The 142057-nt window shown below is 46.2% G+C and overlaps 2 protein-coding genes across 2 annotated transcripts; both read left to right on the top strand.

Moving 5' to 3' along the window:
* Positions 1-35071: 35071 nt before the first annotated feature.
* Positions 35072-43905, top strand: LOC119169292 (acetylcholinesterase). The gene is made up of 3 exons (XM_075884753.1): positions 35072-35245; positions 37833-38152; positions 43473-43905. The coding sequence occupies exons 1-3, from the start codon at positions 35096-35098 to the stop codon at positions 43603-43605; spliced, it is 603 nt and encodes a 200-aa protein (XP_075740868.1). The 5' UTR covers positions 35072-35095; the 3' UTR covers positions 43606-43905.
* An 876-nt stretch (positions 43906-44781) lies between these two features.
* LOC119170152 (uncharacterized) lies at positions 44782-123249 on the top strand. The gene is made up of 5 exons (XM_075879222.1): positions 44782-45194; positions 101915-102050; positions 119335-119400; positions 120618-120687; positions 122895-123249. Exons 2-5 carry the CDS (start codon positions 101953-101955, stop codon positions 123000-123002), a joined length of 342 nt encoding a protein of 113 aa, XP_075735337.1. The 5' UTR covers positions 44782-45194; positions 101915-101952; the 3' UTR covers positions 123003-123249.
* Positions 123250-142057: the final 18808 nt, after the last annotated feature.

Below are 142057 nucleotides of genomic sequence, written 5' to 3'. Positions count from 1 at the left end.
GTGCAGGTAATCACGCTGCCTCATATTCAGGCTGCCCGCAAAGTAAAGCTGCTACAAAAATGCGTCAGCATGAGCTCATCCATGGAAGAAAACCGCGCCCCAATGAACCATCTCCAAACCTTGAGATTGTTCATCCTGTACGTGATCCACCTCAGCAGCCACCGCAACAACAGCCGACAAGCACGCCAAGAGAACCGCCAAGAGAGACGCCAAGAGCACACTCGAGAGACCACTCACGAGAAGTACCTTCAAGTAACCCAACCTACGCGTCAAAGCTACGAACGCCCACGGGTCCTCTGCCGGAAAGTAGCAAAACCGACAGTGCCAGTGTTCGCCCCAAAACGCCACGTCATTCTCAACAGGCCTCAGAAAATCAACCATTCAATGGAGACCGTGCCTCTGCATCAGTCATGCAATTGATTCTGCCAATGCTTTTCGCAGCACTTAAGGCAATCCTGTCTGCTTTACCGGAAGCAAACAACCTGCCAGAAGTAAAAGCCCTGCTGCCTCTGGAAGCACTACTGTGTCAACAGTCCGGGTCAAACCTGCGACAAGTAGCATATGAATAAGCGCTACAAAGATGTCTCCATATACCAGTGGAATGCCAATGGTCTTCGAAGGAAGTGTGCTGACTTCCGTAAACTCCTTCTGCAGTATAACTTTCCAATACTTTGCATCCAAGAGGCAAGAATGAATGATGATTTCCGCCTCTCCAACTACGTGATATATAAGTCATCTCGTCGAAGTGGTCCTAGCAGAGTACATTTGTGCGTCAGAAAGGACCTACCTTCTCATCAAGTTAACTCAAGTGATTCGGACTTCCCGGAATTCGTCGCTTGCAAAGTATCCTTTGGTGAGCAGTGCTTTACAGTGATCAATTTTTACCTACAACCTTCAAGCCGCATTTCGGTGGAAGAGCTAACAAATATCTTCAACATTTCTAATTCATATACGTTTATATGCGGAGACTTTAATGCGCACAACATAATCTGGGGTAGTGATCGATGTGATGCACGTGGGAACATTGTTGAGTGTGCCGCAGACAAATGCAATTTGACAATTTTAAATGACGGCTCCCCAACTTTTCTCCGAGGGCATAATTACTCTAGTTGCATCGATGTAACCTTGTGTTCCCAAGATCTAGTGAATGGTGTGGTATGGACGACGGATGTAGAAACACGTGGAAGTGACCATTTTCCCATTCTAATAAGTCACCCCTACTTGCGAAAAGACGACACCAGACGCTACAGCAAATTGACGAACTGGAAAGCTTTTCGGCACCACATAACAAACCAAAATAGTGAACTCACGACAGTTGAAAGGTTTACTGAATTTCTGCAAGATAATGCGAATAAATGTACAAAGAAAGTCCCGATTCCAAAAGACTATGCTGCAGTCGATGGAGAGTATGAACATCTAAGAGCCATCAGACGACGTTCAGAAAGGGCATATCGACGCAGCGGAAGTTTAGAAGCATACAAAAATGCACAGAAAATCCACAGTGTAATGCGCAGACGGCTAGAAAATTTAGGTAAACGACGCTGGCGTGATTTCTGTGGCACGCTCTCTCCCCACACACCTGTTCCAAGAATTTGGCTTGTAATTCGAGCACTTAGTGGCCCTGTATCACAGAGCTTCCCATTTCGTGCTCTTGCTGTAGCTTTGGACAAACCGGAAGCTGTGGTAGCAGATGAATTTTGTCAACTTATCAGTAGGCCCGCCGCATCACAATGTGCCTTATTTGATAATTCTGTTGCATTAGCCAGCCAGAAAATTAATGCTTGCTTTTGGGCCGAGCATCCTCAGCTAGACCCTGTATTTACGTTAAGGGAGCTGCATTGTGCTATAGCATCATGTCGTCAAAAATCGGCCTCTGGACCGGACGGCATTACGTACAATATGCTAAAGAACCTTGGGCCCACAGGCACAACTATTCTCTTAGATATTTACAATAATCTATGGACGCAAGAAATTGTACCCGAGTCTTGGAAGTCTGCTCGCATCATTCCGATCTTAAAACCGGCTAAGACACCCTTGAACCTTGAATCCTTCCGTCCAATCAGTCTGACAAGCTGTTTATGTAAGGTAATGGAAAAAATGATTGATGCGCGACTTCAATGGTGGTGCAACAGAACTGGTGTATTCTCCAACTACTTGACAGGATTTAGGAAACAGAGATGCACAATGGATGCAATACTGGACCTAGTAACGTATGTGGAGCATGAACGCGCCTGTGGTAGTTTGACGGTCGCAGTGTTCATGGACATCAAAAGGGCATTTGACACAGTCAGTCACACTCATGTTCTGCTGAGTATGTTGGAACACGGACTGTCCGGCAGGTCTTTGCGGTGGGTATCCAAATTTTTATCAGGTCGTAAAATATTCATTCAGACAAGCGAAGGAAAAAGTGCAGAACACGACGTCAGACAGGGAGTGCCACAAGGAAGCGTACTCAGCCCTTTTCTTTTCAACTGTGTTATGGCTGATTTAGCTAAAAGACTGCCTTCCAGGTTGAAATACTCCTTATATGCAGATGATGTGTGCATTTGGGCATCTGGCACGGACATACGGTTAATTCAGATTGCATTGCAAGACGGAATAAATATTGTCAACAACTTTTTAAAAGAAAGAGGAATGATTCTATCGCACGCAAAGACAGCTGTATTGCCCTTCACCCGTAAGAAGTTAAAGAACTTCAATCTCAATTTAGAAGAAGAACCACTAATGATTGTGACACAGCATCGATTTCTCGGAGTAATACTTGATAGGCAGCTATCATGGGCACCTCACATAAAGAAACTCGAAAACGAGGTGAATACACTAGTGAATATACTCCGCAGAATTGCTGGCACATCATGGGGCGGATCTGTATCATCCATGCTCGCTGTTCACAATGCTTTAATAGGACAAAAAGTTGCATATTCTGCAGCAGTGTTACACGGCCTTTCCCGCACTTCAGAGGAGCGACTTCAAAGACTATTAGCTAGGGGACTGCGCGTCTGCATAGGTGTTCCACGAGCGACTTCCAGCAGCCTTGTCATAGCAGAGACTCGACAACCACCCTTTCCAGTCATGAGAACAATTGAAACATGCCGCCATTTTTTTCGCTTACAGACGCAACACAGGGACCACCCATTGGCGCTGGAGATTTTACTAAGAGATAAAAGCAATGCTCATAACGAAGTCCAGAGTAATGTACATATATTACCCAGCCATGAATTTTGGAACTCTGAAATGGACTATCCTCCATGGGTGCTTGTTATACCAAGCATTGAATTCTCAGTGGATGGCATTATTAGAAAGAAAGACATGTTCATCCAAGCTGCTCAACAACTAGCGCTTTATCAGATACACATGCGGTATCCAGGGTACATACATATTTACACAGATGGCTCAAGTACTACAACGTCTTCAACATCGGCATTTATCATACCACAGCTCAATATTCAGGAATCGTTTAAATTATGCCGCACGACGTCATCTACAACATCTGAGCTCTTCGCTATTCTGTATGCTCTAAAGTTTATAAACTCGGTAGCAGACGCTAGAAAATGGGTACTTTTCAGTGACTCACAGGCCGCATTAAGATCACTCTCCAGTACAAACAGGACAGTAATAAGTGATAGTATGACATACGAAACGCTGAAGGAGCTCACTAAAGCAAAGAAGGCGCAACATGAGATCGAATTCCAGTGGATACCTGGCCACTGCGAAACACAGCTGCCGATGAAGCAGCACGACAAGCACATCGTAAAGACGTTACTGTTTCTTTACCGATTTCGAAAAATGAATTGCGTAGTATTATAAAGAATACAACTTTCAGAATGAGCAAAACTGCTTGGTTTGACCAAAGTACAAAGAGCTGCGATTTATATCACATCGATCCATTTATTGAATTCAAAATTTCGCTGGCATTAGATAGAAGGATGGAAACTCTAATTCACCGATTGAGGCTAGGCACCGCATACACAAAACATTTTTTGCACAGAATCGGCAGAGCTGAAACTCCCGAATGCGATTGTGGATTTATAGATGAAGACGTATGTCACCTTCTCATAGACTGTCCACATCATGACACGCCAAGACGCCGTCTTAAAAGCGAACTGTTCGCATTGGACCACAGACCATTTAGCATGAAAAAACTTCTGGGCCCGTGGCCAACTGGAGTTTTACAGTCCCACGCTTTAAGAGCATTAACACGTTTTTTACAAGACAGCGGGATTGCTGACAAGTATTAACAAAGAACAAGCTTTCATCTGTAACACATGTACTTATTATATACAGTATCATGTGACACCTATCACGTGTGTGTTGTGAAATGAATGACGTGTCGACTATTATGTACATACGAGCGAATGCATCTTTATAAGGACCAGATGTGTGCTTTGTTATTTTGTTGTTGTGTTTTGTGTTTGTTGTTTGTGTTTTGTTGTTTCCAGAGACTTCTTACAATGACTTTCAAACATTTACTTACCATTGTGATATGTACGTATAAGTGTGTCTTTACATATCTGTGCCTGAGTTTTCTATTTTCCATGCACTGCTTTGTATGTTTTTGCTTCAAGATACGTGTTCAAGTTTCAATTAACGGCTAAGGAGTAGCCGGCGCCATAATGGTGCGCCAACATCTCCTTATATATCATATCAATAAAAAAAAAAAAGACAGCACCGCTAGAGTGTACTAGAAGTGTTACACTGTAGCACCGCGTCTGCCTCTTTTCGTGACGGAGGGACGCCGTGTGCGCTAAAGCGCGTGCGTCAAAGCAACGCAGCGCGGCACGCGCCTGCGAGTATATGGCATGCAGATCCACAATGAAGCTCAGTGGGCAGATCCACTGATCTCTACTAGGGAAATATCAGCGTTGACATGGCAGCGCCCGCGGGACGCGATAAAAGAAACGCCGGCGTGCACGCGCGCCGGCTCACGTCGAAGTGTATTGGTGCTTTGAGTGTGGCGCGTATTAATGTTCCTACTTGACACGCATCTCATGATTATCATGTTTGCACCAGTCACATACCTTTGTCATCCATTCACGTGACGTATACCAAATTTTGGCATATGTGAACGTAGCGAATAGGCCGCGAGCGCATCATGAGCGTGGGACGTAGTCATGTTGTCACATGACACCCATGTCATGATTATCATGTCTGCACCAGTCATGTACCTTCGTCATTCGTTCACGTCACGTATTACCGAATTTGGTTCATGAGAAGCTAGCGAAACGGCCGCGAGCACATCGTGAGTGTGGCATGTAGTCATGTCGTTACATGACGCGCATGTCATGATTTTGATGTTAGGATCTGTCGCTTGTGTTCGCCATGCAGTCATGTCATACCACACCAGTTTTGCAACATATGTGAGTGAAAGCACCGCAAGGGCAGCAAGCCCATGAGGTGTAACTCATGACATTTATGACATACATGTCATGGTTTTAATGTTATGACTAGTAAGTTATGATCGTCATACAGTCATCTTATGTCATACCAAGTTTGGTATTGATACCATCATCCAAACGGCCAGGAGAGCTAAAAGTCGTAGGTGGCTAGATGCATAGATAGATAGATAGATAGATAGATAGATAGATAGATAGATAGATAGATAGATAGATAGATAGATAGATAGATAGATAGATAGATAGATAGATATATAGATAGATAGATAGATAGATAGATAGATAGATAGATAGATAGATAGATAGATAGATAGATAGATAGATAGATAGATAGATAGATAGATAGATAGATAGATAGATAGATAGAGAGACAGACAGACCGAAGTTTGCTAAGAAATGCTTCGCATTTAAAAACCAGTCATTGGATTCGTTACTCGGGAGCAGTGGCGTTGGTTGCACAGGGGCGTGGCCTACGAGATGGCGGCAGTAGAGTGTACTAGAAGTGTTCTAGTACACTGTAGCGCCATCGTTGAAGAGGCAGCGTATCCATCTTGGTGGTCCCTCTCCCGGCCGCCGCCGGCAAGCAGTCGCATAACTCACGGGTGCACGGGGGAGATTCCTGTGATCATAATGGTGAACTGTGCCCTATTTGGTTGCTACAACCACTCGAGTAAGAAGCCTGGTCATGGAATGCGTGTGATGTCGACTTTTTTTTTTCTATAACTAAAGTGCATGGTTGTAAACCAACTGAAAAGGTTTGGATGGCTCAGCCACACTATACCACGTGTGCGTTAAACATTTTATTACCGGTTAGTGTTCAGAACCAATGCAACATCATAGACGTTGCTTTTGTGGGGGAAAACTTAGGTTTTTGCGACGTGCTCGTTGGACTCTACAGCAAACAGCATTTTTGATCGCAAGCGGCTTGGGCTAAACCACGAACGAACTATGCATATTGCATCACCTCACATGCTCTTGCAAACAGCGAAGTCCTTCCACACAAAGAATTCGGGAAGTGACACCATCGCGGCGACAAACGTTTTTCGTCCGAGCACTGAGCAAGGGGTCGGGGAACCAGTCACGTTTCTGACGACGACGCGGCGGCCGTCTCCGATGTCTCTAATTCGGTGCTGTAGGACCCATCCGCCTGTCACATAGTTGTGGGCGTCCGTCGATTTATAGGCTTTAAGCTTGTTCCTTGTTGCGAAGCTTGTGCCGCCAACAAGGTGGTCCCTAATGTCCGTGAGCTCAATTCGGGAATAACACTTCACATCAGACACGACTTCATCTTTGCTGAAGTCGAACAGGTCGATATCCGCCGCAAAGGTGAACCGTATGTTCGTAGCGAAGTTTCGCCGCACCTCGGAAGTCACGCGCATAAGCACCCAGTCGCATTTCACCACGTTGGTAGCGGCACGTATACCACCTCTCACTGCCGCTCGCCGCTTTAATAAGGACGCGCTCAGGCCACTCGTAGTTTATGGGTGTTCTGTAGTGACATGGCGGTAGAGGCAAACCACAGAACCCTCCTATATTTGTTTGTTTGTAGAGATGTTTGAGACTTGGGAAATCGCAACTGCCGCTCGACCGGTTTCAGATACTAAGTAGTACAATGCAATTACGCGACCTGGGGACTGATTTTCGTTTTTTGATTTGCTTTCAAGGCCTAACTATCCGTTCATAATATAGTGAAAATAAAAACCACATTTATGAAAACAAAATGGCCGCCATGGCTACGCATGAGCACGGCCACTGGATGAAAAAGCGCACACTTTCATCCAGTGGCCGTGACATTAGTATGCATGAACAACGCCTCCTCTAGAAAGATGCCTGCGACTTGAGCCAAAAAGCTGGTTCCCAGCCCTCTCCTGTTCTCTCCGCCTCCACTGCCCAAACGGATGGATGGATGGATGTATCCGGCTGTGCCCTTTAGGTCGGGCGGTGGCTCACGCCACCTAGCCATAAAGTTAAGTACTGTCACTGTGTGTTTAAGGATTGAATTTCACTCGCGCCTCGATTGTAGCCACCAATCAGTTAGCCCTCTCCTAATTATTTATACAAGTTTAAAGTCTATTTTGCATTCACTGTTCCTAAACCCCGATGCTTTGAAAAGTTCGCCGCCATTATCTTCGACTACAGGGCGGAACCCTTTACAGAACATTATCAAATGTTCAGCCGTTTCCTCCGCCTCTCACACGCAATACATACCGTGTCTGTGCCTTCTTATCTTGCTCGGTACATCTTGGTCAGCAATACTCCCGTTCTAGACTTGAAAAGCAGAGAACTACCCCAAGAATTATCGATCTTTTCCCTTGCAATTTGCTGCTTAAAAGTTCGGTATATAGGTCTCCAGTGATGGTTTCGTGAGCATTCCCATCTTGCACATGTTCCTCTCTGTTTCCTTCACCTTCTTCTTAACCAATGTTTCCTTTTGGCTTGGTATTCTGCTGTTGTATGTATACTTGCCTGACAGTGTCACTGAACGAGCTCTAAAAATGGGCGCGCCGCCAAATTCTTGCGGTAACGCGCGGAAGAAACGCCGGGAGGTCAAAAGAAAAAAAAGAAAACAAACATCCAAGGCTCCCCGGGCGCGCGCTCTCCCCTTGGAAGCGTGGCTTCGCCGACGAACCTCCTCACCCCACATCGGCGGCCGAGATAGGCCGCGAAAGTTCTAGAACGAAAGGGGCGTGGTCATACCGAGTTGAGTCATCGGCCGCGGAGGGCATTCCAACCGTCTCGCCCGCTTCCCAGCCTTCGCCGCGTATCGCGCCGACGATATGACGAGAACCTTCTCGAATGTCGCGCGCAAGGTATTTAACCGAGCAGCCGAGATGAGAGATCAGGAGAAGACGGAAGTAGCGCCAGAGTGCGTAGGGATTCCGCCGTGTAGTCGGCGAAGGTTTTGTCCGTAGGGACGAAGCAGGAAATGAAGAGGATTTCCACCTGAGGGGTGAAGGCTCGAGCTACAGGCAAGAGAGTGTGTTTACCGCTATCGAGCGAAGACGCGTGGCGACAGCTGCGTGTGTGAAGCCGACGTGTTCGGGCGAAGAAGTTTGAAGCTTGGAGAGTGGCCAATTGAAGACGCGAGGTTTCCTGGAAGAGAAACTTCGTGGGCGCGGAACGACAACAACGCTGGACTTTGAGTGAGTGATTCTCGGAAGAGTATCATCCAGACTTTTGTTCCAAGGACTTTGGACTGAATAGGTTTTCTATCTCTTTAGTCTTTAAGTGTCTTGGTTGTCAAATGCATGCGACTGCATTGTAGTGTGAATTGTTGTCTGTGTCCGTTGTTTTGAGTGTGGCTGATTGTACTGTGTAGTACGTTGTTTGATTGGTGACGTATTGTATGTAACTATTGTGGAGTGTGCATTCTTGTGTACTGTTTTCGATCTGCCATTGTTGAGAATATAGTATTTGTTTTGTTTATCAACTCTCGGCTCTGACTTGTTCTTTGGACCACAGCCGGCGTCCGCTGGTGCGCCAAAAAGGACCACTTCTAAATTGTCCACGCTTTCGTGGTGCGGTTCGGGGTGCCGATACTTCGGCCCTTGGAATTAGCCCGGCGATCGCCTCCCTAATTAACGGGACCTGTGTGACACTTGCCTGACTATTTTTTTAGTTCCCTTCCTCCATTTAGTATCAACATTCTTCATGTACAAGTAGCTGAAAACTTTCCCAGCCCAACGATCCCCTCCCGTTTTTCTCAATAGCTCCTCAAATTCTATCTTGCTGCTAGCTTCCCTGCACTCAGACGATGTCCATCCCATGTCACCCTGTACCTCCTGATTTGGGGTATTCCCGTGTGCTCCCAAAGCAAGTCTACCTATGCCACGTTGTTTAATTTTCAATCTTGCTTGAACTTCTGATTTCATGCGCAAGACCGCATTGCCGAACGTCAAACCGGGGACCATGACACCTTTCTAAATCCCTCTCACAACTTCCTACCTATTGTAGTTCCACAGTGCTACACGGATGGATGGATGGGTGGATTGATATGGCTGTACCCTTTAGATCGGGTGGTGGCTAGGGCCACCTAGCCGTAATACTTAGTGAACCAAAAACTAGATGCATCTTTTTCTCCTTCGAATAGTGAAGTTGAGGACTGGTACTTTGCAGCAAATGGTCTAATTTTCCCTCGTGCCTTGATTTCAGCCACCAATCAGATAACCTCCTTCTAGTTAATTCTACCTGCTTAAAGTCGATTTTGCCCTGCCTGTCCCTAAACCCCAGTGCTTTGAGAAACTCTGTGTCATCATATAGGGTGAAGCCCTTTACTGAACATTATCGAGTGTTCGGCAGTTTCCTCTTCCTCTCCACACACTGCATACCATGTCCACCCTTTCGTATTTGGCCCGATATGTCTTGGTTCACAATACTCCCGCCCTGGCCTCAAACAGTAGAGAACTAACCCCAGTATTATCATAGATCCTTTTCTTGGCAATTTCCTTCTTACAAGTTTGATAGATGTTTAGTGCGGACTTCTTAATCATTCCATTTCTCCACATATCCTTCACCTTCTTCTTAACCGACAGTTATTTTTGGTTTGGCTGCCTGCTCTTTTGTGAGTAATTACCCATCAATTTTCTCGTTCGCTTTCTCCATACTGTATCGATATTCTTCATGTACAAATAGCTTAAAACATTCCTTGCCCAGCGCTGCTCCCCCGTTTTACTCAATCGCTTCTCAAATTTTATCTTGCTGCTATCCTCCCTGCCCTCGAATGATGTCCATCCCATATCACTTTGTACTTCGTGATTTGGTGTATTCCTGTGAGTTCCTAAAGCATGTCTACATATTACTCGTTACTTAATTTCTAATCTTGCTTGAACCTCTGATCCCATGCACAAGACCGCATTGCCAAAAGTCAGACCAGGAACCATGACACCTTTCAAAATTCCTCTCACCACATCATTCCTATTGTAATTCTACAGTGTCCTATTTTTCATCACCGCTGCATTCCTGTTTCCTTTAGTCGTTATATATTTCGTGTTCCCTTTGGTACTCGGTCCCATTGCTTATCCATACGCCCAGATATTCGTATTTATTTGTTACCTCTTGCGTGACCTCCTTTATTGTAAGCTCACTACCTTCATTATCATTAAAAATCATGACTGCTGATTTTTCTTTACTGAACCTTGAATCTAACTTATTTCCCTCATTACCGCAGATGCCCATCAATCTCTGCAAATCTTCCTTGTTGTTGGCCATTAGCACTATATCATCTGCGTACATCAATGCTGGTAGTGCCTGTTTAGGCAGTTTTCCTTGTTTGACGAAAGAGAGGTTGAAGCCAAGTCCACTTCCTTCTAATTTGGCTTCTAATTCTAGTAGGTACATCATGAATAACAAGGCTGACAGAGGACACCCTGCCGAAGCCCCCGTTTTATCTCTGTGGGCTCGGATTCTTGTTTTCCCCACTTTATAACTACCTTGCTACTTTTATGGATATTATTTATGAGCTTAGTGACTCCATCCTCCACACCTAGTGCGTCCAGTATTCCCAACAAGACCTCTTGAACCACGCTATCGTTCACTCCCTTGATATCCAAAAATTCTAGCCACAGGGGCCTGTGTTCTTTTTCTGTTATTTCGATGCACTGTGTCAGTGGGAACAGATTGTATTCCAACCTCCCTTGTTTTCGAAACCCATTCTGCAGTTCCCCCAGAACCCCCTCACCCTATATCCATGCTTGAAGTCTTTCTGCATAAGCATGCCTGTACACCACTGATGTCACTGTTATAGGATAGCTATGTCCCCATTTCATTTATAGATCATGCTCATTCTGCTAAGTTTCCATTCATCAGGGACTTCACCATCGATTATTGTTTTGCTCAGCGCCTCTCTCAAAGTCTGCTTAGACTTGGGACCTAATTCCTTATCAGCGTAATTGGGATGCCGTCAGGTCCTGCTGATTTACTATTAGGAACCTTCTTGTCAGCGCTTTCCCATTCTCGTTGTGAAAATAGAGCCACTGCACCAGTTGATCCATTCTTGTTTATTAAGGTGCATAAGACACTTCCTTGATGAAATTTTTCTGTCATCTTTGCTCTTATATTTTAAATAGCTTCCTCCCCTTCCAGCCTAACACCTTGAGCTGTAGTTATAAACCTCTGCTCTAGGCTTGTCTCATTTCTTAGGGAATCTAGATGGTTCCAAAATTTTGAAGCTGCCTTTATATCCTTTTTATGTACTTCTGCCAGCCACTGAGCCCCCTTTCTTCTAATCTTTTCATTGATCAGACGCGATGCTTCCCTTCAACAACTTAGAAAGATATCCCACTTTCTTTCAACATCATCTGTTGGTTCACCCCACTGCTTAGCATGTCTGTGTTCATTAGAGGCTTCCTGACGTTTTGCTATGGCTCTCTTGACTTTCTCATCCCACCAACTTTTGGGTTTTGTCTCCCTTTTCAGGGTGACTAGTCACGTGCCTTAGCAAGCTCTAGCTCAAACAGTCGAATTATATTTGTGTACGCCCACACTATTTTATTATTCTCAGTGATTACTTTCTCAATTTGTTTAGTAGCTATTTCCATTTGCCTTTCTCAATACAAATTCCCTTGTCGTTGCTCATCTTGTCTTCCTCCCACTTTCATTGCTCTTCCAAGACCAGTTTGTTGCGTTTATGGTCACTACCCAGACTTTTGGAGCCACATTCATATATGTGCGTTACCCTGAGCCTATCATACATACTTTGTGACATCAGTGCATAATCTATCGTCGACTGCAGCCTTCATACCTCCCATGTTATTTGCCCTTCACACTTCTCATTACTGTTGCAAATGATCAAATGATGCCTTTCACACATATCCATTGTCATTTTGCCTATTGGGTCAGTATACCCATCTATATCTTCTATGTGCGCATTCATATCTCCTAGTATAATTACATCGCACTCTCCTCCTAATTCCTCGTTGTCCTTTGTCATACACTCCATCATTTCCTGGTTTTCTTCTCTGGCCTTTGCTCCCGTTCACAAATACTCCAAACCAAGGAGTGTCATCTGCCCAGCTACTTTCCCTTTTAACCATAAATGATCAATGCATCCCTGCTTGACTCTTTGCCAACCCATACTTTTATGTATATATGCGCCAATTCCACCCCCCCCCTTTTTCTGCCTTCTGTTCTATTACAATATTCCCTTACGTAGTCCGGACTTCAAGGTGGTTGCTCCATGAACCGAAGATGTGTCTCCACAGTCCCATATACCATCAGCTCCCCTTGCCGTAACTGCTCTTCTATATCTTCCCACTTAAACCTATTCCTGCCACCCTGCATGTTAATATAGCCTATGTCTGACTTAGCTCGGCCCTTGTGCTACAGTGTTCTAGAAGGGGTACATGTGCTTACGTCGATTTCTTCTCCCACGGACCCCGTGTGGCTTGAACATTGGTGCCTCTTTAGAACCATATTTGGCCGGCCACACTGTTGGCCTCAGGGCACTGGGTCCCCCTGAAAAAGCTGTGTCGGCGTCGAGCGCTCGCTGTGGCGTCCGCTACAAACCTTGTGGCCTCTGAGATTAAAGCTATGATGTATACTGCCGTCTCGGAGGCGACACAGTCGTGTTTTTGTGATGGCGTCACTTTGGAATTGAGCGGAAGTAGTGGTGTTGGCTGCGAGCCTGGTTGCGGAAAAAGCACTGAACTACGAGGAACCTCCCGTCGCCATAGGAAAGCGTCTGATTTTACAAGCATCTTTCTAAAGGAGGTGTTGGCATGAGTGTCACCCATGTGATTTTTCTGGATTTATGCCACTGCTCGGAAGCTGTCCCGCATACATTGTTTACATATTGAATGGTCACGACTATAGGTTGCGAGACAGTATGCTGCTATTTCACTAAACTAGTGCGCGAAAGACGCTACCTTAAGTGCATAAACGTACGCAGGGTTCCCTTTCAGGGGGGGGGGGGCGGTTCGTCGCAGCGCTTCCCCCCCTTGTCATGTAAGTGCCTAACTTTGCACCCCCCCCCCCCCTGTGCGCTAGCCTATCTTTACGTGGACAAAGAATGTGATTGCTGGCATGGAATCGGGCGTATTCGTCATGGTCCTTATGGCCACTAACAGGCTTGCGCGCATGGGGGCGGCCGCCTCCCTTAATTAGGCAGCTTTAGAATAACGTTTACAAGTGTTGCGGGCATAGCGGCACCATATGAGTTTTAGAATATAGTTTGCCCCTCCTAGGGAACAATCGAAGGACTTTAGCTGCCCCGCAAACTCAAATGCATGGAAACTACACATAGCCTCGACACCAGCACTTCGCGGGCCGTGATTGCCGCACGCGATTTCGTATTCTCTGCGGGCGGGCCGTGAACGCAAACGGCGGTTCGCGTACGACGCATGTGCAGGGGCAGCGACCGCACCGCAAGGGCTCGCGGTGCGCTATTCTAAAACTCCCTATTCTAAGGGGTACTCAATCGGACCTGTCCCTTATTTTTTCTTTAATGCAAGCCTTGCAGGTTTTTGATTACAATAGCAGCCAAGCACTCCTGTTCATGAAGGCGTGCGCACGGGGTGGGAGGGGGTGCTGCAGTGAACATCCGCCCTCCGGTAGGGGAACCCTGCAGACGCCTATGCTAAGAGCTGAGCACATCTCACCTTAAGTGTAACCTCCGGAAAGCAAGGCGCCGCAGTCAGAGCAGAGCGTCTTCGCTTAATTCATTTTCAATTTTGTGTCCATCGCGAAGCGATATTGGCTGTCGGACTCAACTATACTGGAAAGAAAAGGAGGAGGGGAGAAAGAAGCTTGCCCCCCCCCCCACCCCGTAATGGAGAACCTGCGTGGGCCTATATGGTCATCACAAGCTATGCTCACACTTCTTATCCACTTGACTTGAATGTAAACCTTCGACAGAAGTCTGTCTGGTTGGGTATGAAACTGGGAGATGATTTAGACTCCAACCAAAAGTTTTGAAGAAACCCGACGTTTCGTAACCGACTTGGTTCATTCCTCAGGGGTGACTGCGGAGCTACGTAGCAGCGGCGAGAGGGGGGATGTCATTATCCGCCCCCCGAGTGCTTTGAAGACGAAGCTGCTACGAAACTCCGCACTTATCCACTTGTAGAATCGTAAACGAATTGTTTTCCTCACTGTTGTGATACCACAGGAATTTGATAAGAGAAAAAAAAAGTGCCTCCCTCTAAGACGAAGGAGAAAAAAAATAGGCAGACTTCTAATGGTGCTTTCTGTGCTATTGCACAAAAACACTCCACGAAGAATTTCAGCACGCGGGGCTCGGGCCTTCCACGCACGAATCGTCTGGAAAGCGTGTGCTCGCAACATTTTACAGCATGCGAACCGCACAGTACGCGCTAAGTTTTCTCCGGGACTAAAAACCCGTGCAGAAGCGAACGAGCGTGGAGAGCACGCCGCGGAGCGTCTGCTGTATCTTTTACCCCATAAATATGACGTCACTTCCGTCACAATTCTCGTAGTGCATTTGGATACGATAGGGCGCCTCTCCTCAGTATTTCCTTCCTTCATGAACATCACAGAGGTGTGAAGGGATGTTGTCCTTTTACGTAAATAACGGTTTCAAATAACTGTCATCGAAAACAAAATTGGGCTTAAATAGCGCATATATAAATGCTTATATAAAAAGTACACTTTTATGGGCACTTATGCCATTTAGGCAAGAACAGCAGAAGTAACCATTTATGGACACTATAGAACACTACAAAAACTATTATTAACCTCTGATTCGGGCTGAGTGATACCGCACTGCCTGTCACAGCTTCCCCTTCTGTCGATGGTCACGCGACGCCGACAATTTCGACGACTGCCTGGCAGCTCTGGAGGCACACCGTTTGCAGAGTTGGCTACATTTCGTGCTTAACAACGCAAAGATCGTAGTTGTGGTCTTTTTTTTCCCTCATTTGCCGTCAAGAAGCTGCGTCAGTCGCCTTTCGTTATACAAAACGGCATTCTTTATAGGCGAAATTTTTCCGCAAAGGGGACCCACCTACACTTTCGGTTGTGCCTAAATCTTTGCGATTCACCGTACTGTAAGCTATGCATGACGACCCACATCCGGACGTATGGGATTAACAAGGACCTTCCTCCGTGCGTTGGAACGTTTGTATTGGCCAGGCATGCGTCAAGCTACAGCTAAGTATACGTCGTGAGTTGTGAGCATTGCCAACGATACAAACGTCTAACTATAGTGCACCGCCGGGACTTCTCCATTCCATACTGCCTCCGTGTTTCCGCTTTGCGGTCGTCGGTATCGACTTGGTGGGCCCTTTTTTGCGGTCGATCACTGGGAACCGCTGGATTGTGATATGCGTCGATCGTGCACCTCACTCATTATGCCGAGACCGCCGCGCTTACCGCCGTAACGGCTGACCACGTTTCGGACATTTTACTACTCTATACACCATCCTCCGGCATGGGTCCCCTCGCGACATTATCAGTGATCGCGGCCGACGTAGTGGATCTGATCCGCAAGTCTGCTTCCCAGTTTTGGCACGCCACTTCGTGCCATACACAGACTAACGGACCCACTGAGCGCGTCAACAGAACGTTCATTAACATGCTTGATACGTTGAGTCGAAGCACAAGAACAGGGACGCAATTTTACATTGTATGACATAAGCCTGCACTCCACGATACCACCGTTTTTAGCCCGTTCTATCTGCTCTGCATCCGTCCTCCACGCACAACTATATTCCCCCGATTTCGGAGCAGAAAATGCCACCTGTTGACGAGGCACTCAGTCGCGCACAGGAAGCGAGGAGCATCGCGCGTCTCCGGACTATTGCATCCAAAGACCAATCGAAGGCTCGCTACAATAAGCGAGATCGATATGTCTCTCATACTGCAAATGAGATAGTGTGTGGCTGTGGGTTCCATATATCAATGCGTGGCTTTTACCAAAAGTTTCTGGCCCGCTACACGGGTCCCTTTGTCGTTTTGTCGTGTCAGCGACGTTACGTATATGCGTTGTAACACGGCTCACAGCGGCCAGTCATCGCTACAGAAATATACTGCCTCTGTGCATGTCGGCCGTTTGAATCCATATCGTACTCGCGATACTGACTGACTCGCCCGGTGGGCATCGTTGGCGCCGGGAAAACTGATGCCGTGCTTTGGGCGAAGTGCAGAAGAGAAGGACGAAGTGCGGAAGAGAAGGACGAAGTGAGGAAGAGAAGGACGAAGTGAAACTGAATTCTTCCTTGGGCTACTTCCTCAACCATCTATCCCCTCGACCTGTGAAATAAGCATCTCATCGCAGCGACAAGAAAAATACTGAAGAACGATGGGGCGCCGCTTTGCGCAGTCCTACATTAGAGGGACAATTATGGGCAGTTCAACAGGCCCGAGAAGTGGCTTAAAGGCTAGGTCTTTCGGTCTCAACGTGGGAGTGGCCCGCTTCGGGCTAGGACACTAGCGCGACCTATTGGACCTTAATAAAGTTCTTTAATTCATCACCGTATATATTTTATTTATTTGTACATACTGCAGGCCCTAACCGGGCCCACGCAGGAGTGGATACATAGAGGTAACATGAAACACAATAACGCTCCACAAAAAGAAAAGAAAGAAAGTATTGATACACATGGGATACTTCATGTTCACATGTATACATTTTTAGAAAAATCAATCCCTTCTAGACAGTTGACAAAAGATTCCAACGTAGAACAATTCACAGCATTGACTGGCAACCTATTCCAAAAACTAATGGCCATTGGCAATAAATAATACTTATGTGTATTGACACGACTAGCAGGTTGAAAAATGTCCTTGTTATGGTTTGTCCTGAGTGAGTGTTTAAAGGGGTCCTGTAAGTACAGATTGCGCGGTATCTTAAAATGACCGTGATAGAGTAAGTATAGGAATTTTAACCTAAAAATTATTCTTCGTTTGGAAAGTGGCTGAAGATTCGCTCTATTAATTAGATCGCTGACGCTTGAATGCCGCGAACAGCATATATCAAAGCATATATCAAAGTGACACATAAGAACGCTAGGAACAAAATAGGTATTTGCCTGAAATCTGGTCTCTAGTCTGGTCATGCTCTCTTAACGGTATTGCGTTAAAGAGTTTGTTTCGCAGGAATTTTTGCGTTGGCACAGTTGTCAGCGTCGTGAACGAAAAAAAAATCATATGCGTGACCTAATATCTAGGAAGATGCAGGTAAAATTAATAATAAAAACTTTTTGAGTGAGAATTGAACTCCACCCAACCACGTGGCAAGCAGGCGTTCTGCCAAAGCGCCACGTCATTGCATGAAACTGGTTCCGGAAAAAAGCTCTGTATATGAACATCATGGAGTAGTCGGTTTAACCCATGTATTATTTCGTGGCAGAAGCACAGAATTGCGCCAGGCGTCAAAACACGCGAATTGCGGAACGAGTGAGTGTTCCAAAGGCCTACCTAATACAAAGAGCTTAGACACATATCATAATCAGCTGCAGAAGAATCAATAATGGGAGTGGCTGCGTAGATTCATGTGTTGGCTTACGAACGCATAGTGGCGGGCCCTTCGCTGATTCGCAAAACAATTGTGACGTATTTGGTCTGAATGGGTGTAAAAAAATCGCAGCATATATCCCCGAAGTGAACGATGATGAGTGGGGCGAAACGTCCGTCAGTTCGTCCATGCGTCCGTTTGTCCGTCTGTCTGTCCGTCCGACCGCGTGTCCATCTAGTACTCCAAGTACCGCCATCTCGCATGTATTCATCCTATTCATAATATACAAGTACCGCCATCCAGCGGATATTTTAAGGACTAAACGAGTTGTGGCTACTACTACAAACACGGGACGAACAGCCCACGAAGCAAAGAGCTTCGCCCCTAAAAACAATTATTGCACAGTTTTCATTTTACGAACGTTATTGTTTTCATAAGAATGTCTCATTAACTCACGTAATCGATTCTCGGCTGATCTCCCTGACTGGGTATGAGCCATAATTAAGGCATCATCATTATTGTCATCATCATCATCATGGGACCCTTGTGAACTGTGCTTGCAGTATAAGCATTCTAAGATAGTTTGAAACGGCCATTGTTACGCCAGAGTCGTTGTTTTTTTACTGCACGGCTGTGTCATGTGCCAAGCACGAAAGTGACGCTAGCAATTGAGAACTTGAACATATTTTCATTCGGCGCACGACTACGCCGGCACAAGGAAAGAGATAAACCGCAGTGCCGAGTCTTGTGTCCACATAGTCATGCGCCGAGTTAAAATATGTTCAAGTACTGTCACCAGATGGCCCAGCTTTTCCGTCCGTCTACAGCAATCGAGCAGGCGATGTACACGGGGCCCGATTACGCTATCACGTTCCGCTCTTAAAGACGAAGCTCGAGCGTCAAGCTTTTTGTTGACATCAAGATAGCTCCCAAACGACAGCTCTTCCGGGCTTTCGCAGCGACTATGCAGCATGTTCCGCCCAGGCCTGGCAGTTTTCTTTTCCGTGGCTTCGTAAAGGTTTCTAGTGGTCATGTGACGCGACACGGAAATGCACAGTCTACTTTCCGTGTCCATGTTGTTAATGCCGGAGCTGTCTTGTAGTATTGTATCTCTCAGGTGCGTAGCCACAAAAGAGTTGCAACCCCCCCCCCCCTCCTCCCTTTCATGACATTTGGTAGAGGGGGTGTTTTACGAAGTACAAGTAATAAAACCAGTTGTTTCATAGGTCCTTGAACAAGTCTGAGAAACGGCAGCTGATAGGTTTACAATTCGCATGGCAGATTTTATGGGCCCCTGCTGCTACAGCGTATGACGTGCTATATACGTATATAGCCGGAATGTCTTGATAATTTGACTTTTCGCACAATAACATGTGAAGGAATACACTGAAAACTGGAGAGAGTGCTATATGACATACTTTTTTTTCTTTCGGCTGTTTATGCGTATTCATAAAGTACACGTGGTACACGGGATTCGAAGCAGTGCTTATCGAGGTAAGTGTACCTGAAACAAAGGTAATACATTTGGATTTTTTTTAAATTTCTCTTTCCATGGCAAGGTGCTACTACGCTGTACAGGTGCTCCGGCGTGCAGAAGGGTGCATGATTGGGTTTGTTGGGGCATGCTTTAAATTTTAATACAGAGCGCAGTTAACGCAAAGCCAAGAGAGCTTTCTGTCATCGAGTTCGGGGCTGGCCCTGCATGTCTCACTTTGAGTAACCCGGCCGAGTCCATGCGGGTGAACTTATCAAGTGCCGGGCCCGGGCCGTCAATCGCCGTGCTTTACGCCAATAGGCCAAAGTTCTTTAGCCTTAATTATTGCCGAAAACCTGCGTGGCCATAACCGTGCGCATAAACAACGATGAGACAAGTATGACTAAAAAATAGGAGGCACAAAATTTGCGCCTCCCTCAAGGTGAGAGAGGGTGGGCTGCCCGCCCCCCTCTGCATCCCTCGTACGCACGCCAACGACGATTACATCTAGTTTCACACGGCTAAAAAGACAAATTTGGGAATCTCTCTGGTTAAATTCATGATTTAGTGATGACTCAACTAAATTCAGAATTTACAAAAAAAAACTATTCTCGCTGCAGTCCCGCTATTCTGTAAGTATTCTTCGTTTATACAAAACAGCACATCAGCTACGTGGACTGACATAACAAGCGAACCACGGGGCTTGCTGTGAGGGCTGCTTTAAATATTGTTAGAAAGTCACTGCATTTCACCAGCGATTTATTAAGGCCGCACGTGCATGACCAAAGGACATAAGCTTGAGCCCCTTTTTACTGCCAGCGTCAATTGCATGTATCTTGAGCTACACCTTCCGAATCGTGCCCATGTGCAAAAAATACGCAAACACGATGCCACTTAGCGCACTAAACAGGATCACGTTGATGGCGATGCAGAGATGCATGAGCATCGAGCCATCCGCCTTGGCTGTTATGCCCTTCGAAGGTTGCGTGTGTGGTCGGCCGCTAGACCCCTCGCTTGACTGGAAGTTTGAGGAATCATGTGCTCCTTCAGGTGTGGGCAGCTTGACGTATTCCATCTGATCGGGGTGTTGGATGGCCTTGGACGAACGCGACTTCTTCCTGGGCGACGTCTGAGCAGAGCTCGCCTCCTTCAAATGTCCCCTGTTTTCTCGTATCGGCTGGGGCAACGAGTCCATGCAATGTGACGTCGGTGCGGCCGCCGTTGGTCGCGTAAGACGCGAAACGGACAAAAAGTCGGTGGAGTACTCTTTGGGGGCCTGAGCACCCTTTGCGACAGGTACGGACAATGACGTGACCGGAACCCTGACTAGTGGTGCCGCTCCGTGTTGTATAAGCGCTACGCTGTGAGGAGTTAGCTTTGGTGCGACGGCCTCTTCCTGGCTCAGTGAGGGACGCGATGGCAAGTGCGGGGTTTGCTTGATGGACGACTGTAAATGACCCGAGCTCATGCGCCTATTACTTTCCATATTCTGACCGACACGTCCAATACCAGAAGGCCGCCTCGATTCCCGACTGTGGAAAGTTAGCTGGCTATGAAAGTCATCATTGTTCACTTCTGGATTTCTTGAGTTTTTGACACCTCGCTGTGCGTACTCAGATGTTTGAAGAACAAAGTTGCGAATCTCAGATTCCGCCATATGTTTCTGGTCTTCAGTAGTGACAGCCTGGAGCTGGGAAGCGATTGTCTTAGCCGAAGGTCGCTCAGACGTCCTTAATATAGAGGTCGGCGTTCTTGGCGACGGCGGAGGAGTAGGGTTTGCCGGAGTCGGTGGCCTCGTGGACGCTGGAGTTATCTTGGCTATGGATGTCGGTGCGTTCGACCGCGATCTCGTAGAAGCATGTGCCTTCGCACTCGATGCGGGTGTTCTTGATCGCGAGCGAAAGCTGCGTATCATCGTGGCTGCGATGGAGGGGGGTGTTTTGGACTTGGAACGTAATTCTGCCGGCGTCCTTGCTTTGGAAGGTGAAGTCTTCAATGACGAACGATGCTCCCCGGACTTCTTCGATGCTTCTGGAGAATGCTTCGACGAGTCTGGGGACTTCGCAGGGGTGTAGGTCATGGTGGTCGACGACACCGTCCTGGGCATCGAAGAGGGCGTCCCCGTGATAGAAGCGGGAGGCTTCTCGTTATGCGAAACGCGGGTGGATTTTGACACCGTGCCCCCGAAAGCAGAAATGGATTGCGAGGTGTCGCTTTCATAATCCGAAGAGTAGCTCGACGAGCCCGATGAGCCCGACGTTGATGTAGATCCAGATGATCCAGAAGGCTGAGAGCTGTCGGATGGACTCACGATAAGTGCCGGTGGCTGTGGCAGAAATTCTTCGAGTGGTTGTGGCAGGAACACTTTTGGTGGTGTCGGTGGCAGAAACTCTTGTAGTGGTGGATGTGGAAGAACTTCTTCTGGTGGCAGCTGTGGAAGATATTCTTCTGGTGGTGGCTGTAGGTGAGACTGTTCTGCAGCGATTGTGGCATGACGGGACTGTTCGGCTGGCTTAGCTTTTTGCAATGCGATGGCGTCCAATTCTTCTACGCTGGTTGCAGGTAGAGAGTGTACCGTTGCGTCCTTTCTCAGTACCGCCCAGTTGCGGTCTCCGCGCTCGTCCGAGCGGAACATCTTCTTTGACTTGACTGCGTTATAAACGGCAGCTTTGTTGAGATCTTTCGAATCCGACCTCACCATGCCTGCCGAGTGGGAGTACGCGTTGGGCTGCGCCGATTTTCCGGAATTTGCATATTTTGTCTCGAGTACCGGTGCCACAATGATGGGAGATTTTATCTGTGACACCGGCATCTTCGGCACTCTAACAGGCACCGGCGTTGGCGGTGGGGCCTTAGTTTCAGCGAACTCGGCCGTGGCGTCTTTGCTCAGGGCCAGCTCTGTGCTCAACGGTGGCATCTCGGGTATCTGAGCTAGGTGTGGTACGTAGCGTGGCAGTTGCATCTGGGAGAGCTGGAGGAGCTGTTCGGACACAGCGGACAAGTCGGTAACCGTGTTCACGCTTTCGCTCAGGTTCACGTACCTGTCCAGGTTGGTAGACTTGCGGCGCAGTCCCCCGGAGTTGAGCCCGGGCGGTACTCCGGGACGCGCGGCTGACGGCCTTATGGTGGCATAGCGGTCCAGCTCGTCCTCCGAGAAAAGCGACACTTGAGTCTGACCACTCGAGCGGCGTCTCTGGCTGGCCGGAGGACTGGCCGCGTACCAGCGAGGATCGATGGGTTCGCCGGCTCGCGGCTGGTCGACTTCCGGTCCCAAGCCATAGTACGACACATCGTAGTAAGTCGGCAGGTCTTGGGGGCTGCCGTAGTTCATTTCTAGCTGAAAAACACGTTCGGCATGGTCTTCACTCGGCCGCCGCCCGGCGCGCGACGGGCGTTGTGGGTCCTTTCTTTCTTTTCTTCGTTCAGCGCCTTTGACTCAAACGGCACCGATGACGATGGTACCTTACGGCCAGCAAACTACAGTGTACCAGAAGTCTAGAGAAACGCATGAAAAACACAACTGTTCACTCGACAGCTGCATGTGAGGGCATTCCAGTATGTACTAAATGCGTGCACGTTTTCTCCTTCTATCGTACGACACTTGTTGACATGATTGTCACCCCTACAATAAATAAATAAATAAATAAATAAATAAATAAATAAATAAATAAATAAATAAATTTTTCATGAGCCTGCGACACAGTATGTCCCATGCCTCAAAGGAGACATCATGCTTGCTTGCCTTTTTTTATGACTCCTACCCACCACGGAGGGATCGGCCAGGAAACCAGTGGCCATGGCTGATAGTTTTTACGAAGCCTGTACTGGGTCAACGTTGACTGGCTTCGTACACAATTGTCATGCACTTTCAAACCCACTATGGGGAAAGTTCACTGTTTTGTTAACATGATGATATTGTGAAATGCGAATATCATTTTAAACCTTTCTAGAAGGAATTGATCTAGCCACGTGCATGAGACAGTTGTGTGCGATCACAGGATTATAGCGCTGGTCTTATGCTCTTCCCCGTTTCAGGCGTTGTTTACAATGAAAAACCGTCTATAGTCTCCTTGGAACCTCCTTCATTGAAATCAATAGAAACCACCAAATCAAAAATTATCGCACGATGACGGCTGATGCTACGCGATCAGCACTGAAACGGCGTAGTGAAAATTCGTACTGCCATCGCCAAAGTTCCTCATGAATGATGCCTGTTCCTAGAATAGTTTTTTGAACACATTTTAACTCAGCACATGACTACGCGGACACAAGAGAACAAGGGACAAACCGCAGCACTGTGGCTGGTCCCTTGTTCTGTTGTGTCCACGTAGCCGTGCGCCGAGTTAAAATGTGTTCAAGTACTGGCACCAACCAACTCAGCTTTCACTACTTCTATAGTCTTTTGACTCTCAAATAAGTAAAGGTGTGTACCCTTCACATGAGCAGATCGTGGCGTACATAATTGCGGCCCATACCTGCCATGTTGATCCCGCATGTGGCAACACCTCATCATTCCCGCAACACCACCACACCTTATAGTGCATATAAAATATAGAAAGTTGGGCGAGTTGGTGTGAATACAGGCAGGCAGGCAGGCAGGCAGGCAGGCAGGCAGGCAGGCAGGCAGGCAGGCAGGCAGGCAGGCAGGCAGGCAGGCAGGCAGGCAGGCAGGCAGGCAGGCAAGGAACTTTATTTGATCCGGAGATGACACTCATAGGGGGCGACATCGGAGGGCCGCGCCCACGACGGGACGGGGAGGTGCATCTCCTCGTTCATGTCATGGGCTCTCTGGATAGCCCTTAGCTGGTCTTCGTTCTCATTGCTAGTGAGATCCAGAAGTACTTCAGTGCGCACACCGCAGACGAGCACTTAAGGAAAGAAGATAAACGGGGGCTTTTAACAAACTCACGTCCACTTTTTTTTTCTTTCCTTAACTCTTCACATACTGTGCGCGCGCTGAAGGCTTCTCTAAATTGTATTGCATGCATTATTTGGTTCGAGTATAGGAACGGCTTCAATACAAGATGGCTGTCATGCGCTCGCAGCGCATCTCGCTAGACCACATTGTACAAATACTTCGTATGCAACTGATATACGAGGAGATAATATGCGAGAACGCCAACCCAGAATTGAGGCTTTACGCCACAATCGCAAGACCCGTACTTGTAAGCACCAACGCGCAGCTACCTCCGATTAAAGCCCCTTCTTGCGTTTACCACAGGCAGATGTGATGGAGGGGTGTTATGTCTGATTAGATTCAGCGTAACGCCACAAATAGCTGCTTGATTTTGATTTCATTTCTATATATGCGTCGCCCTTACGAAACTGACAGTTTCGGTTGGAGAAAATACCTTTCTTTTAAGGCAGAATTTTTTTGTGAATTCATTAAATATGAATAAAGCGTCTTGGCACTCTTTAACCCTGCACTGTGACAAAGCCTTTTCTCCCGCGAGGAGAGTTAGTATGCACACTTGGCAGAGGGCGATGTCGTAGAGGTTGGTGAGCGAGTCCTAATTTTGACCTAGGTGTGCCGGGAACCAAGGGATCATGTGTATGCTTATGGTCCAGTTCTTAAGAACGTCATGTGCCTCTTTCGCTATGGATCCCAAGGCAAACGCCCTGACTGCTGATCTAGAATCTGAGTAGAAATGCGTCCTCTTGTCATCCAAGAATGCCAACGCAATAGCAACCTGCTCCGCTTTAGAAGAGGTGGTCCCAGAGAGGGAGGCCGACGGGATGATTTGAGCTCTGTTATTTATTGAGACCACGGCATAGTGAGATGAGCGCCCATATTGTGTCGCATTCACGAAGCAGACCGATTGTGTCCTTGATTGGGTCCTTGATTGGGTCCTAGATCCTTGATTTTCTTCAGGATCGAAATCGCTCTTGCTATACGCCTTCCCTTACTGTGGTGCGGATGCATATTGCGATGGATCGGTGCAACAATAATATTTTCTCTTCGCTCCTCGGTGATTCGGTGGCTTCTCTCCTCTGCCAACACTGGATCGAGACCCTAATACTGCCACGCTATTTAATGCAGCAGTAATGTGCGTGTGGCTCTGAAGTGGAGCATCGAATCCTCTACAAGGCCAAACGCACATTACTGCTTCATTCTATAGCGCAGCAGTATTAGTACGTTTACGTGTGACTACGCGCCCTTTTCTTCAGCCACCATCACAGCCACAATCATCATCAACGTTATGAGCGAGCTTCGCTCGTGCCGCTCGCCGGAATGAATTAGAAGAAGCAGCTGTAACGTCGACCGTGGACGAAATGAAGGGACCTAGTGAGTCCAAGGTGAACACTGCCCAATCTTTCCTGCCAGGTAGCCTCCATCGAGACGAGGCAAAGGCAACGACAACCCGCGGTGAACAGAGGTCTCAGAACAGACGCTCCAGGTCCTTGGGCTCGCCTAAGTCACGTTTAGAAGGTGAGTCCGACGTGGGGTCGTCAGGCTCATGGCCCGTGGAACGTTCCCAGGAGCACAGTAGCGCCTCGCAGCCTGCAGTCTCGTCAACTTCGCAGCCGAGCACCTCGTACGACCACAGCCGGTTCATCTCTCATGGCTTGAACGACGATCTGGGCTACTATCATTGGAGTTCGAGGCTCAAGGAGGCCCTGCGGCTGCCCCTGAACGTACGCCTCGAGCTCCTGTCACCCGCCATGACGTCGTCCGCTGAGGCCGATGGAGGCGCCCAGCCTGGCGTCAAGGAAAGACGCTCCTCGGCCCAGGTAGCCTCGGCCCAGGTCACCTCGGCTCCCATCGTCTCGGCTCAAATGAACACCTTCTGGAGCCTGTGGGCAACGCAGTCGCGTCACATGATGCCTAAAGGGTGAGGCGAGAGAGTGAGATGCGCTTATGAAGCGCTGTGCGAATGTTCCACGCAACCTGTCACGTCTGTGTGTTAGCGTCTGCCTTTCTTTATCGCTTGCATTTTCTACGGTCGCAATAGGCATGTGCAGGGTTCCCCAATAAGGAGAGGAGGAGTATCACCGCAACATTCTCTTCTCCTTTGGTTGAGTCTAAAAAATAGTAGGCTTTCCACTAGTGTTGAAAAAATATATTAAATTAAGTGATTGATTGATATATGAGTTTTAACGTGCCAAAGCCGCCATATGATCGTGAGAGACGCCGTAGTGGAGGGCTCCGGAAATTTCGACCACCTGGGGTTCTTAAACGCGCACCCAAATCTGAGCACACGGGCCTACAACATTTCCGCCTTCATCGGAAATGCAACCGGCTCCCCCGGGATTCGATCCCGCGACCTGCGGGTCAGCAGTCGAGTACCTTAGCCACTGGACCACCGCGACGGGGCAAATTAAAATGAGTCAATGACATGCTTCTCGCAATGGCTCGACTGTGGTCCCTGGCTTTCTGGGAGTACATTTTGGAAGCTAACAGTTCTCGGAAAGCAAAATCACGGGCCTCAGGCTGCCGTCATCGTCAAAAGCTGTGAGGCTATATAGCCCTGCTCTTCTAAGACTGGCGGGCAATGTCCGACTGAGTAATGGTGTCGGGCATAATTTGCACCCCTTCTCGGAGGAGAACAGGGGGCGCAAATCTGCTCCGAACCAATAGGAACACAACATTTATATCATGCCAGTCAACCTACCGGGCAGGGGTGGCGCCAGTGTGAGATATGGCTGGGCTGGTGTCGCCCAAAATTTCCGCCAGCTACCCCCCCCCCCCCAAGGTCAAGAATAGTAAAAAAACGCATGTTTTCAGTTTCCCTAGTTGTCGTTGGTGCCTCCCAGTAAAAAAAAAAATCCTGGCTCTGCCCTGCTACCCAGTAATATCCATGTTCACCCTGAAGGGGCCCTGCATCACTTTTTCTGCATGGCCCGGAAACGCTGCAAGGCTGCTGAGAACACGGTAGCGAACCGTTATAGCTCAGCATCATTTGGCCTGGAATTTACAGTCCCCATTCAGCTATAAATCTGTCCTTCTTTTTAGAAATGAAGCTATATACGCAAATAACCACATCATATACCTAAAATCACAGCCATTGGCTGATTTGACAATTGTGAGCTTCATAGTTACCGAAACTGCCGCTGGGGGTGGGGGGTGCCACATGTCTGTGCGCTCTAGTAGATTGCACGAAAAATAAGCCGCGCGTTCGAAGAAAAAAGAAAGGAAGAGAATGCTCAAGGTCAGAGGGCACGCGTGTGGTGGCAGAAGATCTTGGCATCTCTGTCCCGACGTGGGAGCAGCCAGCATCAGTATAGAACTGATCATCAGGACCTTAATAAAGTTCTTCATACCATACCATAAGAAACACACGTGAAGTAACAGGCTGCCTCTTTTCACACACCCCTCCCCCGCTTACGTAGTTTCGAGCGCACTCACTAGAACGAAAGGAAAGAGAAAGCTTTAAAGCATGCGACAAATCCTATCAAATTCACTTGTACTTTGCTGGTTCTCAAAATTTTTGCGTCCGTTGATTCGTGAAGCAACATATGCCTTTTATAAAGCCATTTTATAAAGCCCTCTTGAAGGACGTCTTTGATATCTTGTTTGGCATTGCACTGCATGGTAAACCGCGCGTGAACGGGGTCGGGCTCTATGCATTATATAATTGCTCAAGTTTCATTTTCTACCTGAAAGCTCGAGTAATAAATCGACAACTATAAGGTTCCTGACGCATTCGCCCATTACGGCTCGAAAGGCATCTCTTAGAGCGCAGCTTGTCATCGCCTGTTCCTGCGTTCAACGGCATCGCCATCACTGTCGCTTTCAGTAGCGTGACCAATATGGTATCATGTGGTATCGAAAAACTTTATTTAGGTCCGTCGGCGAGTGAACTAGCACGTAGCGGGCCGCTCCCACGTCGGGACAGATAGGGCCGACGTGGCAACCGATATACACTACAAAAGGAGAAAAAAAATCCCCAGGATGGAATCATATTTGCACCCGATTTTTCTGCGTGCCAGTCGAGCATTCTACCGCATAGCCACGCATGTGCGTGAAACTCGTTTGCAAAAGGGCCTTATACAGGCGTCATATCGAGCAAGGAATCGCGTTAACTTGTCTTATAGCATGGCAGAAGAATAAAATAACAGCCAGTCGAGCACAATTCTCACTGGGCAACGAGTGTGTAATTTAACGCTTCTTGTCCACTGCACAGTGCTCAACCATAATTCTTCATAAGCCACATGCAACGTCAGCCAAGTGCACATAACATCACACAGATCTGTAGCGGGTACCTCGCACGCTGAAATACGGATAATAGCGCGGTGGATGCTGTCCTATACGTAACGGAAATTATCACTTATGGCGTAGGCGATACGTTGCGGGCAGTCCAAGCTTCAAACATGGCTGGCGTTGCCGCAAAACGGCGCTGCGCTAAGAATTCGCGTTCGGCAGTATCGCAATCGTCGGTGAATGCTTTTCTTCAAAGGCGATGTACTGGTCATACCCCGCCACCGTTAAAAAGCTTGCTGCATCCAACATAGTTTCGCACTGATTCCGTGACCGACGGTCGACCCACTTTTGATAGAGCGATGACATGCTGTGATGACGTCAGCACGCGATGTTAAGTGACGTTGTCATGATGACGTCATTGTGGGATAGTTCTTATGAGTCGTGTTTGCGCCCACGCCGCGGGACGCCTACACCATCGACGGTCAATTTTCGCGTTTGATGAGGTGCCTAAAAGCTATCGCCTTTATAAAAGGATACCACATAATAAGACCATATATAGACGCTATCTTTTGTCGTCATGAATTGTTTGCTCCGCGCACCGTGCAGGTGGCATCAGCTGACCACGTCCGATCTGGCTTGTGCCGTGGCCACCATCCTGTCGGCGGGCATCGTGATCTTGACCTCCCTCGTGCTCCTCTCGCCCGGCTCGCCGCCCGTGCGCGCCGAGGTGACCATTGCCGGTGGCTTCGGCTCTGTCACGGGCTTCGGCTTGCTCGCTGCCGGACGACAAGTGTACGCCTTTCTGGGCGTGCCCTTCGCCGAGCCCCGGTTGCACAGGGACCGCTTTCAGAAAGCCATGCCACGGACGCCCGCCACGGTAAATGTGACTGTCTCGCCTGTGCTCAGAATCAACCAATCACTGAATCAATCAATTGAAAAAGATTGTTCAATTAATCATTCAATTCCTTACTTTTGCTTGTGAAATATAGGAATCACCCTTCAGCCGCTGCCCATTCACGAGTTGTAAAATTATCCGGTAGCGGCTCTGGCATTTAACATACTCCACAGGTACCCGCCATGGTGGCCTAGTGGTTGCGGTGCTCTCTTAGTGATCCGAAGGTCGCGAAATCGAATCATGGTTGTGGCAGCTGCATTGCGACGGAGATCAAACGTTATAGCCGCCCCTGCACTTAAATTTAGTTGCACGCTAAAGAATACCACGTAACCCCAAGATCTTGAAATTTCCGCATCTCTCCATTATGGCGTCCCTAAGCTCTTTATCCAAATTATGTCATCCCCTACAAGGCACGTGGCGCCAGATAGGTAGATCGAAATTGGCTGCCTTTTCCCCTTCTTCAAGAACCACTACTACTGACGTAATCACGTTTGCGACGGACGCCTTGTAGATGAACGCTCAGCGTCCGGGTCCCGCGTGCTACCAAGAAGACGCCGTTGGTTCCGAGGTGTCGGAGAACTGCCTGCATCTGAACATCTGGACGCCCGAGGCGACCTGCGACGCGACGCGGCAGCCCTCGTGCGCGAACCGGACGGTGCTCTTCTTCCTGCACGGAGGGTTCTTCCAGACCGGAAGCAACAGGGACTACCCGCTCGATGGAAGGTGCGCGTTCCTCGGACCTGGAGTTAACTAACACCCATGCATTGGCGAAAATTGAGCCAACTTGAGCTATTCTTTAAATGGCATCTTAAACAAATCAAACTGGTGCGCACGGGGGCTCCCAGGCGCTACGATGCCTCGACGGAAGGGCGCGCAAGGGTGTCCCGGTGTGCACCAGTGTTATTTGTCGGTGAACCATAAGATTTGAAGTTATCACATAGGATATTTTCTTTCTTCTGAAATACCCTATTTTGCCGAAAGGCATTCAAGCGGGGGGCAACAGCCTAATTAAAAAAAGTCTTCGTTACTTCGTTATAGAATAGCACACTTGGACACAAGACAATTCATTCCTCTCTTGTGCAATAGGAAAAAAAAATGTTAGCATAAAGGCCCGGTATTCCTGGATCTTAAGGTCATGATCGCAAATGCTACAGATATTGTGGGGGTTTAAGATAAGTGTCTGTTTATAATGTCAGTCTTCTTGTGGTATATTGGAAATAACAATTTCAAGCACAGTCTCTTTCTGCGAGAGGCGGGAGTTTATGCCACATGACCTCGTCTTATGACACGAACGAGGTCGTTAGTTTATGTCACAGTCACTCAGTAGACATTTTTAAGATATGAAACTTTTATTAAAGAAGTTAAAGCCCATTCTTGAGCATACCTTGGGTCCATCCTTCACATTAGTAGGAATACAAAAATAACATTCAGATGTTCTATAAAACGTCTCTGTTCACACAGCCCAGGTTTGGTTATCAGCGAATGAGACCTTGCATACTAAAGACACGGGAAAATGAAAACGACGACAACGAAGACAGAAGCAGTACGCGAGTACAACAATTAAGGACTACGACAGTAACAACAAAAATATTGAGGGCGACTACAGCAGTGACGACAGCAGCAACAACTACAACCCAAACTGCAACAACGGCCATGACGACAAAAACAAATACATTTCTATCAACATCATCAACGACAGCGGCAACAGCACCAACAGAACGAAACAATAGAACAACCAAATTTTCCGGTTGTCTTAGTGACAGCGTTCGGGCAGGCGCCTTCTCGCCGTAGAAGAAACGCAAATGCCCACGGTGAAAGAGTGATCACCTCCTGTCAGGTCCAGCTCTTCCATAGCTGCTTTCACGTGTTGCAAATGCAGGATTCGGCTGCTGTCTCTTGCACGCGGTTTCCTGCAGCCGCTTACGAACTAAACGAGGGTGGCATTAACGGGTCTTTCTCGGCATTCGGGGATTGTTGCTACAGTGGACAACCATTACCACCAGGTGACCCTGTGTGTGGGCGCAAGATAATCCGATTCAAAAGATCAACCTCTTATCGCCAGCTCGTGGGCGGCAGATCGCGCTCGCCTGACGCATCACGCCTCATTAGAGTGTCTGGTCGCACGTCGTGTCTGTGACCGTCCTGTGTGGAATGACTTCCCAGCTTCTCTAGAAGCCAGTGTTTTCAGTCGTCTACGGAGCATGGAGTGCAGTCGATAGGGTGGAGTCCGAAAAGAAATTGACCGTGTATGACTACCGTTGGAACGTTTTTTACGTAATGACTAGATAGACTTAAAAATAATAATTAGGTGAAAAAAAGGTTTAAATACCCTTCGTAGATGTCAATAAAGTCATGCAACAGCCTATTGCGGATGTTTAGTCATCGGCCTAAATTCGTTTCTTTCTCTCGTTCGGTTGAGTAAATGTGATATGCGTCATTATGAAATGCACCGCTGCCATATATTACGCGCTGGGTGGCCATGCCGAAATTCAGTTCTCCGACAAAATAAAGTTACAACATATTACTGACGTTACACGATTATCAAAGATGGCTCCTGATTTTCCACATCTCACAATAGGATTTCAATTTTCTTATTATCAGTAATACACCTACCACGCTATCAGCAATAGTTTGAAAGCAGACTTATCTAATAGAGACAGTGCACAACAATTATATCTGTCATGTTTGCTTGTGCCTATGAACTGTAAGCCAAAAGGGAAGGTGCGTACATGAGCTAAGGCATTTCTGATTGCTGTTTTCGTTCAACCTACAAATTCAAATGTGCCCCGCCGCGCTGGTCTAGTGGCTAAGGTACTCGGCTGCTGACCTGCAGGTCGCAGGGTCGAATCTCGGCGGCGTCGGCTGCATTTCCGATGGAGGCAGAAATGTTGTAGGCCCGTGTGCGCAGATTTGGGTGCACGTTAAAGAACCCCAGGTGGTAGAAATTTCCGGAGCCCTCCACTACGGTGTCTCTCATAATCATATGGTGGTTTCGGGACGTTAAACCCCACAAATCAATCAATGAAATTCAGATGTCGAAATTCGTGTAAAATGTCCAGCATAGGCACACATTTCACACGAACGAGAGGCTCTCCTTCGTTTTACCCGATTTACCAATGCTCCTTGTGTGTTGAACTCCAGTGGTCATAACCGAAATAGCACAGAAGTATAGGGGAGATGGCAACGTGTAATGACAAGTCGTAGAACGAGGACTGTCGCTGGATAGAACGTTTCGACAAGTGCGCTTGCCTTCGTCAGGGCGTCGAAAACTAGTCCCACCCGAAGGTCACAGGTCCAATCCCGGCTGCGGAGGCTGCATGCTAATGGAGGCGATTCTAGAGAGCCCTTGTGCTGTGTGATGTCAGTGCACGTCAAAGAACACCAGATGGTCGAAATTTGTGGAGATCTCTGCTACGGGCGTGCCTCATAATCTTATCGCCGTTTTGACACGCGAAACCTCAGATTACTAACAAAAATAAAAAAAGGCTAGTCCTCTTGTCGCAATTCTGACTCCGGTGACACACGCTGCTACGATTTTTAGAGCGACTGCAATGTGATGTCAATGTTCTTCAAAACTTCTCCTTCCTTTTACATTAAAAACGGCAGCTACCTGTCCGCCTTGGGAGACGTGGTGGTGGTTGTGCCCAACTACAGACTCGGTGCCCTCGGCTTCCTGTACAACGGCGGGCCCGAGGCGCCAGGCAATGTGGGCCTGCAAGACCAACTGCTGGCGCTCGAGTGGACACGCGCGCACATCGGCAGCTTCGCCGGGAACTCTTCCGACGTGGTCGCTATGGGACACGGCGCCGGTGCTGGCTCCATCGGCCTGCACATGTTCGGTAGTGCGGCAGCAGGCGATGACCGGGAGAGGCGTGGCAGCGTCGGCATACCGCGCCTCACCAGAGCCATCCTGATGAGTGGCAGCCCGTTCACCAGGTGACGATGGTGGTTTCCTCGTCATGTAGTGCAATTATTTGTCACTCGCTCGCTTACTCACTAACTCGCTCACTCACTAACTCACTTACCTCACTAACTCACTCACTCAATCATTCACTCATTCACTAACTCACTCACTTACCTCACTCATTCGCTCATTCGCTCACTCACTAACTCACTCACTCACCTCACTCCCTCACTAACTCCCTCACTTACCTCTCTCACTAACTCACTTACCTCACTCACTTATCTCACTCACTCACTCACTCACTTACCTCACTAACTAGCTAACCAACTGAACTAACTAAGAGAATGGTTTCATCTTTACTTCCGGTGCTTGTGATGTTACATTGGGAAGGTTAACATGCTAGCGGCAGCTCTATTTTTACTTACTAGGATAGTGAGGTTATGGTGAGGAACCAAGGAACACTTATAGGTTGTATAGAACGCACGTGACGAGTGTTCTTTTTTGAACCAGTGAGACCATGAATTTTCTGTTTGGCTACGGCCAACTGTTCTTTTCTTGATTTTAGATACGTGAGAAAACAAAGTTGTGGCACCTAAACGGCCTTAATATTGGCAATAACGGCAAGCCGTTTCGATTATGGCGTTGAACGCATTTTAATAATTAAACGCTTTAAGTTGATCGCGAAAATTGATTACGTTGTGCCTTGGCTGTGCAATCTTAGTGAAGCAATTAACGTTGGTTTCCTCCGTTCGAGCTTCCAATACACTTTAAGAGTATATATCAGTCAAAGGCATCATCGCGAATTGCTATAGAAGAAGCGCCGTTACTGTGCAATTGCATCATTGCGTGAAGTTTGCTAACTTCAGCAAACTAAGTTGAAGCACTTGCCACTCCTTACGATGTGGTTGGCCGGTGGGTACTGCGCAGGACGCACGACAACACAGTCAACTACCGCGCCAATGTGGACTGGCTGGTGCAACAGCTGCAGTGCGGCGTCGTGGACGGTGTCCGTTGCCTCCTCGGCGTGAACGCCAAGTCACTGTACTCCAACGCGCTGCTACCCCGCTTCTTTCCCACGTTCACCGGGATACTGCGGTACTCGCCATCCAAGCTGAAGCAGCTCGTCCGCGTGAGTTACACGTATATTCTTCATTGAGGAAGTCGAATCCATTCATCTGATGGTACATCGTATGAGGTGTGTGAAAGATTATTCCGGCTTTTGAAACGTGCTGGATTCTGTAGGAATTCTCTTGTACGCGATGGCCTCCCTTGGAATTTTGATGTGAGCGACGGCTCTCCTTAATCATTGATAAGGTGAAGTGGCGCTGCCAGTTGCTCGCGGTTTCTCGTAAGCTGGCACCAGAGCTTTGTCTTTTGTTCGCTTACCATGTAAAGTCAGATTTAAAATTGGTGCCGTTTTTGTCTTAGGATGAATATTGTATAAGCAGAATGAGACAGGCGCAGAGAAGTACGCATTAGTATTACCTGACTGTAAGATAATTACACAAGATGCCAGGTGTCTATTTTGTGGCACACACACACGGTAGTACACACAAATGGGAGGAGGAGGTAACATAAGCGGCACACAACATATACACAACTCCAGACACAAATGAAATATATATGGAAACATACAAACGAAAACAACGAATACAAACACAAGTGAGCACGCATGGTGCTTTGCATTCACACATGGCTTCCTTTAGTGAATATGGTGTAATTTTTTTCATTCATGGTGAAGCACGCTGTCTTGAGACAATAAATAATTCTCTTACCTCCTTGTCACTTTTTACGAGAAAACCGGCAAACCTGCTCACGCCTATGCACGGCTGCCCTTCCCTGACGCAGCTGACAGGCGTGAACGTTCTGCTGGGCCACATGGAGGACGAGGTGCCGTATCTGATGTCCCACTTGCAGAAGAAAGGCGTGGTAGAAGGACCAGTGCTGGACAGGATGGTGCCCAGCTTGCTTCAATACCTGGGTTTCAATGACAGCAGCTCCGTCGTCATAGCCCATTACTACACGAATGTGAGTGACACTTCGCACGAGAGTTTCTTTCCTCATACGGATAGCGGGCCCTCTCTGCCACCTCGTGTACTAGGGACTTTGTGTTTATTTATTTTCTAGTAAATTACATAGTTAATCTTAAAGTGAACGATCATTTACAATGCCTAAGCATTTTCTCGTCAGCAAATATAAGCAATTGCTTCGCCAATCTCAGCGTTTATATCATCAGTAGAATTCCGGTGAATGGTCAGTCATTTCGTTGAACGAGGTTACCGGGCCCCAAAAATTAGCAATGGCTTAGCTCGGCTATGATGGTATACACGTGGCATGAGTGACATACATACATACATACATACATACATACATACATACATACATACATACATACATACATACATACATACATACATACATACATACATACATACATACATACATACATACATACATACATACATACATACATACATACATACAGACAGACAGACAGACAGACAGGCGGACGGACGGACGGACGGACAGGCAGGCAGGCAGGCAGGCAGGCGGACGGACGGACGGACGGACGGACGGGTGGACGGACGGGTGGACGGACGGGTGGACGGATGGATGGATGGATGGATGGATGGATGGATGGATGGATGGACGGACGGACGAATGGATGAACGGACGAAACGAATGGGTGGACGGATGGACGGATGAATAAAAAGATGAACGGACGGACTCGCGCGCACGAATGGGTGGACAGACGGACGGCTTAGCGAGTGAGCCCAGACCAGTAAAGTGCCAGCGAACTAGTGACACGTCACTCCAGGAGCTTCCAGGTCTGCTCCGGCACGCCTGCTGTGTGGCGTGTGACGTCATTGAATACGCAGCACTGCTGTCGATAAGCCACGTGAAAGTAGTTAACCTCGGCCACTGTAGCTTACGCTACAAGTGTGTGCCACCACGCCTTACGTCGCAAAATGAAGACGTGACGAGTATAACACCTCCACGGGTGGTTTCTGTAAAGCGTGCTTCTTTCACTAGTTTGTAGGCAGCAGGAGAAACAGACTTCACTTGCAAGGTGCCTCTTTTGTTTTGTTTTTTTCGTGGTTAGTATCGATCAGCTTTCGTTGTCTACCGTAATACATTATACAATGTGCTCTACAGACTACTGAGGCTTCTTTGTACGCTGCTATCTGAAAAAGTCTATTTGCAGGGCTTCGTGTACGAAGCCCTGCAAATAGACTTTTTAAGCGTCTTAGTGTGAACCTTCGTTCACACTAAGACGCTTAAGCTTGGAGTGGTGTGCAGCTCCATGTGAACATGCAGGCTAGGGGAGCTGAACTTGGCCAGCTGCTGGGTACACTCTCCTTTTCGTTGCCTTCGCCTAAAGTAATAGAGGTGCTTTTACGCTATGATGAAATGTAAAAAAGTTGAGCGTGAACTAGCAAGTGCCTTTATTTTCCCACGTCACTCAGTGCGATACGTGCTTTTGCAGTGCATTTAAGAACTCCGACTTTCGGCTCCTACGGCGCGCTCTACTGATGGTGTTTCGACACTCGCGAATTGCGATTTCAAATAAACTGCCCTCAAAAATGTCTTCCTCGTCTCATCACGTTAGCATTGTAACATTCCATCGTAACAGTACACTATATAAAAGGCACTGCAACTACTCTTGATCAGATTTCTGTGCATGTTGGATTGTGCCGTGTTTGATTAATATAATCATTGACTCGTGTTCATGAATTCTCCGCTCTTCAGCTAAAGAAATAACTCGACATATCGGCACATAAAGGGGTAGTAACCTGCAATAGACGTAGGAATTTAATGAAAGCAGTCATTAAACTACTTCCATGCTCAGCACTCGTTGCGAAAACAATCATAATGGTTCTTGAGGTTTCGCAAACAGAATTCACGGTGTTATTATGAGGAAAGGCGCAATGGAGTGCTCTGGAAATTTTCACAACATTGAATTTTTCGATGTGCACCTGAGTCTAGGCGCACTGGCCTCTAGCATATTGCATTTATCAAAAACGCGAACCCTGTGGTCGGAATCAGAACCCGGGGCCTTCAGGCGAGCATTCGATCACTACAACAACTATATCCCTACGTCAGGGTTGTCAGGAAGAAAATCAGTTTCTTTTCTAATGTATAACACTTGTTTCCAAGAATCCACATACTCTGACGACGTCGCTTCGTTTTATTTTCTCTGGGGAGAAGTTCAGTAAACTAAGCGTGCATATCAGTATAATAATTCTTGACTGCAAGCTTCCTATAGAAGAGTTTTTCTCTATTAAAAAAGAAAGTGTCTCCTGAACTCACTCTTTAGTTGTTTTTAATCATATATACCCTGAAGGCCCGTTCGGGCATTACATAGGGGGGTTTTAGTTATACACTAAATTTGCAAATCAAAACATTGTTACTATATATAAAAATGGTAAACAAAGCGAAATAAGGTTCTGCAGACAAACATACAAAAGGGGGAAAGTTGGTGACATGAATGAAAGCTCAATAAGAGGGCTATAGTGCGAAAAAGTATTAAAAATATACAGAAAATTGCCATGAAAAAAAGGAAGAAAAAAGGAAGAATGAGTGAATGCATTGTTCCGCGCGCGGCACAGCACAGGGCTCGGCGGGCAACGCTAGCCACTGGGCGGGCAACCTGCTTGCCGATGTTCTGGTCGTGTGCCCCGTACGCCACTTCGCCGACTACCTGGCCTCGTCGGGCAACAACGGCGTGCACCGGTACCTGCTGCTCAGGCGACGTCATCCGTCGACTGCGGAGTCGCAGGAGGACGACTCTCCGAGCTCGTCGGAGACGGTGGCCCAGCTGTACGCCCTCGGCCTGGTCTTCGGCGATCCGCTGCGCCGGAACAACAGCGACGCCGAAGAGCGGGCGCTCAGCCGTCGCATGATTACCCTCTGGACGGACTTCGCCAAGAGAGGGTTAGTCACATTAACTTTATTTGCGGCGGTGTTAGCATTGTCGCGCAGAGTAAAAAAAAAAAAAGCTGGTTGGAAAAGCTTGAGTGTGTTCTGCTCACCCTGCACGCATGTCAGCGTGACGGTGTTGCAACAACAACAACAACAAAAAAATCGATTCAATTTACATGTGCAGTCATGTAGCAAGGTTGCACATGCTACGTAAAAGACATTTCTTGAACAAAAACATTTTTGAGAAGCAAACAAAAAGACGCAACCATTTCACAGAAAGGCCGTGAATCAAAAGTGAGCCAGTTAATGGTGAGAATGTTATGTCAAGAAACTCTCCGTTGTACTGTACATAAGATTTTGGCGTCATTAAAGCCTGTACCACAGGTTGTGCTCACCACAACTAATGCGCCATTTTTTTATGCGCCATTCTTCCGGTTTACGCCTTTTATAATGTTTAGCTAGCTTGTAATCGTGCTAGGTTTTGTGGAGCGTTTTTTTTTTGTTCTCTTAGCCAGGTTTACACTGGCGACATAACTTACAATTGTTGGAACTCACCGGAATGATGCTGTGTCTTATAAAAAAGTCGCCGATGTGACAGTCTTGCAGTTACCCAATATGCACAAAAAGAAAGGAAGAAAAGTAATCCAACTGCGCATACATCAACAAGACTTCACTGCACGCGTACCCGCCACAGCGGTCTAGTTGTTATGGTACCTGCAGGTCGCGGGATCGAATCCCGGCCGTGCTGGCCGCAATGTCGATGTAGGCGAGAATGCTTCAGGCCCATGGAACTCAGATCTAGCGGCGCGTTAAACAAGCCCGAATGGTCGAAATTTCCAGAGCACTCCACTGCGGTTTTATCACAATAATATCGTGGTTTCAGAGCGTTAATACTCCAAATTTGTTATTATAGCGTCACTGTGAATCTGAATTGCAAAGAAAGAAAGAAAGTAAATTGTTTGATGTACTCGCTTTTGTGTTATCCACCCCCAATGAAAGCAACAGTGAACTGAGCATATAAATGATGCGTTATTTGTTGTTTTGACTAGTATAATAATTGACTGGCACTGAAGCAGATTAATGTGGATGTCAGTTGGTTATTGCGTCGACTTTAGTTCTTTTCAAATTAGTTCATTTATAATCATTACGCTACATTTAGCTACATCCAAAACAACCAATCTTGGCTTCATTGTGTGCTGGTGTCATTGGTTGTGCATTAAAAAAAGTGATAAAATACCGCAAGCTAGAGTTCAAGCCCAACGTCTTAACGATTTTAAGATCGAAGTAAACAAGAGCGTAAGACAGACGCGAACTATTTTGTTTGTGAATTTGTCTTCCAACAAGAGAGTGAACGTTTTTCTGGAATTATACCTCTTGCTGCATGTTACCTCATGGTTGGAGATCTTGCCATGACATCACTCGAGTGGTGAAAAATAATAGAAAAAGAAACAGGTAAAAAATTGCCTTTTTTTGTTGCGACCTTCGAGGGAAACAGACGGTCATTTCGTCTAATAAGACGAGCAGTACACAGAAGTCTACCCCGATTAAGACTGGGGCGGCGTGACAAGGCGCCATTCAACTGCGTATTGTGAGAAAATTTGACGCGCTAAACGGAAGAGAGAAAAAAAATTGACATCAAGATGGATAGCAGAAATTTACTCGAAGGAACATTTTGGGCAACATTGGGTACCTCCAAGTCAAAACACTGGAGGCGCAATATAAAAAGCACACAAGAGTAGCAATCAATAACAAATAAGCAAGACAAAGGCGTTAAACATGAGCATTCGCTGTTGATTGTGAGCACATGTATATATAGCTCAAAGTATTCCCTTGCCTTTGCCTCTGAAGGATGCAATAGGTTATAGTTGCGGGATAATCTTTACACATCGTGCTGTCGAACGAGGGCAGGGACAGGATATGAAGAAACACACAACGTGTTCTGACGTTGCGTTTTTTTTTTGTTACCCTATCCATACTCTTTTTTTCACCACCTCAAGGTTCCAAAATATCCCACAAATCACCTAGCCAAGCTGCCAATTAACGCTTAGCAATAGTTCTAACGTCATTCGTAATCATCTAATGGCCACCCGAACGCAAGCACGAGGGTGATTTTGCAGTGAATCGTGAAATTCATAGCGGTGGTCGACAGTAACGCCTTTTACCCGGGACATGATTGGTATGTGTCACTATGTTAGTGCTACTGGACACAAAACGCCGTCTTTTGTCCGTTGAGTTGGTTCCGTAAAATTTTTTGTGAGACATAATTATTGAAGAACTGGGGCGCGGTACGTAACACGGACTGGAGGAGAGAACAACAACATAAGCACACACTCGCAACTGAACGTTTGTTGAAGGTGTACACATATATAGTTTACAAAAATGGTCATACGATATAAATTTTGTCGCCTGAAAAAAACAAAAACAAAGTGAACATCGCATTGCTGCAAAAAATCACCAAACATCATCAAGGTGCATGCGCCCGAACAGAGAACATAAATATATACATAAGCGGATAAAATAAACAAAAAAAATGTTAGTATACAGCGAGTTTACCAAATTTAGGTACTCTTTTTTTGATTGATTGACACGTGGGGTTTAACGTCCCAAAACCACCATATGATTACGAGAGACGCCGTAGTGGAGGGCTCCGGAAATTTCGACTGCTTGGGGTTCTTTAACGTGCACCCAAATATGAGCACATGGGCCTACAACATTTCCGCCTCCATCGTAAATGCAGCCGCCGCAGCCTGGATCCGAACCCGCGACCTGCAGGTCAGCAGCCGAGTACCTTAGCCACTAGACCACCGCGGCGGGTCAAACACAGTTGCTCGTCAAACACGCTGCACGGCCCTTATATACCCATGTCACACAAGCGAGCGCGCGTGCTAGCTGCTTCGATTGGTGCGCATGCGTCCCGATTAATTTGCTGCTTCATTATTAAAAAAATTATGCGAAATCTTGGCAATCCAAACAGGGGATAGATATTGTAAATAAAGCGTTGCCATTATTTTGGTAATAGGCGAATGAAATTCAGTAACTTTTGCACATGTGGCTTCAGCTTTCCAAACTACGCATAAATCAAGATAGATGTGTGGGGTTTAACGTCCCAATACCACCATATAATTATGAGCAACACCGTATTAGGGCTCTGGAAATTTCGGCCACCCGGAGTTCTCTAACGTGCACCCAAACCTGAGCACACGGGCCTATATACAGCATTTTGGCCTCTATCGAATAGGCAGCCGCCGCAGCCGAGATCCAATCCCGCGACCTGCGGGTCAGCAACCGAGTACCTCAGCCACTAGATCATCGCTGCGGGGCAGTACTCTTTCTCTGAAATGGAAATTGAGGGGTGGTTAACGCATCTTTCAGTTGAAAAATGTGTTAGACATTCCTAGCACTATTTAATGTGCGAGTGTGCGCTTGTGTTGTTCTCTCCTCCAGTCCATGTTACGTACCACGCCCAACTTCTTCTATAATGTACCGTTACCAATCAGCCCAAATGGCTGTTTTTCTATAATTAGTAATACCTGGGTATATGGTTACAAGTTCAGTCAAAAATACTCTCGTACCTCCAAACAGAATGACGTACGCGTGGCTATTAGCGGTTAAAAGTATATTGTTCACTTGTGGGCAAATCTTGTAACGTGGCTTATAGCATGCATAGTAGTAAGCCGGCTTTGAACGTTTCAAGCTCCATTTTTGAAGTTGGCGTAATTTTACTGAGCTCGGAACTTACATACTTTAAAACATTCTGAGGTTCTGGTATTGTTTGTTATGATTACGTCTTTTTACTGCAGTTGTTATTTCTTGATAATAATCAATTTGTATTTTTAAAATATTAAAAAAAACTGCGTAACTCAAGCAAGATCCTTTTTTCAACAACCTTACAGTACTCCATGAGTCCGCATGCAAACAAGACAGCAGCGGTAAAATAACGCTTCAAGTTATTGGCGGGTACGCTGTTGCTAGGGTTCGTCCCATAACCATGCCACGTTCCGTTCGGTTCCATATTTCAGCACGTTGTTCATGTGCGAGCAACTCGGCGCTGATCTTGTGCACCCGTGGATGAAACGAATTGACGCGAAACTAGAAATAACGCTGCCAGCCGAGGTGACAGCGCGCGAACGTCGAACTATCGGAGTTGAACAGAGCCTCGGGATCCGCTGGACCCTAACAGCTACCACGGACGTCGTACGCCGGAAGAATACGAACGCGAGGCATGCAAATAAGCGTTGGTGGGACGCGAAACAGGGAACAAACCATTCACGGTCGAGATCATGCATGCGTGTGTCTTACCGGGGCACGTGGCTTTGTCGAGTTGAGGCGTGTCTGGAGTTGACAAGGCATCTCCTGTCAACAAGCGCCCCCTTCTTTCACGCCACCTCCTGTTCAGAATTCTCTCTACGAACCTTTGACAGGATGTGGCCGGCAAGGGCTTCTTTCGTGGAGCCTTCGCGGTGAGCGGAACTGGAAAATGCATGCAGCTATCGTTATTTTTTCCTTACTTGCAAGCTCCCTCAAAAATGGAGAGAGAAAAAAAAAAGACTATTTTTTCGCTAAGCTTTAGACTTCGGGAAGAAAAAAGAAATCAACGTTCCAACTTGGTGACTTCTTATTTGTTCGTACACAAATAACACATTGGTACGTTCAAGAAAGTACAGCCATGTAAACCTGGCTTACCAAAGTTTTCTCTATGTACTCGAACGGTATTGTAAGGAATTTTCAGATATTTTGCTTTGTGTGAGCAATTCATATGAGAGTCACTGAGAATTGTGTGCGATGTTTTTGCCATTGTTACAAAAACCTACAGAGGAGCTTTGTTTCCCAGTCAATTTCTTAATTTTTTTTCTCCCTGTCTACCACACGCACGCATATTGTACAATTTGCTCACGAAATTTGTACCTCGTCTGTATATCCCAAAGGGCATTGTTGCAAAACATTTATTGCTCGAAAAATTATTTTAAGCCCGTGTCACTTCCTGAGATGTTCACGTGCTTATGTTACCAAGCTTGATAGAAAACCGTGTAAAATTTATTTTCATTTATTGATATTCGAAACAAGGCTAGCGCTATACTGCATAGGTAATTTTGGTTCTGTTTAACAACTTCGAAATTTTTAACTGCCGTTTACATATTTTTGAAAGCTTACGATTCTTCCTACTGAAAGTGGCTACGAAAGTGGAGTCACTTTAGCATAGCAGCTTGCTCGGTGGTCCCAAAGGGGGGAAGTATGGACGACACACAGCAGGCTGTACGTTTTATGCCCAAACCAAACGCAACAGCCTTGTAGTTTGACGCAACTTTGACTACCGCCTACCTTATCACTGCAGGACCATTCCAGCCGACCTGGGCGAGACCATCTTCAACTACACCATAGCGATTTCAAGTGCACCGAACACCGAGCGGAGCCCGTTTGAATTTCGCAAAACTCAGTGCGACTTTCTGAAAGACCACTATCTATGAACGTTCCTTGACATTCAGTAGCCATTTATCGTTGTTAAGCTCTGAAATAGCAATATTTTGGTAATGTGAAGTTATTTTAACGATATCAAGATGTTAATTGTTGCTAACTATTGATTATGGTAATTTTTTTCGCATATATTATTCAAAACGCTTGCTCGCTTTTTCGTCGGACTGCTATTCGGTTATGTATTGGTAACGGATGGATACGTGCTGTGCTTACGAACTGCTACCTATTGTGTGTGTGTGACGTCTGGCTTCAGCATACAATAAACGCCAGGAAAGCTTTTGCTTTGCCTAATATTTCACTGGGTGCTGAATGGTTTGCTCTTGGCCAGTATTACTGAAAGTTATGCAAGGTTTCTGTGCGACCTGAAAAAGCGTGGCTCGTTTGCAGCATGTAGTCTTTTATTTCTACGACCTTTGTTTTCTCTCTCTCTCTCCTAAATGTAAAAAAATAGAGAAAAGAAAGAAAATAAGTAAGAGAAAAAAAAAACTGCGTATTTGACTAACACTTCTTCGCAGAAGTTCGTGAAAAGGAACGCGTCATAGGTGACACAGCGCAACAATTATTTTATAATTGGCTGTGGTTATACTGAAACAGCCATCGCTCTCTCTCTCTCTCTCTCTTAGCGGCAGCACGATCAGTTTCAAGAACCATGTGTTGCGTCACTTTGTCGTGGAACGGAATAGTTTTTCTGACGCACACGTCTTGAAAAATTAGGTTGCTGCCACGAACAGCGCGAGATTCATTTGGCAATTGCGTCTGAATCAATGGTTCAGATGGTGATCGACCTATTCTCTTCACCGGCAGCGATTACACGTTAAAGAATGCAGAAAGATGCGCCAATTTAACCCTTACCCTCATTTTGCTTCCCACTCCTACGCCCAACTTTCTCTACGCTGGCTGACCGATGCACCGGAGAGTAAAGATCCACTGCTCGGTGGAGCGCCGGGATGTCCACCAATCGCGTTCCGCTCTCACCCATGACGTTCATGACGTCAGCAATATGCGCGCCGCGCTGACGCGCGCGCGCGCTCCTCCCAAGCTTTTTGCGCGTTTCTCAAGCCAGGACGCCCACTTGCCCCAGTGTAAGCGGCATACTTTGGTCTTGCCCTCGCCACCAAAATCCAATAGCCGGAGCGCGTATATAAAGCGTAGCCGAGCGTTTGCGACTCGGATTCAGCGCGAGTTGCCACCGACGTTCGAAGGAGGGCGCGCGCAGCACATTTTTTGAAGCGCCTCAACCCCGGAACCAAAGAAGAACCACAGACTCGCTGGAAGCACGGTCCGACGGAGCACTACACCAGCATCGCCGCCACACACCAACACCACTTGCTCGGCTGTTCGGAGTGAAAAGGCGATTGAAAGTTCGCATCTGGGCTTCTTCTCGTCCCCCCCACTACTCGTGCGCGTTCGCAACTCCGCCCGAAAGTCGTAACCGTCACCCCCGCTGAACGCAACGCTCCGAAGTGAACTTCTCCCCAGCCGAAACTCCCCGAAGAAAAGTTCGTGACCGCACAGTGTGCGACGCGCCCGAGAAGAGACGGAGAGCAGCACGTGACGGGCCACTTTGGCACCGAGACCTCAGGTGAGTGACTCCGAAACATCTTTTTTTTTTTCCTCAGAGAAGATTTCGTCGAATGTCTGTATTTAGCACGATTAACTCTTTCTGAAATCTAACGCTATAGTTAAAAGGTCGGAAATGCAAAGTTAGGTAGCCGTAACTTGGGGCCAGTTCAGCATGTTTAGCCACTGCGGGTCTGGATAGTGGGAAGCATAGAGAACACAGAGCAAACAAAAGTTAGGTATCTGTTATTTCGAAGTACGTGGCTTGATGTCGTTTTCACTTATGTCGTTAGAGTTGAAACTTAATTTTAGAAAACGACTTTTTTTCTGCACATTACACAAGCAGACTTTCAAGAGAGAAGAGTATAGGTAGGTGCCGTGTTTTATGTTCTTACTTTACTTGGTGTCGTTTTTGCGTCTTAGCATTTCCAATTTCGTCGAAGAGACGTCTCAAGAGTTGAGAACTCGGTGATCATACTGCAGGTAAGTTGCCTACAAAAAAAAAAGAGAGATAGGCATTATTTAGTAAACAATGAAACGTATATTTCGTTCTCTATAAAATGTTTGTCATAATCAATACCATTCGGTATTCTTTATTTTCGCGGCAAGTGAGCGCTGACGAAAAGGGCAATATTTTTTTTTCGAAGTTAGCGGTTTCACCTTTTTTTTTGTCATACGAGATACGGGAACGATAAAAGTGTGATGCGCAAACACCACAGGTCCTCGGGCCGATCGATACTTTTCGTATCTTCTTCCTTTTTTCACACTTTTATTCATAAAACAAATCTCGTGCGAAGTTTCATCACATTTCACAGGCAGCACTAAAATAACGCTGTGTCTCAACTATTCAGTTAAGTCACTTCAATTAAAGTTCAGTTAAGCGTTCAATTGAACAGCAGCGCAATTTATTTAAAATGTTTCCTAGACCTTGTTATGTAGGAGTCTTGCAGTTAAAAAACAATACTTGCAGAAAAAGTTAAAAGCATTGGCAGATCATCTTCAGGCTTAAGTGCTGATGTTTTTCGCTTATATGTAAATGTAAGTCACATTACTTTCAATGTAGTATTCGCACTAATGCATCGAAATCATCTTTGTTCCTTTGCCAGTCGTCTTTGACATTTAAAATTGGTGTTAACTTTTGCTTGTTTTGATTCACGAGGTTGTTTCTTTTGGCGCTGTTCAAAACAATGCGTCACAAATGTATAGACTGTATCAATCTGGCGCTGCCACTTAACTTTATACAACAAAGTTATGTTGTGCGGAAGCCAGAAACGAAAGGAGACGCGCTTGTGATTGAGTGTTGACACTGAGTCGCTCTCATTGCACTAAAAAGTCATTTTAATCATTTTTATACTAAATATTCGCATCCGCACTTGCCGATAAACGCTAAAAATGTCGTCCACGCCCTAAAAACATGGTGAGCATGGCTGTCCGGTGGCCACCCATCAAAAGAGCCAGAAGAAAAGCGCACTCTAGTTTTCGCTTCGTGGTGGTAAATCTCAAAACACAGTTGCATTTAATAAAAGGGCAGCGTGCTGAAAAGGGTGCCTATTTCAAACAACGCTGAGAAGGAAACACGGGCGGAGAGCTTGAGCTAAAGAATTCTGGAAACAGCGAATGTGTTGCGGAAATCTCTTCGAGAGCGACGGAAGTGCGGTGTATATTGAGAAAGGCGTGACATTACGAGAGTATATTTATATAAATGAGGAGCTGGCTTTCTATTTGCTGAGCGAAAAAAAAAAGTTGCAAGTGTCTCAATTTATATGGGATTGACGTTCGCAATGTCCCCGCGCAATGTTCAGACCACCCACAGCTATAGTGCTATTACGTGGGTGAGCTGTTCGAAGTTTCAAGCCCCGGGTGCAGTGTAGCCGAAACCTAAAGGTACTATGCACCTGAAAAGAAGTCGAGATAAGAGATCATTTAGAATTTACGGAAGAAAAAGTACACTTCCATTGACATGTAAGCGGCAATGAGTGAAGTAAGCTCAATCAATATTCTTCAAATTTCCGTGATTTTACTTGGCAGCGGGGCGATGCAGTATAGTTTTGGTATGCCTTAAAAAAAGAAAACTGTAAAACATGTCAACGTCTTGCTACTATGGCACTGGCTACACCCAAGAGCGCAATAATGGAAGTGAGTAATAATAAAGAAGTATCCCAAAGATCACTGGAAGGAGTCGGAAAAGACGAAGTCAAACTGCAAGCGAAAACGCGAAACGAATTCACAGGAATCTAAGAACAGGTACAGAATGCTGCAATAATGGGTAGGAAAAAAAATGAAATGCCCTTTCAACAGGTAACTATAGGAAGCACATCTTTTGGGAATATACGACTTCGAAGCCGGTCTCCACTAGCGATGAACATGTGACGTGTCATAAAGAGTGCAGGAGGCATGCAAGTATCGGAATCATTCGCTTACTTTCTCACGCTAGTAAATGAAGGCACCAGAGAGAGTAAACTGATATTTGGGGACTCGCGCAGCCCTCTAAAGCACTGCGAGGGTGAAAATTTGTCTCAAAACATTCTCGTTTTTACGTAGCAGAACACACAAAACGTGAAATCAAGCGTCAATGCGTCGTCGTCGTTTGTATGTATCCGCTTAAACGATGCTCACTTTGCTCAACGTGCACAATCAACTCCAAATACCATTCCGTCGATTTTAAGAAAAGTAGGCTGGTGAAAACTGCATCGTGATTGTGAATTTTGATGACAACCTCATAACTAACGTGCATAAGAAGAAAATTGGCGGTGAGCTTATGCTGCAGTTACACTCTATCGAGTTAAAAAGCAAGTTACGACGTTTACTAAATGTTTGGCACTCAGTTTTATGCGTAAAAAGTTTTAGGAATGCCTAACTCGTGTTGTACGCAATTTTAGGCTTCAGTACTCAGATTCGTTTGCTATTGTGGTACAGAACCTAATGCAGTTTTAAAAGCCGATCTCATCCATTTACTTCTTGCGCGTATAATGAAGCAGTCCAAAATTATGCGTCCGAACAATCGGATGGTGGAATAATGTAACCATGAGTTAACTCAGTATCTCTCCCACCGCAGAATGATTGATAACTTGAATTTTGAATGCTTTATTGACTGGTTGTGTATCTGTCACGTGTAAATCAAAAGCTGCTTGTTCCGTTCAGAGTAAATTGCAGTTGAGAACATGCCTGGAGAAGATATATGATTGAATCATTACGAGAGCGTTAACGACACCGCAGAAAGGGTGATCATTATGGCATATTTTTCGTGTCTGCTTTTGCACCTGATTGGTGTTTGAATTAAAAGCAAGAACTTTCATTTTTCCCTTTTCTTTACATATGATCAGGCGGTGAAAAGATTTATCCAATAGATTTCGCATTCAGCCTTTCTAAAACAAGTCCTGAGGCGTACGTCTAGGCTGCTAACAAATGATAGAAATAAAAATATTACGATCAGTAGCCGCCGAATAATATGCATTACGTTTACGCGTGAAAGCAAAAGGAGAAAAAACAAAACTGTGGAGCCTGTGCAAAAACGCAATTATTCCATTAGCATTCGGCATCCCAAGATGTTCCGCTTCCCGAATAGTGACTGGGCTCCACACTCTGCGGCAATCGCATTATAACTGGCGTATTTAGTATAGTGTTAACGATGGCCTACCGAATGGCAGCGAGGAGTTCCTACACAAGCAGCTATGTAACGATGGCGCATGTCTTCATCGGGACGCCGTCATCATATGATCAACGAAATCGTGAACGAGGGCGTGCGGCTGTTGGACAGGTGGCCCCAGGGTAGGCAACACCGGGTAATATCACGCTTAAGCCACTGACGGTCAGCACTCAAGCGAAACAAATTTTTCTGAGCCAGCATCGATGAAGCTACCTGGGCAGAGCTGAGGTACTCCTCCAGGGGCGGCTTCCTAATGACGTAGCGATGGTGCCGGTTATCGGATAAGATGGACCTCCTTCGGTACCTCCGCGGGCGAACATTACTCGGGTCAGCGAAAGGCAGTGCAAACAATTACGGGATAACGCATGCAGCGCGAAGCTCTTTTTTTTTACGACCATTAACAACCAACTATACCAAATTATCGCCCTTGAAAGTTTACTTATGACATCTCTCCACAGATACATGTGCGCACAGAGAACGACGAAGAGCTGTCTACTGCTCCCACTGTATTCGCAGTGCCCGTAAACGTTGGCGAGTCGTGCAACGTTATTCGGAAGCTGAACGCAGTAACCTGCATGCATAGCAAATGTTTGCGCTGCGTATCGGCTTCACATCAAATCACTTCTCTAGAGGGGAAAAAAAAGCCACTCTGCAATGCCTAGATACAGTTGGCTGCACGTGAATTGAGCTGAAAAAACATAAAAGAACACTTGAGCTTCACCTTCAAGGGACGTGATCGCGTAATAGGACCTTATTCGCATCGCTTTCTCAATCGCTAGCCTGCCTTCACTTCTCGATTTAAACCTAAACCATGCTGCAAGAAAAGAAACATGTTTGCTCCTGCAAAGTGGCGTTTTTCCTAAGATGCCTACTGCATGTACAGTTACGAATTGCGCCACAGTTTCTCTTTTACGAGTTGGGGAGGTAACCAGTACGCCTTCGTAAAGCAACACACGCACCTGCGCAGCTGTATACTCGTTGTTGTTGTTGATGATGATAATGATACTTAATTATGCCCGTGAGCTTTGTCACTGGCGGGTGTTTAAATCAACCGCTTGTTGTACTATTAACCTTTTTTGACACTTGTATTATTCTATGCTTCTTTCACGGAATTTTATACACGTTGAAGGGAAGTTGAAGAGGTTTTAGAGTTCAATCAATACTCGTGGTTAGCAAGATCTGGCATTACCGTAGATGATGACGTTAATTTGTGCCGCAGTTGTTGCTACAAGGAGAGAGAATAAAACATTTATTTGCGACCGAGGAAAGAGTGTCGGTGAGTGGGATCCTTAGTCCGGGATCCCATTGGCACGAGCCGCTGTCCTCGCTCGTCTCACGAGGGTCTCTTGGGTCTTCGGATCCGAGCTGGACAGAGCTGCCTCCCACCCAATAGTGTTCTGTTGTACTGCGGGTTGTAGAGATGGATTGTGTGGGCATTACCATACCATGTGGTACAGGGTGGCTGTTTTAGTGACGCAGAACCTGCACTGTGATGCGTATGTGTCGGGATCTGTCTTAGACAGTATGTATGGATTGGGGTAAGACAAGGTCTGCAGGCGACGTCACGCTACCTGAGATTCTTTACTGAGCTTTGGCCCCGGGGGCGGAAGTTCCCGTCTTTCGAGTTTTTTATATTATATAGCATCTGTGTATGTTAGGAGCGGTCCATAAACATAGCAGAGGGTGGTTGCGATATGCTGGGGTCGGAGGTTCGGAAGAGTAATTCTCGTGCCGAGGCATGGGCGAGCTCATTGCCTCTAACTCCGCAGTGGCCGGGTATCCATATTCGAAAGCTCCTGTTGCAACAACTCTGCCTCATTGCCTCTAACTCCGCAGTGGCCGGGTATCCATATTCGAAAGCTCCTGTTGCAACAACTCTGCCTCGGCCCGAGAGTTGTTGCAACAGGAGCTTTCGAATATGCGAACATAAAAAAAATGGCAGCATATCCATGGAGTGAATGATGGAGAGTGGGGCGAAGCACTCGTCCGTCCATTCGTTCTTGCTTCCGTCCATCCATGCGTGCGTCTGTGTGATCGCCGTCCATTCATCCATCCGCCCATCCGTGCGTGCGTGTGTTCGTGCGCCCGTCCCTGCGTTCGTCCATGCATCCGCCCCTGCGTCCGTTTATGCGTCCATCCATGCATCTGTCTGCGTGTCTCTTCGTCCATCTATTCAACACTCCAAGTAGCACCATCTCGCATCTTTTTATCATATATTCGAATGGATGGATGGATAGATGGATGGATATGGCTGTACCCTTTAGATCGGGCGGCGGCTAACGCCACCTAGCCGTAATACTTAGTGAACCAACAACTAGATTTATTCTTTTTTTTCCCCTTTAAATAGTGAAGTTGAAGACTGCTACTTTGTAGTGAAAGGTTTAATTTTCACTCGTGCCTTGACTTTAGCCACCAATCAGATAACCTTCTTCTAGTTAATTCTACCCGCTTAAAGTCTATTTTGCCCTCCCTGTCCCTAAACCCCAGTGTTTTGAAAAACTCTGCGCCATCATCCTGGACTATAGGGTGAAGCCCTTTCCAGAACATTATCAAGTGTTCGGCACTTTCCTATTCCTCTCCACACGCACTGCATACCGTGTCTACCCCTTCGTATTTGGCCCGATATGTCTTGGTTCGCAATACTCCCGTCCTTTCCTCAATCAGTAGAAAACTACCCCGAGTATTATTATAGATCCTTTCCTTGGTAATTTCCTGCTTAAAAGTTCGATAGATCTCTAGTGCGGACTTCTTAATCATGCCAATTCTCAGCATATCGGTCTCAGCTTCCTTCACCTTCTTCTTAACCGATACTTCTTTTTGGTTTGGCCCTCTGCTGTTTTCTAAGTATTTACCAGTCAATTTTCTGGTTCGCTTCCTCCATTTTGTATCGACATTCTTCATGTACAAGTAGCTGAATACCTTCCTAGCCCAATGCTCCTCCTCTATTTCTCTCAAACGCTCCTCAAATTTTATCTTGCTGCTAGCTTCCCTGCCCTTAAATGATGTCCATCCCATATCACCTTGTACTTTCTGATTTGGTGTATTCCCATGAGCTCCTAAGGCAAGTCTACCTATTCCACGTTGCTTAATTTCTAATCTAGCTTGAACTTCTGATTTCATGCACAAGACCGCATTGCCGAACGTCAGACCAGGAACCATCACCCCATTCCATATTCCTCTCACGACATCATACCTATTGTAATTCCACAGTGCTCTGTGTTTCATCACCGCTGCATTCTTGTTACCTTTAGTCGTCCCGTATATTTCGTGTTCCCTTAGGTACTCGGCCTCATTGCTTATCCGTATACGCCCAGATATTTGTATTTATCTGTTATCTCTAGCGTGACCTCCTGTATTCTAAGCTCACTACCTTCATTGTCATTAAAATTTATGACCGCTGATTTTTCCTTACTGAATCTGAAATCTAACCTAACTCCCTCAATACCCCAGATGTCTATCAATCTCTGCAAATCTTCCTTGTTGTCGGTCATTAGCACTATATCATCTGCGTACATCAATGCTGGTAGTGCCTGTTCAATGAGTTTTCCTTGTTTGACGAAAGAGAGGTTGAAGCCCAGTCCACTAGCCTCTAATTTGGCCTCTAATCCTTGTAGGTACATCATGAATAATAAGGGTGAATATAGAAGCACCGCCCCATATAGAAGCACCGTCATCCAGCGGACATTCCAAGGACTAAACGAGAGGTGGCACATGCACACTTTCTTACGGCTTGCGCTTCGGGTCTACTCCCCACCTTTAACCACCTCGAGTTCATGGTATATACTAGCTCGTTGTATTCATGGCACTGCGGCCCAACGCTCGCTAAACCTTTCTAAAACTAAGGAGGTTACACCCAGCGAGTATAACGTAGCAACCCTTTCTTGTCAGATAGTGCTCAATGTACATGCCAATGGCTGCTAATGGGGATCGCAGCGTGCGCGTTAACTAAAAGCCGAATGCTCTTGTCTCTCATTCCCCATTAACAGCCATTGGCATGTACATTGAGCACTATTTTTTTATTGTTCATCAACGCGCAGAAGAAATCTCTCACCGGCACCACCTTGGAGGTCAAAATTTTATACTTGTTACACACTACAACGACTACGAGGGACGAATGGGTGCCGCTATAAGGAGCTTCGCCCCTAATTGTCTTGCCCCAGCCACGCGACTGTGCCGAAAGTGTGGGCGTGGAAAACTGCGCCATCTTCGGTTCCTTTAGACGGAGCCGTACAACATACGGTTTCCGCCGTTCACTCATATTCGAACTGCGAGAGCGCTTTTTAGGTGACTAAAGCTGAAGTAAGTATTTAGAGATGCTGAAAGATAACTACAAGCAGCCGACTGCTAAGTGAACAAGCGTCTCTCGTATCTTCATTCGGGACCTGCGTGACTAATACATAGTGCGCTGTTGCCGGAGCTAATTAAGGAGGTCATGCTTCAGCAGCGCTGTGCTTGCAGATAATACGGCATACTGAGGATGACGTCACCGCTTCCGCTCAGCATCTCAAGAAGCCCTGGAGCCACATTATTTTTTTTTGTTTTCCCCCCAAAATTTATTGGGTTAACTTTTGGGAGCTCACACATCGCTTTTTGCATTAAGTGGGGATCAATCTGTCCTCACACAATCCAAAATCATTTTTTCCCAAGGAAGCGTCCCTTCAAGAAGACTCCTTTCATTACATAACATTCATATAGGAGCTTTTCCGAAGCAATTTCAAGCACACTCGTGGCTATGTGTTAAAACATCTGCTTCACACGCAGAAATCTTGTGTTTGATTTCCGTTGGAACAGAAGAGAACATTTTGGTATTCCTTTATTTGAATCTATCCCCAATTTTCTCGCAGAATCAGCGACGCCGAAAAAGAGTACAAAATTCCCGCTACACGTTCTTTACGTTAATAATTTGTCACTTTGCTGCGCAAATAGAATTTGCTGAGCGTTCCTTTCGGTCCTTGAGTTCTGTTCAGCGATCGATAAATATACAGATTTGCCTCGGCACTGGATCTGAAGTGAAGAAGTAGGATGGCTCGCAAGGTAATGTTCACGCCTTCTGCGCGGTACGATTTCTTTGCGAATTATAAAAGCGTTAAAGAGCTGTCTCGTATGCAGTACTCCTGAACTGCTCTGACCGCCCGGGTAATTGAACGTGTTCCTGAATCTAAATACAATGGCGTTTTGTATTTTGTATCCATAGAAATACAGCCTTCGTAGCTGGTAATCTAGTCCCAATTGTCTAGTTTAGCAGCGCAATGCCTTTGCTGTATATGCAGCCACGGCATGCGGGTGTACGATAGAAAACAAAAGGGCATTTTAAGGGCACGGTGATAAGTAAATGGTAGTAGTATATCTGGACACAAAAATAATACACAAGGAAAGCGTCCGAGCACTGGCTTTACGCAAGAGAATAACATATGAGCATAACAAGAAGCAAGAGAAAGACCAGAAAGATTGCTGAAAAAACAAACGCAAGAACACGTAAGGTATTCAAACCACTATCTAAAACGTATTCCGAGATGAGACGCAGTTCGTTTAAAACCGTAATCGGCGCCTGGTTGATGCAACGTACAACCGCAACACATTATGGCGTTTGTCGGGAGTCATTTTTGTTTTTTATGGGGAAATATTTCACTTCGCCCACTGCGCAGGTGATATATGAATTTTCGTCCTCTTTTCAGCGTGTTTAATATATCCTTCTATCTCTTCTCACTTTTTTTTTTTTGAGCACGTGGCTGGTCTTATTCACACACCGATATGATACAACTCTTTCTTTACTTTCATTTATGATTGATTAAAATAGTGTTATTGAACTAGTATCGTCTACAATAAAATAAAGATAGAAAGGGACAGGGCCAAGCGCAGCCTTTTCTGTTCCACGCTGCGTATACAGTCCCCTCCGCCCTTTTTTGTTTTTATTTGTATATAGTTCATGCTGCACGTTACAAGTTTGGTGTGAACCGACTATTCCGCAAGAAAGTTTTTTTTCTCATGAAGTCGAAAGTCTTACTCGTCTTATGAGTTGGAAAACTTGGCGTTGACAACATGGGTGGTACCAATATCACACCACATGACGTCACTAATGAGGCCTCATTGCGATGTAATCAGTGACTCAAGTACGTGCCGTCATCATGACGGCACTGTCATCAGAGCTTGTTGCGGCATTTTGACGCTATCAATGACGTCATCACATGACCATCGCTTCGTCAAAGTTGCACAGCACCACGTGGAAGGAGGAAGGAAAGAAGCAGACAAAGCGAGAAGGCAGGGAGCTTAACCAGAAAGAATCGAGTTGGCTACCCTACACAGCGGGATTAGGCAAGGGGACGAGAAAGATGAGAAAGAGGGAAGAGAAGGAAAAAAGAAAAAAAATAGACAGACAGTAAATTCACTGCAGAGTGTGGAATTTCATCGCAAATCAGAGGCGTTCACATAAACCCGTCATCATTAAAAACACACACACACACACACAAGAGGGCTTTCACTCTCTTGCGAGCTGCCAAGCGATGCGGACGATGCTGTAAAAGCACCTCCTCGGAAAGTGACGGATCATTCAGTCACCGCAACGCGTTGGCAAGTACTTCTCTTTCAGTAGCAAATCGGGGACAGTGTACACTGCAGGTGTTCGATATTTGCATCGGTGCCGCCAACATCGCATGCCGCACTGCCAGTCATTCCGATTAACAAGGTATATGCTTTCGTGAAAGCGACTCCCAGCCAAAAATGATAGAGAAGCGAAGCTTCACGTCGATGTAGGCCAAGTGAGGGGGGGCGGAGTTGTATACTGAAGGGTCAATTTTATGTAGTCTAGTACGTCGTATACTTGGTGTGTTCCACTCAGTCAGTGTTATGTATATAAGTGTTCAGGAGGAAGAAAGAATGCACTCAAGTATATAATAATGTCATATTTAGTGGCTGTTTCGTCTGAGCACAGGCTTTAGGCTTCATATTGTTGCTCAAAGGTAGTGTGGCTTTTTGCGTCATCGTTTAGTTTCTTATATTTTCGGCTTGGACACATTTATCAAGCTGCACCTTCTTTCACTTGTCTTTATGAGTGGCAAGGAAGGCCTTCGGAACAAATTTTATTTTAAAAATGAATAACATCTGAAACATCTAGCACAATCCAATGAATAGGTAAAACCAACACTTCCAATAATTATCACAACGGTAAAAAGGAAAGCGAATCAAGGCTTTTTGCAAAAGGGGAATTTTTTGATGGAATGGTGGTACGCATTGTAATTTAAAAAAAAACGTGTAGGAGGAGGACAATAGAAGGGTAAGAATGACAAAGAGGTTAACCAGTTTATACACAGATGGTTTGCTACCCTGCGCATGAGAGGGGGAGGGGGATATGAAAGATATAAAGGAGAGAGGGAAAAGAGAGAAACACAGCATATTAAGCAGCACACGCGCACACACTCAGTCATAGTCCAGTCTTGTCTTTCATGGTGTGTGACATTGCTGTTAATGCCGCTTGTTCAAGTCGATGTCGCGTAGAAATTTCAACACTGCTTTTGTCGCCTTCTGTTCCAATATGTTCTCTCGAGCACTTGAAAGAATAATGTCCACAGACATTTGGCTGTTGTCGATGCGCGCAACAACGAATGCCAGTGACTGTCTCTGGATGTCGCACAACGGACAGTCGCACAGGATGTGGCGTAGCGTCTCTTCGCAACGACAGGTATCGCAGAGAGCGTTGACGGCCATTCCTATAATAAATGAATAAGATTTTGTAAATGCCACCCCTAGCCATAAGTGATGAAGAACGGTAGCTTCTCTTCGGTCGAGCCCAGTGGGCATGCGGAGAGCCATCAAATAGGACAGGTGGTGATGAAGATTCGTCTGGGTGGTCTGGTTGCTTGGTGGGCACCATAGTGAAAGCGTGATTTCCCGCGCAAACCGTCGAAAATACTGGCAGCATCGATGCCAGTATTTCGAAAGTGCGAAAGTGGTAAGGCTTCTTTTCATGTTCCTTCAAGAGCTGCCCATGTGGCAGTATTGGCATGTTCATTCCCTATGACGCCGCAGTGAGTTGGCAGCCACTGAAACGTCACATGGTGCCCTTTCTCGTGTGGAGGGGGGAGAATACATCGAATTATGAAAACAAGCTGTTAGCACGGCCCGCGACGCAGTGCTGAGAGCACAGATCGTAGGGCAGCATTTGAGTGGCTGAAAATTGACCATTGTAGCGGTGGTTCCCGACTGACCACACAAAGTGCAGCACTCAAAGCAGCTAGTTCCACTGCTGTAGACGCCGTAGTGTGGTCAGTCCTAAAGCTGATGGTAACACCTCATGCTGGGACAAGTACTTCACCTGACGAACACTGGCGGTTCGTGGAGCCATCGGTGTATATATGTACACTGTCTGAATATCTCTCGTGCAAAAGAAGTAGAGACAGTTGTTTCAACACGGGCGATGAGAGCGAAGATTTTCTCCAGTTCCCTGGTACACTAAGTTGCACTGCGGGTCCAATAACACACCAAGTGGGTATCGATGGTTTATATGCAGGAGTGAAGCCCGAGGGAAGTTTGTTGCTGTACTTCACAATCATTTTAGCGAACGATCCTTGGTGCCTCTCTGAAAGCAACAGTGCAAGGTGATGACAGCGAGCACGTGCAAAGTATCTGATGTGCGTTCTCAGGACTTCTACAGTAATGTGAGTTTGTATTGGATAGTCACCAGTTTTGCAATTGTTGCCTTTGTTGACGTACATCTGGGCAGACCAAGGCACACTCTCAGTGCTTGGGCTTGTACTGCCTATAGAACACGAACATTGGTCTTGCAGGTATTTCTTAGCACGGGCAAGCTATATCTCAGGAAACCGAGAAACAGGGCTCTGTAGAGTCCCATCATTGCGTGTACTGACATCCCCCACGTTTTTCCTGCCAGGAACTTGAACATTTGGGACATAGCGGTCAGGCGCTTCTTCATATAGGTCACATGCGGACTCCAACAGAGGTCCCTATCAATAAGGATGCCCATAAACCTGTAGGTTCTGGCGCAAGAAATGGGTCGCCCGCTGATTGAGATGACATAAGGGGTCATTGCTTTGCGATTGAAGGCCATCAGCGCGAATTTTTCTGGTGATATGCTGAGACCTTGTTTTAACAAGTAGTTGGCAATCATAGTTCTGCTCTTTGAAGCCGGGTGCGTATCTGAGGACGTGTGACTGCCGAAGTCCAGACACAGATGTCGTCTGAGTACATTGAGATCTTATTGGTACTTGGAAAGTATTCAGCAAGTCCAATTAGTGCAAGATTGAATAGCGTCGGGCTAAGAACTCTGCCTTGAGGAACACCCCTGGAAGTATAGCGTCGTGTAGTTGGGCCATTTTCTGTTAACGCAAAGAATGACCTTGTAGCCAGGTAACTCGAAAGCCACCGAAAGACTCGACCACCAAGGCCACCCACCGCAAGAACAACCAAAATGGCTTCATGTAGGACATTATTATACGCACCTTTCACATCTAGAAACAAAGCTGTAGATAGTCGCTCACGGGATCTTTCGTGCTGAACGTATGAAACTAGATCAACGAGATTGTCAATGGAAGAGCGGTAGCGTCGGAAACCAGCCATGAAATTCGAATAAATCTTGTAGTATTCAAAATTCCACCCCAGGCGGCCTAGTATCATCATTTCCATTATCTTTCCTACGCAGCTAGTCAGTGATATTGGGCGGTATCAGGCGAGTTCGAGTGGGTATTCGCCCTGCTTCAAGGTGGGTAACAAGCAGCTTACTATCCAGTCGTCAGGAACATTGCCATCCTGCCACGAGATGTTGTAAATGCTCAACAGTTTTCTCCTTGCACCTTCCCCAAGGTTGTACAAGGTTCGGTACGGAATCCCATCTGGACCCGGAGAAGTTGAACGCCTGCAGAGAGCATGTGCCGGCTCGAGCTCCTCCATTGTAAAAGGGAGGTCCATAGTCACGGGAACGGGGGATGTCATCTCTCACTGGAGAATCTGGACGAGTGGCTTGGTTGGCGATCTACGCACAGAAATCTTCAGCGACATCAATGTCTTGCCGCCCTTGAAAGAGCGCGAGCGCTTCGAATGGAAAACGCTGATCTCTAGGGTGACGTAGACCTTGTACCGTTTTTCAAATATGGGAGAGTGGCTTGCGAAGGTCTAGTGACTGACAAAACGTTGTCCGTCGTTCCAATGCTAATCTGACCATGTGGCGCCAAATCTTCTTTTGCATCCTCCTGGCTGCCCTAAGATCGTGAATTGATTTTGTGCGTCGATACCGACGCTCCGCCTGGCGTTGAAGTGCTCGGAGTAGCTCCAACTCTATTTCAAAGTCGTTTCGTGCGGAAGATATCGTCACCGTGTGAGTGGCGTTTTGCAGTGTGCTCTTAATTGTTTGCTCTAACCCAGTTCGTAGGCCATCGCTGCAAGCATCTGCCATATCAGATTTGAAGTTGGTTCATTGGACTGCTCGAATGGTCGTCCGTGGACCACAACTAGACAAGCCTTTGATGTTAAGGTAGATTGGAATGTGATCACTTCCTCGTGTCTCAACATCTGGAAACCACTTGACGTATCTCGCGAGGAAGTTGGAGACAAAAGCAAGGTCCAGACAGCTGCCGTATGTCACCCCTCGAAGAAAAGTGGGGCTACCGTCGTTCAGGAGAGTAAGGTCATAGTTATATGTGATGTTTGCTAACCTGCGTCCTCTTGCATTTGTCTGCGTACTTCTCTATGCATGATGGTGCGCATCGAAATAACCGATGACCCATGGTGCAGAACACACTTTCGAAAAATCCTCTAATCTTCCGGAATCGAGATTATTTGAAAGCGATATATAAACGCCTACGGGAGTAAACATGAATTCGTTCTTTTTCACAGTGATGCAAACATACTGATTGTCATCGTGAGGTGCAATTGGTTGCACAACATACGTCAGTCCACGACGAACAAAGACGATGATTTTTCTGCACGCACTGTTTGTTGAAGACAAGACAGCTTCGTACCTTGAAAGTCTTAATGGTTTCGACAAATTGGGTTCACAAATGACGATGAGTGGAAACACGTTGGTATACACAAACTGACGAAAATCTGAAAGGCGTGATTTTAGTTTCATTTTAGACGTTCTATTGAATGACGGATGCAGCCTTGACTTCTTTACGAAAGGATGAGGTAGGTGTGGCGATCTTCCTAGTTGAAAGATTCAAGCATTGGGCTTACGGTGTCCAATACTCCAACGTGAACTTCAAGCAGATGTTGTCCTCATTTCGACTAATATCGCACGGATGGCTTCCATGAGGGAGCGCAGCACCGAGATCACTTGACGATCTGTTTTAGGCAAATCTTCCATGGCTGGAGACGGCTCTGGTGTGGCCGCAACTTGCTGAGGTTCCTAGGCAGAAGAGCAGGTCGGCAGCATGGGCCATTCCTTCAGAAAAGGATGCTTCTCCGCTTCTTTTGTAGAAGTGGTGGGTCCTTTCGCGGCGCTACTGAGTGGAACCGCTAAAGAGTGGGAACTAGCATTTCGGAACTGTGCCTTCTTAGAAGACTTTCGATGATGCCGACGTCGACGCCGACGCCAGACTACTTCTGCTGCCTCCCTGTGTGCCGAGTTGTCTTGGGCAATTTGTTTGAGAACCACGCGCTCCTTTTGGATACGAGGACATTCTTTCTACGAGGCAGCCTGAGGACCGCTGCAGTTGGCGCACTTCAGTGTAGTCGCCCGACAGGTGTCTTCGACATGAGGCACTGCGTAAAAGTGATATTCAAGGGAGATCTCATGCCGTTCCACGTTAAAGTTGGACATTTCCGACATCCGGTTCAACCATTCTTCCAAAAGCCACTTCAATATCATCAGTGCTTCAGGCTAGGACACGTCAAAGGCGTATGCCCCAACTCACAACTGTGTCCACGTTGCGCTGAAAAAAAAAAAACGTATAAGACAGCGACAAAACCATGCGGAAAAATTGGTCTTTAGTGTTTGATTTTATTCGTATTTGTTTTTTGAATCATTGCTGTGAAGCTACAATACATTGTCAAGTGCATAGGCAAAATGGATAATGAATGGATGAGTGAATAATAGGCTGGCGTATGCTCACTATTCAGTTGCCTCGTCACTCTGCGTGAGGAAAGACTGATTTTTCATTCCAGGCGACTGTTATCAAATAATGGGCCTTTTTTTCTGCCGCATGCCTACACCTTTATTTGTTTAGAAAGTTGTGTGGCCAAGCAAACTGAACAAATTTTGCGTAGGCACGGTATTACGTGATTGCTAATTAGTTGAGTAGACCTGCTACCAATGGGTACAGTGTGATGTATCGCTGAGTTTTTAATATGGTTTAGAACGTAACATTTCCTATCGAAGCCCTAAAAGTTGAACTAAGCAATGGCTATCCAAGCCAGATTATCTAGAGTATCAAATTAAAGGTACTGGCAAGCTATCGTTGAACATTGACAACTATGTTCGAGTCGGCTGTACCTTCGTTTTGTCCTTTTTGATGACGTACCAGTGGCGAATGCCTAATCTGCCGCTAATAAACACGTATACAAAAGAAGACGAAGATGACACCGCGGTTGGGTGTCGTCCTCGTCGTCTTCTTTCATGTGCGTGTTTATCAGCGCCAAACTACGCATATGTAACTTGTCAACTAGACCACGAAGTACATCCTTTCAAGACGTATCAGTTAGTGCCGTAGCCAGAGGGTAATGGCACAATTTGCCCCAGACCTCTCCCCCTCCCCTTTCCGAAATGATTTTCTTTCATGGTATGCCGACCAGAAACGACACTCAGCCACACTAACCGGCCAGGGCTCAGTGTCGAATCAAAAACATGCCCCCCTCCCCTAAAGGAATTTCTACCTATATAGGCCACTGGTGTCAATCAGCAGCAAGTAACTTTCTTGGGCAACAAAACTGCACAAGCGCGCAGAAAAGACAACAAGCACAGCAACGCGCATGTCACTCGTCTTCTGTTATATACCCACCTCCATCTACTATACTCTCGTAGTACCAGCCTGCCTCCCAAAAAAAGTGCACTGGTAAAGTAACTTCATTTGTAAATGTCACATTTTTCGTAGTAAACCGAGACGCCCATCCATCGAGTATACGTAACAGAAATAGTACATTCCCCACCCCCTTATTTTCTTTAGTTTAATTCGGTGTCCTTCCAGAAAGTTTATGGGGAAGGCGTCTGTATGTTCCTTCAGTTTTATCACTGACGTGTCATCAAGTGGCTGCTTCAGCAATAAAACAAGAACATCGCATGACTTCAAGTCTTCTGCTTACCTTCCATGCATTATAATTGTAACCTCACACAAGTCTGCAGTTGACACTTCCCCGAACCTTTACGTAACACTGCCTTCAGTGTTAGCCTAAAAAATCGTATTGCGTAACATAGTAAGACGTAATATAATAGAATACAAACTAGTATTTACGAGTTGAAATTGCGTATGCCTTTAGAGTTGCACAAAGCTGAGAATAATGGCACGAGCGCGCGAAAAAAATACCTTTTCGAAAATAATCTGCAAGCTTTAGCTCACAAATAGTTATTCCTGTATTGTTGCTGACTCGCAGGGCGAGCCAGCAACAATACAGGAATAATTAGGCGAGAATCGGCTCATTAACATGTAGGTTTTCAAATGTTTGTTACACTCACGTGAATATCTAAGAGTAATTTTCTCAGCGAAGCATTACATAACTATGGTTTATATAAATTTGCTCTGGACTCTCAGTCAATGAAACTGTACAGATGTGTTGCTTCCTTTCATTGCGCACTAAGCGATCTAACTTTGATTTTTTGTTACAAACTTTTCCTTTCTTTTCATTTCATTTCACGTGTGCAATGATGCACTGATTGCGCTATTTCTCACATTACCATCATGTGCGCTATACTTTTATTTAAAAAGCTTCAGCCTGTCTTTTCTCTCTCAATTTCTTAAATCTGTCTTTTACTTGCGTAAACATACGTTTCCAGCTCTAATGAGCTCAAAATATTCCGTTGAGCCGTTCACTTCCGAGGTCGTTTGCTCCTCTAGAACGCTTATCCTGTTTGAGCGTATTGCCTTATGGGCATTCCACTTGATTGAAAATTCATGATACGTAATTGCCGCTTAGCAAATGCAAGTGAATTACATTCGGGACTCGAGGTCCCGGTCACGGGGCGAAAAATCGGCCTATTCAGACAAGTTCAAAAATGTCCAACTAACCTATCGTCACCACCACCAGTTAGTAAAAGTTCCTAACTAATGCGTCGAATTTAAAGAGAGAACAAGTGTTGTTTCTTGCGTTATTGCACTTTTCTCGCGGCTCACTGTGATCACATTGCGACTTGCAAACCAAGTTCATTCGCATACTGTGGATCTTGTCCCGGGGCTGGATATGACATAATATGTCCAAGGAAACACTGAGGATGCTTCACAGCGTGCTCGACTCACTCATCTTCAGCGATGCATGCCGGATATGATGCCTTGGAGACAAGTGGGCATCGCAATAAAAATGAACAAAAACCTGAAGAGCACTTGAGCTTCACCTTCAATGGTAGAACGCGATAGCGAAATCTAGGCCGGTTAGCATCACCTTCTTGATTGCTAGAATGGTTTCGGTTCTGGGCGGATGATTAAACCGTGCCACAGTGAAACGAACATCTGTGCGCGCAACATTGGCTGTTTGAAAGCTATGCTAGAATGCCTACTTTGAGTATACAGTTGTGATTGCCAGTACATGATTCTTCCTTTTACGAGTTGACGAGGTTCCCATAATGCGTCCATAGGGCAACACGTGCACCTGCACACGTCGGTAATTTTGTTGTTGACGATGATAATAAGTTGTGCCTGTGGGCGTCATCCGGGGTTTCTTAGAAAACGGGCAGATTTTTTTAGAAGTACGGCGAGAATTGATTCCGCGTGCCACTGTCTCGGCAGGTCACAGGACTCGGCAGGCCTTCCTGGCGTTAGTGAGTACCGAATCAATTTCATCGCGTGCTCGAAACAGTCCCCATAAAATCTGAATTCCATTACTCGGTTTCTCACTGACACCCGTTGTAATTGAATTTCCCCCCGCGCTCCCAGAACACCTCGAACTTCGAGTTTCTCCAGAATATTGCTACAACGAGTGTATTTTCAATGTGTATGAACTTTTCAATTCAATTTAATTTTTTATGCTCCTATAATTGGGAAGCAATGTCCTCTGAAGCGCGAATAACGAAATTTTCAGTACTTTCTCTCAACTGACCCGCGCATCTTTAAAGAGAAAGTAAACAGAAAAAAAACGATTTTTATCGTATCAATAATTTACAATTTCCCAATAACAAAATCACCACATTTGCCGTGTGTGTAGACGCTGGGTAAATGAAAAAACGAACAGAAAGAAAATGTGGGTGGTGACGTCATATTGAGATTCTCGCACCAGTCACCGTGACGTCACGGACTTTGACGATATCTGATACGACTTGCGTAGCTCTTATTCGGTAAAAATGAAGTACGTTTTCTTGTGAGGGAGCCAGATGCTTCCCTGCGCCAAGTTCTAAGAAATGTTTTTGAGCAGTGTGGCTAAAATGTAAAAAAAAAAAATGTGTCAGAATCGTGACGCCACTACTGAAGACTTCGGCGGGATATTTGAAAGAAAAGCTTCTGACGTTCATTTCAAGATCAAATAATGAACACACACACACACACACACACACACACACACACACACACACACACACATATATATATATATATATATATATATATATATATATATATATATATATATATATATATATATATATATATATATATATATATATATATATATATATATATATATATATGGTGATGAAATGAACGATGCTATTGTTTTCCGTAAAATTCATCAGTTTATCTCATTTGCTGTTTACTGCTATTCTTTTTTAACAATGGTCCCACATAATATTTCATGCGAACAAAGTTTCATAAATTTTTGAAGTTGACTATTCGATGATTTGCTAAATTAACCGTTGCAGTTAAAGCAGTCAGTTTGCAGCGCAAGTTCTCCGTAGCATGTAGCGGCAATAATATCTAGTGGTAGCGATTTAGTAGCACAAAGTGGTAATCTCCGCAGCATCTCTGTAGTATATATTGGTAATAAAAGCAAGCACAGCGTTGATCTCAGAGTTAATAAATGTCACTACTCAGATACGAGTAGAGCCTATAGCTATCGTACCGACGACATCACAAACGCATTGCTGGCGCGCTTGATAGAAATGCACGGGCACATTGTACTGTTCGTGCAGTAAATGCATCAGCGGAGAAGTATCGCTACATGCGCTTTGCATGAAACAACTTTTTTTTTTAATATGCGGCAAAAAAATGAATATATACCAGCAAACACAACATACTCGGGATAACCCGGCCAATAGATTAAACAGACACATAACCCCGGCGGTAACCACGCATATTGTGCGCGCTTCGTGGCTCTACAGCTCGCGATACCCGATCGCCCCACACGTATCCAGGGCGAGCATATTAACGGAGTCCTTTCATATAGCGCCAATATATCGTCCCAGCCATCCGTGCAGGGCGTTTTCGCTACATCGGCTGCCCCTAACACGCTGGTCGCGGACAAGCGGCCGAACGAGGAAAAACAAACAGGCCCTTCTTGCGATGAAAAAAAAAGGGGGAATAGAAGAAACTACAAACGTCAGAAAGGCGTATAGGTCGTTACACGCGGTAAAGGCTGCATCAACCGCGCGGAGCGTGCAGGAAGGCGCAGAGCCAGCAAAAAACAAGCGCGCCACCCCACGACACCCCTCACCTTGTACACCTTCCTCGTGCACCCTCTCTCACTCTCTACGCCCCCTCTCCCCCGGTGGTGGCTCCTCTAGACCTGCAGCCCCGACCTGCTAAATCGGCAGTATATGACCGAAGCCAACGTGCCGTTCCCGGGTATTCAGAGATGGAGTTAAGGATGGTGGCCTTTGATTGGTCCCGGAGTGCCCGGACTCCAGGCCACTTCACTCCACGCGACTCCCGTGTTTGTTTGATTTTTCTTCTCAACATCTCCTTGACCTGCCTCGCTTCTGCTTGCCTTTATCGTTCACCTCTTCAACCGCTACCTGGCCGATGCGTTTTCAGTACCTATACCTACACGTCGTGCGTCTGTTAGAGGTGAGACGTAGCTACAGCCCCCCCCCCTTTCACCGTCACCTTTCACTGTCACTGGCCCCTTCTCTTTCAGTCCGACCGAAATATAATCTCGAGAACAAACAAGCCTGCGGCTCGCCGTGAGCCATTTAGTGTTGCTCTATAGCTGTTCATGTAGTTCCACCCTGCGTTTTTTTTTTATTTATAACCCATTTTTCTGCTTCACAGTGTCCACATATGGCGTGGGCTTCTCCAGCTCTGCCCGCCACACTTGAGATTGACTTAAGCTGGTTGCCGGGCGAGAACGTCTTCTCGTTTGCCACCAAAATTCTATTAGGTCACTTTATTCCTAAATTCGGCAATGTTTCTCTATTTTTCAGCTGTGAGCACACATTTTTGGGGGGTCTTACTAAAGCGAAGAAAGTGTAAAATATATGTAACGCTGAAAAGTTATAAACATTAAACTCACACGAAGGATTGCAGCATATGATGCTACGACCTTGCCGTTGAACTGTGACAAGTGCAGAAAGTTGCAATACCTTTGATTTTTTACACGAAGCTATAACTTACGCCCGTATTCAAAACCCAGCCTTACCTTTATATATAATTTTGCAGCGAGCAAACCGAGCTGCAGCGGAAAGCATAGTAAGATGGCCACTGACACACGTCTAAAGGGGCCGGAGGCAACGCAGGCGGGATACTTCTCATTTATTTGTTTTTCTTCTCGCTCCTTCTTGACTAAATTAGCTCGGATGAAACAGCAGGACCATCGAGGTAGACTCTGACGACGACGCTGGAAAATATTTAGCATACCTGAATGGCAGATCATCCACTATTCATCAAGTGGTGTCACCAATGGCTGTCTCAATAATGTGAATGTTCGCAACATTATTACATTACGAGAAAAAAAATTGCAGCATGCTTGCGCATGTCGACTGGAGAATGGGTTTGTTTTCTTGCTTCCGATCACGCGTTTGTGTTAGTGTGGACGCTGTGCAATGAGAAGGCAAGTCGAATGCAAATTCGACTTGAGTAGACGTATCTCACGTCGACGAAAAACATTTCGCGAAACGTCAGTTTGGTTCGGTTCATCATGCAGATACATTGATGGTTTAAAAGGGAAAGGAAGATCGTGCTTACATGCGTGCAGAATGTTTACTGGCAGTGCAACCATCTGCAACGCCGAATGCACATATAAAGCATTTTGGCCTGTGCGAAAAAAAAAATCGAACGCAGCACCGATTACACGCGTCTTCTCTATCTTTATCTTTTGAAAGCCGCACTTTCACGCCGTACTGTGCCCCCCAAAAGTCTCTAAACTTTCTTCGCGGTTGTATTAACATACGTATTGCGCGCAGCAGCAGTGAAATGGCGCTTGACACCTGTTGCATAGTTAGGTGGGTTTCTCACCCGAAGACTAAGCAAAACAAAGGACTGTCAAAAGGAGCAGAGCGCTGGGAAGGCGCATCTGATTTGCATATAAATCCGTTTCGTGGCGGTCGGGTTCGAGGCGTGATCAGAGAAGTGGAATTTAACACGAATATTCGCGGCTTCGTAACAAACGAATGAAGACAGAGCACACAGTGTTCGAATAAAATCAAGGAACACAATTCTAGCTGCGGAGTTGTGAAGGCGGAGGAAACGAAGGGTCTTAAATATATAGCCAGTCTGCAGACTCAATATTACGCGCATTCAGTTTCACTATCATGTTTTTCGCAGGAATGGGTCGCGGGGATCGTTCGAGATAAGAAAACTATCATTCCAGAATGCCTTCATACATGCCGTTTGCTGGGTGTGCAGGTTTTCAAAGATTTTCTTTAAACCAACTGAAAGTAAATATGAAGTGTCTTGGAATCCTAAGCAAACTTATTGTGTTTATTTTCAATATTAATTTGTTTGCATTAAGCCAATATGACACATGCCAAGACTTGTGAACTCGGCACCTGTTTCTTTCTGTTCACTTTCATGGTTTTCTCATGACACTTCATAACTATGTTCTTTACTTTTTTTTCTCAGTTTAAAACTGGTGTGGAGAACAGAATGCCAAAACGGGCACCACATATGACCTTTCCTTCCACGTATATGTATATTTTTTCTCGCGATATTAGGGCTGATTTCGCCGTGAAAGCATTTCGCAATCAAGTTATAAGGCATGCGATATATTCAAAGTTCACCATTCTTATTACCATAGCCGAGGACAGCAACAAGAGTGTCATTATGTGTGAAGTGGAGCTGGACGTGTTGTTTTTGGCTTGAAAATAAAATGCGATTGTAATAAAAAACAAAAAATGAGAGTGCCTTTAAATAGCACCCGAAAGAAATTACTCATGCGTGTTTTGCATATGCGTTGTATCGTTTATTCATGCATGTACAGTCGACCATCAAAGTTTACGGACAGCGTGATCACGTGGCCAAAATCCTCTTCACGACACTTCGGCTAGGTCAGCGGTGGTATACAGCATTGTTGCGCCCGCCCTATAAGCATCCCTCCCTTCATTTAAGACCTTTCTCTTTGCTGACTGGGTACCAATTATTATCTATTTTATCTTTTTTCCGTGACATCCTTTTTGGCATCCGCGTCTACGTTCTTCTGTCTCGAGAACAGCCTATATATGCACCCCGCCGCGGTGGTCTAGTGGCTAAGGTGCTCGGCTGCTGACCCGCAGGACGCAGGATCGGATTCCGGCTGCGGCGGCTGCATTTCCGATGGAGGTGGAAATGTTGTGGACCCGTGTGTTCAGATTTGGGTGCACGTTAAAGAACCCCAGGTGCCCCGCCGTGGTGGTCTAGTGGCTAAGGTACTCGGCTGCTGACCCGCAGGTCACGGGTTCAAATCCCGGCTGCGGCGGCTGCATTTCCGATGGAGGCGGAAATGTTGTAGGCCCGTGTACTCAGGTTTGGGTGCACGTTAAAGAACCCCAGGTGGTCGAAACTTCCGGAGCCCTCCACTACGGCGTCTCTCATAATTATATGGTGGTTTTGGGACGTTAAATCCCACAAATCTAATCTAATCAAAGAACACCAGGTGGTCGAAACTTCCGGAGCCCTCCACTACGGCGTCTCTAATAATCATATATGGTGGCTTTGGGACGTTAAACCCCTCATATCAATCAATCAGAACAGTCTATGAGCCTTAACTATTATCAGTTGCAGTCTTCATCACAATGTAACACATAGCCGACGGAACGCCGCTTGAGGCACGCCTTGATAGCAGGAGATGATATGAAAACAGATATGTGATGGTCATACTTCAGAGACGCGCTTCGCGTGAAAGCTGCAAACTAACAATGTGCTACGCGGCAGTAGAGATTTAAAGGCCAGTCAGTAACAAGAAAGCCCGTTTGCACCTTAACACTGCGGTCGACGGTAGATGGCGCGGACAGGCAGTTTGGCCCGCGCTCGCGTGGTCCGCAAACTTTTGTGGTTGACTGTACCTACTGTTGACGTGTGCAAGTTCTCAACTTGTGTTCATGAGTCTCACTTTAACTTCTACGATACTGCAAGCTTAATCGGACATTACTCAATCGAAAAAAAAAAAATCGGGCTGGGCTTAATTATAGCTCAGATGCGGGTTTTCATGCACTGCTTTCCCAGCCTGCTACATTTTGTTTCTTTTTTTTTTTGTTTAAGCTCATCAATGTAATGCTGCCCCGCCGCGGTAGTCTAGTGGCTAAGGTACACGGCTGCTGGCCTGCAGGTCGCGGTATTGAATTTCGGCTGCGGCGACTGCATTTTCGATCAAGGCAAAAATACCGTATGCCCGTGTGCTCCGATTTGGGTGCACGTTAATAAACCCCAGGCGGTCGAAATATCCAGAGCCCTCCACTACAGCGTTTCTCATGATCACATGGTGGTATTGGTGCATGCATTAAACCCCACATATAATCAATCAATACATTTAATGCCGATATTTTATCACGCTCCCTTTTCTTTCACACTGCAATTTGAAACGCGACACATTTTTCTGATAACCTTGTCTATTAGTTTCACGCATAACGCTATTTTGAGCCCAACAAATTGTAGCACAGGCTACCGAACCAGGAACTAACTTGCGATCGCTGTTCACTTTTGTAACAGCACGCAGGACATCTTTTGCTGACGCGAATCCACATCAGTGACGAGGTGTCATTTCCTTCTCCTTTTTACACCTCCTTTTTGCGTTTATTGATTAATCCCGATACTGAAACTGCATTTTCATTTTTATATGCTCGCATGAATGTATGCCGTTCTTCACTGTACTAGCGCAGATGTTCCACGTGACTGTAACAGGGACGTAAGCAGAATTTTTTTTAGGGGGGGGGGGGGGCAGGAAGGAGAGGTCCTTGGAACGGGGGGACATAGGCTTGGTGTGACACCCCCTGGTTACGCCACTAGGCTGTAATCATTCTTTCATTTGTATTCGATCATGCAACAACTGTTTCCGACTGCTTCTTGTCAACTTTGAACGTCTGCGTTGTTACACGCATCACCTCCGTTTAACTAGGAGTTCCTGTGGTCAGCAAATGTCTTCAGCGCCCATAGAATAGCGTCTCTCTCTTACCGCAGCTTACTTTCTGCGGGCATTTTCGCTCCAGTCTTTTTCTCTGTTGCCTTTCCCCAGTCTACGTTAAGCTTGTCTCGGGGCACCTGCTTTGAAGTAACGACGAAACGAAATCTAAGCCTCTCGAATTCACATACTGGAGTGCAAACTTCACTTAAAAAAAAAAAAAAAACTCCAACGATCCGCGCGGACGCGGAGGCGTTGTTTCCGAGATGCGCGAGAATAATGGGTCTGACACATAAAGCGTCTTCAAAGAATAACGAAGCTATGACACTCCCTCGCTGCCACTGTACGCACGCGCAGTCTACCCAGCAATCTGGGCATTGTTGTGGGGACAAACGACGGCGGTCCGTCGGCGGTTTTTCGCCCTGCCAGCTGACGTATGCGCACCTCTGTAACAACATGCAGAGAACGTACCCGAACGTTTCCCTTCATTCTTCCGGCCTGCAGCCCGCAAAGAGATGAATGTGTGCTACGCACGACTTGTGCGTCTCATGGTATACCTACGTGCCCAGTTGTTCTGAGAGTACAGCTGCCGTCAGTCAGGGCTAATATTTTTTCACTGCTTATAGCTAAGCGGGCCAACTAACAACGAGGCGGAAATAATACATCGACTTAGAGGGCCTCATTCGATGTTGTGAAATAAATTAAAGGCAACGCGTAAGGGGGTGCTAAGAGAAACGAGAGTGGTGACGTAATTAGAAAAAAATACGAAGTACGAGCCCCGATCCAATCCGGAACGCCTGAACGACATCGTGTCGGAGAGAGCACGTGCATTTCGTGACCGCTTCGCTCCCTGTATAAGTCTTAGCTTGGCATCATTTAGTCAATATGCGGATTCGAACGTCTATGAAGACAAAAAGATTCGATGTTTACGTGCGACGTTTCTATTTTGCTGTGGGCTGGGAGCTGTGCAACCTTCCCATCGTGTGCTCGTGTAACCTGCATAATATAACTGCAACTTTCAATGATGTTTACAGTGAAGCGAGTCTGTCTATCTATCTATCTATCTATCTATCTATCTATCTATCTATCTATCTATCTATCTATCTATCTATCTATCTATCTATCTATCTATCTATCTATCTATCTATCTATCTATCTATCTATCTATCTATCTATCTATCTATCTATCTATCTATCTATCTATCTATCTATCTATCTATCTATCTATCTATCTATCTATCTATCTATCTATCTATCTATCTATCTATCTATCTATCTATCTATCTATCTATCTATCTATCTATTACCATGATATTTTTGCTGGTCAGTGTCAGTGACTTAAGATGGTTAGATAGACGTGGTTGTGGGACTACAAAATTATTTAGTAACTGTTGTAGCTTTACGTTCAAGCACAACGATATTACTATGAGGGAAGCTGTAGTGGAGGTCTCCGGTAGTCTAAGTATTCTGGCCTCTAGCATATCGCCTCAATCGAAATTCTGCCGCCGCTGTCGGGATTGACTCTCGGAATCGTCAAGCAACGTGACCACTGCACCACCGTGGCGGGTTGGCGTCGTGGTATTAGCCAAGTGTTATATTGTGAGTGGCATCGTTAAGCCACGTTAGATTTTTTACCAATAGCGAGGCCACTGTTCGATTGGCTCCGAGGAAAATCGGGCCCGCCTGAGAGGAGCACCCCTTACGAAGTTTCGCGCGCCGTAAAATGACCGTCTCGGTGTATACCATGGGGCTATATGCCTCACGGCTGCGTAGGCATTATAGGCTTTCAGCGTTCTCTCAGCTTTGTATGCTCCGAGTTACCCCCCTCTTAACAAGGTAGTAAACGTCGTTGAAGCGCGCCTTTCTCGCTCGAAACCCTCGGTGGTCTTTTACAAGGCTGCCCAAACTAACGCGTGTTCTCGACGACACTACTCGACTTTCGTGCTTACCAAGGACTCTTGGAATAACTCCGGCATGCACTCTACCTGCAGACTGGAGTGCATATCTGAATTAAAAGGAAAAGGTTGCTGGGAAGAGAAGGAAGACAGGGGATGCTGGAGGCAGTGCGTGTAAATGTTCCCATTAATCAGGTGTGTTTCGGGAGCGAGTGCTGGCGGTATATCTAAAAAGGAAAGCGTTAATTTGGCACGCGCTGCGTGGCTTTCAGAGAAGCCGCATGTTCTCTAATTCTTTATTTCAAAGCGTGCGTTGCTTACTTTCTGATAAAATAAGAACAAAGAAAGACGTAGCTAATGGCTAATCAGCTTTTTTTTTTCTGCCATACAATAGTGCTCGGTTCGTTCCTGAAATGGCGCCTGTCCTCCGCGTCAGGAACACAAACTGGCCGTAATTAACTCTCCTACGCGATCAGTCGATAAATTCGCCCTCGGATTGGCCAGTGCAGTGAGAGGGCCCATGCGCATGCGCCGACGGGTTACAGCCTGATGATGGTCTGAACTGCCACTTGTGTTTGAGTTATGTGTGTCTAGAAAGGGGTGTGACACTCAGTCAAGCACTCGTGCCTTCTTGTTACACCTCCTAACGCGATAAAAATGTACATATTATTTGTCTTTGTCTGAAATAATGTTGAAAGTTGACAAGTTGAAAGTTGAGAAAGTAAGGACAGCTCTGTAGAAGTAAGAGAGCGTGTACGCGAACCTATAATGTCGGCTCATGTTTCTTTTAAACGTGTATATTATCTTTTAAAGCACCTCCCCACTCTGCTATGGTGTCCTAATCCTTATGGTGCTTGAGTGGTGATCCGCACGCAGCGGAATCGAATCCTGGCCGCGTTCCGACGGAGATGAAACGCTGAAAAACACGGAGTGGTCGAAATGTCCGGAGCTTTTCAATACGGTGCCCCTAATCATCAAATAATGATTCTGGGACGTATAAAATGACAACGATTATGCTTAAAACCTGATCACCATTTTTTTTTCTGTTAGCCAATTCTCACATTTATATATCTCTTCCTCGGCATTTCCTCTATTTTAATTTTCTATAAAATAGGGTCTGTTTCAAAAGTTTGTGTCGGCTAATGTTCCCGGGGACGCTAATAACAAAAACTAGTTGGCAAATTTGCGTACGATGAACCGACCATGAGCCGACGACGTGGTGTTGCGCACGCGCATTCCTTATCAACGCCACGCGCAACAGAGAGTTGCCGTTTCCCACAGGGCTACGACAAGAACGGGAATCAGCGCCGTCACCTGAACGCCGCCTGCGTGTCCTGCTAATGCCCCCGCCAACAGAACTCAAGGGCCACGCGCATTATTACGAAGAAAAAAAACCCTGCTTTTCCACCATCGCTGGGTCGCTCAAAAGTGCGCGCGCGTCCGCAATAAATGGCCGCGCTTCTTTACTCTGGTCAGGTGCGCGCCGCGTGGCAGCGAATGCGCGCGTGCATGCGGCGGCGGGCTTTTGGGACGCGGGTCCAGCTTTCGCGATGACGGCTGTGACTTCTCACGCACCGGGCAGTATGCGAAGGCTGAGAGCAGGCCACCACCCCCCATCTCCTGAGCAGCTGAGGGCAGTCACCGCGGGTGCAGTCGATCACCTGTGCGCAGGAAAGAGAGAAAGGTATGGTAGTGGTTTAACTTACGCAGCGTAATCTTCGTACATCGGGCCACGTGTCGAGTGTGTTGCCGCGAATACATAGCACGTATTCGTGTTTACGGTTATCGGGTCACGAATCAAAGCACTTGTTGCTCACGCTGTTATACCTTGATTTGCATCTAGTATCAGTGAAGCTTGTGAGAACAGCTTGAATATATAACACACAAAGGTAAGATAAGAATCAAAAAGGACGTTTCCCGTCTTTGCGTGGCCAAGACGCTATTTACCTCGTGCGTTCAATGTTTACAAAGTCGATGAAGCTTGAATATATTTCTAACAGTACTTGACTCGAGTTAAAGGGTGAAGAGGACGGGGTCGATGCTTTGTATATGAATGCAAGTGCAGCGTATTCGTCATATACTGTTGTGTACTGTTGTGCAATTAGGGCTTAGAATTTTCAATGTTGCCCGGCATCTCATGCAACGTTTTAAGAAATGTGACGATGATGTTGCAGTCCTCTATAGCACTGTTATGAGCAATAAGCACGGAAGTACAATCGGCCGAATCTTCAACTATGGTGCACGAGCAGCAGTTTTTTTTTCTATATATATTTTCTATGTGACAGAATTAAGTTGCAGAAACGGTACGGACATGGGTATACCCACAAGGTACATGCACACACAGCAACGTTTTGCAACTTCGTTTCATTATATGACGCTGACATACAAAAGAAAAAGTTTGGCCGATCCCACGTACCTGGGAAGCGATGTTTTGAGAAGCATGTGGCGGAAAGGTAACCGTTGTGCAATTTTTTTTATTGAGTGACCCGTTATGAAATGATGCTAAATATATGTACAAATGCTGCACGCACGAACATATATTGAACAGTTGCAGATGTTTATATAACAGTTCTTTGTGCTTGCGCAACGATTCCAACTGAAACATGCGTATTAGCAACACCAGAAGCTGATATGAAGCGCTGATGCTCGCGAGGATGCTGGTCCTGGACACTGCTACAGAAATCGACTTCAGCGCATGACAACTAACCACAATTGACGTTAACCCAGACGTGACGGTTGTATAAAAGGAGTACTTATGTAATCTTTATAAAATTGGGTAGGCAACACTGCAACGACTATTGACGTTTCACGAAGATTAGCGCCTATTTTAAAAGCAGCTCCGAGACCTGGCGTAGCTCTGTGATAAAATGCTTCATTGCCACGCAGAATACTTGGCTTTGATTCCAGCTGGGACCCTGACATTTATTGTTTGCATTCGTCGGGTCGACGCTACCGATGTTGGGTATTTCTTCCCGCTCACGCGTTAAAATTGCCCATGTGTGTTCTCGTCGTTCCTGACTAAGTGTCAATCACCTGGGGAACATACCCGCACACCAGCGGCGCATACCCGCCCGTGGGTATGTGCCACTGTCTGGCGGGAAGTGTTTGTCGACGTACCTGACGGGATTGGGGCGTTATTAATGTCTTGACCAGCGCGTCATATTTGTCAAACCATCTTACCCTCCCATGCTAATTTTGGTTCACGCCAAGTTAAGGAGGTGACCATTAGAGCCCCCAAACGTAAGCGGCTAGATAGGTAGATTGATAGATAGATACGCCCAAAGTCACCGAAGTTCGCTAAGGAATGCTTCGCATTTAAAAGTGGCTGCTGCGCTCGGTAGCTAGAGTTTTGGTCCAGCTGTATATACGTACGTACGTACGTACATACATACATACATACATACATACATACATACATACATACATACATACATACATACATACATACATACATACATACATACATACATACATACATACATACATACATACATACATACATACATACATACATACATACATACATACATACATACATACATACATACATACATACATACATACATACATACAATCAAAAGAACAAAGATAACATGTCACGTAGGCTGTAGGCCTGCCTTGACAGAGCTTTCCCTTTTCCATGGGACGGTCTGACTGGGATGGTTCCAGCCCCGGCCGTATCGAACGCTCGCGCTTGTGTCAGCTATGTGAAGGGAATACCATCGTTGCAGAGTTCGGTGCACTCAGTGAACCATACCGACGCAGTCGAACTTCCGGCCACGAACTCTCTGTGCCAGGCATTATACAACTGCAACGACGCACGCCTCCATTGTTCACAACTGCGCAATTTTTTTTCTTCGCAGTCGCTCTTTGCTTAGATGCAACTATAAGAATCCGTGCTGTCACCGTAGTTCTTTTGGGTTTAAGCGGGAAGCCTTACATGCGGCAATACCCTGCTTGTTTTCTTTTCGGGGCGGAATCGTTATGGTCTATAGTTTTGTCTTGTGTAGTGAATAGAAATTGATCCTCGTCATGAAGCGGCACGTGGCCGCTTTTTCATCTTCTGCTGCTTCCCTCCCAGAACACGAGTGCCGATTTTTCCAGCCTGAGAGGCGATGGCTCTGATGGGTGAGACAGCGAGTACTGAGCGAGAGAGAGAAAGGAAGAGAAAAATTCTTGGCGGAGGAAAATTTTTGTTGAGACAGGACTCGAACCAGCGTACCAACGATCCGAAGGCTAGCGTCATAACCAATCAGCTCTTCAGGCATGCTGGGATAGGAATTCATGGTGAAGAGGACAGATGTGCGGGTGAAGAGGAGGGAAAACGAGTACATATAGATAGAAAGATATAGAAAGAGAAATGGAAAGAAAGGCAGGATATATAGAGCGAAAGTAAAAGAAGGATAACTGACGAAAACCGAGAAAAAATGTAAAGAAAGAGGAAGAGGAACATTCTGGAAACGAAGCAGAAGAGGAAGGTGACAGAGATGAAGACGAAGAGAGCGCATGCTGATCCAGGACCCATGATAGGTTTTTATCTATGACAGACGGCAAACCTTGACCATAACAACTCTGTTGTAAAAAAAAAGTTGAAATAGCTTGGGATTGAAGACTTGAATGAAGCATTCCACCAACCTCCTCGCACACGCCTTTACTGTGGTGAGCTGCACCAGCGAAGAGCATCGGTGAGCGCTTCTTTGTAGCAGGCCACATATCACGAATGACACACTTTTACATTTATCCCTGTGTTTGATTACTTCTACGTAGTAAATGGCGTTGTGCGTAGCATTTACACCACCTGCGCTTGAGAAAATAAAGATTTAATGTGCAGGAAAAGCCGGGGAATAAATAAAGAAGGGTTGTCGCAGAAATTTCCCGCCTGACACGAGCAGCTTTAGTAAGGCAGCTTTGCTCTCGTTCACTTATATTCACTTTAAAATTTCTCAAAGTGCCTCGAATGCATGTCTTCCCTATCAGACCCTTGAACACCCCTGGCTGACAAGCACTTAGACGCCTTAGTGGAACACAATACAAAAATAGAGCTTAAGCATCCGTTAATGGCCACCGACGCCCCTGCAACTGCACATTTTAATACCGAATTTCGCTTATTGCTCAACCTATTAGGGCTGGCTGTATTGGTCAAGTTTCTTGTCTTTTTTCTCTTATATCCTTGTTCCATTTTCTTCCTAGTGTCAAAAACAAGAACAAACTGGTGTCATCAACAGGGCATAAAACGTGACCGTGTGCTCCTTCAAGCACCTTTTTTTAAAGTGTCGCAGTGTGCACATCTGTGTATTTATGTGCTTAAAGTCTTACGATATAGATATACGCTGAGTGCGACATGTTTTAAAAGCATTATGCCCCGAGGTGTGTTAGTGCCGTCAACTTTGCAAGCCAAGAAATGGCCCAGGCCAACCACGTTACGGCTTTGTGCACATATGCGTTTTCACTATTCCCAACCGCACGCTCAGCGTATATAGTTTTTATATTTGTGCGTGTTGAGCTAGTGGCTCCGTATCAACAAGCTTTGTCCAAACTTGAGTGGTTGTCACGACAAAAACATCATTGTATACTTGGCAAAACTCGCATTTGGGTCTTATTAGGGGTACATATAATTGACGAAACATTGATGAATGCGGTGCTTATTCAAAAACTAATGGCGTCACCTGATGACGGCAAGGATTGTAATCTCACGTCAACGTGACTTCAGGCTGTGTCACCGGGAAAGAAAAAAAGAACAACGCCATTATCTCATACTTCCTGCGGCGCTTATTAACTAAGGATATTCGTTCGCTTGTACCGACACCAGGGGCGTAGCCAAAATTTTTTTTCGGGAGAGGGGGGGGCTTAAGTCATATTTTATGTTGGTTCCTTCTTTCGTTGCTCATGCACAGAGGCCCTGTAACATTGCAGCAACGCCGTCTCTACACCAACGCAGGTTGACCCTTTCGCCCCTAGCGGTGGTTATGGAGCTCAATTGCTAACCCGAAGGTAGCGGGATCGAATCCCGGCTGCAGCGGCTGTATTTTCGATGGAAGCGAAAGTGTTTAAGGCCCGTGCGCTTTGATTTAGATGCACAGTAAAGAACTCCAGGTCGACGAAATTTCCGGAGCCCTCCACTATACAGCGTCACTCATAACCACACTGCGGTTTTTGACGTTAAACACGAGATATTATTATTATTATTATTATTATTATTATTATTATTATTATTATTATTATTATTATTATTATTATTATTATTAAGGTAATTGCCGCGGGGATATAGTGCGTTGACGTCAGCTAAGCCACCCAGTCCACCGTGTTAGTCCTTCGTTGTGCGTCTGTGACGTCACGAGCAAGCTATCGGTAATTTTCGTCTGTTTGATTAAAAAAAATTCACCAAATACAAAAAGTGACAACATGGCGTACACCTTCAGCTCGATGGCACCTTTTTAAACTTTATAAACACACAAAGGTTGGCCAGTTCACGAATATCATCGCTTTCCCGACAAAAATTCAGGAACTACATCTGCAGGTAATTGTGGGCAGTATACGAATATTCTCAGAGCAGAGACCTTTCTCTGGCAAACCTAGCTTGGTGATTCATATCGCTCCACCGCGGTGGTCAAGTGGCTAAGGTACTAGGCTGCTGACCCGCAGGTCACGGGCTCGAATCCCGGCTGCGGCGGCTGCGGCGGCTGCGTTTCCGATGGAGGCGGGAATGTTGTAGGCCCGTGTGCTCAGATTTGAGTGCACGTTAAAGAACCACAGGTGGACGAAATTTTCGGAGCCCTCCACTACGGCGTCTCTCATAATCAAATGGTGGTTTTGGGACGTTAAACTCCACATATAAATCATATGGTGTTTCATACGCAAGGAATTTTGACCAAGAAGCTCTGTTTCAATGCGTCCTGCGGGTAAGACGAGATAGAAAACAGATTCGTTATCGTTTGCTATCGCGGCCACATAAATGTCGACGTATACTCCTTGGTCATAGTTATCTGCAGCGCAATTGAGGCGATTGAATGTCGCCGGAGTGTGAGAAAGACAATGTCGAGAATATGCATAGAACAAACACTGTCGAGAATGACTGCACCCGCTCATCAGTACCATATCATCTGCCAGACCTGGATCCGCGCCCACGATGACAACACCCAACATAGTCTGCGTGCGTGAATTAACACTCTTTGGTTTAACGTCACGTTTCGATCACGCATGCACTCTTCGCTGCCTCCCCACTCGAAGCCTTTTAAGCGAAAACACTTTCGTTTCATTGTATGCATTCTGCAGCTTAATAATATAACTTAATGGTATAGCATGTAGTTCACTCATATCTGCGAGTTTTACGAATTCTTAATTATTGACCGCATATACAGCCGATATGTTTGTAAGTTGTCTGCATGCTTGCACTGGTGTTTCCGTGGCGCTTGCCATAAATACCGACTCTTCGGTGACATTGTCAAGAGCCTAGCTTTTTCGGACGGTCAGATATATTCATGCGATGAATGAATGGTTAAAAACCTGTTAAAAATAAATTATGAAGTTCCACTCGTGAAAAGCTAGGTGTGATCTAGTTAGATGCCTTCGTGCAGGGCTCGTCGATAACTCTGCACAGCAAAGTTAGGCTCAAGAAAGGTTTGATTGATTTGTAGGGTTTAACGTCGCAAAACCACCATATGATTATGATAGACGCCGTAGCGGGGGGCTCCGGAAATTTCGACCACCTGGGGTTCTTTAACGTGCACCTAAATGTGAGCACACGGGCCTACAGCATTTTCACTTCCATCGCAAATACAGCCGCCGCAGCCGGGATTTGAACCCGCGACCTGCGGGTCAGCAGCCGAGTACCTTAGCCACTAGACCACCGCGGTGGGGCAGGCTCAAGAAAGAAATATTGAAATAAAGTGTTTGCGAAGGTTGAACAAATTTTATGATGGAGTCTTTGTCGCTTCGGAGATAGAGAAAGAGGACCATTGCAAAGGAGTCGGGTTCGCTGCCCTACAGCATTGGTGTAAGTGGACGTGGGAGAGAGTAGGCACAGCACGTGCACAGGCAGCTGCGGAGAAGCAGTACAGTGGGTGTGTCCTCTCCGCGTATCTGGAAGAAAAGCGTACACTTCTACCACTACAATCCGCAGCCCAATACAGCAGTCTACAAGCAAGACGTCGTTTCCACAGTGCTGCGCGGAACTATTGAAATGGAGTACATATACACGTGCTCAAGAGGTCCAAATTTTGCGACCTCCAGAGGCCTCGTTGCTACCTCTCGCCAGCCGCACTCGCACCTCGCACACCTGTTCAAGCATGCATTTCTTTTTTTGAATAGAATAAAACAAAAGTAGGACTTTGGATAGAAAGGGAAGGATCGGAGTTTGAGGATCATAACAGAGATGACGTTTATGTAGTTGCGCTCATGGTGTTGCCAATTAATTGCTTTTATGTGTTCGATTTCTCATGCGTCAGCCAAGCCGGCTGCAGGTGCTCAGCCAGTGAAATTATCGATAAAGTGAAGGCAAATTTATTTCAGTTTATATGGAACGTCCATAACGTTTCTTTGCTGGCAAAGGAAGAAATGGGCTCTTTTGATCCCGTTTTGAAGTTCTCTGGCACTCGCGAGTAAAAGAGAATTCTCGTGCCAGGTCTGTCCAAAACTCACCGTCGTCTCTTCCATATTCAGATTGGGAACCCTCCCTGAGGAATTTGTTTGAGGCACAGCCGTAGTCATACTACCGTTATCGGAGACAATATTTATGAAGCCTATATCCTTTCCCATGTCTGGTTAAGGCGTTTTTCCGCCTTTGCTATGAATACGCTCCATGGGTTCTGTACGACCTTATACGCCGTGGCTTACAGTAAAATTCGCCGAAGCGTAGCGGGTTTGTTTCGCTTTGAGACTCTTGTCGATGCTACAGTTCGTAATTTTACCCCAAGCTGGATGGTTTTTTTTTTCACAATGCAAGGCTTGCAAAAAAATGTCAGGTTTCTGTCTCTCTAAATATACAAAAATGAATAACGTAGCTTGCACTAGAAGTGCAATGCTAAAGAGGCAGCGGAGCTGGTGGGAACCTATGTAGGCCTGGCTGTTGCTGTTTCGCTAAGTTTTGAAAACTTTATCTTTTCTTTGTTCCACTCCTCTCTCTGCTTCTTGTTTAAGCCTTTCTTAAATGTGTTTATGAATATTTCTTTTGACCTCTCTCTCTGACTGTTTCTTTGTTTTTCTCGCACTTTGTATCATCCCCCTTTTCCTCTCTCTCTCTCTTTTTCACTATGCATTTCTCGCTTGTGCTCCACTTATTTATCTGTGTGTCTTTAATTCTAACTCTTATTCTTTCAATGGTAATTTTTTTTCTCTATATTATACGCTTTACTCTCTCACTCTCTCCTTTTCCACTTTCCTTTCCCACCCCCAAGCTATGCTACGCTTTGCGATCGCCTTCGTACCATGATTACGAGGGTTTGAATCTCGCCTAAAGGACTTTCTTTTTTTAAAATGAAGTTATCTTTATATATATATATATATATATATGTATATATATATATATATATATATATATATATATATATATATATATATATATATATATATATATATATATATATATATATACATATATATATATATATATATATATATATATATATATATATATATATATATATATATATATATATATATATATATATATATATATATATATATATATATATATATATATATATATATACTTGTTGTCTTGGTCATGGCTGGAAGAGTTGTTGCATCCCGGACCGGAGACATGGACACGCGTGTTTTCAGAGCGTAGCAGAAGATTAAGACAATGAAAAAGAGGAGGACGAAGAGATTGCGTATCGGTTCATGATGGTGGTAGTTTTCTTTTTGTGACAGACAGATAGTAAAATGACGTATTTATTGCCAGAATGAGCGTTCACAGTGATTGTTTTCGACAGGACAGTTCGGTTCTTCGTAAGTGGGCAAGATGGGCGTCAGCTAGAGATACGCGAATGGTAATATTATCGGCGGCCAAGTGCTATCGAACTGTGCGATATAGATTTCAATGCTGTGAGTGAGTGAGTGAAACCTTTATCTGGCCCACAGTAGACGCGGGTAAACTCAATATTACCTGGCTAGACCCACTCAGGGACGGTAAAAGTGAGGTATATAGCAAATGACACTCACACTACACCAATATACACCTTTCTGAGATATTTCTTAATTACCACCCTAGCAATTTTTACGATCATAACAGTTTGCAATGCGTTTCCATCAGTGTCCGTTGCTAACATTTCCCCTTGTTGATCCTTAAAGAGATCTCGTTCAATATCAATACAAAAGTATATTTCTTCATAGTATTGGCAGTTACGAACGTGCAGCATACGTGTAGTAGAGCCTGTTTAGTTTGCTACAATGTGTATCACTAAAAGCTCGTTTCCTGCGCAATCTGCATACGACAGTACTGCATTGTAATTATAAACTTTACAACAATTGCTGAAGAGCGAAAACAAAATTTTCATTACTTATACGTGCATCCAAAATTTAGGCTCTCATTTTTTTCAACAGTGTCTCTCTACGTAACCGCCAGAAGTATGTAGCACAGCGACTGCATGCGGGCATGTTACATTGTGAGCACAATTTTCCCAGGAGACTTACGGAAGTGCATCGCAGCGTTCTATTTCGCTAGCTGAAAAAAGTATTCTACACAATTCAGGTGGCACAGGCTGACACCGCTTGGTTTTATTCGGTGCTCGTTTATTTATTCAACAATGCATAAAAATGAAATAACACCAAGGACAGGCCGCTATACATCGTACGTGGTAGGCAGCGACTGTGAGTGCGGGCTGAGCGGGTTGTCGCCGTGTGAAACGCGTCTATACTTCGCGAAGGAGAATGTGCTGCTAACTCCTATGCCACATGCATGTAGTGCACAATTGTGCGTATTATTCGACTCATGACTGTCTGGGATTTAGCGCCAGAAAAGCTAACTGGTGTTTGGGCAGTCGCGTTTTCCTTTATTTATTATTATTTCTGTCTGTTTATCCCTCTGAAAAGCACCAGCGAGCGTGGCACTCATTAGACAAATCGCTGCGCCACACCAGCCCCGTCTAACCACAAACAAACCTGATTACGGCGTCTGTATAGGTTTCACGCGGAGAGCGATATCGCCAGAACGCCCAGAAGAGGACGCTACGCACCCGCCGACAATTACTAGAACCACTCACAGTCTGGTTGATGGCGCTGGTCGTTGGCACCAAACCTCGCGTGCACAGTCCTTGCGACTATCCATCTGTCCGTGCCCTTGAGATTTGCAGAATAAAATAAATAGAATAAGAATAAAATAAATGCAGGGTGATCTTTCAGGGCTGAACCCATTTGCCTACCCTAAACTATGGAAGGGGAAAGAGGACGGAAAGAAACGACGACATTTTCAACAATACCAGGGGTGCTCATATGTGAAGTTATGCATTTCGCAAAGCTGTGTTGCTCCTGTGTGTAAATGTCAAAACGGACGTGTATGCGGAGGAAAAAAAAAGGTTGTGCAGTCTGTCGTGAAAATAGAAGCTAAAGTTACCAATCTTGCTACAGTTATCACTGCAGTTATTTCAGCCCACACATCGGTGATTAACAGAATTATCTAGAAAACGTACGTTAGCGGCGGATGGCATGTTGATGCCCTCTCGTGGTCGTTATGCTAAGCGCACTTTGAGACCATATCACATCGCGAAGATGCTGCAACTACGCATCCTCTTCTATTCGCAACGATACAGCACAGTCGATCTACTCCGTCCTTCATGGTTAAGACTTTTTGTTGGGCCAGTGAGTTAACAAAAAAAAGTACATGTTTTTGCTTACTTGGAAAATAATTTCAGAGAAGTAGTTCGAGAGAGCACATTCTGGTATCTTATTCTTTCAAATAAACAGTTAAAGTTTAGTGCCTGACCTTTCTGCTCCCTCCTACTTTTTTTTCCCGAAACTTTATTTTCCAAGTTAGCGCTATCATATACCATTTTTCTGTTGTAATTTTTCTACAAAATTATCTTACAGTCTTAAGCTACACATCAGAAAACTGCCATAGCGGTATCAGGGATTACAAGAACGCTCTTTTCACGTGAAAGTCTATAGTTGGGCTTCCCAAGCTGCACGCCGTAAGTGTCGCGTCCATTTCTTTCGATGACCCGTTACGAGAAAATTACTTCTCCACCACGGACTTCATCGGTGTAGAATTCATATAGTTGCGACTATCTCAAGTTCAACGACTATGCCCTTATACGGGTAGTCTTGAAATCCCAATATAATTTTGTTTTACATTCCTTGCGCACACGTCAACGGTTGCAGTTACAATTTGTCTGTTTTATCTACTTATTTTGATAGTAAAAAAAGCCCAGTAAAAAAAGCCAGAGAGCTGTCATTGCGGTAAAGTGTGAAAATTTTTATCGTTCTAATTAGCTGATTATAGTCATCCTGCTCCTCAATGTATGACAGGTGCAAACAGATATACTGATTAACATTAGCACCAACCGAAGAAGGCTCGCCGTCTTGCCGTCCAAAGGAAAATAGGAGGAAAAGAACGGCAGGGAGGTTGACCAGACTTTAGGCAGCCGGTTTGCTACCCTGCGCATGGGAGGGGGATGGGGTAGATGAAAAATAGGATAGAGGGAAGAAAGATAAACACAGCACATAGGCATCACACGTGTGCGCACTCAGTCATAGTCCAGTCTTGTTTTTCGTGGTGCGTGACATTGCTGTTACATCCGCTTGTTCAAGTCCGTGTCGCGTAGGAATTTCAATAGTGCTTTTGTCGCCTTCTGTTGCAATGTCCTCTCTTGCGCACTTGAAAAAATCGTGTCCACAGACATTTGGCTGTTGTCGATGCGCGCAAAGTGGAGGCCAGTGACTATCTCTGGATGTCATACAACGAACAGTCGCAAAGGATGTGGTGTAGCGTCTCTTTGCAACGACAGGCATCTCAGAGAGCGTTGTCAGCCATTCCTATGACAAATGAATAAGATTTTGTAAATGCCCCCGCTAGCCATAAGTGATGAAGAGGGGTGACTTCTCTTCGGTCGAGCCCAGTGGGCATGCGGAGAGCCATCAAAGAGGACAGGTTGTGTTGACGATTCGTCTCGTTGCTTGGTTGGCACCATAGGGAAAACGTGATTTCACGTGCAAGTCGCCGAAGATTACTGGCAGCATCGGTCCGCGAAAGTGGTATGGCTTCTTCTCGTGTTCCTTCAAGAGCTGCCCGCGCGGCAGTATCGGCATGTTCGTTCCCTATGACGCCGCAGTGACTTGGCAGCCACTGAAACGTCACATGATGCCCTTTCTCGTGTGAAGTGTGAAGGCAACGAATTTCGAAAACAAGCTGTTCGTACGGCCCGCGACGCAGTTCTGAGAGCATAGGGCAGCCCTTGAGTCGCTGAAAAGCTATACAGAACAACGTATAAGCTGCTACTCATTTAAACCAAAGAAAAAATATAAACGCGAAAGAAAAATGAAGTGTTGCTTACGCTCGCCTAGCGTTTATTTAGTGCAAATAATTTGTATTAATTATATCGTGGATTCTGGCTGCCAGACTTCTTGTGACAGTTGATCGCCAGGGGGTGTAAGAAGGCAGAGACCTCTATAGAGTTACTGTATATGCAACCTTTAGCCTTTAAGTAGCAGAGCTGTGCATTTGTTTTCCAAAGTTGCTAGCAACCATGTACTGCGGAGAAGCTGATGCACAGGCCGCGCCCGGAAAAGATGGAGGCACCACCGAAAGCGATTGTCGTCCACCTTGAATTCATAAATAGCTACAAATTGGTGCTTTTATTTGTTTTGTAAACGAGTTCTGCGCAAACCCGCAAGGTGGCTACATGCAACAAACGGGTGGTTGTCTTGTTTGCCTTTCTATTACAAGGTTATTGCGTTGATTCGGCACCGTTTTCGGAAAACATACTGAAACATTCGATGTCATTGGCTTAGCGAGGTGCTTCCGAAATCTCAGAGGACATGTATATTGTGTTTATCAGTTGTTGTTTATTTTCCATAGCTGGAGCCACTTTGCATAGCGTCAATGGTGGTGCATAGTATTCGCCACTCTGCCACTCTGCGTTCGGAAAGACTAAAAAAAAAACTTTTGTGCTCCCTACAGACAGTCACAAAAGCAGGTAATTCCTCTGTATTCGCTGGTCGTTGAAACGCCAGGCACGTCGACTGTTGACCGGGGACAGCCTTGAGCAAGTCGCCTGCCAAAACAGAGCGCGGCGAAGCCGCGTAACCATGGTTGCTTGCCAGACAAGATGGCGGACCTATGCGCAACTCTGCTCCCGTAGAAAAGCTTCTAGCACACTCTACCCGTAGGGAGCATGTGCCGACCTCGACATTCGCACACGCATTCACGTACACAAAAAAAAAAACATGCAGATAAAAGTGTGCACAAAAATAAAGATAAGAAACGAAAATAAAGGCACGTGGAACGGTGAAATGGAGGCAACTGGGAAAAAAAAACTGCATACGGCGTCCATAGGAAAGGAGGAAAACGAAAGTTTCCCATCAATTCGCGGAAACGGCAAAGGTGCGCGCACCGCGCGCAAACAGAGGGTAATTAAAAGCTGCTCGGACGCGTAGAAATTGGCGAGAAAAGCAGTCCGAAGTAAAGGGGTCGCGCCAAGGAGTGTACAGGTATACATAGGCGTTCAGATTGAATCCTTTCACGAAACACAGTGCAGAAAAAAGAGACAGAACTAAATTAGCGCGGCGATCAGCTCGTTCTGCAGGCGAGTCAAACGCCTCAGCCGTGGCAGCGGCCCGCGAGAACCTCTATACGGCTCCGCCACGCGACGGCCCAACGCCAGCGGAAAATTCCTTCTTTCTTTTTTTGACATAGGGGCAGCACCTGGCGGCCGGCAGTATTCTCGGGGGCTGTAGCGTCGTCGCGTGAACGATTTGTCGAGCTGGCGCCGTCCATGTGCGTGCGCTGCTACGTCGTCGAAGACGGCGATTCCGTCCACTGCGCCGTGCAACAGCACTAGGGAACGGCGCAGCGTCACGCGGTGGCAATTTCGGCCAGCGCGGCGAACGTAATATTTCTTTCGCGAATTGTTCCTGGGAGAGCGTTTCGGGGGCTTCGCTCTTGGGACCGGTGCGACTGACTTCGGCGCTAAGTTTGTCTCGCCTCGGAGGAGAGAACATAGGGTGTCCGATATTAATTCCCAGACGGGCTTTTGTTTACTTCCAATGTTTCGGGGATTATCTGCCTTTTTTTTTTCCTCGCAACCATCTCAAAAGGACAAGCGCCACGTATGGGGTTGTGACTTCGGTATACTCACACCTTTGGGTTTTCTTCCCCTCTCCCTTTTTCTCTCTATCGCCCTCTTGTCTATCGGAGCAGTGATTTGCTCAGCGCGACACTATACGAATGTATAGAAAGAATGGAACAGCCCAGAGGTGGTCCAAATGGAAATAGTTGTCGGTGGCTTGCAGGCGGAGTGCTAACGCCACGGATTTGGATCCGGTGATTGTGAGAACGCGTCTAACAACCGTGTAGACAAAATATCGGGGGGGGGGGGGGGGTGAGGCTACACAGGTAAAGAACGGGGTCTCGGAAAGTGACAGTTATTCCAACCTTGGTGGCACCGAGTATTGAGTCGCTGTGCTCGCAGGCTGATGTCGCTCTATACTGCAGTGCCCTATTGCTCCACTTAGTTGTGTCAGTATACTGTTGTCGGGTGACTTCTTCTATTGGGCGTTGGTCCGCACACATTTCAAGACGAATCCCTGACGGTTTCGCTGCTGTAAACACACTTTCTGATAATCTTCATTGGGCTGTTGTAATCTGAGACACATGGCGAGGTTACAGTGATGCAAGAAAAGTCACCAAGCCCGTGTAAAAAGGACCGTTTTTGGAGCTTCTTGTTGGACTGTGAAACAACTTGTTTTGAAGGTGTGGCGCGAAATGCTGCGGGTGTAAAAGGGCGTGAACCAGGTCTAATTTAATGACTAATGTTGACTTTCGTTAAGCATTTTCTGTCAATTCTTTGATACCATTGTGTTCTGAGTTGTGTAGATGAAGTTATTGCATTCTACTTCACAAACGTGCTTTCATGTTAGTGTCGAATTGATAATTTATTTTTAAATTCTTTCTAGTTTTGCAGACATTTTCTTTTAAGAAATAGTTTCAATAACGTGTGCACCGGAATATAGCTGTTAATAATGGCTAAGAGATATGTAATTCCCTGTACAGTGTTGAGAATTTCAATTGGTATTACTTATTATGCAGCCAAAATAATATCGACACTTCGATGACATGTAAGTGTTTCTGTAAAAATACTTGAATGTACGCGGCATCTCAACATTCAAGCTATGCTAGAGAGTCAACACCAACAGTAAATTGTTTTGTCATAACGGGACGAAGCCGACCGCGCCATCGTCCGTCTCATTGAACGTACTCCTATGTACATGCGCCTGTGAGTGTCATACTGAATTAGAAACGTTATCGCTTGCTCTAGCGAGTATCTTCCTAGAACCACGTGACTGCATCGGCGCCACTTACAGACTGAGCTCCAGCTCATTGTGAGCACTGCTTTTTGACACTACACTTACTCAGTGCAGTGAAGCTTCTAGGGGACGTTTCTGTGTTTTCTAGTTCCGAGAGACGGGAGAGTGGACGCGTGTGGGAGAAAGAAATACGCTTGTGGGTGAAAGCATGCCGCAATAGACTTCAGGACCTAGAGTGTCAGGACTTCGCCAAGAACATTTTATGGGGAACAAGTATTTAGAAGGAGCACAAATGCATTTATTCAATAGTGGAAACCCACTTTAAGAGGCGACGCAGATCTAGCAGATATAAGTTTGATAGATGAATGGCAGCTAGCGGTCATGTGGGGAAGTTGCGACAATTCACAGACAAGTGACGAAGACGCTCACAACGTACTGGTCAATGTAAAACGACCCAGTGACGACGGCTCCTGGTGTCAACTATATGCTGCCACCGATTGCGCACGTTATTTGTGTGTGCGTGTGCGTGTGCGTGTGTGTGTGTGTGTGTGTGTGTGTGTGTGTGTGTGTGTGTGTGTGTGTGTGTGTGTGTGTGTGTGTGTGTGTGTGTGTGTGTGTGTGTGTGTGTGTGTGTGTCTGTGCTGTAAAAACGACAGTCTTCATATGATAGTCCAGGACACATCCACTGGCTTCCAAAGCTGACACGAAACCTTGGAATAGTCACAGCTTCTCGCAGTATCAATAAAGCTCCGTATTGATTGCGCAGTTACCTTTGCAAGCTGAGGCGCAGAGAAACTTCAGTTATTCAAAATTTGGGAAGAGTGCGAAATATAATCCTTACATTTCAGTGAACGCTCCCAGGCTTTAATAAACATACGGGTGGCAGCATCGGACATATTTTCGACACGCACGTTAGTACTGCGTATGTTTTCATAAAAAGAAAAAAAAATTGTCTGAAAGTGTCAGTACTTTGATGATTCGGATACTCACGATCGCGCATCGTCCTGTTTCAACATTCGCTTCGAGGAGACAGGCCATAATGGTTGTATATCTTCCCTCGAGCGCATGCTAAAACGGATCTGGCCCCCCGTTTCCACACTTTCTTTGTGTTTTTTTACTTATTTTCGTCAATCTCCTCACCATTTTTTCTGTGCTTTCAATAGAAATTCCCTTTTTCTATTCCCTTATCTTTATTTCATTCATCTCTTCCCTCCTTTCGGAAGAGCGGTACCCCTCTAGGTGGTGGTTTTTCAGCCTGCTCTCTCCATATTTTCTCTGTGTCTTTGTGTATTTATGTATGCATAACAAGTAATAATTAATAATAATATTGCAGGTGGCGAACGACCATTCGCTAAGCTCCGGAATGCGGCATACAGGCATGAGCTTTGTTCTTTTGTTTTTCGTCTTTCGTTCGGACACCTGGGTTTCGACAGATACGTATACAATGAACACGATGAGTGACGCTCAGGCTAATAGGCTGCAGAGAAACAGACGTCGAGTCACACGTACAGCTTGTTTCTTATCTACGCGCGTTGCTTCAGCCCCGCAAATGCGGGAGCGTGAAGTGTGGTTGTTATGATGTTGGAAAAGCACCTTACATCTTACATTACTCTAGGGACTTTTTTTGACAGGCGTGGCTTCTTCGTGTTTCAACGGCGTGTTTCAACGCCAAATGCGTTGAAACACGCCGCTCATTCAGAACACGTAGGCAGGATTGAGAAGTACAGCAAGAGTAGTAGGGTGAGAGAAGGGGAGGAAATGATGAAGCTAGGGCGCTTGTTAACTCAGCCTTCCCCCTACCGACACATAGCTACCTACGGCCTTTACCCAAGAAAGCGAGGTTGCTATCTCGAAAGCGGGCATCCTCTCGTTGCGTTTGTGTTGTGCCGTGAAGCTGCTTTGTTGTCCCTTTTTCTCAAGATAGAGAGACCTTGTATGAAGGCTCAGCTCTCCACTCCGGAACAAACACGATGCCCTCTGCCTGTACTTAGTGCAGAGCAGAGCGACGCAGTCTGTTCGGCGCGAAATATGAACGTTTTCCGGCGCTTTCTGTCAGCGCTACAGTCGGTACTGATTCCCCGCCTCGAGGGCTTTTCGGCAACACGCGGTCGCCATTTCTCAGCGGATAAGGCAGTGGCGAGATGACTGGGTTCCCGCGGTGTCTCTTGCCCCGCTTGCCAAGACACGCGCTTACCGTTTGCTGTCTGTCTTTTTTGATGTAGCGGACTTTGCGCTCTGCGTTTTCCGTCTTACGTACGCTGTAAGGGGTTTTGCAAGAATGGGCACACACCGTCGGAGATGCTGGTGAGTACAACCGCTATTTAACTAAAGGGGAAATAAATCAACTTTAATTGCTTAGTTCTTCTTCGAAGTTCTCAGAATTTGGTCATAGTATAGAAGCCAATCTTACGTCTCGCATCATAATCATTCTATTTTTTTTTTTGGCCATTTCTCTCCCCTCATTTTCATTGTAGGGTAGCAAGCCATAAATTCGTTTCGTATATTCCTCTTCAATGTACACTATTTTATCTCGCTATCTTTCTTTACTGTCCCATCTTTCAGCATCCCTCATCTCCTGCCTTACGTTGTAGGATATCATACCAGATCCTGGTTTCTGACAATGCTTTCTGCCTTTTCCTTCTACCTCACTTATCTCTCTTCTGAACATTTGTTGTTCTCACAAATCTTCATTATGACGCCGAGGATTAGACGGAAACCCACCTGGTTAAGAACAGACATGAAGACATTTTTTTTAACTCGAAAGACAGCCCATTGGCATAACAAGCATAAATAGAAACGACACATGTTCATCACACATAAGTAAACAAATTGCACTCATGGATAAAGTTTAGCAAATATTGGTTGAAAGGTCCTTTGATCCACTCTTGTAAGTCCGGGGGGGGGGGGGTTGACCGGAACGAGGACCCGTTGTTCTAAGATGACGAAAGCACGTTTGCTGTAGACCCGGGCACGACCTGGGCAAGTGTGTCACGTCCACGGGTGTTATGGGAACGTCACAAAAGGGGCAGGCGGTTCCATACGCTGCGCGGTACTGCTGCGGCCAGTGGGCGGTAACGGCCGGCGTAATAGCAACCCCCACTCGAAGTCTCCGAAGCGCTACCTCCTCTAAGCGGGTAAGCCCACCAGTGAGGTCAGAACCACATGGTGGTATGAGTGCTCGTGTAATACGTCGGCAGAGATTCCTTTTGGCGCAGCAGTTATGCGCAGTTGTCTTCCGGAAATAGTGGCAGTGGGTAAACTATTTTTAAAACAAGACGCTGACCACGATAAAAACAAGCAAAAGCAGAACGTTTCGGTGCCCGTGCGGGACCTTTGTTCACAAATGGAATACCTTGTTTTCATTTGCTTTTATGATGGTTACCCGCACAGAGGCCGACAGCCCTATTCTATGCAGCATCGCGGAATCGGCCAACAAAATTCTCTCACGTGGGGCATTTCTAGCTGCACAGTGGGTATACCTTCGCACGTGGGTATCGCGGGAAATGAAGAAGCTGATCGCCTTGCTTCGTCTTGTAACCGTGGATGATTATTGTGACTGTCCGGAAATTTTGTGTGTCATGGACAACGCTCGTCCACTTTCGATTCGATTTAATTCAATTTTATTTCAACATTCAAGGAGACATTTTGAAAGTCACAGCAGCAATGCTGTGGGGCGAAAGCAGAAAGCCAATAAGCCTCTTTCGCACCATTAGACAACATGGGCAACACCAACAGTCATTACGCAACATAAGAACAAACATTTTCGTAACAAAAGAATAGTAGGAATGTTTTATTGCAGGCAACCGTATAATGTTAGTGGAAGTAAGTAGCACACCATTTGTCGACATAATTAGTACGGCACACCCCGACACCACCTCAAGCAGCACCCAGACCAGCCTGTGGCGAACGCATCGTTCCCTCCCCGTATTCGTGGCTTGCCTCGTCGTTCTAGAGCGCTGTTATACAAACTAAGAGTGGGCTCTGTGCTGGTGCGAGAACGATGACACCATTAAGGGAGTGTTGACAGTCCTTTGTGCGCTACTTTTGGCTCCTGCGAAACACTTAAGCGTCTTATAGTACACTGTCCCGCATTCGCCACGCAGCGGGCTTGCCTAATTAAGGAATATAAATTCCTGGGACTTGTGTGTGCGACCTTAGACGATTACCTCTTTCCAACAGGCTGTGCTTCTCGAAGTTACCAGGTCCATCGAGCTCTACCGACTTTTATGGATCAAACGAACCTAGCCACTCGTCTATAGACGTTTTTTTATAGTTTACTTATGCTTGAATATGTCTTGGTAATTTTTTTCTTTATTCCCCTCTCTTTTCTCCTCCTATCTTCCTATGCTCTACATCTTCCCTCCTCCCGAAAGAGTAGGCAGGCATTGTGCCCCTCCAGGTGGCAGTTGCCATCTTGCTCTCTCCCTCTTTCACCCACTCTGTTATCCCACTCTGTTTTGCCCACCACTCTGTTATCCTTCAAATCTCATTGCTAGGCCACTTACCTATGTTCGAAGCGGTGTCCAACTCAGCAACAACCCTTCTCGCTCATTGTAAATCTATGCGGACACTGACACCGCAACATTTAGAGACTACACAAGAAAGCATTGTCGTGAACGTTTAGGCATCCGGGATTGACTTGGATTTATCGGTTGCTCGCGTAAAGTCAAATGATCGACACTTTAAGCACTAATTAGCGCAGCGACAGAACGAAATGAACGAAGTAACAGTTTCAACAACGCCAAGAGTGTCGCAGTTCTACGCTGCCAAAAGACGACATGCCCTGTTCTCACCAGAAGCCCTGATACATTTTTGCCAACAATATAGAACTTTCATCTTAAACGAATATTCGCGTGACGAAAACAGGGACGGGAAAGTTTGTCTTTTCTTTCCCGTCCCTGTTTTCGTCGCGCTAGTATTCGTTTAAGATGGAAGTGCACCAACTCGCCCAATTGTCCTTTCTGATAGAACTTTCCGGCGGTTTTTATGCGGTTCCAATGTATTCACGCCATGCGAAAGAGAACACATCAATCGAAACTGCTCGATCGATAACACGGCATCAGGGCACATTAAGTGCATGGTTACATCGGCTTCTGAGTGTCTTCGTATGTGTGAAGATCGTCATCTCATTTCTTCACGAAAAGCTTGCTTTCGCGTTAGTTTTCTACACTTTTTACCTCTCCAGACCTCCGGGCTCCAATAAGTGGTAATAAAACCGCTGCAATATGACATGACCCATCGAAAAGGCAGCGCCTGCAATTTACAGAGAGCAATTTCTCTCCACCCAGTAGATGCGTACTGCAAACGCATTGGAGCTGAGTAAAATTAATGAAGTTGCAAATAATGAATTATTTGAAAGCTTATCGCGTCTTTTAAAATTGCAGGACGAGTGGTCAGCCATGACATTTCGACAACTGCGTCTTCAAACATCGGCTTTCCATCTGCTAAGAGGGCGGCAGGTTTAACGCGTGGAGGCGCGGCGTTTCTTAATAACCTACGCTCCTGAGCATGATTCTGAAAGCCACTCAACTCTTTAGACGCCCGCCGAAGAATGTCGGTCATGTAGTCAGAGGTAATTGCGCCTCTTGCCTACAATGCCCTGAACACTGCGATGAGGCGTGGTTCGGAGGTGCAAATTAAAGGTGTCCGGTGACCTGCTGGGCAACGGCGTAGCAGCTTGTTTGATCTGTAGAATTGCTTCGCACACGGTTGACCATTTGAGTGGCCACTTTGATCGGTACTGAGACTCCGAGAACGACAGTGGCCGTTTCGCGATACCATGACGGTGCAATATGCTCTTTCCCAACACCACCTGGCGGCCAGTGGCGCAATTTCTGCCTCACTTGCAAGATGTGGCCTACATTTTTTTTTTCAAAAGTACGACGCCAAGGTGGTGCTCGCCATACTTGTGGGAGAGGCAATTAGACGTGGCGAGAGGCGTTGACATTTTAGTCTGCGCTCAGTCATCTTCCTTGAATTCACTTTAAGAAGAGAGAGCGAGATGGAAAGGGTGCGAGTGAGGCGAAGTGGAGAGGTACAACCAAAGCCACGGCGTTGAATTTTCAGTGACCCTGGATTTCAATACTGTGAGCAAGAAAGGGGTGAATATACGAAGTTGACTCATGTACGCGAGTGACAGAGACTATTCCAGCTCCACCTACGACCGCTTAGTATTCACACTGTGTATCTTCGCGTATGTCCAAAAATAGCGTTTTACTTTGTCTCATCATTTTTGTTTTGATCTCTATACCGCCACACAGTGCACCTTGTAACTTCAAACCAAATCTAACTTTATTTCGTCCGGAAATTTGTGTGTTGTGGAACGCGAGAGCTCGAGGAAAACTGTTGCTATCCACTTGAGAAACCTCGAGCCCCCGTTTTACAGGGCATACAGGGAGACCGCACAGCACACATACAGTATTTATGGAACATAGCACGTGCACTAATGCGCGTGTACTTCAGGGCTGGCTTTAAATTACGAAAACAAGGCTTGCATCTGCCTTGTCAGTTTTGGTCTCTTCGTCTAGTACACAGCCGAACATAGGAACTGAACTAATACGCTTCTGCCCCCCCACCCCCACCCCCGCCCCCCCACCCCCCAAAAAATAACGCGCGCTTTTGTTTCTCCCAAAAAACTTAGCCACGTCCTGGACATGCAGCGCGTTCTACCCAATAAATTTGTTGGACATCATTTCATGCAACGTGGAGGGGTGGTAGCCATCTGTAAGGTATCGGCTTTAACTGGTAGGGCTTCTTAATGATGCACCATAGCTAAGTGTGTAACTAGTGCCCATGCGAGCTGCCACGCAATGGAAATGATGGGTAGTGCACGTGTTAGTCTAAACTTTGTTCTTTTGGCCCCGTGTGCTGTGGTGGTGTAGCGGTTACCTGGCTCGACTGCCGACCCAATCGTGGGTTCCATTCTCTGCCGCGGTGGTCGCATTTCCATGGAGGTGAAGTGGTAGAGTACCGTGTACTGCGCGTTGTCAGTGCCCGTTAAATGACAACAGATGATTGAAATTGCAGAAGTCCTCACACTAAGGCATCTCTCATAATCATATTGTGTTCATCATCATCATCATCGTCGTCGTCGTCATCGTCATCATCATCATTATATTATTATTATTATTATTATTATTAGTAGTAGTAGTAGTAGTAGTAGTAGTAGTAGTAGTAGTAGTAGTAGTAGTATTGATTCGTTTGGATCTGTGTGGCTGCATCCGCTTTGTCACAAGATGAAGTTCAGCATGCTTAAACTGCGCAAAAAAGACGACACGTTAAGACGCATGGAACACGCACACTGTGCTTCATGTACGCGTGTTCGGTGTGTCTGACGTGCCGTCTTCTAAGCCAAGCTTAAACATGTCTTCCAAATGGGTTGACCAACTAGATCAACAACATGCATCGCTTCTGAAATTCAGCAAACGTTCAGCAGTTCCACACCCACTTTGACCTTCTTAGGCTCACCAAATAAATTCGCCACATGAATTTCACAACGGCACATTCCTTTATCTAACACAAAAGCATAAACACAACAATGAAATGAATCCGCAAGTGCGTTAGGAGCCGCAAGCACGACAACTAAACTAATTTACGTACTCTCTATCATTTCTATGGTGGCTGCACAATCGCAGCGTTAGAGTTCCCTCTAGTAAATATTGTGGGGAGCTCTGTGCATTAGCTAATTTATTATCGTTTCAAAATAAGGCAGATATTGGTGTTCGAGACTATTGGGAACCTATTTCTGACTCAGCGGGGCCGAACCACGCAGGGAATAAATGTCTTGAATAATATCTCAAACTTTGCTACTTTCATGGTACTAACACGTCGGCGTGGAAAACTATATGTATACAGTAAACTTGGAAATTTAGAAGAATAAGTTTCAACTTTTCTCTATTACATGTATTGCGAATAAGGTATATAGTCCAATTAAATGCCTGCAGTCATTCATTGTGAAGTAGCTGAATAAGCTGTATACATAGTTAACGTCCATGTGTTTATCACTTTTAAATATCCCTCTGAAACACTGTACAGTCTAAGGCACTCGGAAAGCTTGACTTATGAGAGTTTGCGCATCTCCCTCCCCCCTTTATTGGAAAGTGTTTTCCTCGTCACCAAATCAAAGCTTTGGCTTCCAAGCTTAAAGGTATAGAAAGATAGATAGTAAAGCAGTGTGTCGTTCTGATTTGCCGTGAGGTTAAACGCGCGGCCAAGCACGCCGCTAATAACGACAAAACAAACATGCAAGTAAGCGTGGGCTGGTGTTTCGCAAACATGAAATAAAAAGAAACTTGATTCCTGGCCTGTGCCGTTCACGTGATGAGCTAAGCAATGCTGTGGTTGTTCGGCTTTCTCGAATGCTCCGCCAGCCTCCATCACGGTGCTTGGTTGTTTTATTGATCAACGCGAGCTTAAAATGAAGCGCGCCTGGCGACTGTAACTGCAGTATCACTACAAGAAGCTTCCATCTTCCCAGCACTAGCTTAACCACACAAAACGCCAACTGATGCCAGGGCGTCTAAAGAACAAAAGAACGGGAAACTTGTTTTTTTTTTTCAAGGACTAGAAAACAAAATATCCCTGAGAGAAACAGTAAGATAACGTGGCGTTTGCAGGTCACTAGGGAGGCTAGAATCCTTCTTGCGCCTAATTGAGGAGACCATGGCTGACCACTGGCCTGTGTAATTAAAGCACGCTGCCGATTCTCGGCTCTAGCTGCTTTTGTAAGCAGCTGTGTCCGCTGTGCAATCACATTAAACGTTCAATACCTCATGTTATATACATCAACACTGTGTGGAATTAGCGCGCCCTGTATGTGCATAGTTGAAATCGCTGTTCTGCCTGGCCTCTTGGGAAATCGTCGCGGGTACATCAATTTTCTGCTCCGAGAAAGAAGCGTCCAGCATAGAAATCACCTGGCACGGCGAGGACTTTTTTATTGTTAGTTCTACGATACCATCAGGCTCCCATCCCAGGCGTTCAAAAAATCACTACCCTCACACAACCGGGGCTTGCGTAACTTCGCTATCTTGACGTCAACTGTTCCTAATGCTGTTGTTGTTATCCTCACGCAACGTGCATAATACTTGGCGGTTGCTTCTGACTGTTTCACATTCAGAACTGTACTGGAGAAGGTCTGACGACTAATGTATATTCACTGGCTAGACAGAAAATGCGGAAATTCAGCAGGGGAAGATGGCAGCTTAATAAGGAAATGAAGAATTCGTGGGCGCGGGGTGTAGCTCGAGCAGAAGTTTCGACAAGCGGACCTGTCTTCTTCACGGCTGCTCAAAGGTTCTCGATTCGCAGCCTTGAAGAAGACAAGGCCGCTTCACGAAATGTCACCTCCAGTGACAGCGCATGTTCACGAGTTCATCTGGTAAGAATAATGATAATATTTGACACACAAGGCATTGAGTCTGTTGTTGCGCTTCTTGCGGGAAACTGGCCTCAGGAACAGACAGTAAGCAGCGTTGTATATCGTATACTGTTTTTTTTTTTCAACATCTGTTTTCTGTCATCTTTTACTCGCCCAACTACTTCCCTCAGCACATGGTAGCCAGCTGGTCTGAGAACGTTCCTTTCCTCCTCTTTTTCCTCATACTTTCCAAAACCACGATACGAAGGACGCCGTGGTGGTGGTGTTGGAAACATTTTATTACAGAAAATGTACCAGAGAGTTACGGTATTGCATGATTGAGAGGCAAGACCCTATTCCGGAATGCCAGTGTAGTTGGCCGCTGCTCGAGTGCGCCTCAACATGGAGAGTTGAGCATCCAAGGTCGAGCAGCCAAGCAGTTACTCCTCCCAAGCCTCTCTAGTTGGGATGGGAAAAGGGGGTGAAAAATGAAGGCGGTTAGTAGAGCACGAAGCGATGACGTAGTAGCTGTCGGCCAGGACCTGGCAGGTCGAGCAGGTGCCACTGATTTCCGTCAAAAAATGCCTGGTGACCGCCGGAATGAGATAGGTGTTCGTCTGGAGGCGGCGTAGTATTCGCTCGTCCGCTTTCTCCAGACCCCTAGCGGGGTCAGGGTAAAGGTGGCGCGAAGCCTGGTAATAAGCAAGAATTTCACGAAAGCGCGTAAGATTTGTATTGCCAGATTCCGACTTGGGACTTGGAGGGTTAATGGCCTGGATGTGGAAGGCTCCAGAAATTTCGACCATCTGGTTTTCTTTTCCGCACACTGACCTGGCACAGTACATGGGCCTCTGCCATTTCAGCAAACGAGAGTAAGAGAGAAAGAGATAGAGAGAGAGAACAGTGGGGGCACACTGACATGACGCCCAACCAAGCGTTCACTGAGACCAGTGTGCTTCAATAACTTCATTGAAACGCCGTCGGGGTCCAATAATTTTCGGTTCAGGAAATTCTCGGTTCCGTAGTTGTGGCTTTATGTTCACGAAGCTTTGTATTTACAAGGGCCTTTGGCCATTGGCTGGTTGCCTTAACGTTAGGCTAACGTCACGTCCAGGCAAGCGTCAGCTGAAATCTTCTTTTACGCGTAATTCTAACATAAAACAGCTTTTTTTTCAATACTAACTTTGATCTGTGCATAGTAAGGTAGAAGGTGGACGTTATGTTGAAACCAAATTCGAAACAGCTGTCGGCGAGTATTTACCATGGTCGATGGTTCTGTCGCCATTACGGTGCTCTGCTTAGCGTAATTTCGCCGGTACTTAGTCGAATGCATAAAGTGCTTCTTTCACAAGTAATCTTTGCCGTTTACCAACCACGTCACTAAGAATGTTGTCTCTAAGAATATCGGTAGCATAAATTTAGATTCACTGGGATTTTCCCTTACGCAAAATCAGAGCCGTGTTTTTTTGGGGGGGAGGGGGGGTCGGGGGGTGGCAGGGAGCGAAGAGAGCAATGGCAGCATAACAACTCACGGAGGCTTAAGTCAAGAACACTCGTGAACTATGCTTTGGGTGCATGTTTAAGAACTGAGTGGTTAAGACTAATTTAAAAATTGTTTTGCAGGGTTGCTTCCTTGATCGGCGCAATATTTTGGCACGTTACTTATTCGATAGACTAATACAAGCATGCACACACCCCAAATTAAGGCGCCTGACAGCAGGACACACCCTAGTGGGCCCGAGCTTCACCAGGTAGCACACCGTTTATTCTCGCATCGTCTCAAATAAAGTTCACGTTCTTAATTTCTCTCATATACACATACAAAGCGCAACCCTCTTGTTTAACTTTTGCAACACGCTTCTTTTCCTCCATTTTTTTCCTTTCAGCATTTTTTACGGCTGTGCAGGTATTGTACCCCGCGTACTGGAAAAAAAAGAATATTTAACGTTAAAAAAACTCGTCCGTATACTGCGCTGTAAAGATAGAAAAGACTAACAACAGTAAAGGGCAAATAAAAGCAGAGATCGTACATCGCTTCTGGCGAAACGCGAAGTCCCGAAGCTCGTTCGTGACTTCAGGGATAAACGAAGACCCGACAATGCTGGGGAACGCTGACGTTGGATTCGGGCGCGCTAGGAGGGAGACCAACCTGCTTCAAGAATGGGCGCGGTCAGGTAGGAAGGCGCTGGCGCCGTGACTTTTTTTTTTTTTTGCAAGTGTGTGCTTTTTATTCGCCGTTATTGAGCCCCACCGCGGTGGTCTAGTGGCTAAGGTACTCGGCCGGTGACCCTCAGGTGGCGGTTTCGAATCCCGGCTGCAGCGGCTGCATTTCCTATGAAGACGGAAATGTTGTAGGCATGTGTGCTCAGATTTGGGTGCACGTTAAAGAACCCCAGGTGGGCGACATTTCCGGAGCCTTCCACTACGGCGTCTCTCATAATCATATGGTGGTTTTGTGATGTTAAACCCTACATATCAATCAATCGCCGTTATTTGAAGTAACTTCTGTCAATCGCCTTTGATACCCGCTCTCACATAAACACAAAAGTGGAAAGGAACAGAACACACTTCACCGAGGCTTACAGCAAACAAGATGTAAGTAGTGCGGGTGTTGGCGTATCGACGAGGAAGCTTTCGGTGCGGTTTTCTTTTTAATTATTTGCTCTTTTGTGCTGAGATCTTTTGCCAGAGGCGTGAAAGAGGAAAAAAAAAAAGGTTTTCTTCACTCGCTTTCTCAGCTTACATTACAGTCCCATGTGGTAAATTTCCATAAGAAAAGAAGATTACTCGCTTACGTGGATAAGATAAGCGCGATGATGCGATGCTGTCGATTACGCAACCAACATATTTATTTTCCATGTCTTGTTCTAATGTGTGTGCGTGTGTGTGTGTGTGTGTGTGTACGTGTGTGCGTGCGTGTGTACGTGTGCGTGTGTACGTGTGTGTGTGTGTGTGCACGTGTGCGTGCGTGCGTGCGCGTGCGTGTGTGTGTGTGTGCGTGCGTGCGTGTGCGTGTGTGTGTGTGTGTGTGTGTGTGTGTGTGTTTGTTACGAAAACAGTCTGCTCAGCAGGTTCATACATCTCAAGCGACTGCGAGGGAGGGAGAGGGGCAAAAGCGATGCCAAAATCATTCAAATCATTACTAGATGCTCCCCAAGATAAGCGCCGGGAGAGAGCGAGGTGCTCGAACGCTAAGAACGCAATATGTCACCACGCAGCCAGAAAAACTGTTCAGATATGGCCTTGTGGGGTATTGCGGCCACAACTTTCGGCAACACTCTTCTATATTTGAGGCCCTGGTGCCTGATGCAAGCGCCGATAGTCCACAGTTTCGTATTCGAAAGACAGTTTACTCAGCATCCACATTTCTCCACCCTGATAATTAATTAGAGCAGCATCATAGCATGCGTTTCCAACTCCTGATGACATGCGCGTGAGCCTGGGCCGTTTTTCGACTATAGAGCATGAATACCTATATCAGCTCGCATAGACCTCAATGTGCTACAGTTCTTTTCTTGTGTTTTTTTTTTATTTTAGAGATGGTGCGTTACAACATCATCTGTTCATTAGATATTTTTAGCAGCATGAACTGTTGATTAGATAACTTCAGATTTTGCGCAACTAAAATCGAGGACAGCATACTACCCGTTTTACAGGAAAACCCTAACCGTTTTTTACAAGAGAACGCAGCACTGGTATGAAAGTGCAGGGGGACTTCGGGTAGTAAAGGTATACTTACGATTGCCTCAAGACGCAAAGTTACCTCTATCGGGTATTACCACCCTCAGATTTTCAGGAGCTATACGTTTTCTTACACGCGTTGCCCTCCTTCTCTGCAGACGCCGTGGTATCCGGTGAGCTCCGTGGGCCAGCTGCTATGAGCCGAAGCCTGTTCTCCGCCCAAGCGCTGTGGAGCTGCGTTTGCTTGACAGTGCTCGTCGGTTCCCTGCTCGCCGACGCTGAGCTGGACTGCAGGTGACGTCACTTCTTCAGCTCTCCCCCTAAACATCCCCTTCCGTCCCCCTTTCCTGCCTTGCAAAAATAAAAAAAGGTCATTTATTAAACTGTTCTACACAGCATTGTTCTGCATATTCGTCGAGTGTGCATATTATAGAGAACATCTCTTCTCGGCAGTTTGTAGTAAAATTTATATGTGTTCGTCACGAGGCACATGACCATTAGGCTGCTTATTCGCAAAAGGCATTTACGCGAGAAATCCCCGCAACACAGGATTCCAGCCCATGCCGTCACTGAACAGTTTATCGGTTAAAGAGGAGTACGAGGTGTGGAACTTTGCAAATTCGGTCGAAGAACTTATGCATGAACCTAAGCGCATTTTAAAGGCGAGACTAGATATGCGCCCTGTGAAATGACGATTTAGTTTACGCGGGACATTTGCATAAGTATTTGTACGTACCGCTAGACATCCATTGAAATAAAGAGCGGTTAACGAACATGAAGCTTTCTGAGTTCAGCATTAGGGCCCTTATTCAAGGAAACGACTTGAGCTAGAATATTCGGTAAGAACAAAATTGAATCAAAAGACGCCCTCTCATGTGAGAGGTCAACATTATGAAGGCTCAAGTGATTAATTCGTTTGGTGAGATTTCTATTGTGTGGGAGAAATTGATTGCTTACGCACTAATGATATACAATTTACGTGAGGATTGTTCGAACAAAGTATGTTAAGACACTTTGGCAGGGTTGTGGAGGTTAGAAATGCACAGCATCGAACACATCTAAGCTTGAATGCATTCTGAGGGAACGTGAAAATTCCTTGGATGCCTCCAAGCAAAAATTATTACCTTTTTTTAAACTGCCACTGCGGGTGGGCAACTCGAAACCAAGTGACGAAATGACATAGCTTTCTTGATCCTGGACTCATTCCCTGCTGTGTCTGTTTAGACATATGGTAGAACTGACGTGTAAGGTGCTCTAAACCATGCAAAACTCAAATTCACAATAAGCAAACTTCGCTTATACGGCACACCGATAAAGATGGTGGTATATAGCGCCTCTATAAACCGATAATATTTGAGTCGCGCGACTTCGCTTAAACTGTTGCCTGCTGAAGAGAACGCGACAGAATCGGCGGAGATAGTGGAGGGACGGGGGGAGGGCATCAGTACGCGCTACAAGTCACGGAAAATTTGACGCGCTTGCCCAACGTTTTCTCATGTGGTCGAGGATGGTGTTCGGCTGAATAAAATTGATGGCCGTAATATTGCTTCTCACCGGAACACAGCCAAGAATAGGTTTTTTTATTGGTCCTACTTCTTTCAATTAATAACAAAAAGTTAAAAAAGAAAATAGATGAAATAAAGGACACGAACATCAGCCATGGCGGATGCACGACTACAGGTAATAGAAGAGCCGTTCCTGCGCCGTCAGGTTTAGCAAAATTACAATCACGACAGTGAAATTAAAATTATTAAATTCTCATTGATGTAAGGAACATTGGGTGGCTGGACACGTAATGGATAAGTATTAGGTATGTGCATAGGTTTCCACGCCTGGAACTCACGAATTGCATAACAGAGACAAAATAAAAAAAAACGTGGAAAAAATAACTCGTACAGAGCACGCCGTTCGCGTGTTACCAGCTTCCATAAACTGAATATGGCCCGACAACGGACGACGAATAAAATGTCACCGTCTCTTGAATGGGGGTCCGCTCGGGGTGCATAAAAGGCAATTGCCCCCGACCCAAGCAACACAGGCCCTCCTTCTCCCCGTCTCTCGGCGCAACACGTGCTCTGCACCCTTCAAGACAAAATTCTGCTGATGCCCAATGTTCCATGTTGCCTATAGGCAAGTATAGCCGCGGTCACGTTTGTGTAGAGCGCGTGAGGGGCTGGTTTTCGCATCGCGGGGCGATAGAGGCAGTTTCGGGCTCTGATGTGGTCAGCCTGACACAGCTATAGGCCACACATGCTTCTGATACAGCACTGCAGAGCCCGAAACCGCCACGAGGTTTCGCCCCGCAGAGCGAAAATCGACTCCTCGCGTGCTCTACACAGATGTGACCGCGGCTGTACGTGTTTGCTCTGCCGTTATAACAAACCAGGCATCTGAATAATCATAGCGTGAAGGCGACGACTTCATCTGCTTCGAGCTACGATCTAATATTGTCAGCTGGTATCGTATAGCGACCGCCCTGAAAAAGCGTCGGTCCCTAGTTCGAATGGCGCGAAAATTTCTGTAAGACAGGGGGCTTTCTTACCCAGTATAATCTCTCTCTCTCTCTCTCTCTCTCTCTCTCTCTCTCTCTCTATATATATATATATATATATATATATATATATATATATATATATATATATATATATATATATATATATATATATATATATATATATATATATATATATATATATATATATATATATATATATATATATATATATATATATATATATATATATATATATATATATATATATATATATATATATATATATATATATATATATATATATATATTGTACCGGAGCATAGTGGCGCCAGCTCTGTGCCAGCGTGAAAGAAGACGTTGGCGTCCGTGTGGCTCGTGCTTGCCGGGTTCCTGCCTGTACCAGCTAGCTTGTTGCGGCTAACGCTTCTTGATTAATAACAAGTGTTTTTAGGTGAACTCGCTCGTTGCATTTGGTGGAAACGTGTTGGGTAACATCCTGGAGCTCCGCAGCCTTAGGCTACCATCTGATTCCGCAATGACCGAGCGCGTCGACCCCCCACAAGCCTCTTCCACGTCGCCACCTGTCATGTGCCCTGGCGTGCTTCGTCTGCGTGACCCACCAGTCTACAACGGCACTGAAGATCACGATGTCGAGGACTGGCTGGCAGAGTACGAGCGTGCCAGCTCGATTAACAAGTGGGATGACCCTGCGAAGCTGACTCACGTCATCTTCTATCTGACAGATTTGGCCAACCTATGGTTCACCAACCACCAAGCCGACATCCCCACCTGGTCGGTTTTCAAGGAGACCGTGACCTCGTTTTTCAGTCGTCCAGCTATGCGCAAGCTTCGCGCTGAACTTGGCCTGCGGAGACGATTTCAGCGAAACGGTGAGAGCTTCACGAGCTACATTGAGGATGTGATCAACCTCTGTAGGCGAGTTGATGCGAGGATGACGGAGGCTGACAGAATAAAGCATATAATGAAAGGCATTGATGAAGACGCTTTTCATATGCTTGTGGCCACAGACCCACAGACCATCACGGCCGTGATTCAGCTCTGTCAAAGTATTGATGAGCTGCGCAAGCAGCGAATTTCTACACGTCGCGCTAATACGCAAATGACAGATATTTCGGCTTTGGAGTGGAAAAGAAGTGGCACCGACTACACCGCATTGATGCCTCAAATTCATCAGTACATCCGCGAAGAAGTTGCTCGACAGCTCTCTCTTGTGACCACCATCGACGAGACCCCCCAGCACTTGACCACTCACTTCGCCGTACTATTCAGACGCAAGTTGCCGAGGCTCTCCCTTCGCCCACGTCCCCAATATCAGGTACTGCACCGCTTACTTATGCAGAAGCCGTCGGCCGACCTCCTGCCCAACCGCCGCTCCATTCATACCGTCCAGCCACCAACTACTACAGGTCGCCTGTTTCAGTTTATCCAGTAAATCAACCCTTCTCGCCACCTCGAGCACCTGTTAACTCTTGGCGTACTGCGTATAACCGGCCAATCTGCTACAACTGCGGTATTCCAGGGCATGTCACGCGCCACTGTCGTCACCGTAGATTCTTTTTTAATGAGGCTCAACATTCCGGCAGCGTTCCTCGGCAACCAGAATCACATGTTACACCTGATGCACCTGACCGTCGTTCACGTCGACCAGACTTCAGCCCACGTCGATCTCCTTCACCCCGTCTTCGGTCTCCTTCTCCCATACTTCGCCGTTCCAACCACGCCCAGGGGGAAAACTAACAGTCGCAGTTCCCGAGGCAAGAACTGCGCCACTGACGAAATTTCCAAGGCCTCATCTTTCGCCCCCTAACGAGATTGCCGTGTTTGTGGACGGTTTCGCCACAACTGCTCCTGTCGACACAGGTGCCGCTATTTGTATAATAAGTGAAGTGTTATGCCGCAAACTGAACAAAGTGATGACTCCACTGGTTGAAATTTCTTTACGCACAGCGAGTTCGCAACACGTCCAGCCTTCTGCCACATGCACTGCTCGTGTTGTGATTCAAGGAGTGATGTACATCGTTGAATTTGTCATCCTTCCGCATGCGTCTCATGAAATCATCTTGGGATGGAACTTTCTCTCCGCTAATCATGCGGTTGTCGACTGCGCCCGTGCACAACTCGTTTTGTTTCCGTTCAGTACGACATTCATAGATCTCCCTTGCTTGCCTAAAAAGGTGACCATCGCCACTGACGTCGTCATCTTTGCTTTTTCGGTCGCCGTGGTCTCTATTTTTTGCAACTCCGTCCCTGATTCAACTGCCCTCTTTATACCGTCGCAAGAATGCGCTCGTCACCAGAACCTTGTCGTACCGTTTGCCGTCATAACGCTTGCCGATGTTTCCAGTGCCGTGTACGTGTGCAATCTGTTCCCTTGTCCCTCTACCTTATTACATGGCGAATGTATTGGACATCTTGACGCTTATGATGCCATCTTTCCTTTCAATGCCCCTTCCGATACGACGCCGATGTCCGTGGATGCTGTCACGGCTGCCACTGCACCCTCACTACCTGACGAAGACGTTCTGTCGCGCAGCGTGGACACCGGGCTTACGCAAGACCAGCGCAATCAGCTCATTCAACTACTTGACCGTTTCCGCGCCTCCTTCGACCACGGACAACCTCCCTTGGGACGCACGTCAGTTGTCGCTCACAATATCGACACCGGTTATCATAATCCACTTCGTCAGCGCCCCTACCGCGTCTCGCAGGCTGAACGTGACGTCATCACTCAACACGTCGATGAGATGCTCCAACGTGGTGTCATTCAACACTCGCACAGTCCTTGGGCTTCGCCAGTGGTCCTCGTGCGGAAAAAAGATGGCTCCATTAGGTTTTGCGTGGATTATCAGTGACTAAACAAGATCACGCGCAAGGATGTTTATCCCCTGCCAGCATTGATGACGCCCTGGATTGCCTTCAAGGTGCGGAGTTTTTCTCTTCACTGGATCTGCGCTCTGGATATTGGCAAGCGCCAATGGCCGAACCAGACCGTCCAAAAACGGCGTTTGTGACCCCTGATGGCTTATATGAATTTAATGTAATGCCCTTCGGTCTTTGCAATGCGCCGGCGACTTTTGAAAGGATGATGGACAGTGTCCTCAGGGGACTTAAATGGCCTATCTGTCTTTGCTATTTAGATGACATAGTTGTCTTCTCTGCAAAATTTGAAACTAATCTTTCCCGTCTGGAACAAGTTCTCCAGTGCCTTACAGCAGCCGTGTTGCAACTCAACTTCAAAAAATGTCATTTTGGCGCCCGCAAACTCACAATTCTCGGCCACGTCGTCTCGAAAGAAGGAATATCACCGGACCATGCCAAACTGCGTGCCGTTGCCGAGTACCCCAATCCTACCACCCTAAAGGAGCTCCGTAGCTTCGTAGGCTTGTGCTCGTATTTTCGGCGTTTCATCCGCAATTTTGCTTCTATAATCGCCCCCCTAACTCAGCTTCTTTCCATTAGCGCGGACCTCTCGGGCTGGAATTCCTATTGCGATGTCGCATTCACGACGCTGCGCCGGCTACTCACGTCTCCACCAGTTCTCCGCCACTTCGATCCCAATGCACCTACTGAAGTTCACACGGATGCTAGCTGTGTCGGCCTCGGTGCCATTCTCGCTCAACGCAAGGATGGCTGTGACGAGTACGTTGTCGCCTATGCCAGCCGTACCCTAACGAAGGCAGAGTTCAACTATTCCGTCACGGAAAAGGAGTGCTTGGCTATCATTTGGGCTATAGGAAAATTTCGCACTTACCTTTACGGACGCCAGTTTGATGTCACAGATCGCACTGCCTTATGCTGGCTAGCGTCCATGAAAGACCGTACTGGCAATCTCGCTCGTTGGGCTTTACGCCTTCAGGAATACGACATCCGTGTTGTTTATCGCTCAGGACGCAGACATTCAGACGCCGATGCCCTATCCCGTTCTCCGCTGCCTCCTGATCTTGCCTGCTTACCAACTGCCATCTGCGACTCTTAATCGCTGAGCATCACCGACATGCCAGCCGAGCAGCGCAAGGATCCCTGTATCGATTCTCTGCTCGAATTTTTCTCTGACAGTTCGGTAGAATCGACTTCACGGTCCCTCTATCGTCAAGCAAGACACTTTGCTGTCCGTGAAGGCTTGTTGTATCGCCGCGATTACGAGACGGATGGCCGTAGGTGGCTCCTTGTCATCCCCCGTCATTTGAGCTCGGACATCTGCGCTGCCTTTCACGATGACCCCCAGTGTGGCCACGCTGGAGTATTCAAGACCTACTCTCGCCTTCGTCTAAGATACTACTGGCACGACATGTATCGGCACGTTCACCAGTACGTTCGGTCATATGCCACGTGTCAACGCAGCAAGACGCCTTCTCACAGCACTACTGGCCCTTTGCAACCCTTAACCTGTCCAGCGAGGCCATTCGACTGCTTCGAAATTGATATTTATGGTCCTCTACCCAACACTCCTCGAGGCAACCGGTGGATTATCGTCGCCGTCGATCATTTGACACGCTACGCTGATACATCTGCGCTGCCTGCTACCACTGCGAAAGACGTTGCGTCCCTTCTTTTTCACCACCTGATTTTGCGGCACGGTGCACCTCGAGAATTACTGAGTGACCATGGACGCGTGTTTCTCTCGAACGCCGTCGACGAGCTGCTCAAGGAATGTCGCACTGTCCATCGGAAAACCTCAGCATACCATCCTCAAACCAATGGCATGACAGAACGCTTTAATCGCACCCTTGGAGATATGCTTGCCATGTACGCGTCTGACAACCACACTAATTGGGACCAAGTGCTCCCTTTTGTAACGTACAAGTACAACTCTGCGCCACAAACAACCACCGGCTTCTCTCCTTTCTTTCTCCTGTACGGTCGTGAACCAGCATGCTCCATGGACACCATTCTCCCGTACAGACCTGACGTTTCCAAAGCGACGCCCGTTTCCGAAGCAGCTGCTTATGCCGAAGAATGTCGTCAACTCGCTTGCTCGTTTACCGCGCAAGACCAATGGTGCCAGAAAACTGACCACGATGTCTCTGCATCTAGTGCCCACTATAAACCAGGAATGTTGGTTTGGCTCTGGGTCCCGTCTACCCCACCCGGTCTTTCCCCAAAGCTTTCGTCGAAATACCATGGCCCCTACCGTGTGGTGCGACAAACATCTCCCGTCAACTATAAAGTTGAGCCCATTGATCCACCTTCGAACCAACGCTGCCGTGGGCGTGAAACGGTTCACGTATCACGCCTCAAATCATGCTATGACCCCCCTGTCGTGTCATTTCCTTAGATCGCCAGATTGGCTCTTTTCTGCGCGGGGAGTAACTGTACCGGAGCATAGTGGCGCCAGCTCTGTGCCAGTGTGAAAGAAGACGTTGACGTCTGTGTGGCTCGTGCTTGCCGGGTTCCTGCCTGTACCAGCTCGTTGCGGCTAACGCTGCTTGATTAATAACTAGTGTTTTTACGCGAACTCGCTCGTTGCAATATATATATATATATATATATATATATATATATATATATATATATATATATATATATATATATATATATATATATATATATATATATATATATATATTCGGATGGATGGATGGACGGATGCATGGACGCATTGACGGACGGAAGCCAAGAAGGAAAGGACGGGCGGACGCTTCGTCCCGCTCATCATCATGCACTCCATGGGTATGCTGTGATACTTTTTTTACATTGCATCCCAATTGAAACGCGGTTGCTGCGATCCAAAATTTATTTGATGGCGTGACCTGCACTCAGCATTCAACTGCCGCAATCACTGAAATAAGTATGAGACCCCGTATGTAGATATGAAGAATAGCCAGACGATTAAACTTAACACTCTTATCAGAAAAGTCCACAAGATGGTCATGGGCCTGTCACCTTACACTTCCACGGAAAAGCTCAAAATGGGAATGCACAACACATTGGAATAGCTCACGGAAGAACATCATGTCAACCAGCTGGAGAGACTGCAGCTGACGAATATGGGTAGAGCTCTGCTCCAAGAGTTGGGTTACTGCCTTGAGGGTGACATGCACGTCCGTCAGCGTATTCCGTACGAGATCAGAAATAACTTACATATAAGCAATATACCAAGGAACATGCGTCCCGAATACGACAAAGGAAGACAAGCCAGGATAAAACTGCTCAAGCAGATACTACAACGCACCAACAGCAATGAAGAAAATGTGAGATACACGGACGCAGCGGTTTACTTTACAAACGACCGTTTCGCTATAAGCCTGGTCGACAAAATCGGCAAAGAATTGAGAGCAGCATCTATACATGCCAAGGACACGAGTACAACGGAAGAGCTGGGCATAGCCCTGGCCATCGCCACATGCAAGAATACGTGGGCTACCATGATAAGATTCGCAAGAGGCGTGTAGAAGATACGTGAACGGAAGGATTGGAATGGCAGCACTACATGTCTTAAAAGGAACCAAGGGGGACAAAATAATCATCCTTTGGACACCTGGACATAAGTCTCTCACGGGGAACCAGGCGGCGCACGCCGCGGCTTGAGATAATGCACGCCGAGCCATCTCGGACACGCTCGGATCACGTACCGACGGCTGTCACGACGAGAAAAAGCGCATACCGAAGAAGTACGCAGCCATTTTGGCACACTACAGGAAGCAGAGGAAATGGTACCCGCCGGCACACAACAGTCTAAGTAGGGAACAAGCGCTGACATGGAGAAGACTACAAGCCGGAACTTACCCGCACGGTACATTGATGCACGCTATGTATCCAGGAACACTCAGGCGGGACTGCAAGCTTTGCCCTCCAGACACGCGCAACACTCTACGCCACATGGTGATGGAGTGTCGCAACAGTCCGGACATACCACCATCATCACCGCTAAATGCAAACGGAGAGAAAGAAACGGATCCAGGGAAAGCATTCGAAGACCAGTGGGAGGCTTTGCCGGTGACGTAAGACCCTGACAACCAGCTACGATTGGTGAACCGGAATTGAGCGGCGGCAGTGAGTCATGGCTACCTGGACTGAGGAGGCCACCCACCTTAGGGCTGGAGTACAAAGAGCCTGGTCCAAATAAAGCTCATTTCATCCATTCACTATGTACATTCTCACATGCGGCGAAATGATGTTAGTCGTGTATATATGCATTTGTATAGATACCGATCAGTTGTTGCACAGTATAAGCGCAGATTTAAAACAATCCCCAAAACCTCATCCTTTAGATACCACGTATGGGGAAACTCGGCATCTGATACGGAGCGATCATAAGTTCCCGACATCTAGATGTAAGCTGTTTGCTAGTAAATTGTTATAACGAGTGCAATAGGCAAAGCTGCCATACATACATACATACATACATACATACATACATACATACATACATACATACATACATACATACATACATACATACATACATACATACATACATACATACATACATACATACATACATACATACATACATACATACATACATACATACATACATACATACATACATACATACATACATACATACATACATACATACATACATACATACATACATACATACATACATACATACATACATACATACATACATACATACATACATACATACATACATACATACATACATACATAAAAATTGTTACTAACTGCTTACCGGTTCCATACGCTGCAGATGGATAACTTGGCGCATAAAAATCGAGAGGACGAGGAAAACGAAAACATGTAGTAGAGGAGAACAAGGAAGTAAAGGAAGCAGCTTTCCCTACTTTTATCCGGAAAGCCAGACCCTATCATGCCATTAATTACTAGTTTCCGTTATGGAGAAACAATCTCCTGCGATAATTGTACCCTTTAAGTACACACACGCTGGTTCCCTCTCCAGAATCGAAATGAGGAGGTTTGTGTTTCCACGGTCATAATTGTTTCTTTTCCCTTAAACTGTATTACTTTGAATGACACGTTCTCCTGTCGCAGCGTGCTTTTCGTGGCGTTATAATTACAACTCGCGCACTTGAAGTGGTCATGCGGCAGGAACATTTGATTTACCGGTAAAGAAACAACTTGATCAGGTGTTTCGATATGCATGATTGGCGCATTCGCAAGCACTCGAAGCCTGCGTCGATATCAAGTTTCGGAGGCGTGCTAGATACAATACGCTCATGCGTGATGACGTGGCACCGAAGTGATGACATATTCCATGTTTGTAAACAGCTGTAAACACCGTCGACATACTCAGGCGTTTGTAGCGATGTCGCGGTGCGTAGGCTCCACTCAGCCCAAAGCTCACCACCGCCCTCTATGATCACGTGACTACCGGCGCAGCAGCTACATAGCTGCCTATAGCACAGTTCGCCGGCGAAGCCTTCCGTGCGACCCGGTTGGATGTCATACTTTGCCTGTAATAATAATAATGCCCCGCCGCGGTGGTCTAGTGGCTAAGGTACTCGGCTGCTGACCCGCAGGTCGCGGGATTGAATCCCGGCTGCGGCTGCTGCATTTCCGTTGGAGGCGGAAATGTTGTAGGCCCGTGTGCTCAGATTTGGGTGCACGTTAAAGAACCCCAGGTGGTCTAAATTTCCGGAGCCCTCCACTACGGCGTCTCTCATAATCATATAGTGGTTTTGGGACGTTAAACCCCACATATCAATCAAATCAATAATAATAATAATAATAATAATAATAATAATAATAATAATAATAATGTAGGAATAGGGAAGATAGAGGCCTTATTTGGGTTAAAATAAAATAACACGTTACCCTCTCCCAAGCGACACCAGGGTGATAACAGGGCTAAGCGAATTTGCTCAGTTATGGATGGCTGTGCTGCCAAGTTCTTCTGTTGCCTTTATTTAAACTTCAAACTGTCAGACAATTCATTACTCTATGCCCAAGGTCAGTAACCACAAAAAGGGAGAAAACTACACGTAGGATGCGCACAGCTAAAAAAAAAGTTATAACTCGCCTCGAATAATTTGGCAGCCTTGTCAACCAAATAATTTGGCAGCCTCAAACGTCATTACAAAGAGCTCTATTAGACTACTGATAAGTTTCGTGAAATGATGAAAAGTGACATGATTTTAAACTAATGTTTTGTATGCTGACCAGGAATCCTATTACCAGATGTACAGAAATATTAGATGCATTACGTTTAGTATGCAAACCAAAAACGTGTTCAAAGTGTAGTGTATAAGTTGGATTTTTCCTCTTCAATATGTTCGGTATCTATGTGTAAGTGATATGCTTATCAAAACAATCTGCATCTTAAACTAAAATGTCGTTCATTATACAACTCTTTCTCCTGCCTCTAATTAATGTATGTTATAATTGCATGGATCCATACTAGCATTCTGCTAAGGATCCAGATGTTGCTAACATGTTTTTTCTTTACTGTATGTTGTTTATTCATAATAAAGTTCAAGTTCAAACAAACCCGGCCACGTATAGGTCCTTGATGCGCCCTCTCGAAAGTTTTTCTTCGTTGCTTTCCAAATCAATTTGGCGTTGGCGTTCTTTCAATCGTCGTGTCTATAGACGTGGTCTCGATATTCTTTTGTTGAATTCTGATATTGAAACATATTCAATACACTTCACCGGCGAACAAGTGCATGTACACATGTAATTTGCAAGTACATTAAATGCCCAGAGACCACTTCGCTCAAAAAAAGTGATAAGCAAATCACGAGCCTCTAGTGCGTTGGAAAACCAGTCTGGTTTATTCTTACTATTTTTCAGATGAAATGCCTTTCGTACACTGTACTTCTACATTTAAAGAAGTTGGATGTTGAATTATGAAGACCCACGCATGCTTGCTTAATATTCGAAGGTTTGATTCTTTTTCGTGTCACCTTTCAAATGGCAACAGGAGACCGAATTGTGCGGTTTCGAAGTGGGCATGGTTCTTACAATCACGGAAGTTTTCTGAAATGGACCCAGAAAGAAACTCAAAGTTGGAGTGGCGTGTTTCGACGCACCTGATACCAGATAACCACGATTGCATACCGCAGAGTGGCGGGACATGTACACAAAGAATGCGCATACGACAGTTCAATTTCGTTGAAGATGCCCTACAAAGAACAAAGAAAATTGGGGTAGTATATGTGCAAGCTAACTGGGAGAATGCATGAACTTTCGTACTTATGCCATTTATGTACAAACAATTTAGATCGCGAGGCCGTGGATTGTTCTGCGTGGGCTGTGGCATTCGTGAAAATGGCCCGTCTATACATTGTGCCCTGGGCACTTTGTACGTTTCAGTAAAGAAGGAAACCGCGATTCAACAGATGTGTCGCATGTGTAGAGACACAAGCGAAAGTACGAGAGAGCTGCGGAAACAAAAGAAAGAAAGAAAGAAAGAAAGAAAGAAAGAAAGAAAGAAAGAAATAAGAAAGAAAGAAAGAAAGAAAGAAAGAAAGAAAGAAAGAAAGAAAGAAAGAAAGAAAGAAAGAAAGAAAGAAAGAAAGAAAGAAAGAAAGAAAGAAAGAAAGAAAGAAAGAAAGAGTTTCTGGGGAAATAGAGGAGGCAGCGCATCTGCATGGAAGAGAATGGCTGGTGCATTCGTGCCGAAATGTCGAGGTCCAGGCGTCGCGAATGCGAAAAGGGTATTGCTGAGGAGGCAACTTCGACTTCATTTACAAAGAAATTGATATTCAGAGTGTGAAGTGCTGTCGGCGGAATTCGAATCACCGTGCCCTCAATATTCGCTTCGCGCATACCGGCAACGCAACTTCCATCTCGCTTCCTTACTTCGACACACGGTATTTTTGGCAGTACAAACGGTATAGCCAATGGGTGTCATCCCCCTCCCCCACCTGCCTTTTCTTGTCCTCTGCATGGTCACCGAGTCTGTGTACTATAGCTTGCGTCGGCGTTGTATATGCGGGCGTACTACGTGCATCGTACTCGTTACCTCCGCAGGCTGTTGCCTCCAACAGTGTACCGCTGACAACACACACACACGCATTGCGGTTTCGATTGCGTAACTGCACTCCTTCACGATTGCACTACCACCCGGTTTCCGAATGCACCGGAGCGCACCTGCCGCCGTTGCGTACGTACCAACTTGCGGGATGTGCCGTTGGCGGTATCGCATTTGCACATTGACACATTTGCACTTTTACAACTTCCTTTGTCTACGTCACCGCTGCAAGTGCGCTGCCCCGTTCGATTGCGCTTTCGCGAATCGTTCCTTGTTGGATGTGCTTCATGGGCTACTTGTTTTCCCAGAGCCCGTCCGTCGACCGCAACGACTGGCTCGCAACCTCTCCCCGGAACCCGCAAGAGGAACGTTGGCTTCACACTGTACCCCTCCTCCTCCTCCTCCTCCTCCTCCTCCTCCTCCTCCTCCTCCTCTTCCTCCTCCTCCCCTCCCCCAAAAAAAGAGGTGATTCAAGTGTAGGTGTCAAGAGAAGGCTTTTTGTTGACGAACAAGTAGCAAGATTGGCTTTCTTTTATATATATGAGGCACGCGAATAAGAGACAAGCAGGTATAACGTGTCCTCCGAGCGCTCCGCGCCAACCTTTTGGATTGCATTCGGAAAAGTCTTGTCGCGAACACAAAGGATGAGTCTGCGCCAGTTATCATTATTTCTGCGTGTTTCACGCGCGCTCTCTTCTTCCTGGAATTGGCGACAGCATGTGTGGTTCAATGTATACGGCTTGCTTGCGGCGTTTACATTAGTGTCAGCCTGTATAGAAGCTACGCTGGCGGTTGCGACCATGTCATGCGGAATGACGCGGCACTGGAGATGGACGGGCTGTCCATCTAATCCGTTCTTCGGACATATTCAGCGAAATGTGAAGTGTTGTTTTTATAAAAAATAATTGTTGGTAGTTGTTGTGGTAGTACTACAATTCGCTCGTTGTTGTTTTTTTTTACAAGCTTTAAAACTATGTATTGACGTTGTACTAGAGTGTACGAGAATCGTGATAAGCTCTGTTTTTTTAAGCTTTATTCTATCTGTGTGACCAGTTGTAATACTTTACCAAAAGTACGATTATGTAAAACTATTTTGTAAAGCTTTGTATCCTGTCGCGTGCTCTCACGTAGAAAGTGGCCTCCTAGGCCGCATCAAGCTGCTTTTCTTTTGTTCTTTTGTTGCGACGTTTGGTCTAGCAGCCAACCCGCAACTTTTTGTTCGTTAATATATTCGAGTAAATAAAGAGAATTGAATTTAATGATTGATTGATGTGTGGGGTTTAACGTCCAAAAACCACCATACGCTTATGAGAAACGCCGTAGTGGAGGACTCCAGAAATTTCGACCACCTGGGGTTCTTAGCGTGCACCCAAATCTGAGCACACGGGCCTACAACTTTTTCGCCTCCATAGAAAATGCAGCCGCCGCAACTGGGATTCGATCCGATGACCTTCGGATCAGCAGCCGAGAATTGAATGAAATCACTGCTTTTGACAAGATGAGAATTTTCAGTCAAGCCGCACTAACTGCATTGAGACAGACGCGTGCACGAGATAATGTCATTGTTGGGATCAATAACTAACCGTTTATGCAAGGGACTACTCGAGCGTTGTTCTATGTGTACAGATAAAACTTCAACCCTAACTACGTCTGTTACGACATGGGACCTCGAGGGAAAATCGGGAAGGCTCCACCCTTTCCCGCCAGACGACGCCTTAGCTTCGTTTTCCTCCTATTTTATACTTATAGCAGATGTGTCCTTTATTATTCCAGATGATCCTGAACGGAGGCGTAGAAAGATGACCATGTTATTTCATGCCTGGAGAGATCCTGCGTGAATCAAGGCAGAAAGTGCAGATTATAACTTGAGCAGATTCTAAGGTTCTCGTACTAAAATTGAGGTGAGACTGTTAGCGCAGTTGGGGAACTCCAGATTCATTTTGACAATCTGTTTTTTTTATTTAACTTGCATATAAATAGAAGCAATTGAACGGGTGCTTTTGCGTTCCACCCCCATTGGAATTTAGCTATCATTGCCAGAATGGAGCACAGTTCTCCAAGCACGACGGTGCGAAATTCGAACACAAACAGAAAAAGGAGAGAAGAAGAGAGCGCATAGTTGTTCGAAGCTTTACCTTACTTTCTTTTGTATATTCATCATCATCATCGTCGTCATCATCATCATCAGCCTGACTACGTCCACTGCAGGACAAAGGCCTCTTCCATGTTCCGCCAGTTAACCCGGTCCTGTGCTTGCTGCTGCCAATTTATATCCGCAAACTTCTTAATCTCATCTGCCCACCTAACCTTCTGTCTCCCCCTAACCCGCTTGCTTTCTCTGGGAATCCAGTTAGATACCCTTAATGACCAGCGGTTATCCTGTCTACGTGCTACCTGCCCGGCCCATGTCCATTTCCTCTTCTTGATTTCAACTATGATATCCTTAACCCCCGTTTGTTCCCTAACCACTCTGCTCTCTTCTTCTCTCTTAAGGTTATACCTACCATTTTTCTTTCCATTGCTCGCTGCGTCGTCCTCAATTTAAGCTGAACCCTCTTTGCAAGTCTCCAGGTTTCTGCTCCGTAGCTAAGTACCGGCAAGATACAGCTGTTATATACCTTCCTCTTGAGGGATAGTGGCAATCTACCTGTCATAATTTGAGAGTGCTTGCCAAATGTGCTCCACCCCATTCTTATTCTTCTAGTTAGTTCAATCTCATGGTTCGGCTCCGCGGTTATTACCTGCCCTAAGTAGACATAGTCTTTTACAACTTGGAGTGCACTATTACCTATCTCGAAGCGCTGCTCTCTTTATTATTTCAACATTATTTCGTTTTCTGCAGATTAATTTGAAGACCCACCTATCTGCTCTCCTTGTTTAACTCCGTAATCATGAGTTGCAATTCGTCCCCTGAGTTACTAAGCAATGCAATCTTATCGGTGAAGCGCAGGTTACTAAGGTACTCTCCATTATCTCTTATCCCTAACTGTTCCCTTTCTAGGCTTCTGAAAACCTTCTGTAAGCACGCGGTAAATAGCATTGGGGAGATTGTGTCCCCCTGCCTTACACCCTTCTTTATTGGTGATTCTGTTGCTTTCTTTATGAAGCACGATGGTAGCGATTGATCCCCTGTAGATTTCTTCCAGGATGTTTATATGTACTTCATTGACGCCCTGATTATGCAGTGTCAGCATGGCAGCTGATATTTCTACTGAATCAAACGCTTTCTCGTAATCTATGAAGGCTATGCATAGTGGTTGGTTATATTTTGAGCATTTCTCTATTACCTCATTGATAGTATGAATGTGGTCGATTGTCGAGTAGCCTGTTCGAAATCCTGCTTGTTCCTTTGGTTGATTGAATTCTAATGTTTTCTTTACTCTGTTAGCAATTACCTTTGTAAATAGCTTGTATACTACAGAGAGCAAGCTGATCGACCTGTAATTCTTCAAGTCCTTGTCATCTCCTTTCTTATGCATAAGATGATGTTAGCATTCTTCCAAGACTCTGGTACTCTTCCCGTCACCACGGAAACAGGGTGCCTAGTTTCTCTAACACAATCTGTCCTCTATTTTTCAGCAGATCTGATGTTACCTGATCCTCACCAGCAGCTTTGCCTCTTTGTATGCTCTCTAAGTCTTTTCTGACTTCTTCTATAATTACTGGTGGTGTGTGATCTGGGTTACGGCTAGTTCCTATAGTATTAAGGTCGTGGTGGTCCCGGCTACTGTACAGATCTCTATAAAACTCCTCCGCTATTTTAACTGTCCTATCCATATTGGTAGTTATTTTGCCTTCTTTATCCCTATGAGCATACATCCAATTTTTGCCTATCTCATGTTTCTTCTTCACTGCTTTGACGCTTCCTCCGTTTTTCAGAGGGTGTTCAATTCTCTCCATGTTATACCTTCTTACATCGCATACCTTACGCCGATTAATCAACTTCGAAAGCTCTGCCAGTTCTATTTTGTCTGTTTGTCTGTTCTATTTTGTATATTCGCTTTCGTTTAATTTCTCGGGTCTTACGAATGTCAATCTTCGAGAGGTCCACCTGGTGTGTCAAGCTGTATACCTCATGCTCTCACGCTTTACAATTGAACACGACACAACTAAATCAATCGCGCATCTCACGTGAGTTCTCTTGTTTTCTTGCTTTCTCGCAGGAAGTACCCGTTTTACTACAAGTGCCGGGGTATCAGTGCCAAGCGCTCATATGTACCATACAGCAAGTGAGTACCGAACTCGCTACACGCCTGTACATTTCGCATGTGTAACCCTTCAGAGATCCACGTGACGAGCATTTTCGCTCGAGTGCTTGAAGTAAAAACATCTAAACTTGAAGTCTTTGAAGCATTTCACTATCGAATCTCTATATAGAACTAGGGTCATGCCTATACCGTAGAAATACATCTGTCTCCACATTTAAGCATCTCTATCTCTATTTTCTAGCTCTCGAGCAAAAAAAATAGAAGAAGAAGAAATATATTCGACTGGAGGGCACGCCTTGCTTTGCTTGTGACGAGATATTGATTTCGTCGTTTAGCCGAAGAATCACTGCTCGGCATATTAGCAGTATTGTTCTCCTGGTACAGTTTGGCGCGCTTGCTGCACCAAAACGCCTGGAGGTTCATGAACCTTGTCGCTACTCGGATCGCTTTATTGTGCTGTGATAATCAGATTGCACACGCACCGCGAATCGCGGTACAGAACTCGAACTGACAGACGCACACATACCGCTCTGAAGTTTACCGATAGCATTTACATAGGGCAACGAATGGGCTTTGGCATTCAAGTTCAATTGAGCAATCAACCGCTGCCCTCACCTAACTGCTATCTCGGTTTTGTTTTTTGGTACAATAAAGAAATATTCTTAGGTGTCGCCTTTACGTATAGTGCCTTTTCAATACGGGTTACTGTGTTCCTTTCACTACCACGGAGACCATGTTTTGTAGTATATTATTGGCCGAAGAGGAAAACATTTTCCCGTGCGGGTGTTCTGCGCTTAAAGCTACCTTCAGAAAGACAAACTATTTGCAATAACCGGCGGTGCCTATATATGTGTGAAGTCTGCTGCAGAAATGTGGCATAAATATTGTGGCTCAGGGAAGAAGCCCAAAACGAAAAGGTCGCTATTTTCTACATGGCTCAGCGTCTTCAGGGGTCGCGAAGAAGGGAGAATAAAGTAAAAATAAACGGAAGGAGAAGTTAGTAAGGAATGAATAGCATGGCAAGCGAGTATCTTATCTGTGCAGGTGGGAGCGCAAAGCAAAGGCATTCCCGCGGTAGGCGTGCCGTTTCTTAATTAAGGTTCATTAGCTGTCGTGGGAAAGTTATAGCTGAAAAGGACGTTATAGGAACGCTTAGCATACTTATATGTAGCGTTAATTCGCAGGCTCTTGACGGACGTCACTCACATCAATATTTTTTTTCTTTTTTTCTTATCCAGAGCTGAGCCAGTGTCTCTGAAGGAGCTGTACAACGACGAAGACGAACCCAAGAACAGGCAGAAAACGCCGGTAAGTTCTAATCTGCGCCGCCAGCACCAAGTTCGTATTATAATAAGGCACGGCCTGGTGGGTATGAGCTCTCTATAATTGCCTATATATAGAGTTTGGCACTTGGTACTCGTTTCCCCTTATGTGGTTATTAAGTCTTGTGGCCCAATCTCCATGCATACGTGATTCTCGTTTACAGTCGTAGGAAGACCCTTGCGTGTGAAGAAACTCCAGAACTATAGTACAGGGCCGCCGACACATACGTGGTAGAACATTTATGGCTTATTTATTTATTTCCTTCCCTATCTAGCCTCATCTTTTCACTACCCTGTCCCATTCTCTCTGCGTTTCATAGCCAACCGGACATGTTTCTGGCTAACCTCTCTTCCTACTATCTTTTGTTTTCTTCCATCTCTCATTCCAGTGTTAAATGTACCGCGACTACTGTTCGTGCGACATCCCAACAAATACCATTGCGTAAAATTACTGCATAATTCGAATAGTTCTCGACAGACGGTGGGGCCCGTGTGCACAGCTAGGGGGATAGAAAGGTGCATTGGTTGTCCTTTGCATTGAGGACTTTTTAAAAGTCGTAAACATAGGAAAGACAAAAACAAGATGAAATAGATAGGCTGTAGTGAACAATACGCGATGACCACGAAGCTGCCAACAAAGTAACTAACAGCTTTAGTGCCCGCCACCCGCGCTAACCTTGCCTATATTTTGGCCCCTTGAAGTCCCTGGTCGTTCCTTCCCGTTCATGCGTGAATAAATCACTCGACAACGCCTACTGAACAATGCGTTTACTTAATATTTACATAATCCTCCTTGTGCCCTGTATTATCTCTTGCCTCTCTGTCTTTCGACCCTTGCTTGTGATGAAAAATATCATTAATACGACACGGACACGTCCTGTATCGCAGTGACTACGTCACATACACCACTAATCCGGACGCCATATATTCATTGAGTCAATGGTCCACATAGAGTCCATTCAATCCTTAATAAAAAGTAATAATTCAGTATAGGCATCGTAACGTACATATTCTGTTGCAATCTAATCAACTCTTGTTATCGTATTCCTCAGCTTAGCTGACGTTATCAGAATGCATTACGTCATCGGAGCTATAGAAGGGCTAAAATTGCACGTTCGTGGCGCCAATTCTCTCCTCGCGCTCTATCGTGTTCTCATTTACGAAAGTAACATCTACTTTTCTTAAATGTAACACTTCATCAGATGCATTGCAGTGTAAACTTGTATTTTAGGTGACATTTACCATCTATCTATCTATCTATCTATCTATCTATCTATCTATCTATCTATCTATCTATCTATCTATCTATCTATCTATCTATCTATCTATCTATCTATCTATCTATCTATCTATCTATCTATCTATCTATCTATCTATCTATCTATCTATCTATCTCAACTGGTGATTTTCTGTCACAGGAGTCGCGATATTAGATATTAAAATGATTTTATACTGCCTTTATACATTCATAGATTGTTATACCCCTTCCCCTTGCTTTTTCTAATATACCTGTCTCTTTCTTCTCTACATCTATTCTCAAGATTTTGTATTCCTTTCCTATGTGCCAGTTAGTATACCAGCTTTTCTAGACTAGTTAACACGCCTGTCCTTCCTCTCTCTCTCTCTTGTTTCTTTCTTTCTTCCTTTCAACCACTCAACTGGCTATCTTCTTTGGTCAACCTTCTGCCCCGCCGGGGTGGTCTAGTGGCTAAGGTACTCGGCTGCTAACCCGCAGGTTGCGCATGTAAATGAGTGACAAAATGGCGTACAGTTCGCCTATATACACCGTTCATTCGTCATAAGTATTATGTTGTGTTGAGTTGTGAATTTCTTTTTGCCTTTGTCATTACCGCTTTGTGGTACAGGATCTAACCCGAAGTTGGCAAAGACGAGGTCTTTTCACGTTCCCCTGGTGGTTGTTGGTTGTTTCCAGTCTTATGAAATGCATTGTACAGCATATCGAGGTATCATATACTGCATGAGACGGTCTTTGTGCGCGGTCCTCATCGTCATCATCGTACGTCATCGCCATCATCATGGCGTATAATGGGTACCTTGCATGTTCTCGGCAACGGCGAATAAAACGCCAACGCCACCAACAGGGAAGCCCCTATCTTAAGAAGCTTTACCCCTAGAACTAAAAAAAAAGAACTTCTTTCTACGTTGTAAGACTATATCTCGATTTTCGTGCAGGAGGCCATGCTATCCTGGATCCGGGACAGGTACGGCGACGAGCTTCTCGACGCGTACGAGCGACGGCAACTGACCGAGGGCTCATTCGAGAGGAAGCCCGCCTTCTGAAAAAGCCCCCATGCCCAATTATTGCCCACCACGCCCAACACCTCCTGCCCACACTTGTCGCGCTTGCTGGGAGAGCCAAGCGCACTTCGTCTCCGAGAAGACGCCCGCGGCGCTGTCGAGCTCGTCCGGTTGATCCTCGTCGCGGTTCTGTAGACGCCGCTGCCCGGCGCCACCTACGAAACTACGTGTCCATGCGATTTGCCCAAATAAAGGCCCTCCGGGCCCCTTAGCTGCTCCCAGCCCTATATCTTGGTTGCAAGCGTCCATTGAGTATGATATTCTATTGCATGCTGTGGCACTCCGCACACCGGAGGAGGCATCCGATGTCAATCACTTGTACGTGTATATGCGTGTGTTTCCCGAAATTATTTCCATGCGTCGACTCCTCCACTCTTTTGCCCATTATCGTTTCCCTCCAAGTTTTCTTTCTTGCTTGCTATAACGGTACTTGCATTCGGATAACTGAGACAGGCGCATTATGTAAATACACAGTACGAGCACTAAAACTAGCGCACAAATCAGTGCCTCCTATTCCGAAAAACGTCGTTCACGACTGCGTTATTTTGTATGGTACATTCAATGTGGCAACCTTGCTGCTCCGTAAGCGCATAGTTCCGCAACGCAAAAACTTAACGATTTCCTTAAGTACTTAAAAGATGGTATTGTGTGAGATGACGACTTAATGTATAACGGCTAAGCATGAGTCAGACAACAAAAGCGTGTGCAACGGGAAACTTAAGTTAATACGTCAACATCAATAAATTGTTATAGCGCAAGCTAAAGCCTTTTTCCTTGAATTATTTGCTTCTTGCTTACGCTGTCACCTGTTTGTCCTTTTTCTTGCCGCTTGTCGCTAGTATTCCATTCCGCGCAAGGTGTCACACACAGCTCGCGGCACGTGCGATTCCTTTCTCTTCCCCGGTAGCTCACGCATTGAACACTCTTCGTTACCGCTCGGCTGCATGAACACCTCAGATGCCAAGGCAGCAGCACGGCAGACTCACCGCAAAGACACTGCGATGACAGCCCAGGATATATAACAAACGATAACACGTCTATAACTGATGGTAGGAGATGTGTGCCCGATAATCTCTGAGCAAACTTCTCTAACATCATTCAGTGGATATGGCGGTGTTCTTAATTTTTGGGCTCAGAACCCCGACACTTAATACATAATATTAGCTCACACCACCGCGGTGTTCTCGTGGCTAAGTTACCCGGCTGCTCACTTGCAGGTCGCGGGATCGGATCCCGGCTGTGGCGGCTGCATTTCCGATGAAGGCGGAAACGGTGCCGGCCCGTGTGCTCAGATTTGCTTGCACGTTAAAGAACCACAGGTGGTTCCGTTAAAGAACCCCGATGCCCTCCACTACGGCGTCTCTCATAATCTTATGGTGGTTTTGGGACGTTAAACCCTACACATAAATAAAGCATAATAATTGCACTACAGCGGTGACTGCGAGCATGGTCGCAGAATTTGATAATCTGATCTGCGGCGGAAGCGCGTCGGCACATGACTGTAGCGGCATCGCACTCTTCAGCGTTATCTCTTGTGCTCACATAAGCTTGGAATGCAGACGTGACGTGTCGTGAAGGCAATAGATAAGGACCATCGACAACAATAGAACATGTTCCCATATATTAAGCCACAGTTCATGCCTTCTGGTAACCCGTATAGCAACTTTTTTTTTCAGCAAAACTTGGTCACAAAATATGGACCCAAGCACGTGTTCCAACATGCCACCACTGTACTGGTGGGGCAAAATAAACGCGAGAAGGTAACGCACTTTCTATGAAGTCTCCGTCGAAATATCTCGTGATAACCAAATAAAAGCTATCTCTAGTAGATCACGTGAAACTGCCATCAAGTACTGTAAAACGGAAATCCTGACTTTGCGAAAGTTTAGTGGCAGCCCTCCCAAATAGTCGATGTATTTCGGTAGTCACGAGATATGCTTTCCATTGGACCGTTCTTGACTCCAATGCGCACTAGAAAGATCAAAGACAGCATCTGGGTGCCGTCCGACAACAACGTTTCGAGGAAGGCCGCAACACATTCAGGCGCACAGAGTACAAGCGCGTGATAGAGGGCGCCACCGGCAACAAAGAGCTCAGTGTTCACCGCAACGCACCATCGCATGACGACAAAACCGCAGGTGAGGTCCGCCGTTGGGGTGTAGTGATTTAGGTGCTAGGCTCGAAGTTGCTGAAGCTGCCGAACTGCGGGTCCAATAATGGCCGCGAAAGCTGCATATTCGACGGAGGTGAAAATGTTGATTGATATGTGAAATTTAACGTCCCAAAGCCACCATATGATTACTAGAGACGCCGTATAGTGTTGGACTCCGGAAATTTCGACCAACTGGGGTTCTTTAACGTGCACCCAAATCGGAGCACACGCGCCTAATGCATTTTCGCCTCCATCGAAAATGCAGCCGCCGCAGCCGAAATTTAATTCTATGATCGCGGGTCAGCAGCTATAGTACCTTAGCTATGAGACCACCGCGGTGGGGCGAGGAGAAAGTGTTACGGTATTATGTATTTAGATATAGGTGCACGTTAAAGCAACTCGGGTGGTCGAAATTTTCGGGACCTTCCCCTACGGTTGCCCTCGTAATAAAATCGTGGTTCTGGGACCTTAAGACGTTATATGTAAAGCATTACTTTTCTAGGCTAGTAGCAGTACGAAATAAATAACCCCTGGCTGCTTGACTAGCTCTTCACCATTACTGCGCTCTCTTGATTGGAGCCAAACTTTGTGGTGGATCAGCTGGCGTTCTAGTATGCAGTGCCAAAGCACGGTGGTCAAGGTGGGTCGCCTGCAATATACAAAGGCAAAGGCTTTTGGACGCGTGGCTGGAAGTCCGGGAAAACTGTGACATGGGACGCCACATAGTGCTGAGCGCTGCTTTAAACCGAGGTTGCAATGGTTAAGAACAGGACAATCGAAAGGGCTTCATATTTCGCATCGAAAGCGCTATGCCCACAATGGCATTGAAAATTGAATGTCCGACAAGCTGCTTCTGTCATTTCATATAATTACGTTTGTACCGTGACTCGGGAATACTGATCGCTCAGATTTCGTCATCAGTGATAAACGATCCTGAGAGTTTTAATTGCGGGGACAACGCAGCGTCTATGTCGAACTAGCAGCACGTTCTGCGCCGTGGTGGTGCACAAGGCGCAGTTGGGTGGCTTGAAGCAGCCCGTGCCACCAAACAGTGGTACCGGAGTTGTTGTATACAGATTTCTCGAATGACGGGACGCGTTGTCAGCGACGTCCAGGAGCCGGGGCAGCAGCAATCAGCCAAAGTGGGTGAGAGCATCTGTAGAGATATACAGTGCGCGTATTCCTCACGAAATAAATACCGCAGTTTATGATTGAATCACAGTAACTACGATTTTTCAGCGGGTTCATGTTGTGTCATTTTTCAAGAGCGGAGCTGCTAAATCTTGAGCTTGGTCCGTAGTTGTTCACATAGAACTCGGTAGGTATGTGCTACAGAAAGCGGGTATGGGCCAAGCAGAGTAGCGTATGTATAGTATAGCAAGGATATGGGAAAGGGAAGTCACGGTGAGAAGGACTAATGAAGTTAGGAAGAGAGAGAGGAAGTTAGATGGCACAGCATAGCACAACCACAACATAGCAAGTGATTGGAAAGGGAAGGGGTTTTTAGGTGGAGGAATGTGACAGTTAGGTTCGAACCATAATTCGAACGAAGAAGAGAGGCCAATATAGAATGAGATAAAGAAAGAATATGAGGATGTAGATAAATACAGAGTGACATGAGTGAGAGACGAAGAAATAACTGAATCTGTGTTCGCCAGAGGGCGGCGCTTGCCTGGCCAGCTTAAGGTCCCTATATATATATATATATAGAGGGACTTTAGGCCAGCTTAGAGTCTAGGCCAGCTTCACCGTTTACGCAGATTGCGTAGGCTTGGAACCGGGATTTTTCTTTATTGTCACAGAGAGGCTGTTACTTCCAGTACTCGTAAGAAAACTCAAACAAAATGCGTAAAGAGAAGTCCACTATTGAAAAGGTGGGAGTCACTTCATTATTCTGAAGCAAATGGTAGTTGACATCAACTATTATTGCTTAAATTTTTACGATTCCGATTGTAAATGCGAAGCATTTCTTAGCGTACTTCAGCGACTTTGAGCGTATCTATCTATCTATCTATCTATCTATCTATCTATCTATCTATCTATCTATCTATCTATCTATCTATCTATCTATCTATCTATCTATCTATCTATCTATCTATCTATCTATCTATCTATCTATCTATCTATCTATCTATCTGTCTATCTATCTATCTATCTATCTATCTATCTATCTATCTATCTATCTATCTATCTATCTATCTATCTATCTCCAGCCGCCTACGACATTTATCTCTCCTGGCCGTTTCGATAATAAAATTGATACCAAACTTTATATGGCATAACATGACTATGAGGAACATATTTGACTAGTCATAACTTGAAAATCATGCCATGTATGTCATGAATGCCATGATTTACATTTCATGGTCCTGCAGTGGTTTCGTTGACATGGCATGTTCTAAAGCTAGTATGGTATGAGATGATTGCATTGCGAACACAAGCGACAGACCCTAACATGAAAATCATGACATCCGTGTCATGTAACAACATGACTACATGCCACGCTCATGATGCGCTAACGGCTGTTTCGCTTGCTTCACAAGTACCAAACTCGTTATTACAGTACGTGAATGGATAACGAAGGTATGCGACTGGTGCAAACATGATAATCATGAGATGCGTGTCATATAACAACATGACTACATGCCACGCTCATGATGCGCTGGCGGCCGTTTCGCTAGCTTCACTTATATCAAATTTGGTATTACGGGTCGTGAATTGATGACAAAGGTATGATACTGGTGCAAACATGATAATCACGATATGCGTGTCATGTAACAACATGACTAAATGCCACACTGTTGATGCGCTCACGGCTGTTTCGCTAGCTTCACATATGCCAAATTTCGAATTACGTGACGCCAGTGGATGTGACTGATGCAAACATGATAATCATGAGATGCGTGTCATGTGAAAACATGACTACATACCACAGTCAAGGCGTAAATACATTTCGACATGACGCGGTGCGCGTGCTCGCCGGCGTTCAATTCGTCGCGTCACGCCTGCGGTGCCACGCCAGGCGCCGGTTCTGCCATGTACCCGCAGGTGCGCGCCACGCTGCGTTGGGTAATTTTTTCGCTGGGCTTTCACCCGTGGCGTTTGATCGGCCGCTAGGGGGCCAACGTGAGCGGATGCCTGCAACGTCGGCTCCGGCAAACGGTACGTGCTACTCTTTACCAACCTTTCCTGCGGTCACTAGCCTGTTCGAACAGCGACATAAGGGTCTGAGGAAGACAGAGACGACGCCCATTCCGGGCAAGCTCCGACGTTCTGTGTGCAACAATTAGTGAACCGAGACGCTGAGCATCCGAGCTAAGCCTCTCTGAGACTCCGCTCCTTCGTCGACACTGGCAGCAACGCCTCCCGTTATTATGGAAGTAACGGTTGAGGGCCACACCATCTCCGCTGAAGAGCTCCAGGCAGGCAATTGGACACCAGTTCTCTACAAAGCCTATGCGTCTCGACCAGCCTGTTCACAGAAACCACTTTCGCAACCCAACGCTACCGTCAAGGAGACCAACCCGAACGCCATGCGCGTCGAAGCAGCTGCAACTGGAAGAGGCAAGACGCCAACCCACCTACCACCTGCTACCAAGGAGACGCGCATCATTGTAAAACGCAGCAAGCAACTGCCGCCACTCCCACCGAACGCTATTCGCGTCGTTGTTCGTCCGCGAGGTCAACTGCGACTCCTAGATGTCCCAACGCCTCGACTCATGAAGGCAGTGCAGGCCGCACTTCAAACCACTCTGCCCGATGATTTCTGCCTGCGCATACACCCCACTAATAATACATTCACGGCAGCTACAACACACTCCGCCGCAGCCGAGCTCCTAAAGACGCTGACTTCACTCACCATTGGTGGCCATGCTTACCCCTGCATGGCTTACGTGGCACCCCCACCAGGAGCTACAAGAGGGGTCATCTCAAACGCCTTTGACGACGAGACGCCAACCCAGCTGTACGAAGACCTGGTCAAACGGAATCCTGAATACTCTATACTCGCAGCCCGACGAATGGGGAAGACGCACTCCATTCTCATCACCTTCGACGCCAATGAGGTGCCACATTCCATTAAATACATGGGAGCCATTCACCGCTGTACTCCATACCGCGGAAGTCCGGATGCTTGTACGAACTGCAGACTACCGGGCCATCGTCACGACGTATGCCCAAGCCCCAAGACTAATCTTTGCCCACGCTGTGGCAGCCAACACTCACCCCAGGAACCTCCTTGCACGCCTAAGTGCATTCTGTGCGAGGGCCCTCATCTTACCGGCACTGGTTCATGCAAAGGACGCAACCTTCACCAGCCACGCAAAACGACAAAGCAACCTCAAACGCAGCGACAAGAACCGGTTCCACACGGGGACAACTTCCCCCAGTTGTCAGCGGGACCCACTCAGCCCAGCCAACTCAGCCAACCCAAGCAAGCCTGGACCGAGCCGCTTAAACAAGATTGGGGCCCTCCCCGTTCGCCCTGCAAGAACGCACTATCATCAACAGTGACTTCCAGTCTGCAAGACGCTCTGGCCAAGTCTCGGGAGGAGGCAGCGGCAGCCAAAGCAGAAGCTCAAGCAGCCCGAGCTGAAGCCGCTGCCCTTCGAGAACACATCGCGAAGCTGGAGACCCAGATAAGTACTCTCGCCACAAGCCATGCCACTCCACCTACCCCAACTCCTACTACATCCCAAACTCCCGCGCACAACCCACCCAACACCTCTAGCATGTCTTTCCCACCCAGCCATGTCAACGCGACATCCTGCTCTGATTCGCTTGAGTTAGATATCGACACGGCATTTCCTCGGCACACAAATCAGGACATTACCCCGCGTCCCTCAACACACAGCTCACTAGCCGATATTCCAACCATGCTTGAGTCTTTTACTGCTCGTTTTGAGGCAAAATTGCAGGAAGGTATCACCAGCATCAATCAGGAATGCACAACGCTCCAAGATGCGGTAATCCGTGTAACAACAGACAATGCAGCACTTAATCATCGTCTTGATGCTTTAGCTCAAACATTAACTGACCGCTACAACAATCTTGAATCACAGCTCAATTTGTTCGCAACATGCCTTGCAAAACGGGATCTCACCCCAAGTAAACGCAAGAAGCCCAAAGCAACTGAAGGGCAAGACAATCCACTCCCTGACGTCACTAACGACTCCCAACCTTGCGCGGCGGCTACGCCCCTTCTCAATTCTCATGATGGCAGCTCTAAACCGTAATCTGACACTCTGGCAGTGGAACTGCCGAGGTTTTGACCAGAAGCGTCATGTTGTCCACCAACTGCTATCTTGCGCTGCGGGACCCGATATCCTTGCCCTACAAGAACCCTCCAACCCCCTAACCTTACCCGGCTATACTTCTATTACACCCACATCCCCTACACCCTCTCGGGTGGCGTTTCTAATTAATCGCTCAATCACCACCATCTCCCACTGTTTAGCAGTCCAAGACATTGATCACCTCTTAATTGAGCTTGTGCCGCAACATGCCAGAGCTAAAAGCCTCTTCATCCTGAATGTATACAGCAGCCCTAAGTGCTTACAGGGCAACTTCCAGCGCCTCTTTACGCTCGCGAAACGCATAGCCAATAAGTGCCCCCTACTCGTCGTGGGAGATTTCAATGCCCCACATACAGCCTGGGGTTATCCGCGCGACACACCAAAAGGACGTCGGGTGTGGTTAGCAGCGCAGCAAGCCGGCCTCTCACTGCTCACCGATTCTGCCTTTCCGACACGCATAGGGAATAGTGTCTGCAAGGACACTACACCAGATCTCTCGTTCGCACATCGCCTCCCTCATGCCACATGGTGCAACACACAAGAGAATTTGGGTAGTGACCATTACATTATCGAAATTCTCTTAAATATGCAACTACCCCGCAGGGTTCTCAGAGGTTCCACTTTTACCAACTGGGATTTTTTCCGCACTTATAGGGCAACACGCACCCACGCCTCTATCACGGACATCACTGAATGGTCAGAACAACTCCGGAGTGATGTCCGATCCGCAACTCGTCTAGTACGAGAGGACTGCCCAAGCGACACAGTTGACTCTCGTCTCCTACATTTATGGGACGCTAAAACAAGCCTAGAACGACGCTGGCAAAGCCAGCGTTGGAACCGAACTCTTAGACGTCGCCTGGCCCGCCTGAGCAAAGAGATAGAGACCCATGCAGCCACTCTTTCGCGACAGAACTGGGAATCGCTTTGCAACAAATTAGATGGCAATATGAGTATGCCTCAGACTTGGAATTTGTTCCGACACTTAATTGACCCAACTCAGTCAAAGACTACCCAAAGACACAACCTCACCAAACTCCTACATACTTGCGATAAACCTCCACCAGAACTACTACAGGAACTTCGAAATCAGTACTTCCCAACATACCCTGCCGTATTGTATCCCGATTATACAGGTCCTCCTAATGAGCTCCTCGACCAACCCATTACAGTAGCCGAAGTTCAAGCCGAACTACAGAAACTAAACACTTCCTCAGCCCCCGGTCCGGACAATATTCACAACAAAGCACTCCGTAATCTCGACGACCAATCAATTGCCGAGCTTACTGAATACTTTAATGAGTGCTGGCTAAGGGGCATCCTCCCACCACAATGGAAAGAGGCCAAGGTTGTCTTTATACCCAAACCTGGGAAACCTCTCCTTACGTCTAACCTCAGGCCCATATCCCTCACTTCTTGTGTCGGCAAACTCATGGAGCACGTACTCCAAACCAGGCTCTGCCAGTACCTAGAAGGCAAGAATCTCTTGCCTGCTTGCATGTTTGGATTTCGCCCTGGACTTTCCACACAGGACGTTTTCCTACAACTAAAACATCACATTCTTGACTCTCAAACCTGCGATACCAGAGCTATCTTAGGAGTAGATCTAACAAAGGCATTTGACAACGTTGCGCACTCAGCTATTCTAGAGAACCTTATAACCCTGGGAGTCGGCGTAAAGATGTACAACTACATCCGCGACTTCCTCAGCCACCGCACAGCAACACTTACCTTTGGCGATCACAGCCTGCCAGGCATCACGCTTGGAGCCCGTGGTACGCCCCAGGGAGCAGTCCTCTCACCTATTCTTTTTAACATAGCACTTCTACATCTGCCCCAAAAACTGGGTCAGATCCCCGACATCCACTTCAGCTTCTATGCCGACGACATCACCGTCTGGGCAAACCGTGGCAGTGACGCCGAAATAGAAGAACACTTACAGTTGGCACTAACCACCATCGACACATATGTTCGAGAACGTGGCCTTACCTGCTCCCCTTCCAAATCAGAGCTCTTTCTTTACCGACCGAAGCAGCATGCTTCAGCCATTCCCCCTATCTCTCTCACGCTAGGTGCCCACCCCATCCCACTTGTCTCAAAAATTCGGGTGCTAGGGCTAGTACTCTACTCACATGGCGCACATGGAGAAGTCATCAGGACTCTCCAAACACATGCTCAGCAGACCATTCGGCTGATTCGTCGCATAGCGAACCGTCGGGCTGGCCTACGCGAGCGAAACACGCTTCGCCTCACCCAGGCTTACATCGTCAGCCGCACCACGTATGCCCTCCCATACCTACCTCTCCGACAAAAAGAGAGAGACCGCATTAACGCGCTTCTACGAAGTTGCACAAAAACAGCTCTACGCCTTCCCCCAAGCACATCCAATGACAGACTCTTCAAACTTGGTGTACATAATACATTCGAGGAACTCGCTGAAGCCACCTTTACGGCACAAATATGTCGTCTGTCTAATTCGGTGAGTGGCCGCGCTCTTTTGACCCAATTAGACTTATCCCCAATAACAGAATCACCTGGAAGGGTCCCTCTTTCTTCTAACCTCCGCTCTCACCTAAACGTACCGCCCATTCCCAAGAACATGCATCCTGTGCGCGACGAGAAACGCAGAAAGGCAAGGGCCCGGGCCCTCCAGAGACAATATGGCGAGGACCAGAATGTAGTCTACGTTGACGCAGCGGAATATGCGTCAAGATCCCGCATGGCCCTTGCGGTGGCTGACAATCAGGCAAATCTCCTAACTTCTTGCTCAATTGTCACAAATTCCTCCACAGAGGCAGAAGAGGCAGCCATCGCGCTTGCTCTCATCTCCACACCTGCCACCACTATCATTAGCGACTCGAAATCAGCTATTCTTAACTACGCCAATGGCCTGATATCATGTAGCGCTGCTCGCTTGCTACGCTTCTGGCAGCCTCAGTGCTCCACAACCCTGATCTGGACGCCAGCACATGCCGGCCTCCTTGGCAACGAGGAGGCTCATTCTCTAGCCCGAGGTCTCACATTCCGGGCAGGAGAAATGGAGCCCCCTCCACAGGTCGAGGAGCGCTTGCTCTCTTTTCGTGATATTCTATCGTATTACCGGGAACAACGAAGAATATACGCACCCCCAGCCCCATCCCTAAACATAGCGCAGGCCACACATTGGCGACGCCTACAAACTCGAACTGCTCCATACCCCGTATTACTAAACGCCCGTTACCCAGACCATTTCCCCTCTTCATGCAAACTTTGCGACAAACCAGGAGACTTCCTCCACATCCTCCTCACATGTCCCACCTTCCCACATCCCCCACCTCCGGCTGTGGCAGTGTCATACTGGGAGACCATCATGACCAGCACTTCTGCGTTCGATCAGCGCCGGATCATCTCGTGCGCCATGAAGAGGATCGCACTTCAAGGGCTTTCCTTTGCTTTGTAAGGGTGCCTCCTCACTGCGAGGGTGCACCCACGTGCCATGAGGGGGCTCGGCCCCCACGCTACACAGTGGCAATAAATGTTTCTACCACCACCCACGCTGCGTTGCTTTGACACATGCGCGTTTCAATGCGTCCGGAGTCCCTCCATCACAAAAAGAGGGAGATGCAGTGTTGTCTCGGTAACGCATCCGGACGAAATGTAGCATGTCGCATTTCGCGCCAGTTGCCGCCGGGCCGCGCCGACGGACGCTGGTCGCGCCCGGCGTCAGACTATAGAGTGCTCGCGTTTTGCTAACCTATAGTGTCACTGTGCCCAGCGTGCGTACGCGCGCGTCAACGCTGCATCGGAGTATATTGGGCCCTTCATGATGCGCTCGTGGCCGTTTTGCTAGCTCCAGATATACCAAATTTGGTGTTACGTGACGTCAATGGATGACGAAATATATGACTGGTGCAAACATGATACTCCTGACACGCGTGTATACAGTGTAAGAACATGAAGACATACCACACTCATGGCGTTCTGGTGGCTGTTTCGCTAGCTCCACATATCTTAAATTTGGTATTACGTGACGTGAATAGATAAGTAAGGTAAACGACACATCCAAACATGATAACCATGACACGGAAGTCATGTACGGTATCATTTACTTCTACTTCTTAACGTAGTGCTGATTTTAAAGTGACATACCAACACTTCTCATTCGTGCTTCCCATATCATCAATTCCCACTGTACGTGGGATCTGCCAATTTTTTTAAGCGTTCGCAAAGCCTATGTTTGCGCTATACCACCAAATGCTTCTCAAATTTAGCCGTTTAAATAGGAACTTCACCGCTTTTTACGCACGTGGGTGGTTACTTTCGGCTGCTTTTACTACCCGTGGCTTAAGTCGGTGGCTTTTCAGCAATTTTTTTTCTAAATTTCCAGCACCTTTTTTTGTTTTTTGCAGCTTGGAACCTTGGCGGACAGGTTGACCTCTCGAAACCTCCCGAGAATGGCGTTACGAATGTCAGAAAAATTTGAAAAAAAAACTTATAAAAAAGGTAGTAATACTCTGACGTAATGGCTGTGTAAGATAAATAGGATAAAGAATATTAAGGTGAGCGAAAGAAAATTTACTTAGTTTCATATATGGAAAACTATAACCAAATTAAAAATGTCATTCACACTCTGAAAGCTCTGAAACGTTCGCCTTGCTCTACGGTAAGTAGGCATAGAAAGGTGACGTTTTTTAAGCACGCAGAACCCAATTGTTAGGCAAGAAAGTAGTATACAAGCCACGTATAATACAAAATTAAGACTGACTGAAATACTCATTACACCATAGAATGACTGTCGCTTTGCTGAAAATAGAGCTGTCGGAAGCCGGTGTATTTTGTGTCTGCATATGAGCAACAGTACACTGCATTAGTGTACTGTATACCCTTCGTCTCATCTGAGTGTACCAAAAACAAAAGGGGTCGTCACTCGCCGCGCCCGCGTGTATATAGCTCACGCTACTCCCTCGGCTCTTGTGGCGGCGCTATAGTCGCGTTCACTGGCACGCCGGCTGCGAGTGCGTGTGTACCTGCAACTGGCGTCACCCTACTAAGGTCCCTGGAGTACATTAGGAGACCGTACCATCATATACTTCCCTTATATTAGCTAGAGAGGACTCTGGTGCTGCGATCAGTCAGCGACCATGGGAATGACGAGTATAGTACATGGATTTGCCTAGTCTTACTTGCATGCTGCGAATGCACTTGTGGCGTTGTTTGTTGCTGTGTTTTGTTTCAAATAGGAGAACAAACTCTTCTGGAACTATCGTGGCCTGACGGTGAGTCTAAAGGTGAAGGTCGTGAAGTGCAACTGCAAAACATTTGCTGATTGTGGTTTTGTGACTAAGTAACTTCAAGCCAACGCAAAGCTAACTGTAGCTGAAAGTACTCAAAATTAGACCAATCCATGTAGGCTTATTACCCATAAGTTCCACGCTGCCTGAAGCGCCATGCATTGTAGCTCCCATAGACGCCAGTGCCAGAGTTTCCTCTAGTGTATCACTAAGAAACTCTATGCGTACCAGTAGGTCTGGCGGGTAGCCTTCGCTTTTAGCTGTGCTTTCATAACGGCGCGCACATCGTGCCCTCATTTCCTTTATTCGCTGCTGTCCTGTGATTCTGTGCTTGATTGCGATGACGCACTCATTGAGTATAAGACGTATGTGTTTTCGAAGTGGCTTGCGGTCGCAGCGTTCTCGCACAATACCCAAGGCGATGGTATTGGCACGTTGGTGTTCCATTTTTATGAACGATAAAAGCTCACGGGAGAAAATGACGCAACGAAAACCACGCGCGCACACACATAACGCTATGTGTGCACGTGTTGGTTCTTTCGTTGTGCTACTGTCTCTAGTGCGTTTTTCATCATCATCATCATCATCATCATCATCATCATCATCATCATCATCATCATCATCCCCTTCACCACCACCACCACTATTATTATTATTATTATTATTATTATTATTATTATTATTATTATTATTATTAGTAGTAGTAGTAGTAGTAGTAGTAGTAGTAGTAGTAGTAGTAGTAGTAGTAGTAGTAGTAGTAGTAGTAGCATCGTCATCATGATCCCCTTCATCATCAGCCTGACACGCCCACTGCAGAGAAAGCACCTCTCCCACGTACCGCCCATCAGCCCTGTCCTGTGCTTTCCGCTGTCACGTTATACCTGCAAACTTCTTAACCTCTTCTGCCCACCTAATTTTCTGCCTCCTCCTCCTCACGCGCTTAACCTCTTGGAATCCACTGTTACCCTTAATGACCCGCGGTTATTTCGCTTAAGCGCTACGTGCCCAGCCCATGTTCATTTCTTCTTGATTTCATTTATGATATCCTTGAACTCCTTCTGTTCCGTGACCCATTCTGCTCTATTTCTGTCTCTTAAGCTTACACCCATGATTTGCTTTCAATTTTTCACTGTGTCATCCTCAATTTAAGTTGAAACCTCTTCGTAAGCATCCTGGTTTCTTCTCCGTAGGTAAGCGCCATAACTTTTTCTTCAGGTATAGCTGTGGAATACCATTTATGACTTGGGAATGCTTGCCGAATGTGCTCTACACCATTCTTATTCTTTTAGTTATTTCACTCTCATGGTTCGGCTCCGCGGTTACTACCTGTCCCAACTAGACGTATTCCTCCACAACTTCCAGTGTCTCGCCACTTATCGCAAAACACTCTTCTCTTGCGACGCTTTTGCACATTACTTTAGTTTTATGCATATTAACTTTCAACCCTACTCTTCTGCTTTCGCGTCCGGTTCTGTAACAATGAGTTGTAGTTCGTCCCATGAGTTACTCATCAATGCCATGTCATCAGCGAATCGCAGGTTACCAAGATACTCTGCATTAAATCCTATGTCCAACTCTTCCCAATCTGATGCCCGGAAAATCTCGCGCTTTTATCGATGATCACAAACTCGTGATAGATGATGACTGTCGGCTGTCATGTCTAAGCAGACTGCGTATGTTTCCAAAGCCCATAAGTTTACATGAAGGTTCCTCACGTTTATCGAAATTGTACATTGCACACAGAGTTTCAATCACAGAAAGTCAAGCCAGCTAGCGCCGTCACGTTCCTGAAGCTTAAATTTTTTATCTCTAGGCATTGGACACTGGAATTTTCCCATGATAAGCGTGTTCGCAGTACTTATATTTGACATGAACTTCTCCAGCGTCACATTTATGGCAGCTACTACATTGGAAATAGACATGAAGTTCTCATATAAACTGGTTAGCTGAAGATTGCGGGCAGTTTACGGGACTCCATCGATCGCCCAATCGGAATGCTACAAGCGACCATGGTGGGCTGGAAAACAGTGGTTTATTTTAAGCAAATGCTTCTTGGACGTCTGGTTTATTGTGAAAAGCAAAAATGTCCACCACCTTGAATTTGCAAAGGTCAATGTTAAACAATTTCAAATGATCAAAATTATTCCCGAGTCTCCCGCAACATGCTTCGTATTTATTATTTTGTGACGACAAGCAAAAATCCAGAAGATAACTAACTTGATGCAGATTATATCCCCCCAAAAATTTACATCACTTTTTCTAAAGGTCCACTTTGTGTGCGAAAGTTCTTCAAGAGCACACAGGGTGGGCAGAGCTAATTCAGCCCTCACATGCGTCCACGACGTCAGTGCGAGAAAAAAATCAGATCACAGTACGCGGCTGCTGTTCGATATGTGTATAACCTACAACACACACGCCTCCCACGGGCTGTCTCCCTCGTTTTTATTGATTCCTTTTTTTTACCTGTCAGCTCTCAAATACAGTGCTGCGTGACACGGTAGTTAGGAATCCAAACGAGAAAGTAATATACCTGTAGACTAACAAATGACCGGTCTCGTAGAACAACCGCGAAAATATTTTTACATCTCCAGAAAAACGGCACTCGTGTGTTCCCCATTCAAGAACATATACCGCGCTGATCGATGTCCATTGTTACCTCGTCAGTGCGAGTGACGTGAAAATGAAAGAACTTGCAGCCGCGGGAGTGCGTACAAGACCGCGCCACGTGATTTATTGAGGAGCCTTGCCTCCCGAGCTGCGGTGCTCTAAAGAATGCAACGAGCCGATCTGTGTGCTCACGCAGGCGCAGAAAGAAACGTAGCCCCTTGCGTAAGCTTGAATTTTGCTCTTCATTTCGTTGTCAAGCATCGACCGAGTGTTGCACCTTCAATTATTGAACGCTTAGTTCCTTTGTACTTCGTTAGATTCTTAGTACGCTGCGGTGATAGCCGCTTTGTTAAGACCGCAAAATTTTTGCCCCCTATGCCGACAAATAGAGCGAATTCGTTCTTTAACGCATTCCATCGTACATTGAGAGCACTTCAAGTGCAAGTCCATTAATTTTATCGGAGAATACAGGCCCCGAAACAAGTATATCGGTCGAGCCTATCGGAGTGGCATTGTTAGCAGTGAGGAATGTCACAATATGCACGTCGTGCGAAGCGTCTGTAATGTGGATGGACTGATAAAAACTGATTTTCGCCTCACGTCCAGTCTAACCTGCAAGGTAGCTCCGTCTTGCATACAATGCACTACTGTTACGTACCGTAATTCAATTTCTCTTTTTTTTTTAAGAGTATCTTCGCTCCGTTAGTCTGATTGATTTAGCAGGTGCTAGTTTAGTAGATTTTCTACGATGGTTTCTCCTTTCACTCAGAATGTCGCGAGAGACGAACGGCTGGTGCATATATTCTTTGTGACACTGTCTCACCTGCGAACGGTGAAAATATATGAGCCGCGTTGGGAACAGTGGCATGAGAAAGAGTAACTCCACCATACATGTTAAGCACTGATGACAACTAACGGTTTCTTTCAGTGCGGGCTGAAAATGACGGGCCAGACACCCTGCTATGCATGCTACATGGTTGGCATGCTGAGTGAAAAAATCTACGCGTCGTCTCTACGAGTAAGCGATCTACTAAAGCATCCGTCTGTATCAGGCTTGTCGCTCGCTGAAACTTCCCTACCACGGGTCACAACAATTATCTGGTACGCATACGAGCTTCACCGCATGTCTATGCTTGCCAACGCTGACTTGAACACTATTCGTCTTTCGGAAATAACTGCACGTTTGATAAATACTCGAAAAATGAAAATCATAAAACCACGATGTGATTATGACGCAAGCCGTAGGGGAGGGCTCCGGAAATTTCGGCCACCTAGAGCTCTTTAACGTGCACCTAAATCTAAGTACACATGGGCCTCGTGATTTTCGCCTTTATCGAAAATGCAGCCGCTGCAGGCGGCATTTGACACCGCGACCTTTCGTTTAGCAGCCGAGCGACCACCCCGGCGGGACCTGTCTTTAAGCATGCGTTGACGCCGCGCAGCACACTGGAACTTCGTCTCCATCAGAATGCCACTGCCACGACTGGGATCGAACCTGCGACCTTCGGGTCACCAGCTGAGCACCGTTACAACTGTGTCCTTCATAATGTCCTCCTCTTAGACACGACGTCCCTCAATTCGGCTGCGTGAAGACATGCCCTTCATCTGGCCGAGCTGTATTGCCTAACGTCTTACCAACCAGGGCGTGTTTCTCCCCTTGTGTAGCAGGACCACCCCGAAAACGAGCCAAGGTGTCGAGTGTTGTCATTCACTTTAAATCAATTATCAGTGCAATGTGATGATAAAGTTAATAAATGACAGGCGAGGACAGGTTTCCGTGAAGGACACACTATCCCCGTAGAACAATGGTCTCCGAGATTAGTTCCAGCAGCGCGCCGTCGGAGCTAATAGCGGAGGTCATGGTACAACAATAGGGCACCCTGCGACCCGCATCGCCGTCACTGTAAATTTAAAAGGAGGGTGGCTAACCGTATCTAACCGGAAACGCCCGAAGAAAACGAATATAGTGTTTTTTTATTATTGCACAATGACTAATGTCTCGCCCATCAGTTCAGGTATAAAATTTCCTTTCGACACTCACTACAGCTTCCGAAATTGGAAAAAAGCTGCTTCCAGTTTCGTTGCAATGTAATGAACTTGCCACGCTCTCTTTGAAATCTAGTCTCTTGTTCTTGTTGCTGTTGCGTTTGTGGTAACGATATGGCATTGAAATAGCACGACAGCACACTGGATAAGGCGGAAGAATGAGTTGAACAAGCATAATCGAGAGCCCGTCGAGTGGGTATTACCTAGAGGTGGATGTTGTTTAGTCTCGTGTAGCATATTACAGAACAGGGTTGGCTGTCACATATGGCGCACGTAGTAAACGTCGCCGACCTTTTGTCACCTGTAAGGAGCTTGTTTGGCAACGTTTGGTTTTCGCTCACTTTCCAAAGTCAAATGACGTCATAAAGTGAAGGTTAGTTCATGAACGGAACAACATAAAAGTTTAGGCTGGCTAAAGGATTGTGCTTTCAATTTTCAATTTCATAATTAATTTGCATCACACATACAATGTTCTACAATATAACAGTACATTAGTAAAACTATTCGAAGACAATACAGTAATGATATGCAACTTTACGTGGTACAACTTAATGATATGGTTCACTCCTATCTTTCTTGTTTTTCTTATTTTCAAGCAGCGTTGTCAAGAGACGGGGAGAAAATTGACAGGCGCTAAACACAAACATTGTAACGTAATATGAGAAGCCTTCAAACAGGCTTTGAACTTACCGTAAAAACTATCGAACCACGATCCCATCTAGCTATCGTACACCCACACAAAATACAAGTAAAGGTACGAAAGAAAGTGTTTTTTTTTCTGAATCTCTCAGAGACAATGCATCTTTTTCATCGCCTCACTTCGAGCACCCAAACACCAACACGGTGAGAACCTAGGCGCATATCGGCACTTCAGGCCTACTAAGCTCGCATTCGACATCACTCACTCTTTTTTTTTTGTGCGTGTGTGTGTATTCGCACGTTTTTTTTCTCTAGTTCGCGCATGCCTTACAGGAGGTTCCAGCACTCGCGTGCAACAGACAAAGACGTATTGCACGTTCGAGGCGACAAGTGTGCCTCAGCATCGCGAAGCTATACTTGATAAAATACGAACAAGAAAAAAAGCGAGTCTTCCTCAAATTTCAGTTTTTAGACTCTATTTTCTTGCTCATTCTTCTTATTGTCATTCAACACAGTCGAAGCTGTGCAACAACGCGTCTCTGAGAGTATGCCCAGTAGTAAGAGTTTGGTATAGAACGACCTGTGGGGTCTTCTCTGTTATGAACTCTCTGGGGGGGGGGGGGGGGGGGGGGGCTACGGGTCCCGAGAATCGAACGCAGTGGAGCTGCGGAAAACAGCAAAGATTGCTGCTGGTTCTCGTGGGAGGTAAACATATGAAATGCCTGTGCGACAATGCAGGGAGTGTTCTAGCCGCCAAGAAAAAGACGAGTAACGTACACGGAGGTGTTACATGTGCAAGCGCCCCGATATAGATTTATCCGCGCGATCGTTAAGCCCGTGTTGCACCTCGCTGGCGGGAAACAGTTTCTTTGCGCAGCGGGTGTCAGTTATATTGTGACTTCGTCAGAGACGCGCACTTCCTGCGTCCCCAGAGGACACGGTCGTCTGTAGGAAAGCTTCTCGTGACGTCATTGCTTGCCGTGCCGACACCTCGTCGATTCTTCACTATTAAAGCTCGAAAAGCGAAGA

This window comes from Rhipicephalus microplus, chromosome 2, assembly GCF_043290135.1.
Source record: "Rhipicephalus microplus isolate Deutch F79 chromosome 2, USDA_Rmic, whole genome shotgun sequence".
In the NCBI taxonomy this organism is placed as follows: domain Eukaryota; kingdom Metazoa; phylum Arthropoda; class Arachnida; order Ixodida; family Ixodidae; genus Rhipicephalus; species Rhipicephalus microplus.
Note: the sequence above shows the minus strand (reverse complement) of the source record. Positions and strands in the feature narration are given on the sequence as shown.

Bases quoted from the DNA above. Each gene is read 5' to 3' on its own strand.
- LOC119170152 (XM_075879222.1), top strand. From the start codon at position 101,953: ATGAGCCGAAGCCTGTTCTCCGCCCAAGCGCTGTGGAGCTGCGTTTGC. The intron at 102,051-119,334 runs GTGACGTCACTT...GCTTTCTCGCAG, and splicing joins GACGCTGAGCTGGACTGCAG to GAAGTACCCGTTTTACTACA. The intron at 120,688-122,894 runs GTAAGTTCTAAT...ATTTTCGTGCAG, and splicing joins AGAACAGGCAGAAAACGCCG to GAGGCCATGCTATCCTGGAT.
- LOC119169292 (XM_075884753.1), top strand. From the start codon at position 35,096: ATGGAGGACGAGGTGCCGTATCTGATGTCCCACTTGCAGAAGAAAGGC. The intron at 35,246-37,832 runs GTGAGTGACACT...GGCACAGCACAG, and splicing joins TAGCCCATTACTACACGAAT to GGCTCGGCGGGCAACGCTAG. The intron at 38,153-43,472 runs GTTAGTCACATT...TTATCACTGCAG, and splicing joins ACGGACTTCGCCAAGAGAGG to GACCATTCCAGCCGACCTGG.